The sequence below is a fragment of the Coregonus clupeaformis genome, chromosome 2, assembly GCF_020615455.1.
Source record: "Coregonus clupeaformis isolate EN_2021a chromosome 2, ASM2061545v1, whole genome shotgun sequence".
In the NCBI taxonomy this organism is placed as follows: domain Eukaryota; kingdom Metazoa; phylum Chordata; class Actinopteri; order Salmoniformes; family Salmonidae; genus Coregonus; species Coregonus clupeaformis.
Window position 1 is genome coordinate 9,265,249 of NC_059193.1, and position 144,179 is coordinate 9,409,427.

At 46.0% G+C, this 144,179-nt stretch overlaps 2 protein-coding genes across 9 annotated transcripts in view; one reads left to right on the forward strand and one right to left on the reverse strand.

The window, feature by feature from the left end:
• Window positions 1-3,859: 3,859 nt before the first annotated feature.
• On the reverse strand, window positions 3,860-81,961 carry sorbs2b (sorbin and SH3 domain containing 2b). Of its 7 annotated transcripts, none has more exons than XM_041904010.2 (28): window positions 81,569-81,961; window positions 78,073-78,231; window positions 49,347-49,405; window positions 44,415-44,441; window positions 44,086-44,210; window positions 41,120-41,521; window positions 40,099-40,234; window positions 39,042-39,214; window positions 34,382-34,448; window positions 33,667-33,717; window positions 33,242-33,500; window positions 32,538-32,652; window positions 28,481-28,567; window positions 27,364-27,396; window positions 22,162-22,211; window positions 21,230-21,522; window positions 19,124-20,797; window positions 16,703-16,788; window positions 16,570-16,610; window positions 16,357-16,471; window positions 16,011-16,139; window positions 15,675-15,890; window positions 12,619-13,698; window positions 12,050-12,262; window positions 8,954-9,064; window positions 6,139-6,182; window positions 5,648-5,754; window positions 3,860-5,270 (listed from the first exon to the last, which is right to left on the reverse strand). In XM_041904010.2, exons 3-28 carry the CDS (start codon window positions 49,354-49,356, stop codon window positions 5,209-5,211), a joined length of 5,706 nt encoding a protein of 1,901 aa, XP_041759944.2. In that variant the 5' UTR covers window positions 49,357-49,405; window positions 78,073-78,231; window positions 81,569-81,961; the 3' UTR covers window positions 3,860-5,208. The 7 variants fall into 7 exon arrangements, with proteins under 7 accessions (XP_041759944.2, XP_041759955.2, XP_041759963.2 ...); XM_041904021.2 differs by lacking the exon at window positions 81,569-81,961 and adding an exon at window positions 81,485-81,563; XM_041904029.2 differs by lacking the exon at window positions 41,120-41,521 and having other exon boundaries at window positions 81,569-81,960.
• Window positions 81,962-116,261: 34,300 nt separating this feature from the next.
• fam149a (family with sequence similarity 149 member A) overlaps window positions 116,262-144,179 on the forward strand; it is a 34,727-nt gene continuing 6,809 nt past the window's right edge. For both annotated transcript variants that reach the window (XM_041904046.1, XM_041904055.1), the window contains exons 1-9: window positions 116,262-116,608; window positions 119,344-119,466; window positions 121,207-121,339; window positions 121,446-121,591; window positions 121,813-121,944; window positions 142,226-142,387; window positions 142,699-142,898; window positions 143,134-143,288; window positions 143,494-143,600. In XM_041904046.1, coding sequence (XP_041759980.1) covers window positions 116,463-116,608; window positions 119,344-119,466; window positions 121,207-121,339; window positions 121,446-121,591; window positions 121,813-121,944; window positions 142,226-142,387; window positions 142,699-142,898; window positions 143,134-143,288; window positions 143,494-143,600 — 1,304 coding nt within the window. In that variant the 5' untranslated portion in view covers window positions 116,262-116,462. The remainder of the gene's footprint in view (window positions 116,609-119,343; window positions 119,467-121,206; window positions 121,340-121,445; window positions 121,592-121,812; window positions 121,945-142,225; window positions 142,388-142,698; window positions 142,899-143,133; window positions 143,289-143,493; window positions 143,601-144,179) is intronic.

Genomic DNA, 144,179 nt, shown 5'->3' on the forward strand with positions numbered 1-144,179 from the left:
GGCTGAGGATCGGGCCAGCAGCTACTGGCTGTTTATATAGTAGGCAGGCTGTGAGGATCGGGCTAGCAGCTACTGGCTGTTTATATAGTAGGCAGGCTGTGAGGATCGGGCCAGCAGCTACTGGCTGTTTATATAGTAGGCAGGCTGTGAGGATCGGGCTAGCAGCTACTGGCTGTTTATATAGTAGGCAGGCTGTGAGGATCGGGCTAGCAGCTACTGGCTGTTTATATAGTAGGCAGGCTGTGAGGATCGGGCTAGCAGCTACTGGCTGTTTATATAGTAGGCAGGCTGTGAGGATTGGGCTAGCAGCTACTGCAGTAGGTTACAGGATGGAGCCTGGTTTCACATTTATTTAAACAGCCAATAGTTTGAGAGCTGAAATAACCAGGGTATTTTCACAATACCAGAAGAAATGTAATGGAGAATTGTGGTGGACCTTTTTCACATTACACACTGTAACTGTGTCAGTGGTAATGTTATTACCATGGTAATATTAGGCTGATTGCAGGACTAAAATGATTAAAGAATACATTCCAGAGAAATAAAATCCTCAGACAATGAGCACATAGGGAAACATTCAATTAGAAAAACTGCAGAATTGATTGGATAAACAATATTACAGAAAGAAAAACAGACATGTTGTCCTTGAGGGTGACTGTGCCTCCACACCTCATCCTGTGTCCCTTGGGCAGAACGTGGTCTCCAGGTATTGTAAGGGTGGTGACTGTGTATTGCAAACAGGGTGTTAGAGTGGTTTGCTAATGCTGAGCATTCAAGGCCCAGTGTCACGACCGTCTTCAAAAGGAGCAGACCAAAGCGCAGCGCGTTGAGTGAACATGACTTTATTAATTCAAAGTCTGGAACAAAACAACAAAACAAGAACGATTCGTGAAGTCCTCTGCAATACTGACAGAACATGGAACAAAAACCCACAACCCACATGAGAACACAAACAGTTTAAATATGGCTCCCAATCAGAGATAACGAGCCGTCAGCTGACACTCGTTACCTCCGATTGGGAGTCACACGACACTACAATTACTCACCCAAAACACAACCAAACGAATACACCCTATACACCAAAAGGGCGGCAGGTAGTCTAGTGGGTAAGAGCGTTGTGCCAGTAACCGAAAGGTCGCTGGTTCTAATCCCTGAGCCGACTAGGTGAAAAATCTGTCGATGTGCCCTTGAGCAAGGCACTTAACCCTAATTGCTCCTGTAAGTCGCTCTGGATAAGAGCGTCTGCTAAATGACTAAAATGTAAAATGTAAAACCCCACAACAAAACCCAACAAAACAAATACACCCTGGCTCAAATACAAAAGTCCCGGAGCCAGAGTGTCACAGTACCCCCCCCTAAAGGTGCGACCTCCGGGCGCACCAGCATACAGTCTAGGGGAGGGTCTGGGTGGGCGTCTGTCCACGGTGGCGGTTCTGGCCCTGGTCGTGGTCCCCACCCCACCTTAGTCACCACCCGCTTACGTAGCCTCCTCCACATGACCACCCCCCAACTAAACCCCACTGGATTAAGGGGCGGCACCGGACTAAAGGGCAGCACCGGACTAAGGGGCAGCACCGGACTAAGGGGCAGCACCGGACTAAGGGGCAGTACCGGACTAAGGGGCAGCACCAGGATAAGGGGCAGCACCGGACTCAATGGCGGATCCTGGCTGGCTGGCTCTGGCGGATCCTGGCTGGACGGCTCATGGCTGGCTGAAGGATCTGGCTGCTCATGGCTGGCTGACGGATCTGGCTGCTCGGCTGGCCGACGGATCTGGCTGCTCGTGGCTGGCCGACGGATCTGGCTGCTCATGGCTGGCTGACGGATCTGGCTGCTCATGGCCGGCTGACGGATCTGGCTGCTCATGGCTGGCGGAAGGCTCTGGCTGATCCTGTCTGGCGGAAGGCTCTGGCTGATCCTGTCTGGTGGAAGGCTCTGGCTGATCCTGTCTGGCGGAAGGCTCTAGCGGCTCCGGTCTGGCGGACGGCTCTGAAGGCTCATGGCAGACGGGGCGGCTTTGCAGGCTCCGTACAGACGGGCAGTTCATGCAGCGCTTGGCAGACGGACAGTTCAGACGGCGTTGGGCAGACAGGCAGTTCAGGCGCCGTTGGGCAGACGGGCAGTTCAAGCGCCCGTTGGGCAGACGGGCAGTTCAGGCGCCCGTTGGGCAGACGGCAGACTCCGGCCGTCTGAGGCGCACCGTAGGCCTGGTGCGTGGTGCCGGAACTGGAGGTACCGGGCTGAGGACACGCATCTCAGGGCTAGTGCGGGGAGAAGGAACAGGCCGGACCGGGCTGGCGACGCGCACCGTAGGTTTGGTGCGAGTGGCAGGAACAGGCCGGGTCGGGCTGGCGACGCGCACCGTAGACTTGGTGCGGGTGGCAGGAACAGGCCGGGTCGGGCTGGCGACGCGCACCGTAGGTTTGGTGCGAGTGGCAGGAACAGGCCGGGCTGGGCTGGCGACGCACACCGTAGGTTCTGTGCGTGGAGCAGGAACAGGCCGGGCTGGGCTGGCGACGCACACCGTAGGTTCTGTGCGTGGAGCAGGAACAGGCCGGGCTGGGCTGGCGACGCACACCGTAGGTTCTGTGCGTGGAGCAGGAACAGGCCGGGCTGGGCTGGCGACGCACACCTTAGGTTCTGTGCGTGGAGCAGGAACAGGCCGGGCTGGGCTGGCGACGCACACCGTAGGTTCTGTGCGTGGAGCAGGAACAGGCCGGGCTGGGCTGGCGACGCACACCGTAGGTTCTGTGCGTGGAGCAGGAACAGGCCGGGCTGGGCTGGCGACGCACACCGTAGGTTCTGTGCGTGTGGCCGGAACAGGCCGGGCTGGCGAAGCGCACCGTATCCCTGGTGCGAGTGGCCGGAACAGGCCGGGCCGGGCTGGCGCAGCGCACCGTATCCTTGGTGCGAGGGGTCGTAACAGGCCGGACCGTACTGGAGGCACACACCACTGGCTCTACCCCGGGAACTGGAACGGGCCGGACCGGACTGGTAATACACCCCAGTACCACTCGCCGTGCCCCTACATCTCCTTTCCCTACTTTGACCAGTGACCCCCGTAACCTGGTTGCCTCTTGAATTCGCCCCTTCTCTGCCTCCCTCAGCCCTGTGGCAGCCTCCTGCTGCCCAGCCGCCCAAGCCATGTGCCCCCCCCCAAAAACTTTTTGGGGTTGCCTCTCGTCCTTCCGACGATGGCCCTGCTGACGCCGTTGCTCCTCTCGCCATCGCCTCTCCACCGTTTCGCTCCATGGACGGCGATCCATCCCATCCAGGATCTCCTCCCAAGTCCAGGACCCCTTTCCGTCCAAAATCTCCTCCCATGTCCAGGAAGCCTTTGGAGCTGGGTCCTGTTGCCGCTTGACACGCTGCTTGGTCCTTTTAAGGTGGGTTTTTCTGTCCATGTTCTGTCAGTATTGCAGAGGACTTCACGAATCGTTCTTGTTTTGTTGTTTTGTTCCAGACTTTGAATTAATAAAGTCATGTTCACTCAACGCGCTGCGCTTTGGTCTGCTCCTTTTGAAGACGGTCGTGACACCCAGAGTTAGCAAGTCGCACTAATGCTCTGGACCAGAGCTAGTTGACGCCATGTCCAAATTCCTCACACCTCCTTGATGTAGATCCTTGATCACCATATCAATAGTTCACTGTTTTTGTGTATACTTACAATATATACTTCCTACTGACTTTTTGATGTACTGATTTATATACAATTACATTTCATATTTCTCTCCTTTTTGCTGGTATTGGTTTTCTTTAGACAATGACTTCATATGTTGACCAAATGCTAGTTTGCAAAGTTTTGCTCCGGCATACCTGCTATTGCTGAAATTATGCAATAAATGAAAATACATGGTAATGACTGATCGAGGCAGTGGATGTTTTTTAATCACAGGGACATACACTGTACAGGACAGACTATACGGTATGGTGCGTTTAGGCAGTAATGAACACAAAGTTACATGATGACATTATTACATGTCTCATCATCATCATCATCATCATCATCATCATCACTTCCAATTATTCTGTCATTTTGTTGCCCTGTGTTCTAGAACAGAAAGGCAGGTATTTGGGAGAATGGTTATTGCATAAATCAAAAGCTGATTTGGAGTCAGCTGAATGTATCCAGACAGTAAAGTAAATGACATCAAATATGTTTAACACTTTTATACAGGATTTGTGGCAGGTGAGTTGTCCCTAAGATATTTAAATAATTTCAAATAATTCTAATTTGACAGTTCGCAATAAGAAGAATATTGTAAAATGACCATATATTAAAGAACAATCTTAAATAACAGATCACGCTACCCTACTTGTAAAAAGAAGACATCGCATCTTTTAAAATATCTTGTCCAATTACATAAAAGTCTTCTCTTTCCTTTTATTAATACTTATAGGAATGTCAGGAGAGAAAAACAAAACCGGACAAGTCAATAGACATTAGCTCCAGTCAGAGGTAACTGCCTGAATACATTAACAATGTGCACATTACCAGAGCAGCAACAGTCTGTCCAAAGCCATGTATTAACGGATGCGTTTAGGAGGAACCCTAATAGCCTGTATATAACTAACACAGCAACACTCTCATCTCTTTCTGCCTGCGCAGATCTGTGCACTTTAACTGTATGAAGCAAGAGGACAACCCCTCTCCAAAAAGGTTAACAACACTCTCTCCTAATGTAAATTAGCATAATCAATTATAGAGTACTTCCAGAACAAGAAAAATATATATTTATGCATAAATAAATACATGGTAAATAGGGTACTTGGTTACTTCATTATTGTGAAACCCATTAGTCTATAAGGCAGCCCATCACTGTAAATAACTCTCATTACGCACTAATAACTCACATTTGTTTATGACCAAATCTGCTTTCAACCTCATTTGTTGCATCCACTGTATACATTGAGACATCATCAACACAGTTAGTAGAGTAAAATACCCTTAAATCAAACATGAAACATATTCCTTCAAGGCCACGGTCCATAACTTCTCCCATTCATCATATCAGTAAATGTATTGTCACTTCTCTTCTCATGACTGGAACACTAGGTGCTTCAGGGGTACTCCCTGGAAACATTTTTTTATGAAAATAACTAGTCATAGCTGAAGGTAACGTTTTTGTGCAGTCTGAATATATTGGTTATTCACCCACTGAGTTATACAACCATTGCGGGACATCATGAGAATTCTGTATGAAAAGGTTATAGCCGCTTCACGTAGTTTCCAGGAAAGGTTCCAAAAAACGTGCTTCTTCTGGATGTACCTTGAAAAATAACAAACATATAGCGGCATTAAAGGAAATATCTCAACGATATAGTTTGTTGCAAGCATTTTCAGTGGGGTAAAGCATTATGTTTTTGTTTGGGTTTATGGAACAGTGGCTGAGGATATGTGACTATTGACACATCTAAATAAAGGACAACTTCAACAGAGCACAGATAGGTTTACTGACTCAATTCAAGGTGAGGGATGCCATCTGTTGGCAGCAGCTAAGTAGTACAACTTTTAAATGCTCTGAATGATTGGCGGAACAGCGGTGGGCAACGGCCATGCAGAGCCCCTACAAAGGAATTATTGTATAATGAATGTCTATATCTTTTTGGATATTAATAGAGTGAATAAATACAATGTCGGACCTACCTACAAACCAGCCATCGTCACACCTCTCCATCACATCAACAACGTCTCCTTCCTTGAGCTCCAACTCATCCTCATTACGTGGAGCATAGTTATACAGGACCTGGAACCTACAGACCATAATAACTGTCATCAGTGAGGATTATACAGTCACATCATCAGGGCTGTTCTTATTCACGACGCAACGTGGAGTGCCTGGACACAGCCCTTAGCCGTGGTATATTGGCCATATACCACAAACCCCTGAGGTGCCTTATTGCTATTATAAACTGGTTACCAACGTAATTAGAGCAGTAACAATAAATGTTTTGTCATACCTGTGGTATACCACGGCTGTCAGCCAATCAATTTTCAGGGCTTGAACCACCCAGTTTATAATACAAATTAGACACATTCAATCAGAGACTTCACTTCAAATAAGCTTTCAAGCTCTATGTAGCTTTAACAGTCAAGTTGGGGAAACAAATCGTCATGGAAATAGAGGACAGACTTACGGCTCTCCACCACAATTCAGTGCATCTTGGGTAAACGCTGGCCGCTGAGAAGAGAGGAGAGAGATGCAGTGTTATACAGTAGGCATGTCATGTTTCTATCTGTCTTCCTCTGCCTTATGTTTTCCCACCATCAGCGTCCATCACCGTAGCAACAACGTGCCTGAGCCAACACAACACCATCTTTGCTTTAATTAATGTGCTACAACCACAATTTTGACAAAGAGGTGACTGTATTCTGCTTGGTTGAAGGGGATTTGGGGACTAAGGCCTTCCTGGGAGGTACATCCCTCAGAGACAGAATAGAAGACGGAGACCAACGAAGTATTTCAGATCCTAACATTAATTCCTAACGTCCACCTATTCCACAGCACACAAGCCTAGACTGGTCTCATTTCAGTTTGTACTCTTGCCAACTACATTGGCAAGACAATGAGTGACAATGAGTTGACATGATAGCACAAAGAGACTGGCACTCAAGCTAACACAAGCCATCCTAGCAAGCAGCAAGTCCACAAGCATTGCCTGTTTTCATTCCACACTAACAGGTTGGGCAGACAATTATGGGTCAAAGGGGGGAGTCCATTCCATTCTCCTGAATTAAACTGTCAGTCGTCAGGGTCAGAACCATCAGGGTCAGAGGGGCATGCAGTTAAACCACAGACGATGCTGTCAAGGCAGCACACTGCAAAAACTAGACACTATGCCAGCATCACAAATGGCACCCTATTCCCTATAAGTAGTGCACTCTATAGGGAATAGGGTGCTATTTGGGACACATCCTTTGCCACAGGGAAACAGGGACACATTGTCGGATCATCAGACACAACTGGGGATTCCTGTTCCCACACAATGCCAAGCTGCAGTGCACACTGGACAGACGGTCAGGCATAAAAGTTGAAGGTATCCCTCTGGTGTTTGTTGCCATGGTTGGCATCCGTCTGCTTACAGCGGGCCATTCTTAACATATCTGTTGTCTCCTATATACAGTGGCTTGTGAAAGTATTCACCCCCCTTGGCATTTTTCCTATTTTGTTGCCTTACAACCTGGAATTAAAATGGATTTTTTTGGGGTTTGTATAATTTGATTTACACAACATGCCTACCACTTTGAAGATGCAAAACCTTTTTTCTTGTAAGACAAAAAAACAGAAAACTTGAGTGTGCATAATTATTCACCCCCCCCAAAGTCAATACTTTGTAGAGACACCTTTTGCAGCAATTACAGCTGCAAGTCTCTTGGGGTATGTCTCTATAAGCTTGGCACATCTAGCTACTGGGATCTTTGCCCATTCTTCAAGGCAAAACTGCTCCAGCTCCTTCAAGTTGGATGGGTTCCGCTGGTGTACAGCAATCTTTAAGTCATACCACAGATTCTCAAATGGATTGAGGTCTGGGCTTTGACTAGGCCATTCCAATACACTTAAATGTTTCCCCTTAAACCACTCAAGTGTTGCTTTAGCAGTATGCTTAGGGTCATTGTCCTGCCGGAAGGTGAACCTCCGTCCCAGTCTCAAATCTCTGGAAGACTGAAACAGGTTTCCCTCAAGAATTTCCCTGTATTTAGCGCCATCCATCATTCGTTAAATTCTGACCAGTTTCCCAGTCCCTGCCGATGAAAAACATCCCCACAGCATGATGCTGCCACCACCATGCTTCACTGTGGAAATGGTGTTCTCAGGGTGATGAGAGGTGTTGGGTTTGAGCCAGACATAGCGTTTTCCTTGATGGCCAAAAAGCTCAATTTTTGTCTCATCTGACCAGAGTACCTTATTCCATATGTTTGGGGAGTCTCCCACATGCCTTTTGGCGAACACCAAACGTGTTTGCTTATTTTTTCTTTAAGCAATGGCTTTTTTCTGGCCACTCTTTCGTAAAGCCCAGCTCTGTGGAGTGTACGGCTTAAAGTGGTCCTATGGACAGATACTACAATCTCCGCTGTGGAGCTTTGCAGCTCCTTCAGGGTTATCTTTGGTCTCTCTGTTGCCTCTCTGATTAGTGCCCTCCTTGCCTGGTCCGTGAGTTTTGGTGGGCGGCCCTCTCTTGGCAGGTTTGTTGTGGTGCCATATTCTTTCCATTTTTTAATAATGGATTTAATGGTGCTCCGTGGGATGTTCAAAGTTTCTGATATTTTTTTTATAACCCAACCCTGATCTGTACTTCTCCACAACTTTGTCCTTGACCTGTTTGGAGAGCTCCTTGGTCTTCATGGTGCCGCTTGCTTGGTGGTGCCCCTTGCTTAGTGGTGTTGCAGACTATGGGGCCTTTCAGAACAGGTGTATATATACTGAGATCATATGACAGATCATGTGACACTTAGATTGCACACAGGGGGACTTTATTTAACTAATTATGTGACTTCTGAAGGTAATTGGTTGCACCAGATCTTATTTAGGGGCTTCATAGCAAAGGGGGTGAATACATATGCACGCACCACTTTTCCATTATTAATTTTTTTGAATGTTTTGAAACAAGTAATTTTTTTCATTTCACATCACCAATTTGGACTATTTTGTGTATGTCCATTACATGAAATACAAATAAAGATCCATTTAAATTACAGGTTGTAATGCAACAAAATAGGAAAAACGCCAAGGGGGATGAATAATTTTGCAAGGCACTGTATTAATCTCTTCATATCTAGGAGGTTGTATTTGTACAGACCATATGTGTGAGAGTGTTGTATATATGTGGTAGATATGTTGATGAAATATGAACAGTAACGACGGGATAAATGAACTTTAAAGAGGACTCTGTTTCCTAGTAACTCAAACGTACGATGATGTCACACAAGGTGCATAGTGGGTAGCAGCCCTACCCTATGAGACGGGGAATAGCTCTGGGCTCTACTGGGCGAGCCGCAGGACCTCCGAGACATCACAGGGCTACGAGGGGGCTTACCCACAACAACAACCTCACGCTTTACAGGCTGAAAGGACCACAACCAGGAGTTACAATCAGAGAAGACTACTCAAACATACACTCTTACCACTCTGATCACACACACACACACACACACACACACACACACACACACACACACACACACACACACACACACACACACACACACTCACACACTCACACAAAAGGACATACCAGGGGATTAACAGGCAACAACTGGGGAACCAAACTTGTCATCAAAGTTAAACACTATTTCTATAAAATTATATTGTGCATTAAACCAGATCATATCTATCTTACTGTGTAACTGATAAGTTTGAAATGTAACCATCTTTGGTGTTCTCTGTCTCCCAGCTCTGTATGAAGCAGCAGTATACAGTTGAAGTCGGAAGTTTACATACACCTTAGCCAAATACATTTAAACTCAGTTTTTCACAATTCCTGACATTTAATCCTAGTAAAAATTCCCTGTTTTAGGTAAGTTAGGATCACCACTTTATTTTAAGAATGTGAAATGTCAGAATAATAGTAAAGAGAATGATTTATTTCAGCTTTTATTTCTTTCATCACATTCCCAGTGGGTCAGAAGTTTACATACACTCAATTGGTATTTGGTAGCATTGCCTTTACATTTTTTAACTTGGGTCAAACGTTTCGGGTAGCCTTCCACAAGCTTCCCACAATAAGTTGGGTAAATTTTGGCCCATTCCTCCTGACAGAGCTGGTGTAACTGAGTCAGGTTTGTAGGCCTCCTTGCACGCACACGCTTTTTCAGTTCTGCCCACAAATTTTCTATAGGAATGAGGTCAGGGCTTTGTGATGGCCACTCCAATACCTTGACTTTGTTGTCCTTAAGCCATTTTGCCACAACTTTGGAAGTATGCTTGGGGTCATTGTCCATTTGGAAGACCCATTTGCGACCAAGCTTTAACTTCCTGACTGATGTCTTGAGACGTTGCTTCAATATATCCACATAATTTTCCTTCCTCATGATGCCATCTATTTTGTGAAGTGCACCAGTCCCTCCTGCAGCAAAGCACCCCCACAGCATGATGCTGCCACCCCCGTGCTTCACGGTTGGGATGGTTATCTTCGGCTTGCAAGCTCCCCCTTTTTCCTCCAAACATAACAATGGTCATTATGGCCAAACAATTCTATGTTTGTTTAATCAGACCAGAGGACATTTCTCCAAAAAGTATGATCTTTGTCCCCATGTGCAGTTGCAAACCGTAGTCTGGCTTTTTTATGGCGGTTTTAGAGCAGTGGCTTCTTCCTTGCTGAGCGGCCTTTCAGGTTATGTCGATATAGGACTCGTTTTACTGTGGATATAGATAATTTTGTACCTGTTTCCTCCAGCATCTTCACAAGGTCCTTTGCTGTTGTTCTGGGATTGATTTGCACTTTTCGCAGCAAAGTACGTTCATCTCTAGGAGACAGAACGCGTCTCCTTCCTGAGCGGTATGACGGCTGCGTGGTCCCATGGTGTTTATACTTGCGTACTATTGTTAATACAGATGAACGTGGTACCTTCAGGCGTTTGGAAATTGCTCCCAAGGATGAACCAGACTTGTGGAGGTGTACACATTTTTTTCTGAGGTCTTGGCTGATTTCTTTTGATTTTCCCATGATGTCAAGCAAAGAGGCACTGAGTTTGAAGGTAGGCCTTGAAATACATCCACAGGTATGTGGTCCTCTGTAGCTCAATTGGTAGAGCATGGCGCTTGTAATGCCAGGGTAGTGGGATTGATCCCCGGGACCACCCATACGTAAAAATGTATGCACATATGACTGTAAGTCGCTTTGGATAAAAGCGTCTGCTAAATGGCATATTATTATTATTATTATTATTATAATAATAATAATAGGTACACCTCCAATTGACTCAAATGATGTCAATTAGCCTATCAGAAGCTTCTAAAGCCATTACATCATTTTCTGGAATTTTCCAAGCTGTTTAAAGGCACAGTCAACTTAGTGTCTGTACACTTCTGACCCACTGGAATTGTGATACAGTGAATTATAAGTGAAATAATCTGTCTGTAAACAATTGTTGGAAAAATAACTTGTGTCATGCACAAAGTAGATGTCCTAACCGACTTGCCAAAACTATAGTTTGTTAACAAGACATTTGTGGCGTGGTTGGAAAACGAATTTCTAATGACTCCAACCTAAGTGTATGTAAACTTCCGACTTCAACTGTATTTAGTCCGTCTGCAAGGGGTGAGAAAGGAAAGCTTCTAAAGCTAATTTAAAGGTAGACTCACGAGCAGCACTGCAGATATTGAAATGAGCGAGATGCAAGACTTCGCTCTCACAAGTCAAACACAGTATCTGCGCATGTGCACGTGTTCGCTTCACGCTGTTAGAGTTGACCCACTATGCCGTTTACATTACGGATCTACTTCATATCGCTGAGTCTACCTTTAATGACAGTAAGAGTAATATCTATGCTAGGAGGAGACTGGTATGAGTCCTGGGCCCGTATCCACAAAGGGTCTCAGAGTAGGAGTGCTGATCTAGGATCAGTTTTGCCTTTAAGTTAATAATAAATCAGATTATCTGGACAAATCCTAGATCAGCACTTCTACTCTGAGATGCTTTGTGGATACGGCCTTGGAGTGAAAACAAAAATTAGTATACAAGGACTCTCTGGCAGCCATGTTACTTACTTTTCAACCATTTTATAGAACTGCAACTGTTTAAAGATCTGTTACCTAACATACAGTGATTCATTTATCTAGACTAAGCATGTGACAGTAGTATTGTAACATAGTCCTGTATTTATGAACCAACCAATAGCAGTACTGACCAAAGATGACAGTGTAAAGTAAAGAGAACTAAAAACTAAAGACAGTATCAGTACCACAGAGAATAGAGTGAAGTAAGGGTTATAGGCGTAGTCAGTAACTTAGCGAGGATGTTACAGTATGTTATTGTTAGAGAGGAGAATTTGGGGAAGGGGAGGAGTTAGTTGTCATGACATGATGTCAAACAGGCACCTTGTCTTTACCTTGACCTTGGGGGACCTAGGCTCCAGGCGGGGGTACTGTTTGTTATAGGGAGAGGGAGAGTGTAGCACCCCCGGAAGTGGAGGGGTGGTGCAGGGGGAGTCGAGGGGAGACAAGGTTTTGGGTGAGGTGGTCGAGGTGGGGAGGGTGGAGATGGTGAACTGCTGGGAGGGAGGGGAGGTGAGGCGTACAGAGGCACCCTGAGAAACATCGGCCTGGTGACAGAGAGACCAAAAGGAAAAGTGTGTTACGGGCTACACACACACACCCATCTAAGTTCTCTTTTGAGAGTGGCAAACAAACCAGACATAACAATCTGGCTAACCAGACATAACAATCTGGCTAACCAGACATAACAATCTGGCTAACCAGACATAACAATCTGGCTAACCAGACATAACAATCTGGCTAACCAGACATAACAAGAATCCATTCTTTCTTTCAGAAAAAAATCAGTTGGAAAAAAGTTGCCTCAAATTTAAAATAAGTTAATGTTGGGTTAGTGGAAGCAAAAACGTTTGCACAGCATTGTCAGGTTAGGACACACAGGTCACACCAGGGAGGGCTCTACCTTGTCCTGTTCTGCCCCTTCTCTACACACAGGGGTAAAGGTATTATAAGGTGGGGCCATCTGCCTGCTCTCAGCAGGCTCCTCCTCTATGAAGAGCTTGGGAAGCTCCTCCGTCACGTCTGATGCTTGTCTGTAAAACCCCTCCCCCTGGGAAGAAAAGTCCCCTTTGGATTGGTCACCCCCCTGAATGATGGACACCAGCTCCTCACAAAGGTCATCTTCCTGTTCCTGGTCCACTACCTGGTCTTTAATGGAGTCCTCCATGAACTGATTAATCTCTTTAGTGGAGAGGTTGTTATCCATGAACTGATTAATCTCATTAGTGGAGAGATTGTGCTCCGTAGAGATAAACTGATTTAGCTCTACTATGTTCTCGCGTTGAGATGGGGGGTCGGTGTGAGAGGGGCAGTCGCTGGGCTCGTACACCACCAGATTGATGGGACTGCAGGCCTTTGGGGAGGTGGGCGACAGGGCTGCTGGGTCTGAGAGGGGGTCGAACGGTTTCTCCTGTTGTGAGTCTATTATGGGCTTGATGCTGGTGTTGTTCTGAATCTGAGACAAGTCGACCACACTGCCATACTTGGGGCTCCAAAACATGGGAGAGGTGGGTGATGAGGTGAAAGAGGTGCCGCCAGAGGTGGTGGGGAGGGAGGGTAGCGGGGAGGGGCTGGGTTCTGGGGAGCAGGGGTAGATGGGAGCCTTGGGGGAGGTGATGGGGATAAAGTGGCCCTCTCTGAGGGAAGGGGTGAGGTTGCGTGGTGTCGAGGGGACGGATCCAAAGGTGGGGGCTGGGGAGGGGGATACCAGGCGATGGCCGGGGGCTGGATAGGGGGAGGGGGACACCAGGGTGCTGAGGGCCTCCAGGTCGGCCAGCAGGCTGCTGTTAGGGTACGGGGGAGGAGTGGGGGCCGGGGTGCAGGAAGGGGATAGGCCCAGGGTCAGGTTTATCCAATCATTGGTGATAGCCTGCAGGTGGGCCCTCTGGGTACTGGGGGAGGGGGATGAGGACAGGGAGGAGCGGGGTGTCCTGAAGGAGAGGGAAGGCGAGGAGGGACTGAAGCGAGGGCGCATGGATGAAGGCTTGGGAGAAAAAGAGAGAGAGTACAGAAACATATGGCAGAACAGAAAGTGAGGGGAATGGCCAGGTCAGAATGTATAGGACAGAGACTGTTGTTGTTTCTGAAATCTATTTACCAATGTTGACTCTACTCCAGTCAGGTTATTTGAGGTCACTGACACATAAAGAGACAGGTGCTAAAGATACAGAGGCTTACCTGGGGGTTAGTGCTATCTGATGCCCAAATTTGACCAAAAATAAATAACTAAGATAAATCCCAGAAAACACTGTACGCCACTCCGTTTTCACCACTGTAGCATTGCGATTCTCTCTTTCAGAGCTCCCACACACACACACTTTTATACATGTGGAATTTTGGATTGGAGAAAGATGCTCCCAAATGCTCTGTGACCATTCGCCAATGTGGCTGGTAAACATAGACATTCTACCAGCCAATGCCAAAATCTACCAGCATTTGGCTGGTGGCTGGTGGTTGGTGTTAATTTCCCACCCTGGTCCTTACCCTAAACCCTAACCTTAAACCCTACCCTTATCCTAATCCTTACCTTAACCATAACCCTTACGTAACCCTAAACTTAACCCTTACCGTAACCATTTTAAATGTCAACTTCAATGGGGTTGGGACATCCCAAGGATTCCAGATAGCAATGACAGTGTGACTAAACTAGTGCAGCCTGCCCTGTTGCTGCCAAGTCTGTGGATGAAGTGTGAAATGTGAACTGGGCCTGTCACGTCTTATTGGAGAAGCAGCAGCTGGTAGCTCTCCCACCCACAGAGGTCTCTATTAAGCAGGTTAATGGAAACCAAGGCTTCCACAATGATTGTCATGGTGTCGCCATCACAAATCTCCCCTCTCAACCTATGGCCCTTTTAAACATAGAGAAACTCAGTGTGTGTACAGTGTGGGTTTGTCGAGGATTGAGTTAGACTAAACCATAACGATTGGTGGCAGGTGTAAGAAACCTGATGGATTGGTGGCAGGTGTAAGAAACCTGATGGATTGGTGGCTGGTGTAAGAAACCTGATGGATTGGTGGCTGGTGTAAGAAACCTGATGGATTGGTAGCTGGTGTAAGAAACCTGATGGATTGGTGGCTGGTGTAAGAAACCTGATGGATTGGTGGCTGGTGTAAGAAACCTGATGGATTGGTGGCTGGTGTAAGAAACCTGATGGATTGGTGGCTGGTGTAAGAAACCTGATGGATTGGTGGCTGGTGTAAGAAACCTGATGGATTGGTGGCTGGTGTAAGAAACCTGATGGATTGGTGGCTGGTGTAAGAAACCTGATGGATTGGTGGCAGGTGTAAGAAACCTGATGGATTGGTGGCTGGTGTAAGAAACCTGATGGATTGGTGGCTGGTGTAAGAAACCTGATGGATTGGTGGCTGGTGTAAGAAACCTGATGGATTGGTGGCAGGTGTAAGAAACCTGATGGATTGGTGGCTGGTGTAAGAAACCTGATGGATTGGTGGCTGGTGTAAGAAACCTGATGGATTGGTGGCAGGTGTGAGAAACCTGATGGATTGGTGGCAGGTGTAAGAAACCTGATGGATTGGTGGCTGGTGTAAGAAACCTGATGGATTGGTGGCTGGTGTAAGAAACCTGATGGATTGGTGGCAGGTGTAAGAAGCGTATCCTATTGTCACGCTAGGACAACAGCTCCCCAATGCTAATATATGCATAACAAGACAGCTGAGAAGACCACCCTTAGTTCTAGAATGTTCTAACTGAGACAAAGTACTCTACTATGCCTCTCTTCAAAACCGATCACTTACTAAAAGTCACATGCAGTACATTCACGAGCTATATAAGACCGGTAGTCTGACGGTAGATTGTAAATGCCAAGTGGATATATTGTATGCCTTCTAAATGGCACCTCATTCCCTTTACGGTGCACTACTATGGACCAAGGCCTATAGGGCTCTGGTCAAAAGTAGTGCACTATATACAGAATAGGGTGCCATTTGGGATCATTGTACCTTGGCCGAGCCCACAGGGTGAATCCTGTCAGCGGATAGGCTCTGGGGTAAAGAGGAGGGTTCTAGGTAGTGGTGGGCGGGGTTGTTGGCGGCGGGGGACTTCTTGACCACTACGTCTACGTAGGACACGGGGAAGATGCCCTGCTTGTTGCTCTCTGGGATTTTCCCCTCATACCAGTTCTGGTCCACCTGGCTCAGCAGAATCACCCTCTCACCCTATCAGACACACACACACAGATAGAAGTCTGTTTAATTGTAGACACTGAGGGGATGAGAATTATATACAGTCAGACTATTTGAGAGTCAAAGTTATGCAGTGACAGCGGAGAGACTTGCCTTTCTCAGTGAGAGCTCCACGTTGGTGTCAGCGTTGAAGTTGTAGCGAGCCACTGCTTCACCAATCTCTCTGACCTGGGCTGGCGGGGGAGGTCTGGCTGGCTGCTGCTTCTTACAGACAGGGATTTTCTAAAGAATAAAGAGAGAGAGAGAGAGAGAGAGATAGGCTGTGGGTTCAGGATATGGGACAAATATGAACTCAAAGTTATTCAATAGTGTGCATTGAAAACCCACATTGAGACAGCCAGAAGAAGAGAGAGAACAGGAGGAGAGGAGAGAGGAAGAGAGGAAGAGAGGAGAGATGAGCGAGGACAAGAGGAGAGGAGAGTAGAGAGCAGACACTAACCTCCACATAGGAGATGGGGAAGATCCCCACCAGTCCACGGTGCTCTCCTTCATACCAGTTGTTGTCGATCTGCCTGACGATGTACACCGTCTCCCCCTTCCTGAACGACAGCTCCCTGCACAACACATGGACCATTAGTGTCATGGCTGAGGGATATGCCATTGTTGTATTCATCTGAAATACTAGCAAATGTTGTGTTTGATCTGTACTTACTTCACTGTCTGTGCCTTGAAGTCATATATGGCTCTGGCTGGCTGTTTCCATTGAGGGCATGGAAAGAAACAATAAATCATTGCATCCCTCTATCAGTGTTGAATATAATCAGAGGCCAAATATAATTGTTTACCTCTCTGACTTCAGGGGTTGGCATCCTGCTCTGGGGGGGGTGGCGGCCCCCATCAGCGTAGGAGTGGCCCCTGGAGGGTTCCTGGTCTGTGAGAGAGGGAGAGAAGGCCACAGTGAGGAACAGAGAGGAACAGACGCTACAGACACTTAACATGCAAGGGAGGAGTCGATGGCAAGGGTATGAGAGTATCAAAAAGAGGTCTCTTAGCTAAATAATGAGATGAATCAAAATAAAACTACAGAAAAAATATAAACACTTATCTAACCTACTGTATGGTATGGGTAACAGACTGTCAACTCGACCACCCTCCACTTCAGAAAGGTATAGAGCCCTGTCCTCTACTGTATTCCCTCCAGCTCTCTTTAAGGCCAGTAGACCATGAGTAGGGTATAGGGTGCCATACAAATGTATCCAGTTATGTTGACGTACATTATTTTCCGTAGCGAGCCTGTCTCTCTCAATGACTCCAAAGCTCCATCTAAACAATAACATTTATATCCAGCAGAAACAAACACCCTGGATGGACATTTACATTTTAGTCATTTAGCATACGCTCTTATCCAGAGCGACTTACACGGAGTGTACAAAACATTAGGAACACATGCTCTTTCCATGACATAGACTGACCAGGTGAATCCAGGTGAAAGCTATGGTTGTGTATGTGTGCCATTCAGAGGGTGAATGGGCAAGACAAAATATTGAAGTGCCTTTGAACGGGGTATGGTAGTAGGTGCCAGGCGCACCGGTTTGTGTCAAGAACTGCAACGCTGCTGGGTTTTTCACGCTCAACAGTCCCGTGTGTATCAAGAATGGTCCACCACCCAAAGGACATCCAGCTAACTTGACACAACTGTGGGAAGCATTGGAGTCAACATGGGTCAGCATCCCTGTGGAACGCTTTCGACCCCGTGTAGAGTCCATGCCCCGACGATTTGATGCTGTTCTAAGGGCAAAAGGGGGGAGGTGCAAGTCAACATTAGGAAGGTGTTCCTAATGTTTTGTACACTCCGTGTAAAGGACCAATTAGGGTTAAGTGCCTTGCTCAAGGGCACATCGACAGATTTCTCACCTATTCGGTTCAGGGATTCGAACCAGCAACCTTTCAGTTACTGGCCCAACTCTCTTAACCGCTAGGCCACCTGCCACCCACAAGTATTTATACTGCAGCTCAGCTCTGGGTGCTGATGTGGTCTTAGTGGGGACTGCTGCCAGAAAACCTCTCTCTGCTTGGGATCGTTTGTCAAGTAAAAGTGGGCCTGCATACTCTGCTCAATGGTCCTGCAAATGGAGTTTCAATCATCAGGCCAACAGCTATTAGATATTTCTCCCACCAGTAGGAACAGACACACTATGTGCTGTGCCAAAACCACAGACAGGATACAGACAAAAATAATCCTACTACATGCTATAAAGCAGACACACAGATTGATATACCCCATCTCTCCTCTGAGAAAAAACAGATGCACATTTATAGGAGAGGAGTCTCTGTCTCTCCCCATACCAACATCCCACAGAACCCTTTTTAGACTGCCCACCTCAGCTGCTCTCCAGTCACATGTCCCCTGCTATTTCTATTAGCAGAAGTTTTTAGACGAGACACACGGATGCATCTCTATAGAGTAGTCCTGTGGTGTGCTTCATGTTGACTGAGCTGTGGACAAAGACTCAAGCACACGAATGCCTTATAAAGGTTTATTTTCACACACTGTATCGCCCGTACCGACTGGTACGGCATTCCAGATTCTAGGTGACGGGAAATGTTTCTCAGAAATAGGTCAACCAGAGACCAGACCATGTGTAAAGCTCTCCTGGAGCGAAGAGGCTAACTTCCAATGATGACATAAAATAATGATGGCAGAATACATTTTAAAAAAGACAAATGTTGGGGAGAAAAAAGAACCAACATCATATGAGAAAATATGAATAACCTGCAAGAATGAATGCAACATAGTTAGGGGGGGATGACTTGATGAATACAACAGAGTTAGGGGGGGATGACTTGATGAATACAACAGAGTTAGGGGGGGATGACTTGATGAATACAACAGAGTTAGGGGGGATGACTTGATGAATACAACAGAGTTAGGGTGGATGACTTGATGAATACAATAGAGTTAGGGGGGATGACTTGATGAATACAACAGAGTTAGGGGGGATGACTTGATGAATACAACAGAGTTAGGGTGGGATGACTTGCTGGAGGGAATCATGCTTCTCAGACATTCCAGAAGATGGAACCACTGACAGGTCACTACTCAAGAACAATGCTCACAAGACGGGTGGAGAATGGTAGTGGTGCAGGGGACAGGAGTGGAAATGGAATGAACTCAAACTACAGCACTCTACAACGACCCGTAGGGTGAGAAAGAGGTGGGTCTGGGGAGATGGGAGGTGGGAGGTGTGTTTATGAGAACCATCCACCTTGGTAGCAGTCTTCTTCACAGACATGGCTGTTGTTGTTGGGGTCTGTGAGGTGATAGGAGGCACTGTGTGAGAGGCGGCTATACTCAGGCTGGTAGCAGGCTGGGCTGGGCATGCCATCAGGCTGAGAGGAGTAAGGCTGCTCCTGCTCCAGACTCTGGGGCCCAGGGATGGGGCTGCGTCTGCACAGGGCCCTGAGGGAGGAGCTCCTCTCTGGGATGTCTGGCAGCAGCTCGTCCAGGAGCCTGTGGAGGATACTGTTGTCAGGCAGGCTGCCCCTCCTCCTCTCGGCCCGGATGTGTTCATAGATGTCCCACAGGGCCTCGTCCAGCGCCTCGTACATGGAGCTCTTATAGCGGGGAGGGGGCCTGCTGCGGGTGGAGCCGGCCTGCCTGTGGCTGTGCGGAGGGGAGCCCCTCTTCCTCCTGAACGGTACCGGACTCACCAGGAAGGCCAGCTTGGACTGAGCTGATTCTGGGTCCTCGGCTGTTAGCTGCTTGGCCCTCTCGTGTTTGAGCATGGTGGTGAAGCGTGTGTAGGAGGCAGGGCATCGGCCCTTACAGTTGCTGACCAGGTGCTTCTGCTGGTTATGGTTAAGGTTATGATGACGGTGGTGGTGATGGTGATGGTGGCCTGAGCCGTAAGGGCTCTCAGAAGACGTCCGAGAGCAGCGGTCGTAGTCACTCTCGCTACAGAAGGAAGATCCCTCTATCTGGATGAAGTCACTGAGGTTGGACCTGATAGCGTCGTGGTCACTGTCTGAGTACACTTCCTGCTGGGAGGCTGGTCTCTGGGGGTAGACGTGGTGGTGGTCTCCAGTGATCTGGATGTGGATGGGCACACAGTTGTGGGTGTTGTGAGTAGTGTGGGCGTTGATCCTGGGGTAGTGTGGCTGGCCCTCAGGGGGGTTCCTGGCAGGGGGGTCTTTGTCGGGCAGGGACTCGATGGAGAAGCGTCGCTGGGGGCTGCTGCCCCTCCCCGACGGGCCCCCTGGGGTAGCCTCACCCTCACCCCCACCCCCTAGGTTGGGCATGGACTTGGACTTCTGGATGAGACTCTCGAACGCAGAGATCCTGTCGTGCACCATGTCCTGGGGCACTTCTTCGCTGTAGCCCCTCCAGCCGGTCAGCCGGTCCTTGTGCAGCTCGCTCTCGTACTCCAGGATCCGGGCTTTCACAGAGCAGATGACCTGGGAGCTCTGGGAGCCTATCAGATCCTGCCTGTTGATGTGGTGCATCTTCTTGTACAGCTTGAGGAAGCCTGGTGCATCATGGGCCGAGTGGTGCTGGGTCCGCTCTTTCTGGGGGCTGTCACAGACGCTGTGATCCTTGCCCTCCTTCTGCTCACGTGACAGGAAGTCTACACTCTCTGAGCGAACCTGTGGACCTACAGAACCTCCTGGACATCCTCTATCTTCCGTCAGGAGGTTGTCACAGCTCCAGGACTTGAGTTTGGGAGAGGCTGGCTTTTCCTCGGCAGAGCTCCAGGCCTCAACGTTCTGGATTTGGTCATGAGCCTGCCAGCCGTTCTTCAGACACACATCAGAGCCCTCAGGAGGCTCAACACAGTCAACAGCCTCATCATTAAGACAAGGAAACACTGAGTCATGTGAGGTATTGTGGTTGGAACCTGGACAACTGAAATGGGCTGAGTATGTGTTGCTAATATCCCCACCTTAAGGTATATCCACCAAGAGCAGCATGGTAAGAGAGAGACATGAGAAGACATTAACAGGTTCATGTGGAAACCAGCCAGTAAGAGCTGAGGACAGAGGGGTGTTAGAGAGACACTCAGAGAAACACAATAAAAAAAGGCTGATAAGAATCTAATGTCGATACATAGCAGGGTGACAGACAGTTGTTAGCCACAGAGAGGAAATAGTACACAGAGGAAATAAAGTACTTTGTTCTATAGCACTCATAGATTAACGCACAAAGCATGCACTACACTTTAAACTTCTCATTCAAGCCGAACATTACACTGCTTTTTGAATTGAAAGAAATAAAACAGTCTAAGTGACTGTTGATACTGTCTGTGTCAGTATCTGTCTTCTCCCAGTTCTACCAAACCAGTGTGGTTCAGAAGTGGTGTGTTGCTGGGACCTACCTTTGGCTCTGGAGGGGGAGGCAGGGGAGGAGCTTGCCACAGGCTTGCGGAGACCGCTGCTGTAACTGCTGCTACGTGGGGGTTCAGAGGGCCGTCCTGAGGAGTTGAGGCCGCTGCTGTAACTGCTGCTACGGGGGGGTTCTACAGGCCAGGAGACTGGGTTCTGGCTGGTGGTACTATTGGGCCCTGGCAGGCTGCTGGATGTACTGTGGCTGGTGGTCAGGATGCTGGCTGGTCTTGGCTGCTGGGCCGCTAGCTCGGACTTCCTCCTCTTCCTGTAGTCACTGGTTGAGCTGTGGACACAGATAGATAGGTTAGGTCCTGAGTCTGTCACACATTCATTCAAGCTAACTGGTATTGGAATCAAAATAGACCAACAGTAAAGTGCTTACATTATTTTTTTCATACATCATCAACTTCGGTTTACTGTTATTTTGCCCAACAACAACATGCCCCCTAATGGGTCTTTAAAATGACCAGTAGTCCACACACAAACCAATCCTCCCCATGGGATGAAACATAATTCTCCACTATGAGGCTGTGAATGTGAGCCTCATCAACAACTCTTCTTCAGATAACAGTTGTCTGCTGACTGTATGCATACAGTTAGAGTTAATATGTATTACAGTACACCCACAGAGAGCTGTGGAGTCATGACAAGTATAGATTGGCCTTGGCTGGTCACAGTGGAAGAGGTGGCGGGGGGCTGAGATTCATGTCTGAGTTGACAGCACTCAAGGGCATGGCTATTCCAGCTGTCCCACTCAGAGCACACCGCTCCATATATACAGTACACTGAGTACGGTGCTGCCTGACAAACTCCACGTAAAGCAAAGAATCTGGGTCATTTGGTTTCAAATGTGTCATCGTAATTTGCTATAGACTCTCGAGAATCAATGGTTGTTTAATAGAGAGGGAGGGATCTGACTTACCTTGACGGCCTGTCCGTGTTTCTGTCTGCAGAGGCGTGTTGGTGGGAACTCTGAAAGTGAGCAGAGAGCAGCTCGAGTGAACAGACAGACTGAAAACAAACAGAGCTCCTTCAGAAACCTACTATACCCAGCAGCCTCTGTCTGAGAACACAAGGCTTGCAGGGGAGAAGTGACCAGCCACCCTCTGTCTGAGAACACAAGGCTTGCAGGGGAGAAGTGACCAGCCACCCTCTGTCTGAGGCTTGCAGGGGAGAAGTGACCAGCCACCCTCTGTCTGAGAACACAAGGCTTGCAGGGGAGAAGTGACCAGCCACCCTCTGTCTGAGAACACAAGGCTTGCAGGGGAGAAGTGACCAGCTACGCTGGATGACAACAATCCACCTCTCAAATGCAACTTTGGAAACATCCATGAAATACTGAATTAAACACCCTCCAACTTCAACCTTTACAATTTTTCTTTGGTTTCTGTCACTGTGAAAATGGTATCTTTCCCTGTCAAAAACCTAGAGCGATGATTCACTTACGAGAGTTTCAATATCGAACAAGGCAGGGAACTCCTTATACGCCTGGCTGGAGAAGATCACCATTCTCCCTGCTACTGAGGCAGAAGCCTCGTAATAGTTCATTAGCCGTCTCTTTCTCTCTCTGCCCAACAGAGCCCCGCTCATTTTTTTAAGTAGACCTGATGCCGGGTGCCAGGAATGGAGCATCGCTGTGACAGATTGGTGACCGGTAAACATAAATACTGTTCTAAGTGACAGCAACCTCACAGGCAAACACGTCACTGGACGGGCCAGGAATCCCCATGATGATCTGTCTCAGGTCCAGGAAGCGCTATGGTTGATTATACAGCCTCCTAGCTACCTACCTCCTGACATAACTTCTGTGCCTTCCTCCAATATATTCAACATATAATTCATTTAATGACCATGTAAATTGGTATTATTTGAGATGAGTGTGTAACTTATATATTCGTATAATACAATAGCTACTTTGTAAGGTATGAGATACATAGAAATCTTGGTCTATATACAGAAAACAGACAACGCTGTATACTCAGGAGTGATATTCACCACACTGCCTGTGTAGTACGATATTGCATATGGCAAATCAACAATGTACCTATGTAGTACTTTCCCCCTAACTGACATTTCAAAGAAACAAATCCTACCTTACAGTCTTTAAATCCTTATTTGTGATGTTATCTCAAAGAAGTTACCGTAACATTCACTGGCAGACAAAAGAGTAAAATAAGCTATTTTACCTCGTCAGAAAAAATGTGGGTGAAACTGGAAATATGTTGATCAAAAATATAAACACAACATGCAACAATTTCAATTATACTGAGTTACAGTTCATATAAGGTTATCAGTCAATTAAAATAAATTCATTAGGCCTTATTCTATGGATTTCACATCACTGGACAGGGGCGCAGCCATAGGCACACCCACTGGGGAGCCAGGCCCAGCCAATCAGAATTAGTTTTTCCACACAAAAGGGCTTTATTACAGACATAAATACTCCTCAGTTTCATAATCTCTCCGGCAGGCTGGTCTCAGATGAACCCGCAGCTGAAGAAGCCGGATGTGGAGGTCCTGGGCTGGCGTGGTTACACATGGTCTGCGATTGTGAGGCTGGTTGGACGTACTGCCAAGTTTTATAAAATGACGTTGGAGGCGGCTTATGGTAGAGAAATTAACGTTACATTTTCTGGCAACAGCTCTGGTGGACATCCCCGCAGTCAGCATGCCAACTGCACACTCCCTCAAAACTTGATAATCTGTGGCATTGTGCTGTGTGACAAAACTGCACATTTTAGAGTGGCCTTTTATTGTCCCCAGCACAAGGTGCACCTGTGTAATGATCATGCTGTTTAATTAGCTTCTTGATATGCCACACCTGTCAGGTGGATGGATTATCTTGGCAAAGGAGAAATGCTCACTAACAGGGATGTAAACAAATTTGTGCACATCATTTGAGAGAAATTAGCTTTTTGTGGGCATGGAAAATGTCTGTGATCTTTTATTTCAGCTCATGAAATATGGGACCAAAACTTTACATGTTGCGTTTATATTTTTGTTCAGTATGTAACATGATATTGTAGGAAACATGTCCACATAAAGGTCTCTGTCAGAGCCTTTTGAACCAAAGCAGAGGTCCTAAATGCTGAGCTATAACTAATACTGTCTCTAGCTAAGACATATAGACTATAAACATTATCAAACGATATAATGTAATATTCTCAAAAGCAAACATGGCAGTTGACATTCTGTTGACAATGGCTGTTGCCTTAACAACTGACTTGCCCGTTAAGCTACTGCTATGAATCAATGACATGACTATGAAATACTATGAAAATGAAAAACAAAACAAACAATGGGTGACTGTGTTCTTTGGAGTAAAATAGACTTTCAGCCCTTCCTGAGGGTAGTTTCAGAACTTCCTGAGAGTACTTCCAGCGCCAGTTGGGGCACTGCTGCTGCTGTACTGCTAATACTGTACCTCTACTACTGTACTTCTACTGCTGTACTTCTACTACTGTACTTCTACTACTGTACTTCTACTGCTGTACTTCTACTACTGTACTTCTACTGCTGTACTGCTACTACTGTACTTCTACTGCTGTACTTCTACTACTGTACTCCTACTGCTGTACCTCTACTACTGTACTGCTACTGCTGTACTGCTACTACTGTACTCCTACTGCTGTACTCCTACTGCTGTACTTCTACTACTGTACTTCTACTACTGTACTTCTACTACTGTACTCCTACTGCTGTACCTCTACTACTGTACTGCTGCTACTGTACTGCTGCTGCTGTACTGCTTCTACTACTGTACTGCTACTACTGTACTGCTACTACTGTACTACTACTACTGTACTGCTACTACTGTACTGCTACTACTGTACTTCTACTACTGTACTGCTACTACTGTATTGCTACTGCTGTACTACTACTGCTGTACTTCTACTGCTGTACTTCTACTACTGTACTCATTCTACTGTACTTCTTCTACTACTGTACCCCTGCTACTGTACATCTACTACTGTACCCCTGCTACTGTACATCTACTACTGTACTGCTACTACTGTACTGCTACTACTGTACTGCTACTGCTGTACTTCTACTGTACTTCTGCTACTGCTGTACTTCTACTACTGTACTGCTACTACTGTACTGCTGCTGTACCTCTACTACTGTACTTCTACTACTGTACTGATACTGCTGTACTGATACTGCTGTACCTCTAGTACTACCTCAACTACTGCTGCTGTACCACTACTACTACTGCTGTACCTCTACTACTACTGCTGTACCTCTACTACTACTGCTGTACCTCTACTACTGCTGCTGTACCTCTACTACTGCTGCTGTACCTCTACTACTACTGCTGTACCTCTAGTACTACTACTACTAATACTACTGCTGTACCTCTACTACTACTGCTGTACCTCTACTACTACTGATGTACCTCTACTACTACTGATGTACCTCTAGTACTGCTGCTGTACCTCTACTACTGCTTCTGTACCTCTACTACTACTGATGTACCTCTACTACTGCTGCTGTACCTCTACTACTGCTGCTGTACCTCTACTACTACTGCTGTACCTCTACTACTGCTGCTGTACCTCTACTACTGCTGCTGTACCTCTACTACTGCTGCTGTACCTCTACTACTGCTGCTGTACCTCTACTACTGCTGCTGTACCTCTACTACTGCTGCTGTACCTCTACTACTACTGATGTACCTCTACTACTACTGATGTACCTCTACTACTACTGATGTACCTCTAGTACTGCTTCTGTACCTCTAGTACTGCTGCTGTACCTCTACTACTGCTGCTGTACCTCTACTACTGCTTCTGTACCTCTACTACTGCTTCTGTACCTCTAGTACTGCTGCTGTACCTCTAGTACTGCTGCTGTACCTCTACTACTACTGCTGTACCTCTACTACTACTGCTGTACCTCTACTACTACTGCTGTACCTCTAGTACTACTACTACTAATACTACTGCTGTACCTCTACTACTACTGCTGTACCTCTACTACTACTGATGTACCTCTACTACTACTGATGTACCTCTAGTACTGCTGCTGTACCTCTACTACTGCTGCTGTACCTCTACTACTGCTGCTGTACCTCTACTACTACTGCTGTACCTCTACTACTACTGCTGTACCTCTAGTACTACTACTACTAATACTACTGCTGTACCTCTACTACTACTGCTGTACCTCTACTACTACTGATGTACCTCTACTACTGCTGCTGTACCTCTACTACTGCTGCTGTACCTCTACTACTGCTGCTGTACCTCTACTACTGCTGCTGTACCTCTACTACTGCTGCTGTACCTCTACTACTACTGCTGTACCTCTACTACTACTGATGTACCTCTACTACTGCTGCTGTACCTCTACTACTGCTGCTGTACCTCTACTACTGCTGCTGTACCTCTACTACTGCTGATGTACCTCTAGTACTGCTGCTGTACCTCTACTACTGCTGCTGTACCTCTACTACTGCTGCTGTACCTCTACTACTACTACTGCTGCTGTACCTCTTGTACTACTGCTGCTGTACCTCTTGTACTACTGCTGCTGTACCTCTACTACTACTGATGTACCTCTACTACTACTGCTGTACCTCTACTACTGCTGCTGTACCTCCACTACTGCTGCTGTACCTCCACTACTGCTGCTGTACCTCTAGTACTGCTGCTGTACCTCTACTACTGCTGCTGTACCTCTACTACTGCTGCTGTACCTCTTGTACTACTGCTGCTGTACCTCTACTACTGCTGCTGTACCTCTACTACTACTACTGCTGCTGTACCTCTACTACTACTACTGTACCTCTACTACTACTACTGCTGTACCTCTACTACTGCTGCTGTACCTCTACTACTACTACTGCTGTACCTCTTGTACTACTACTGCTGTACCTCTACTACTGCTGCTGTACCTCTTGTACTACTACTGCTGTACCTCTACTACTACTGCTGTACTTCTAGTACTACTACTGCTGTACCTCTACTACTACTGCTGTACTTCTAGTACTACTACTGCTGTACCTCTACTACTACTGCTGTACTTCTAGTACTACTGCTACTGCTAATGTACTGCTGCTGCTGTAACTCTCCACAGAAACAGTAGGGGCTGAATAACAGGCATGCAGTGGCATGGTGTTTACCTCAACTATATAATCCAGACGTTTTTTAGGAGGCTGAATCCAGAGGCAGAGAATGAGGAGATGAGGAGGAGGAAGAGGAGGCAGAGGCATAATGAGAAGGAACATGTGGAGAGAGTTACATGGTTATAGATCAGAGGATCTGATCACTCACACACTAAGCCCTGCACCTACACAACTCTTGTGTGTACAAAGAAATAAACACTTGTGAATGCTTGTCCAAATGTGAACAAACACACACACACACACACACACACACACCAAACACAGCAAAAGGAAGAAAAGGAAGGATGAATAAGATCTATCAAAAGCTACTGTCAAACATGCATAAGCAATCAAATGAACATCGAAAATGCAATCTCTGTGGTGAAAGCTGTCAGAGTGCTCAAGTGGTTGCTATGAGGCAGGTCCAAAGAGTATATGACAAGCAGTTTTACACACCATAGATCATGTGATTCACTCTTGTGCTAAATGACAACATCATTGCAAACATGCGTTCCACATCAGTGAACAGTGCAGCCTCTACCCTACTGCAGTGAGGTCCAGTCAAGCATGTAAAACAACGACAAGCCTAATCACACCACAGGTCGGTGGCACAACACGTTGCTAAAATGTTGGATGAACTGAGCAGAAATATAACATTTTCAATCCCCATCTGAGGACCGACATCATCATCATTGTCAATTATATATATTTTTTTGCCCATTTCAGCCAGTCATTTCAGCCAGCCATTTCAGCCAGTCATTTCAGCCAGTTATTTCTGGCCTCTCTTCAGACAGAGGTCAAGCATTTTCCTCATCAGTGGAACAAACACAACCACTGTGGTTACGTCCCAAATGACACCCTATTCCCTGTATAGTGCACTACTTTTGACCAGAGCCCTATGGACCCTGGTCAAAGGTAATGCACTATAAAGGGAATAGGGTGTCATTTGGGACGCCTGTGACATGCTATTATGCTAATAGTGCACAACACGTTCATCCCACTGGGGCACACGTCTAGCACAGGGCCACACATTCCCCACCATGAGGCTGCAGTGCTAGCAGCCGCAGCCAGGGGGCGATACACTAGCACCTAATGGCGCCGGCTAACGGAGAGAACCACAGAGGCCCTCACTTACCGGACGTCCAAACTCCAGCTCAGCAAAGAACTTATACCAAGGCTCATCCTCTAAATCTACCTCAGCAGGGTTTGAGTTACTAGTATTCTGGATTGACAGGGTGGAGAGGAGAGGAGAGGAGAGGAGAGGAGAGAGGGAGGGATGAAGGAAGGAAGGAGGAGAATCAACACAGACAGAGTAAGGGTGAGAATGATCCATGATAAACAGCAGAGTAAAATGGATGCAAATGAACAACAACATTGGGAAAACAATTGCAAAAAGGTACTAAGTAATATATAATTAGAAACAAAAAACTATGTTTTAAGTGAGAAGTAGTCATTGATCTCAAGCCGAAAAAGAAAGGAAATTCATATGAGCACCACAATGCGTACTTCACCCATGCTCTACCAACGTTTTCCAGCACACAGCATTGACCTACTACAGTAGCTATGTTGGTCTATTGTACTTCAAACAATGTGTAGGCAGGTTGCTTAAGATTCAAACCATCGTAACCAGCCTAATTCATACATTCACAAGGTAACCTCACGAACACACCAGCAGAGGACAGTAAGTCACCACAACATTACATTTACATTTACAACATGAACATTTACATTTACAACATGAACCTTGATCTATCCACAGAGCAGTAGGGTACACTGTCACTGAGAAACAGAGCCTGAATGCACTGCAGCAACACTCATTGGGAATCATCTCAGCCTTCAGAGACAAATACACTTCTTGAAAGCAATAACACAGACCCTCAGTCTGAACTGCAATGGTAGTTGTCCGCAGTCTCAAGCAAGCTTTGAGGTAATATAGCTTAGGAGAGACTGGGGTTAGTTGAGGTTAGGGTAGGTTGAGGTAAAGGGCTGGTTGAGGTCAAGGTTTAGTTGAGGTAAAGGGTTAGTTGAGGTAAAGGGTAAGTTGAGCCACCCTTGTTTCTAGGAATACAAAATTAATAATTTGACCAAATATTTAGGAAGAGATCATCATTTCATGGAGTCTGTGAAGGAAGAAACCACATGGAAAAAGTGGTAAGCAAGTTAGGTCCAAAAAACAGATTTTTATGATGCTTGTATCTAAACCAACGTAGGCAGTTTTAAGATTGTTCATTACATCAGTTGAGGTCTCTATAAGCTTCAATATGAGGTCCTAAACCTAGCATGAAAGTGCATCCTTGTAGCTTTGTGGGCTAATATAGTCAAAATGTTTGCCTTGGGGTAAGTTGAGCCAATGGTTGAGCCGATGGCAAATTTAGCAAATTGAAGCGTTTTCTTCCCAGGCGTAATGCAAGGCATTATCGCTGGGCTATATTTCATTTTTTATTTCACCTTTATTTATACAGGCAAGTCAATTAAGAACAAATTCTTATTTACAATGACGACCTGGATATGAGGTAACAACAGGGCCTAGCCTATGTTAAAAGTGTTTAGAAAAGTACAAAGTGTTTGTTCAGTGTTAAGCCTTTGTTAAAAGATGCTTAAAATGATTAAAAGACAAAAAAGCGATTGTGAATGTGTTGAGTTGTGTTTGGGAAATAAAGACAGACATGGTTTAAAACAGGTAGTGGTAATATTTCATTCAGTACAGAAATTTGTAGGCAGCTTAAGTTACCCTGTCCGCGGCTCAACTTACCCCATACCCGGGTAAGTTGTGCTAAGAGACCACTTTTTTTGGGACAAGCTATGTTTTAAAAACTGTAATGTTTACATTAATTCTGAATTATTTCCAGGGATACACAACATCCTGAAATATATGTAGATATCTTTGTTAGAAATAATACTATATTTCCCTTGACGGAGTGATGCTGAATGTAACAAATGGCCCAACTTACCCCACTGTCCCCTACTGGAAAGAGGAAAACAGTAAATACCTTTGGTAGTCTAATTGCACTGCCACTGAAATGAATTGCTGCCACAAAATAAACTATGGGCCTGTTCCACGTAAGTGCCTCAGAACAATGGTGCATTTCAAACAGCTCAGCTAATGAGATGAACCCTGCAGGGCACATGGTCTGCTGCTGAAATAGTCCACTGCTAATTACCTGCTAGGAGGAGTGATATCAACAAAGGTCATTTAGGAGAGTTCAAATGTCATCCCAGCAAAACAGGAACATTCCCTGAACATAACTAAGATTCCCATGAAGTTCTAGTTTGGGATTTATCTAACATTAGGATGACAACATCCCAAAAACATTCAAATAATGTTTTTTATAACACTTTAAAAAAAAAAGAATTATACAGTGCCTTCGGGAATTATTCAGATGCCTTGACGTTTTCCACATTTTGTTACGTTACAGCCTTATTCTAAAATGGATTAAATTGTTTTTATCCCCTCATCAATCTACACACAATACCCCATAATGACAAAGCAAAAACAGGTTTTTAGAAATGTTTGCTAATTTATTACAAATAAAAAACTGAAATTATACATTTACATAAGTATTCAGACCCTTTACTCAGTACTTTGTTGAAGCACCTTTGGCAGCGATTACAGCATCGAGTCTTCTTGGGTATGACGCTACAAGCTTGGCACACCTGTATTTGGGGAGTTTCTCCCATTCTTCTCTGCAGATCCTCTCAAGCTCTGTCAGGTTGGATGGGGAGCGTTGCTGCACAGCTATTTTCAGGTCTCTCCAGAGATGTTAGATCGGGTTCAGGTCCGGGCTCTGGCTGGGCCACTCAAGGACATTCAGAGACTTGTCCCGAAGCCACTCCTGCGTTGTCTTGGCTGTGTGCTTAGGGTCGTTGTCCTGTTGGAAGGTGAACCTTCGCCCCAGTCTGAGATCCAGAGCGCTCTAGAGCAGGTTTTCATCAAGGATCTCTCTGTACTTTGCTCCGTTCATCTTTGCCTCGATCCTGACTAGTCTCCTCGTCCCTGCCACTGAAAAACATCCCCACAGCATGATCCTGCCACCACCATGCTTCACCGTAGGGATGGTGCCAGGTTTCCTCCAGACGTGAAGCTTGGCATTCAGGCCAAAGAGTTCAATCTTGGTTTCATCAGACCAGAGAATCCTGTTTATCATGGTCTGAGAGTCTTTAGGTGCCTTTTGGCAAACTCAAAGCGGGCTGTCATGTGCCTTTTACTGAGGAGTGGCTTCCGTCTGGCCACTCTACCATAAAGGCCTGATTGGTGGAGTGCTGCAGAGAAGGTTGTCCTTCTGGAAGGTTCTCCCATATCCACAGAGGAACTCTAGAGCTCTGTCAGAGTGACCATCGGGTTCTTGGTCACCTCCCTGAACAAGGCCCTTCTCCCCCGATTTCTCAGTTTGGCATGGCGACCAGCTCTAGGAAGAGTCTTGGTGGTTCCAAACTTCTTCCATTTAAGAATGATGGAGGCCACTGTGTTCTTGGGGACCTTCCATGCTGCAGAAATGTGCAAAAAGTGCCTTTTAAAAAAATGTATGTAGTTCTGTCCTTGAACTGTTCTTGTCTATTAATGTTCTGTATTATGTCATGTTTCATGTTTTGTGTGGACCCCAGGAAGAGTAGCTGCAGCTTTTGCTACAGCTAATGGGGATCCTAATAAAATACCAAATGATCAATGGAAACAGGATGCACCTGAGCTCAATTTTGTGTCTCACAGCACAGGGTCTGAATACTTATGTAAATAAGGTATTTCTGTTCTTTATTTTTAATACATTTGCAAAAAAAATTAAAAAACCTGTTTTCGCTTTGTCATTATGAGGTATTGTGTGTAGATTGCTAAAAAATAATAATATTTAATCAATTTTAGAATAAGGCTATAATGTAACAAAATGTGGAGAAAGTCAAGGGGTCTAAATACTTTCCGAAGGCACTGTATGTTTCAAATTAAATATCCTTGGAATGTTCTCCTAGCATTCACTAAAATGTTGTACACAACATCTGTAACAACCACCACAGAACACTGCCCAAACTTTTCCAGGTAAAGAACAGACTAAATTTGTTCTGGGAACACCAGCCAAATGTTTTATACAAACATTATATATTCATCAGCACAACTAGACAGTTTTTGTGTTATGTTCTGGGAACTTTCACAGAACTAATTTTGGTTTGCTGGGATGAGTTTAGTGGCGACTGACTGGCCTTACCTGTCTCTCCTGCTCCAAAATAGAGGATTTCCCAGGTTCATAGTCGAAGATGCTCCGAGGTTCTGCACGGTATTTCCTGGTGTCCACCTTTCTGTCAGGGGGTCCATATTGGTTTCTTGTTAGAGGATACAGAGACATTTTATTAGGTACTGGCCCACTTGTTCCAAAAGTTACCATGCCAAATCATTTTAATTAGTTTTGGTGTTTTTATATATATATTTTTTATTTTACCCCCTTTTTCTCCCAATTTCAATTTCAATTACGACCTTGTCTCATCGCTGCAACTCCCCAACGGACTCGGGAGGGGCAAAGGTTGAGTCATGCGTCCGCCGAAACATGACCCGCCAAACCGCACTCCTTTACACCCGCCCGCTTAACTAGGAAGCCAGCCACACCAATGTGTCGGTCGAAACACTGCTCAACTGATGACCGAAGTTAGCCTGCAGGCGCCCGGCCCGCCACAAGGAGTCGCTAGAGCGCGATGAGCCAAGTAAAGTCCCCCCCAGCCAAACCCTCCCCTAACCCGGACGACGCTGGGCCAATTGTGCGCCGCCCTATGGGACTCCCGGTCACGGCCGGTTGTGACATAGCCTGGGATCAAACCCAGGTCTGTAGTGATGCCTCAAGCACTGCGATGCAGTGCCTTAGACCGCTGCGCCACTCAGGAGGCCCTTAAAAGGAATTTTAATTTAATTTTGTCTTACGTGTCTACCGTGCCTCTGTCTACTGTGCCTCTGTCCCTCTCGCGCTCCCTGTCTCGAACATGTGCTGATGAGGGTATGGGAGGGGGTGTGGGGGGCACGGGTGAGGGCGAGGTTAAGGAATTTGTGTTCCTGAAGACGTTGCACATGCCGTTGTCGGACACACTCTTGGTCATTGGCCGGTACGTGTGGGTCTGGGGCGGAGCATTGGTCTGCAATGACTTGGCTGGCCGATAGTCTGGGGCTGAGCGATGACGGCTATCTGTAATAACAACAGATGCATGCGACAGATGCAATCCAGAATGTAGGCATGAATTCAATGGTGAAATTTGTGACATATGTATCTCTATCATATTCCAGGCACTCAGCACACAAGACTTATGATTCATGTGTGATTCATGTGATGAAATGTTTAATACATTTCTTACCGGTATTCACTACTGTGTGGGTGGTATTATATGGGTCCGCATGTTCATTTTCTGTGATAAACACCAAAGTAAGATGATTAGCAGTGTACTCCAACTCATCGTGTAAGCAATGACTGTTTTGTTTGTTTTCATACATTGATTCATTTCTTAAGCTGTTCTCTTTGTAAGACGATTCTACCTGTAGTCAAAGATAATGGTAACACCATCTATGTGTAATGCGTTATGAATATATTACAGGAATTATCATATTTGTATAGGCTGCTATAAGGAGCCAATGACTGCTCATAACATATTTTCCAATGCAATATGGGTATTACAAAAGGCACCACCAATGCAGTGTGTGCAGGTGTTGCTGAGATAATTAAAAAATATGAAGCATATGGTTGTATGTCATTGTTGTCAATGTGTGTGACCCAGTGAACTGTGTAATCCCTGTGGGGTCAACACTAGCTGGCTCACATTATGCAGGAACTGCACTGTCAGATTCCCAGTAATGACATTTCTCTAAACTGCAGACTGCTGAGCAAAGCTGCTCTATTGTCAAATCGTCAGCTGTTGTCAGCTCTCTCTCTATGTATGTAGTTCAATGGAGGTCAATGTCACAATAGCACTATAACAATCCCATTTAGAATCCCTTCTCCTCAGGGCCTGGCCAAGTGGAGAGATAGGTAAGGTGGAAATACATCCTGTAGTTATTATGGAAATGAGCTCTTACCTGGTTTGTGTACCACGTGAATCTGCTTGAACATGGACTTATACCAGTCCTTTGGTCTGTCCACGGTCTTTAAGAAAAACATACAACAAAATCATAAACCCCCACTGCACCATTTTACCAAAAATAACACCCACAAAACACAGTAGTGAGATGTGGACACAAAGAGACATCCACATTATTAGTGTACATATCAATGTATTAGATCAGGTTACCATTACACAATGAGATATAGGATGTGTTCGAAATGTCACCCTATTCCCTACATAGTACATTACTACTACAGGGTCCTGGTCAAAAGTATTGCACTATGAAGGGAATAGGATACCATTTGGGACGCAGCCATAGTAATTGTCTGCAGGCTTGCCAATGAAGCTGACCTCAGTTGGCATGCTTTTTCCCAGGGCTACATAAAACACACCAGGGACAGAAAATCAATTTCTCCTCCCACAATACAGTCCTGGGACGGCCTGGCACAGATGACCTGCATTGACTGGAGATTAGAAACACAGTCATGGTGTATAGGGCCCAGGCATTTACCTGCACTGTGCGTCCAAGGGAGCCTGGATTTAAACAAAACACTATAACATTTGACCTTTTGTGTTTTACACCAACATAAGCCTCTATTCATCTACGCAAAAATCTCTCTGGTGGTGGGAGAGAACCAAAGCTACACTGTTGCTCAGAAGATAGCTTTTTTCCTGAAATATCCTTAACCACAAGCTGGCAGAGAAGCCCTTATGGATTATCAATACAAAACAAGATATAGGCCTAATGCACTAAGCTCCATCTCTAGTCTAGTTTAACTGCATAATACACCCCACATCATGACAATACATACAAATACAGTGTACAGGGTTCGTACAGACAGCGGCAAGTCAAGGACTTTCAAGTACTTTTTCAAGCACTAATATTTATTTTCAAGGGCCATCAATTTGTAATAGCTCCTATTATGCAATTGTTTTTAGTCGCCACCAGGTGGCAGTATATCGGCACAACCTCATGAGAAAAAAATAACTCACTTACTATTCATCACTACCTCACAAGCTCTCCTCAATAATACGTGTTTCACTACTTATTTACTACGGGGGGGCAGTATAAAAAAATATGTATTCACTAACTGTAAGTCGCTCTGGATAAGAGCGTCTGCTAAATGACTAAAATGTAAATGTAAATGTACATACATGAGTGGTAAGTCAGGACTGATGATGTTGACTGATTTCCTTATATGAACTGTAACTCAGTTAAATCTTTGAAATTGTTGCACGTTGCGTTCATATTTTTGTTCAGTATGAATAATATTAAATTGTCTTTATATTTAAATTAACTTTATATTTCACAAAATGTTAAGTCCCAAAGGCTGTCCCAACACATAACGACATGACAGTGAATTCTGACAGAGTAAAAGGCCCTTAGTTGACTCTAAAATGTTCTATACCCATTTAAAGAGAAACAAGTTATTGTGTTTGATAAGATTAAAGACTCTCTCAGGGGACCCTATTTACATTTTAGGGGACCCCACATGGGTCCCGGACCCCAAGTTTGGGAACCACTGTGCTACTAATCTCTCTCCCTGCTTGCTTCAATGGTTCCTCTCTCTGTGTATCTCTTTTGCCTCCTTCATTGCAGACTGTCTCACCAGTGTCTGTCTCACTGTAAAGAAAATGTATTTTGTTATGAGAACTTATAGTAGCCCATCATTTGATTATAGCTAGCTTAATTTCAGTCAACTGCTCCTGCTGAGGTCAGGCTCCGTTCAACATTAGCTTCTAACTTCATCCTTCTAGCCATTTAGTTATAGCTAGCTATCTGGCTAATAGCCAGAGCCCTTGAGCTACCTAGCTAGCTAGACATCTGACTGAAATATCAGCGACTATTTACCAGTTGTACACTCATTCCCCGAGAGGGGGGGGGGGTTTGTTTGGAGGATGTCTGTTGACACAGCAGGAGTCAAGGGATGTTAAAAGGATTCCCACTGTCGCGGCGTCTCTTTGCTACTTGCCACTGTAGGTCTGGGCTGAGGTAGTTAGTTTCACCTGTCGGCCTATGTTGTGGGCAGAGTTTCCCGTTGGACAGAGTGGTGAATGAATGCGCTGCTAACAAGGCAAATCCGGGGGAGCACGCAAACATAACGAGCATACATGAATCATTCATGATTCCACTCGTTCGCAGAGGTAGTCGCGATTAGACCTCAGATCAAGAAGCCTTCGGAGCGTTGATCAACAAATACATTTTACATTTTAGTCATTTAGCAGACGCTCTTATCCAGAGCGACTTACAGTTAGTGAGTGCATACATTTTCATACTGGCCCCCATGCCCCCCCGTGGGAATCGAACCCACAACCCTGGTGTTACAAGCGCCATGCTCTACCAACTTAGAACTCAGATCAAGAAGCCTTCTGAGCGTTGATCAACGATTAGAACTCAGATCAAGAAGCCTTCTGAGCGTTGATCAACACTGGGAACGCAATAATAAGTGGGTAAACGATAATTAACAAAATAAAAAGGTGCGTAAACGGCAAAACCTGGTTGGGTCTGGCAAAACCCATTCATAAACATCAATATCCTGCCAGGCAGGCTTGAATCAGTCAGTTCTGTACCTGCCTGGCTGAGTGGCAGTGTGAGTGGAATGAGCGAGCTCGCCTCACAACCAGAGCGCAAAACATGTGAGGAAATAAAACTCGGTAGTCTGCCTGGAAATTAATTTGCAAGCCCAATACATTTTTCTAATATTTTTCATATTAACATATTTTATCATTTTCTGTTCTCTTCTCATTTTAATTCAAGCACTTTTCAAGTACCGACTTGAGAAAATGTCTGAATTTGAATTTCAGGGTGCCAAATTCAAGTACTATAAGCACCTCAAGTGCCTTGTGAATCCTGAGTATAGTAAAATCCAGGTTGAATGGTCAAACCTAGCAGTAGGGGTATGAAATAGAGACAAGCCCCATGCTCTAGTCTAGTAGCAGTATACTCTGTGTGTCCCAAATGGCACCCTATTTCCTATACAGTGGGGAAAAAAAGTATTTAGTCAGCCACCAATTGTGCAAGTTCTCCCACTTAAAAAGATGAGAGAGGCCTGTAATTTTCATCATAGGTACACGTCAACTATGACAGACAAATTGAGGAAAAAAAATCCAGAAAATCACATTGTAGGATTTTTAATGAATTTATTTGCAAATTATGGTGGAAAATAAGTATTTGGTCACCTACAAACAAGCAAGATTTCTGGCTCTCACAGACCTGTAACTTCTTCTTTAAGAGGCTCCTCTGTCCTCCACTCGTTACCTGTATTAATGGCACCTGTTTGTACTTGTTATCAGTATAAAAGACACCTGTCCACAACCTCAAACAGTCACACTCCAAACTCCACTATGGCCAAGACCAAAGAGCTGTCAAAGGACACCAGAAACAAAATTGTAGACCTGCACCAGGCTGGGAAGACTGAATCTGCAATAGGTAAGCAGCTTGGTTTGAAGAAATCAACTGTGGGAGCAATTATTAGGTAATGGAAGACATACAAGACCACTGATAATATCCCTCGATCTGGGGCTCCATGCAAGATCTCACCCCTTGGGGTCAAAATGATCACAAGAACGGTGAGCAAAAATCCCAGAACCACACGGGGGACCTAGTGAATGACCTGCAGAGAGCTGGGACCAAAGTAACAAAGCCTACCATCAGTAACACACTACGCCGCTAGGGACTCAAATCCTGCAGTACCAGACGTGTCCCCCTGCTTAAGCCAGTACATGTCCAGGCCCGTCTGAAGTTTGCTAGAGTGCATTTGGATGATCCAGAAGAGGATTGGGAGAATGTCATATGGTCAAATGAAACCAAAATATAACTTTTTGGTAAAAACTCAACTCGTCGTGTTTGGAGGACAAAGAATGCTGAGTTGCATCCAAAGAACACCATACCTACTGTGAAGCATGGGGGTGGAAACATCATGCTTTGGGGCTGTTTTTCTGCAAAGGGACCAGGACGACTGATCCGTGTAAAGGAAAGAATGAATGGGGCCATGTATCGTGAGATTTTTAGTGAAAACCTCCTTCCATCAGCAAGGGCATTGAAGATGAAACGTGGCTGGGTCTTTCAGCATGACAATGATCCCAAACACACCGCCCGGCAACGAAGGAGTGGCTTCGTAGAAGCATTTCAAGGTCCTGGAGTGGCCTAGCCAGTCTCCAGATCTCAACCCCATAGAAAATCTTTGGAGGGAGTTGAAAGTCCGTGTTGCCCAGCGACAGCCCCAAAACATCACTGCTCTAGAGGAGATCTGCATGGAGGAATGGGCCAAAATACCAGCAACAGTGTGTGAAAACCTTGTGAAGACTTACAGAAAACGTTTGACCTGTGTCATTGCCAACAAAGGGTATATAACAAAGTATTGAGAAACTTTTGTTATTGACCAAATACTTATTTTCCACCATAATTTGCAAATAAATTCATTAAAAATCCTACAATGTGATTTTCTGGATTTTTTTTTCTCATTTTGTCTGTCATAGTTGACGTGTACCTATGATGAAAATTACAGGCCTCTCTCATCTTTTTAAGTGGGAGAACTTGCACAATTGGTGGCTGACTAAATACTTTTTTCCCCCACTGTATATCCTATTCTCTATATAGGGTGCCATTTGGGACACAGGCTTTGTCAACTCACTGTTCTGATGGCGATAGGGATTCCAGACTCATCCACGGGGCCGATGCCTGCGTAGTGAGGGCCTTTCCCCCCCTCGCCACCCCCTGGGGCTCCTGGTACCTCCTGGTACCCCTCCTCTGCTGGGGTGGTGGGGGGCGGGCGGCTCATACGGGGGTAGACTGGGGAGCGGACCTCTGCCAGACAGGAGAGCCATGGGGAAGGAGAGAAACGATGAGGAGGAGGGAGGAGTGGGAAAGAAGAGACAAACCATGCCTACTCTACACTACTGCAGACCAGGTCATCTCACAGACAGACAGACAGACAGACAGGGAGTGAGGTTGGTAAACAGTAAACACTGGTGGGTAAAGACTGGGTAAACCAACCACTCTCTGGTAAAGAAAACCTCCTCCCCACACACACAGAGCAAAACACATCTCTTATCTCTTCTAGGACCTATAGTATATAGGAGTGATTAGAAACATGTTGAACTAGATCCTTCCCAGGAGACGATAATAGTGAAGAGAGAAAGAAAGATAGGAAAAAAACAGAGAGAGAGCCTGGTCTCAGCCACTCTAATCCCCTCCCTCAGATTAAGGCTTTAATCCGCGTCACTTGGCCACCGGGATTACAGAGATCACTGGATGCAGACGAACCAGGAGCACACACCCCCACCAGCGCCTCAATGAGCCGTGAGCTCCACCTCTCTTCTCTCTCCTCTTCCCCCTCTCTCTTTCCCTCTTCCCCCTCGCTCTCTACCTCACTCTCTCACACACACGCCAAAGCACCTAGATGCTCCAGCTAGCGTCGGGCTGTGATTCTTCTCTAGTTAGAGGTGTATTAGTGCATGAGAGCGCCAGCAGGACTGACACACTCAGTTAGCCATGGGAGTGAGTGAGAGGCTGTAGGCTTACTAGTGCCTGCACAGGCTACACTCTTCTGCACTGTAGACTGAAGCTATTTTGCCAAGGGGCAAATGACCTTAGAGAGGTGTGTGTGTGTGTGTGTCTAAGTCAATCACTGATTTACAGCAGGTTTCAAGACGGGAAGTAAACTGATAGAGCTATCAAGCAGTACTCACCTGCACTCCTGGCCTGTGTTAAGAGGCCGAGGCTGAGTGAGGGAGGAGGGGGGTAGGACATGGGGGAGAAGGGCCTCTGGAGGTGACTGTAGGAGCTACCCGTGATCCCTCTGTTCCCATTCACTGTCATGTAGTTCTGAGAGACACATCAGAGACAACGAGAGAGAGAAAGGGAGCGAGAGAGAGAGAGCGAGAGAGAGAATTAATGAATATACAATAGTATCATCATCAGTAGCTCAGCAAACAGACAGAAAGAAAAGAAAGAAAGAAAGAAAGAAAGAAAGAAAGAAAGAAAGAAAGAAAGAAAGAAAGAAAGAAAGAAAGAAAGAAAGAAAGAAAGAAAGAAAGAAAGAAAGAAAGAAATGAAGAGACTGAAATCCAATCCATCGCCGTTAAAGAAGTCAGGGACAGAGAATTTGGCATAGACAAACAGTGTGTGGTTATTTGTCATGTTGATTATAAAAAGGACAGCATTAAAAATGGTACCAACACAGTAAAGGGAAAATAGAATAACCATCCACAAACATGGAATTAAGAAGGTTGGTGTAAGTATGGTTTAGTTACACTGTAGTTGACTTGCTTTCCACCTACTGTAACTGTTAGTTGGGTAAGGTAAAACAAGGGAAGACGTAACATAATGGGTCATAATAAAACCATGATATGAACCCATAGTGTCTGGCACATTCAGATATTGTGTTATAACATTGATCGATTATAGTAAGTAGGGAGAAGCTGTGGAACTAATGTCATTAGTCCTTAACCTGAGAGAAAGCATTAAATACAGTAAGACAAAGCAGAGGAGCTGTTTAGCTGCTGTTTAGGATGGAGAGGCACAACAGCTCACATCAGGTGAAGAGAGGGGAGAGAATATCAACCAATCAACCCAAGAGGATGGAGTCTGGTTAGTGTCTCAGGACTGAACTCAGGCCCGTTTCAGAAGAGAGATTTGAAACAGTCAGGGAGGAGAGGTTACAGGGAGAGGGGTGAGCTCAGGTCAGGTAGACAGCAGGTGAATAGTTACATTAGCGGCGGTGGTGGTAGAGGTAGTGGCAGTGAGTGCAGTGTTGTCGGTGATGGCCGACGTCTGGCTGAGGGTGGGCGAGGGCGTTTGGGAGCTCCTGTCGGTGGCACACAGCAGGGCACAGTGTTGCAGCTCTTCCTCCAGAAAGGCAGTGGACAAATCACTGTAGGAGCAGCTGAGGACTGAGGTGGCCCCGCTCTGGCTGGGCTCAGGGGTGGAGGGGCCCTGGGGGGGCAGGGAGGGGGTCCGGGGGCCCACCGGGACTGGTGGGGGGAGGCTGGGGGACTTTGAGGGGTCAGATGAGAGATGGATATGAAAGGGCCTGTTTAGGGGGGGCTGGTAGGCTGGCAGTGTCAATTCAGGAGATGTCTGCCTGTGTGGCGGTCTCGGAGGGACCTGAAGCTAGAGTTGAATGTGGAGAGAAGAGTTAAGAGTGAAACACAGCACATACACTGCAGTGGCGGCTCGTAGAGTGAGATGGGCGGTGGAGAGAGAGAGAAGAGGTGATGTTTGAGTAAAGCCAGGTGGAACTCTGGTTCCTGAGAGAGATGGCAGGTGGAGAGAGAGAAGAGGTGATGTTTGAGTAAAGCCAGGTGGAACTCTGGTTCCTGAGAGAGATGGCAGGTGGAGAGAGAGAAGAGGTGATGTTTGAGTAAAGCCAGGTGGAACTCTGGTTCCTGAGAGAGATGGCAGGTGGAGAGAGAGAAGAGGTGATGTTTGAGTAAAGCCAGGTGGAGCTCTGGTTCCTGAGAGAGATGGCAGGTGGAGAGAGAGAAGAGGTGATGTTTGAGTAAAGCCAGGTGGAGCTCTGGTTCCTGAGAGAGATGGCAGGTGGAGAGAGAGAAGAGGTGATGTTTGAGTAAAGCCAGGTGGAGCTCTGGTTCCTGAGAGAGATGGCAGGTGGAGAGAGAGAAGAGGTGATGTTTGAGTAAAGCCAGGTGGAACTCTGGTTCCTGAGAGAGATGGCAGGTGGAGAGAGAGAAGAGGTGATGTTTGAGTAAAGCCAGGTGGAGCTCTGGTTCCTGAGAGAGATGGCAGGTGGAGAGAGAGAAGAGGTGATGTTTGAGTAAAGCCAGGTGGAGCTCTGGTTCCTGAGAGAGATGGCAGGTGGAGAGAGAGAAGAGGTGATGTTTGAGTAAAGCCAGGTGGAGCTCTGGTTCCTGAGAGTAGAAATAAAGGTACTGTCTCCTAGTTAATGTTGGGGAACTGATCCAGTTGTAATAATAACACATTTGGTTTCCTACAAAATCCTTTGCTGCAGAAATATAGTAATGGTGCATTAATGCAAGGACGAGATCTCAGACACAGACATGCAAATCATTTATTTGCAATTTCCTAAGGGTTATCATAAATAAATCCATAGTTTTCAAAGGCGAATTACCATAATCACTTGCTAATGAGCTATTCAAACCTCAGAGTCCTCCAGGGCAGAAATGATAAACTACTTGTCAGACACAAAAATAACTCCAGTGCTGGAGAACCTAGCTACTATGAACTACTCTAATGATTAGTGAAGAGTGTCTGGTACTGATATGTTACAGAGGAAAATGGGATGGTTTAGTCAGTAAAAACTAGAAAAGGTTTATACCACTTGTCGGCCTGCAGGGGGCGAGAGCAGGAGAGCCGTCCCTGTGTCCTGGGGTCCTGTCCACAGGGGCCCTGCTGAGGGGAGGGGGTACTGGCAGAGCAGGGGCACTGTGACCACCAGGGGGGTGGGTGGGGTGATGCGGATGGACAGGGAGGAGGTGTGTCTCTCTCTCTGGGGGAGGGGTGGCTTGTCTTTAATGACAGGCTCATGGTGGGGGTGTGACTGTGCACCAGGGGGGTAAGCGCTCTCAGTAGCCTGCAACGGGGTTAGTCTTGGGGAGACCATGTCGGATCCCTGTGGTTGACTGTGGACAGTTTGGGAGGAGCTACTGGTGCTTGGTATAGTTAACCTGGTGTTGGGATTGAGAGAGGTGTTCTCTGGGTAGTGTGAATAGGAGGACATGGATTCTGAGGAGTGGGACCGGTGCCTAAGGACCAGTGAGGAACATTCACCAGGTCCAGGCAGAGGAGGGCTGTAGGGTGGGGGGGAACTGGCAACAGGGCTCAGGTGAGAGCTATGACTGGGAGGAGGTGGGGCCTTACTCAGCCAAGGCATTCCAAAACATTCACAGAAGAGAGACAGACGACAACATACAAATCCATTATTAAAGGCATTGTAATATATTCTGTTGAGACAAATAATCCCTGTACTGTGACTATTAAAATATACTCTATAAAGAGAAAGCTTTTTCTCAGCGATCTGAGTCTGAGTCAGAATGTTTTTTATGGCAGCAAACCTTCTCTCTAACCTTAACAGGTTGGGTGGTTATACAGTGCATTTGCCCTTATATGTCAACAAGTAGTCCATTTGAGAGAGTGGTTTTGTAAACAAAAACTAGCTCAGTTTAGCAGCGATGCCTGGCCTTGACCAGCTAAAAGCAATAGGCAGTACAGAATGCACAACAGCTTCCAGATAAAACATAACCTTTTCTCAAGGGCTCCCCAGAGCCTTTCTGATGCCTCAATAGATCATTCAAGCTCGGCAATGGAAAAATTATATCAGTACCGACAAAAAACAATACAACACATCAGAAAAAGACTATCAGTGTTCTTCATGGAGATCAATGAATGACGTCAGCTTTTGAATTAAACCATTAATTAACCTGGGATACGTCCCAAATGGCACCCTATTCCCTATACAGTGCACTACTATTCCCTATACAGTGCACTACTAGAGCTCTCGTCAAAAGTAGTGCACTATAGGCAGGGTACTATTTCAGACGCAGTCCGGAGACCAGGGGCGTTTCCATTTCCATTTCCTGTTGAAGGAAAAGGCCAGGCAGGGACAAGAGACATGAGACAGGAGACAGGAGACAGCAGTGCTGGGAGGAAAACAACTGTGGGGTAAACAAACACTGAACGCCAGCCACGAGACTCACTGGTGTGGGAGACCTCTTGTCCTGCAGATTGGGTCTGACGCTCCTGAAGCCTTTGGCGGCCAGGGAGGAAGTGGTGACGTCGCCGTTCCTCAGGCTCTCTGTGGCGCTGTACGACTGCCACACATCTAACAGCCAATCACAGCACAAATAGCATCTGAGTGTCCGCTTCCCCAACGCCCTGTGCCTTTTCCTGCTTATTGTAGCCATGGTAACTGGACCAATATTAGTTATTTGATCCAGCCTCAGCTCTATACTGAGGATTTCACTGATTGAGTATCAACAACTTAAGTCATGAAAAATCATTAAATAATGAATGATGGAGTTCTTACCTGAATCTGACAGGTGAGACTCATTACCTAGATGGAAGAAACTAAAAAAGTTGGTATTTCATGTGTGTGATGGAACTGATGAAATCATTTTAGTAATCTTCCTCAAGGCAGGAACGAATTAAAACGTGTCAAGAAAAACATCAAATATGATGACTGATCTAACTTCATGTATTACAAGCAAGAGAATAAACAAATCAACTTAAAGCCCCATGGATCAGAGAGTAGAGGGTGATGAAGAAGGGACACAGAAAACGACAGATCAAAGCAGCAGCACACATAACAGAAAGCAAGTCCTAACAGCACCATGAATAGAAACTGTTTGTTTAGCCAGATCATAAACTCTTAACCCAACACTGTGGTACCTTGCAGTCCATGGAATGATCAAACAATGGCTCTATGTTTGGGTGAAGTCACAGGTCAAAAAGGAGGTCATGCTCAAGAGGAAACAAGGCTGAGAATGAGGTGGGAAAAAGTACCATGGTTCTGGCACAACTATGGCAACAATCCAGCTACTGTTCAGAAGTCGAAGAGACAGTATCTGTAATCAACATGACTCTATGCTGCTTGAGCCAGTAAGAAAGAAAGAGAGAGAGAGAGAGAGAGTAAGAAAGAAAGAGAGAGAGAGAGAGAGAGAGAGAGAGAGAGAGAGTAAGAACAGATGGGAGAAATATTGAATTTGGAAAGCGGGCATTTTCAAATGGTATTATTATTTTTGAAGAAACTAGAGGTGTATATTTGAGTTGAGTGAATAGAGTACCTGCTGCCCCATATAGGTTTGGTGAGCTCTGGACTCTCTTCATGGTAGTTAAGAGTGAGAGACAGGGAAGTGCTATGGGGAGTTAGAGTGAGAGACAGGGAAGTGCCCTGGGGAGTTAAGAGTGAGAGACAGGGAAGTGCTATGGGGAGTTAGAGTGAGAGACAGGGAAGTGCTATGGGGAGTTAGAGTGAGAGACAGGGAAGTGCTATGGGGAGTTAGAGTGAGAGACAGGGAAGTGCTATGGGGAGTTAGAGTGAGAGACAGGGAAGTGCTATGGGGAGTTAGAGTGAGAGACAGGGAAGTGCTATGGGGAGTTAGAGTGAGAGACAGGGAAGTGCTATGGGGAGTTAGAGTGAGAGACAGGGAAGTGCTATGGGGAGTTAGAGTGAGAGACAGGGAAGTGCTATGGGGAGTTAAGAGTGAGAGACAGGGAAGTGCTATGGGAAGTTAAGAGTGAGAGACAGGGAAGTGCTATGGGGAGTTAAGAGTGAGAGACAGGGAAGTGCCCTGGGGAGTTAAGAGAGAGAGACAGGGAAGTGCTATGGAGAGTTAAGAGTGAGAGACAGGGAAGTGCTATGGGAAGTTAAGAGTGAGAGACAGGGAAGTGCTATGGGAAGTTAAGAGTGAGAGACAGGGAAGTGCTATGGGAAGTTAAGAGTGAGAGACAGGGAAGTGCTATGGGGAGTTAAGAGTGAGAGACAGGGAAGTGCTATGGGGAGTTAGAGTGAGAGACAGGGAAGTGCTATGGGGAGTTAAGAGTGAGAGACAGGGAAGTGCTATGGGGAGTTAAGAGTGAGAGACAGGGAAGTGCCCTGGGGAGTTAAGAGTGAGAGACAGGGAAGTGCTATGGGGAGTTAGAGTGAGAGACAGGGAAGTGCTATGGGGAGTTAAGAGTGAGAGACAGGGAAGTGCTATGGGGAGTTAAGAGTGAGAGACAGGGAAGTGCTATGGGGAGTTAGAGTGAGAGACAGGGGAGTGCTATGGGGAGTTAAGAGTGAGAGACAGGGAAGTGCTATGGGGAGTTAGAGTGAGAGACAGGGAAGTGCTATGGGGAGTTAGAGTGAGAGACAGGGAAGTGCTATGGGGAGTTAAGAGTGAGAGACAGGGAAGTGCTATGGGGAGTTAGAGTGAGAGACAGGGAAGTGCTATGGGGAGTTAAGAGTGAGAGACAGGGAAGTGCTATGGGGAGTTAAGAGTGAGAGACAGGGAAGTGCCCTGGGGAGTTAAGAGTGAGAGACAGGGAAGTGCTATGGGGAGTTAAGAGTGAGAGACAGGGAAGTGCTATGGGGAGTTAGAGTGAGACAGGGAAGTGCTATGGGGAGTTAAGAGTGAGAGACAGGGAAGTGCTATGGGGAGTTAGAGTGAGAGACAGGGAAGTGCTATGGGGAGTTAGAGTAAGAGACAGGGAAGTACTATGGGGAGTTAAGAGTGAGAGACAGGGAAGCCCCCCCCCCAACAAAGACACAGACACAAGCCTCCCCAACAAAGACAGACTCCCAACAAAGACACAGACACAAGCCCCCCCAACAGACAGACAAGCCCCCCAAAGCAAATGCATAAAAATAAGGCATCATGGCAAAAAAGATTAAGCATATGAAGAAGATTAACCCAAATCATGCCTGATCCCAATGAAATTAAATAAAGCATTCTGTCACATAATGCAAGTCATTGTGCATGCAAGGCAGGATTATCTGATGAAAACTGTCATTAGAATTTTGGTACTGAATATATGGACATGAAATACAGTTGAAGTCGGAGGTTTACATACACTTAGGTTGAAGTCATTAAAACTCGTTTTTCAACCACTCTACAAATTTCTTGTTAACAAACTATAGTTTTGGCAAGTCGGTTAGGACATCTACTTTGTGCATGACACAAGTAATTTTTCCAACAATTGTTTACAGACAGATTATTTCACTTATAATTCACTGTATCACAATTCCAGTGGGTCAGAAGTTTACATACACTAAATTGACTGTGCCTTTAAACAGCTTGGAAAATTCCAGAAAATGATGTTATGGCTTTAGAAGCTTCTGATAGGCTAATTGACATCATTTGAGTCAATTGGAGGTGTACCTGTGGATGTATTTCAAGGCCTACCTTCAAACTCAGTGCCTCTTTGCTTGACATCATGGGAAAATCAAAAGAAATCAGCCAAGACCTCAGAAAAAAAATTGTAGACCTCCACCAGTCTGGTTCATCCTTGGGAGCAATTTCCAAATGCCTGAAGGTACCACGTTCATCTGTACAAACAATAGTACGCAAGTATAAACACCATGGGACCACGCAGCAGTCATACCGCTCAGGAAGGAGACGCGTTCTGTCTCCTAGAGATGAACGTACTTTGGTGCGAAAAGTGCAAATCAATCCCAGAACAACAGCAAAGGACATTGTGAAGATGCTGGAGGAAACAGGTACAAAAGTATCTATATTCACAGTAAAACGAGTCCTATATCGACATAACCTGAAAGGCCGCTCAGCAAGGAAGAAGCCACTGCTCCAAAACCACCATAAAAATGCCAGACTACGGTTTGCAACTGCACATGGGGACAAAGATAGTACTTTTTGGAGAAATGTCCTCTGGTCTGATGAAACAAAAATAGAACAGTTTGGCCATAATGACCATCGTTATGTTTGGAGGAAAAAGGGGGACGCTTGCAAGCCGAAGATAACCATCCCAACCGTGAAGCACGGGGGTGGCAGCATCATGCTGTGGGGATGCTTTGCTGCAAGAGGGACTGGTGCATTTCACAAAATAGATGGCATCATGAGGAAGGAAAATTATGTGGATATATTGAAGCAACATCTCAAGACATCAGTCAGGAAGTTAAAGCTTGGTCGCAAATGGGTCTTCCAAATGGACAATGACCCCAAGCATACTTCCAAAGTTGTGGCAAAATGGCCTAAGGACAACAAAGTCAAGGTATTGGAGTGGTCATCACAAAGCCCTGACCTCAATCCTATAGAAAATGTGTGGGCAGAACTGAAAAAGCGTGTGCGAGCAAGGAGGCCTACAAATCTGACTCAGTTACACCAGCTCTGTCAGGAGGAATGGGACAAAATTCACCCAACCTATTGTGGGAAGCTTGTGGAAGGATACCTGAAACGTTTGACCCAAGTTAAACAATTTAAAGACAATGCTACTAATTGAGTATACGTAAACTTCTGACCCACTGGGCATGTGATGAAATAAATAAAAGCTTAAATAAATCCTTCTCTCTACTATTATTCTGACATTTCACATTCATCAAATAAAGTGGTGATCCTAACTGACCTAAGACAGGGAATTTTTACTAGGATTAAATGTCAGGAATTGTGAAAAACTGAGTTTAAATGTATTTGGCTAAGGTGTATGTAAACTTCCGACTTCAACTGTATGTATAGTACATTGAAATAGGTTCAATTTCTATTGTAGATTTGATGGGCTGATAATAGGAAACGTATCCTGGATCATTTCGAGCAGCTCTCACAGAAAACTCATCAGAAAGCGTAGCATGGCGGTGCATAATGCAGGCCTATCTCACACAGCGGGAGTGACTGCATGCACAATGCAAATATCTGAGGATTGTTCCATAAGAAACTATGTAGGCCTAATACAGCATTATTTCAATGGGCAAACTTTGAAAAGTGATCTGCCCGCTTTTATTCCAGTGCTTTAATATGAGGAATGCGAGGAAATCACATGCAACTGAGAAAATAGATTTTATCCCAAATGCCAACACGGACAATGCCTTGCAATAAGAAGAGAGGCAGAATTATAATTTCCTCATGACTCATACAAAAAGCATCCTGGCTAGGGCCTGCCGCTTACAGGAAGAGCTGTCTGGCTGGGACGTAGACATGGGTAAACAATCAGAGTTACTTTACTTTTTTTTTTTTTTGTTCTATTCATTGCATCTCTGGGGTGTGGAATGGCCAGTTATTTTGTAAGCCGCGGAGCTTCCTTTAATATCTTGGAGAAAAGTCAAGCCCACAAAATGAGACTCACAAACAGGCCCGGTTTACCAGAGCCATGAGATGAATGCCCAGTCACTTCCAGCTCTGTTGGACAAAGGCCTAGAGAGAGGACTGCTTTGTGTGGCTGTTTTGAATAAAGAAAAGGCTGAACGATTGAATGATATTCAAAGAGACCCTTTGAAGAAGAGCAATACAACTGTCCACCGGCAGATACACACCTGTATTCATGTTGAAGATCTCTCCTTGTCGCAGCAGCGTTTCAAACAATCACACTAACCTATAAAACAGAAAGACAACTCTTTAGTTTCACCCTAAACAGATTAAAGGCACACTGTGGTATCTGAGGCTGACTGTTCAAAAGATCCTATATCCTATTCTATACAGTACAGTATGAAATTGTGTTGTTCTGGTATATACAAAACAAATAGTCTTGATATACACTATACAGTAGACATTGCCTGTGTCAGCACTGCCGTAGTATTAGAAACACGGTGCAATGTAGGCTGTCCCCAATGTAGTGAATTTGTCACTGGAGCAGCCAGCTTGGCAGGAAGACCTACAGTGGCTTGCGAAAGTATTCACCCCCCCCCAAGTCAATACTTTGTAGAGCCACCTTTTGCAGCAATTACAGCTGCAAGTTTCTTGGGGTATGTCTCTATAAGCTTGGCACATCTAGCCACTGGGTTTTTTGCCCATTCTTCAAGGTAAAACTGCTCCAGCTCCTTCAAGTTGGATGGGTTCCGCTGGTGTACAGCAATCTTTAAGTCATACCACAGATTCTCAATTGGATTGAGGTCTGGGCTTTGACTAGGCCATTCCAGGACATTTAAATGTTTCCCCTTAAACCACTCGAGTGTTGCTTCAGCAGTATGCTTAGGGTCATTGTCCTGCTGGAAGGTGAACCTCCATTCCAGTCTCAAATCTCTGTAAGACTGAAACAGGTTTCCCTCAAGAATTTCCCTGTATTTAGCGCCATCCATCATTCCTCCAATTCTGACCAGTTTCCCAGTCCCTGCCGATGAAAAACATCCCCACAGCATGATGCTGCCACCACCATGCTTCACTGTGGGGATGGTGTTCTCAGGGTGATGAGAGGTGTTGGGTTTGCGCCAGACATAGTGTTTTCCTTGATGGCCAAAAAGCTCAATTTTAGTCTCATCTGACCAGAGTACCTTCTTCCATATGTTTGGGGAGTCTCCCACATGCCTTTTGGCGAACACCAAACATGTTTGCTTATTTTTTTCTTTAAGCAAAGGCTTTTTTCTGGCCACTCTTCCGTAAAGTCCAGCTCTGTGGAGTGTATGGCTTAAAGTGGTCCTATGGACAGATACTCCAATCTCCACTGTAGAGCTTTGCAGCTCCTTCAGGGTTATCTTTGGTCTCTTTGTTGCCTCTCTGATTAATGCCCTCCTTGCCTGGTCCATGAGTTTTGGTGGGCGGCCCTCTCTTGGCAGGTTTGTTGTGGTACCATATTCTTTCCATTTTTTAATAATGGATTTAATGGTGCTCCATGGGATGTTCAAAGTTTCGGATATTTTTTTATAACCCAACCCTGATCTGTACTTCTCCATTACTTTGTCCCTGACCTGTTTGGAGAGCTCCTTGGTCTTCATGGTGCCGCTTGCTTGGTGGTGTCCCTTGCTTAGTGGTGTTGCAGACTCTGGGGCCTTTCAGAACAGGTGTATATATACTGAGATCATGTGACAGATCATGTGACACTTAAATTGCACACAGGTGGACTTTATTTAACTAATTATGTGACTTCTGAAGGTAGGTTGCACCAGATCTTATTTAGGGGCTTCATAGCAAAGGGGTGAATACATATGCACGCAAAACTTTTCCGTTATTTATTTTGTATAATTTGTTGAAAGAAGTAATTTTTTTCATTTCACTTCACCAATTTGGACTATTTTGTGTTTGTCCATTACATGAAATCCAAATAAAAATCAATTTAAATTACAGGTTGTAATGCAACAAAATAGGAAAAACGCCAAGGGGTATGAATACTTTTGCAAGGCACTGTACCTGAACATCAGCATGAATCCCAAATGGCACCCTATTCCCTATTTAGTGCATTCCTTTTGACCAGGATGCCATTTAGGATACACCCTCAGCCTCACCCTTGCCTATCCGGATGGATCTGAGGCAGGCAGGCTGTGAAAGGCGATACCTGCACCGAGTTCTGCCACAGAAACACGCAGTCAGGCAGCGCTGTATTCAAATCCACCTCCAGCCAGGCCTCAGAAACCACACCTATTGGTCTGCCTGCTCTTATCCATCACTCTCCGTGCGTCAATGCTTAGCAAGGCATGTAATAAGGCAAGGCCGTAATGTACCGCTGCACAAGGATTTATGTGAAGGAAGAGAGCTCTGCTGCTCTACAGCCTTGTGGAATGATAGATGCAGTATATTTACCAAATACTTGACGGTATAAACGCTGCTGCCTGCTTCCTCCTATGGCGTACACCCTTCTATTCTCCTGGTGACAATGCTTATCTAGGTCGTTTAAATGGTGTATTAGTTCCTTTGTACAACAACATGATCTCATGACTCACACTATTTGACTGTCCTACAAAATGTTGGCACAGACCTCATGCAGACCAGTACATGTATCATGGTAGACAGTCTGCCTTCTGTTGGCCACATGCCTGACATACACGTGTCGATGCTGGCACACACTGGAGGGGACAGCTGTGGACAAAACAGAAGCACCTGCTCCATCTTTGCGCATTGTTTAAAAAATTGGAATTATGTATCCCACTGATTAACTGTGTAAACTGTTGATTGATTATTCCTCATGATTAGTGCAAAGCGATTTTTGTGATTGTGATCATTTTATTTGTAAATGCAGACAGCTATAGACGATGCATAATGGAATGATGAGGAATGATGCATCACATGTAGTTCTCCTATCAGGTTTCATGGGGATGCAGCAGCAGAAGCAGGACCAATGTACGCTGATTGATCAATTCAGAAGTGGGTTCGATCCCCGGGACCACCCATACACAAAAATGTATGCACGCACGACTGTAAGTTGCTTTGGATAAAAGCGTCTGCTAAATGGCATATTATATTATTATTATTATAGAACACTCCTATTTACAGGCAGCTAAATATACCAACCGTACCAATCCATGCTAGAAATGCCTTACAACAACACAAACATGCAACGTGATCAGCTGAACATCTAAAGTCATGTACAGTTCCCAGTCATATATCTAAACCAGAGAGGGGGGGGGCGGGTGTTACTTAATATGGCGCCCTAATAAAAAAGGGGGCTCCTAAAGTCACACCCCAAATAAATCTACACACATCTCCCCTCTCATAAAGCCAGTCATCAGAGGGTTCCGTTTCTCAAAGACACAAATGTAGCAGGGATTAAACAGGGGTTGTAATGGCCTGCCAGCGATAAATGAGGCACAGATGAGGATATTATATTTCAAGGGAGCAGACTCATGGCGACACAGCAGCTGGAGGGAGAGGTAAAAAGGGGAGGGAGGGTCCCAGGGCTGGACCCACACACCAACCAGCCAGCCTGATCAGGGCTGGACCCACACACCAACACCAACTAGCCAGCCTGAGAAACCCTGGAGGCTGGAGCAGCCAGCTAACCAGCCAGCCAGAAAGTCAGACAGCCAGCCAGCACCCTATGAGCACGGAATATCACAGGACACCCTGAGGATGGTATAGCCTGGAGGTGTGGCAGTAGGAGGTGTGGCAGTGGGAGTATCTCCGATCTTGTCTGCAAGAGTTATAGCAAGTTTCCTCATACTATCCATTTAATGATCCTACTCCAGGAGGCAACCTTAGGAGGCAGAGCCAGGACCCAGATGGCTAGGCAGAGGCAAATGTCATTACTTACGTTAATGGGGACTGACTGGGGACACAGCTCGTAAACACACAGGGACATCCTGACCTGGCTGACTCAGTGCAGAGTACCACGGGTGAGACACACTGTACTGTAGATTAGATTAATCAGATACTTTTGTGCAGACAGAGTGTTCCCTTTGATATTCAATTTGTACAGCTCCTCTAAGAATCTAATCACGAGATCTTACATTTCCCAGACAGTAGTAGAGAAGCATTGTACTGTATCACAATACAGCATAATGAGATATTTAAATGCAAGCCCTTCCACCTCTTACTTCTCAACTAGTACAACTTGCATAGAAAATATCTGTAAGGTTCATCCTTTAAATGTGGACTGGATTCCCCAAAAAATTAAATAAAAAAGAGTTAAGTCTAAGAAGGTGATGAATGATGATAATTTTAGCCCCTAGCCTATAACATAATGTGTGTTTTACATAATCAATATAAAATGGGAGAGCCCCGATTGTTTTGTTTGTTAGCGGCGGTGGCGGCGGCCATCTTGGTGACTCGACTGTTCCTTGTTTGATGCCTGTTTGATGTCCTCTTTTGGGCAACTCATGATGGGCTTGGCCAGACACAGAGACAGGAATCATCTCACACTCTTGATGTTAAGTCACACTCTTGCGTGGCAAACCCATGAAACCTATGCCTGGCACCTCAATGACAAGGAGCCATGGAGACAAGACAGGGACTCAATGTTCCAACCACAGAACTAGTACAGTGGCTTGCGAAAGTATTCACCTGTCACGATCGTCGAATTGAGTAGACCAAGGCGCAGCGTGAGATTTGTACATCTTATTTAATTAAGTGTACACACAATAAACAAAACAATAAACGATACGTGAAGTCCACGGTACAAACACAAAACCAACTGGAACAAGATCCCACAACCATTGTGGGAAAACAGCCTGTATAAATATGGCTCCCAATCAGAGACAACCAGCAACAGCTGACACTCGTTGCCTCTGATTGGGAACCACTCTGGCCAACACAGAAATACAATCCTAGACTGTGAACATAGAAACACAAACACATAGAATATACACACCCTGGCTCAACATATAGAGTCCCCAGAGCCAGGGTGTGACAGTACCCCCCCCCCAAAGGCGCGGACTGCGACCGCGCCTCCACATAAACCAAACAGGGGAGGGCTGGGTGGGCATTCCTCCTCGGAGGCGGTTCCGGCTCCGGGCTTGCCCACCACCCTCCAATAATCCCCCCGTAACGGCCCTGGTCCGGTCTGGCCCCGCTGGCTGGAGCTGGACTGGACATCGAAGGAGCGGATTGCTTAAGCTCCGGTGTGGAGCAGCTGACCGGTACCTGATCAGGCACCGGTGACCCAGGCACGGGTTGTGCCGGACTGACGACGCGCACCCCTGGCTTGGTGCGTGGAGCAGGCACGGGTTGTGCCGGACTGACGACGCGCACCCCTGGCTTGGTGCGTGGAGCAGGAACGGGCCGGACCGGGCTGACGATGCGCACCCCTGGCTTGGTGCGTGGAGCAGCAACGGGCCGGACCGGGCTGACGATGTGCACCCCTGGCTTGGTGCGTGGAGCAGGAACGGGCCGGACCGGGCTGGACGATGCGCACCCCTGGTTTGGTGCGTGGAGCAGCAACGGGCCGGACCGGGCTGACGATACGCACCCCTGGCTTCGTGCGTGGAGCAGGAACGGGCCGTACCGGGCTGACGATCGCGCACCCCTGGCTTGGTGCGTGGAGCAGGAACGGGCCGTACCGGGCTGACGACTCGCACCCCTGGCTTGGTGCGTGGAGCAGGAACGGGCCTTACCAGGCTGACGACTCGCACCCCTGGCTTGGTGCGTGGAGCAGGAACAGGCCGGGCCGGGCTGGCGACTCGCACCCCTGGCTTGGTGCGGGTGGCAGGAACAGGCCGGGCCGGGCTGGCGACGCGCACCGTAGGCTTGGTGCGAGTGGCAGGAACAGGCCGGGCCGGGCTGGCGACGCGCACCGTAGGCTTGGTGCGAGTGGCAGGAACAGGCCGGGCCGGGCTGGCGACGTGCACCGTAGGCTTGGTGCGAGTGGCAGGAACAGGCCGGGCTGGCGACGGCGCACCGTAGGCTTGGTGCGAGTGGCAGGAACAGGCCGGGCCGGGCTGGCGACGCACACCGTAGGCTTGGTGCGAGTGGCAGGAACAGGCCGGGCCGGGCTGGCGACGCGCACCGTAGGCTTGGTGCAGTGGCAGGAACAGGCCAGGCCGGGCTGGCGACGCGCACCGTAGGCTTGGTGCGAGGGGCAGGAACAGGCCGGGCTGGCGACGCGCACCGTAGGCTTGGTGCGAGTGGCAGGAACAGGCCAGGCCGGGCTGGCGACGCGCACCGTAGGCTTGGTGCGAGGGGCAGGAACAGGCCGGGCTGGCAACGCGCACCGTATACTTGGTGCGAGGGACAGGAACAGACCGTACTGGGAACACACACCACTGGCCTTAAACGGGGATCAGGAACGGGCCGGACCGGACTGGCAATACACCTCAGTACCTCTCGCCGTGCCTCTACATCTTCCTTCCCTCTTCTCACCAATGGCTCCCGTAACCTGGTGGCCTTCTGAACTCGCCCCTTATCTGCCTCCAGCAGCCCCGTCGTCCATGCCATGTGCCCCCCCCTAAAATTTATTTGGGGTTGCCTCTCGCCTGTCCGACGTTGACCCGTTTGGCGCCGCTGCTCCTCTCTACGGCGCGCCTCCACCGTCTCTTCCCACGGACGCCGATCCATCCCGGCCTGTATCTCCTTCCAAGTCCAGGACCCTTTCCGTCCAATATCTCCTCCCATGTCCAGGCTGCCTGCTCCTGGACACGCTGCTTGGTCCTGGTATGGTGGGATCTTCTGCCACGATCGTCGAATTGAGTAGACCAAGGCGCAGCGTGAGATTTGTACATCTTATTTAATTAAGTGTACACACAATAAACAAAACAATAAACGATACGTGAAGTCCACGGTACAAACACAAAACCAACTGGAACAAGATCCCACAACCATTGTGGGAAAACAGCCTGTATAAATATGGCTCCCAATCAGAGACAACCAGCAACAGCTGACACTCGTTGCCTCTGATTGGGAACCACTCTGGCCAACACAGAAATACAATCCTAGACTGTGAACATAGAAACAAAAAACACATAGAATATACACACCCTGGCTCAACATATAGAGTCCCCAGAGCCAGGGTGTGACATCACCCCCCTTGGCATTCTTCCTATTTTGTTGCTTACAACCTGGAATTAGAATTGATTTTTTTGGGGTTTGTATAATTTGATTTACACAACATGCCTACCACTTTGAAGATGCAAAATATGTTTTATTGTGAAACAAATAAGACAAAAAAACAGAAAACTTGAGCGTGCATAACTATTCACCCCCCCAAAGTCAATACTTTTGTCACGACTTCCGCCGAGGCTGCCTCCCCTCCTTGTTCGAGCAGGTTTCGGCGTTTGTCGTCACCGGCTTACTAGCTACTGCCGATCCCATTCTCATCACTCCACTTGTCATGTCTTGTCTTGTCAATCACACACACCTGGTGCTCATTCCCCTAATTAGTATGTGTATATGTGTTCCCTCTGTTCCTCTTGTCTTTGTGAGTGATTGTTTCATTGTGAGAGCGAGTAGCTCGGTTGAGCTACTCTTCCATTTGTTATTGCCAAGGTGGAATATTTCCCTTGTGATAATTTCGTTTTGACGCTTGGTGCGTTTTATTTATGTAAATGGAATAAACTCTGGACTTTGGTGTTTTACCTCCTGCGCTTGACTCCTTCATTCACACCGCGTCACAGAATCACTCACCCACTGAATGGAGTCCGCAGGAGAAGACCGCATGCCTGGAGTTGTGGCAAGGGTCCAGGAGCATTCCTCGATGCTGGCCAGCTTGGGGGGAGCGATGGATCGGGTTCTTCAGGTAGTACAACGCCTGGAGAAGAGAGGACCTGATCTATCGAGACCAGCTGGTCAACCGGATCCAGCCACCTACACCCCAGCCCCTGGAGGGATCCAGATATCCCGGCCACTGGGACGGCAGTGCGATGTAAGGGATTTCTGCTCCAACTAGAGTTGTATTTCTCCAGCATCAGGCCGGCGCCACTGGAGCGGGAGAAGGTATCTGTCCTCGTTTCCTGCCTTTGTGGGAGAGCCCTGGAGTGGGCCAACGCGGTGTGGAACGAGGGAGGTGACGCGTTGGAGGACTACAGGGAGTTTGCTCGCCTCTTTCGGGCCGTTTTCGATCACCCGCCTGAGGGTCGAGAGGCGGGCGAACGACTGGTCCATCTGAGGCAGAGGACAAGGACCGCACAGGACTACGCGCTGGAGTTCCGGATGCTGGCAGCGGGGTCCGGGTGGAACGAGCGGGCCCTGATCGACCATTTCCAGTGCCACCTAAGGGAGGATGTCCGATGGGAGCTAGCCTGCCGTGATGCCATGCTATTGTTCTCCCAACTGGTGGACATGGCCATCCGGCTGGACAATCTGCTAGCAGCCAGAGGACGTCCTGGTAGGGGTCTGCCCGTTCCCACTCCGGACGACTCTGACCCCGAGCAGATGGAGCTGGGGGGAGCCGCCGGTCGAGAGAGCGCAGGAGGATTATGAATACCTCGGGGCATTATGAATACCTGGTGATGCCCTACGGTTTGATGAATGCTCCATCCGTTTTCCAGTCCTTTGTGAACGAGGTGTTTCGGGACGTGCTTGGTCGCGGTGTGGTGGTCTACATCGATGACATCCTGGTGTATTCCTCTACGCGCGCCAAGCATGTGTCCCTGGTTCGCAAGGTACTGGTCCGACTGCTGGAAAATGATCTTTATGCCAAGGCAGAGAAGTGTGAGTTTTTCCAGCAGTCAATCTCCTTCCTCGGATACCGCATTACTACCACAGGTGTGGAGATGGAGGGAGATCGCATTTCAGCCGTGCGTAATTGGCCGACTCCAACCACGGTGAAGGAGGTGTAGTGCTTCCTTGGCTTTGCCAACTACTATCGGAGGTTTATTCGGGGCTTTGGCAAGGTCGCAGCTCCCATTACCTCCTTGTTGAAGGGTGGGCCGTCCCGGCGCCGCTGGTCTGCTGAGGCTGATTTGGCCTTCAGTAGATTGCGGGGTCTGTTCACCTCCGCCCCGGTACTGGCTCACCCCGATCCATCACTACCGTTCGTAGTGGAGGTGGATGCGTCCGAGGTAGGGATAGGCGCTGTCTTGTCCCAATGCTCGGGCACGCCACCCAAGCTCTGCCCCTGTGCATTCTTTTCGAAGAAGCTCAGCTCGGCGGAGCAGAACTACGGCGTTGGTGATCGGGAGCTGCTGGCTGTTGTCCGAGCTTTGACGGTGTGGAGGCATTGGCTTGAAGGGGTGAAACACCCTTTCCTCGTCTGGACAGATCACCATAACCTGGAGTACATTCGGGCAGCGACGAGGCTGAAACCTCGCCAGGCCAGGTGGGCCCTCTTCTTCACCCGGTTTGATTTCACACTCTCATACATTCCGGGTACGAAGAATGTGAAGGCAGACGCACTGTCTCGGCTGTATGACACAGAGGAGAGGCCCAGAGACAACACCCCCATACTCCCGGCCTCATGCATTGTGGCGCCGGTAGTATGGGCGATGGACGCAGATATAGCGCAGGCATTACGCACAGATCCATCTCCACCGCAGTGTCCAGCTGGGCTGCAGTACATGCCTGCGCTTTTCTGTGATCGTCTGATCTACTGGGCACACACGTCACCCTCCTCTGGTCATCCAGGTATCGTACAATGCGCTGCCTGACCGAGAAGTACTGGTGGCCTAACTTGGCTAAGGACGTGAGGGTGTATGTTTCCTCCTGCTCAGTGTGCGCCCAGAGTAAGGCACCTAGGCACCTCCCAGCGGGTAAGCTACAACCTTTACCAGTTTCATAACGACCATGGTCTCACCTTAGTATTGATTTTCTTACTGATCTTCCCTTACTGATTTTCTTACTGATTGATTTTCTTACTGATTTTCTTACTGATCTTCTACCAGAGGATATCGTGTCCGACCGAGGTCCCCAGTTCACGTCTAGAGTCTGGAAGGCGCTCATGGAACGTCTGGGGGTCTCGGTCAGCCTGACCTCTGGATTTCACCCCAAGAGTAATGGGCAGGTGGAAACGGTGAATCAAGATGTGGGTAGGTTCCTGCGGCCCTACTGTCAGGACCGGCCGGGGGAGTGGTCGATGTTCCTGCCATGGGCATAATACGCTCAGAACTCTCTCCGCCACCCACCTTCCAATGTGTTTTGGGTTACCAACCGTTCCTGGCACCGTGGCACCAGAGCCAGCTCCTGCGGTGGATGACTGGTTTCGGCGGGCGGAGGAGACTTGGGATGCTGCCCACGTTCGCCTCCAGCGCGCCGTGCGTCGTCAGAAGGCGAACGCTGACCGCCACCGCAGGGAGGCCCCGGTTTTCATGAGGAGGATAAACGAGGTTACATACAGGTTGTTACTCCCCCCTGATTACCGTATTAACCCCTCGTTTCATGTGTCCCTCCTCAGGCCGGTGGTAGCTGGTCCGCTCCAGTAGTCTGAGGAGCGGGAGGTTCCTCCACCTCCTCTGGACATCGAGGGGGCCCCGGCATACTCGGTCGATCCCATACTGGATTCGAGGCGTCGGGCCTTCAGTATCTCGTGGAGTGGGAGGGGTACGGTCCGGAGGAACGGTGCTGGGTCCCAAGGAGGGACATCCTCGATCCCTCCCTGTTGAGGGATTTCCACTGTCGTCACCCGACTCGCCCTGCTCCGCGTCCTCCTGGCCACGCGTCAAGGGGGGGTACTGTCACGACTTCCGCCAAGGCTGCCTCCCCTCCTTGTTCGGGCAGGTTTCGGCGTTCATCGTCACCGGCTTACTAGCTACTTCCGATCCCATTCTCATCACTCCACTTGTCATGTCTTGTCTTGTCAATCACACACACCTGCTGCTCATTCCCCTAAGTAGTATGTGTATAAGTGTTCCCTCTGTTCCCCTTGTCTTTGTGAGTGATTGTTTCATTGTGAGAGCGAGTAGCTCGATTGAGCTAATCTTCCATTTGTTATTGCCAAGGTGGAATATTTCCCTTGTGATAGTTTCGTTTTGATGCTTTGTGCGTTTTATTTATGTAAATGGTATAAACTCTGGACTTCGGTGTTTAACCTCCTGCGCCTGACTCCTTCATTCACACCTCATCACAACTTTGTAGAGCAACCTTTTGCAGCAATTATAGCTGCAAGTCTCTTGGGGTATGTCTCTATAAGCTTGGCACATCTAGCCACTGGGTTTTTTGCCCTTTCTTCAAGGCAAAACTGCTCCAGCTCCTTCAAGTTGGATGGGTTCCGCTGGTGTACAGCAATGTTTAAGTCATACCACAGATTCTCAATTTGATTGAGGTCTGGGCTTTGACTAGGCCATTCCAATACATTTAAATGTTTCCCCTTAAACCACTCAAGTGTTGCTTTAGCAGTATGCTTAGGGTCAATGTCCTGCTGGAAGGTGAACCTCTGTCCCAGTCTCAAATCTCTGGAAGACTGAAACAGGTTTCCCTCAAGACTTTCCCTGTATTTAGCGCCATCCATCATTCCTTCAATTCTGACCAGTTTCCCAGTCCCTGCCGATGAAAAACATCCCCACAGCATGATGCTGCCACCACCATGCTTCACTGTGGGGATGGTGTTCTCGGGGTGATGAGAGGTGTTGGTTTTGCGCCAGACATAGCGTTTTCCTTGATGGCCAAAAAGCTCAATTTTAGTCTCATCTGACCAGAGTACCTTCTTCCATATGTTTGGGGAGTCTCCCACATGCCTTTTGCCGAAAACAAAATGTGTTCGCTTATTTTTTTCTTTAAGCAATGGCTTTTTTCTGGCCACTCTTCTGTAAAGCCCAGCTCTGTGGAGTGTATGGCTTAAAGTGGTCCTATGGACCGATACTCCAATCTCCGCTGTGGAGCTTTGCATCTCCTTCAGGGTTATCTTTGGGCTCTTTGTTGCCTCTCTGATTAATGCCCTCCTTGCCTGGTCCGTGAGTTTTGGTGGGCGGCCCTCTCTTGGCAGGTTTGTTGTGGTGGCATATTCTTTCCATTTTTTAATAACGGATTTAATGGTGCTCCGTGGGATGTTCAAAGTTTCTGATGTTTTTTTATAACCCAACCCTGATCTGTACTTCTCCACAACTTTGTCCCTGACCTGTTTGGAGAGCTCCTTGGTCTTCATGGTGCCGCTTGCTTGGTGGTGCCCCTTGCTTAGTGGTGTTGCAGACTCTGGGGCCTTTCAGAACAGGTGTATATATACTGAGATCATGTGACAGATCATGTGACACTTAGATTGCACACAGGTGGACTTTATTTAACAAATTATGTGACTTCTGAAGGTAATTGGTTGCACCAGATCTTATTTAGGGGCTTCATAGCAAAGGGGGTGAATACATATGCACGCACCACTTTTCCGTTTTTTATTTTAAATATTTTTTTTCATTTCACTTCACCAATTTGGACTATTTTGTGTATGTCCATTACAAGAAATCCAAATACAAATCCATTTAAATTACAGGTTGTAATGCAACAAAATTGGAAAAACGCCAAGGGGGATGGCAAGGGGGATGAATACTTTTGAAAGGCACTGTATGATTAGAATGACTAGAATGATTAGAATTAGAATGCCTAGATTGGTTCTATTTCTATGGTTCCAACATGGTATACAGTGAGGGAAAAAAGTATTTGATCCCCTGCTGATTTTGTACGTTTGCCCATTGACAAAGACATGATCAGTCTATAATTTTAATGGTAGGTTTATTTGAACAGTGAGAGACAGAATAACAACAACAAAATCCAGAAAAACGCATGTCAAAAATGTTATAAATTGATTTGCATTTTAATGAGGGAAATAAGTATTTCACCCCTCTGCAAAACATTACTTAGTACTTGGTGGCAAAACCCTTGTTGGCAATCACAGAGGTCAGACCTTTCTTGTAGTTGGCCACCAGGTTTGCACACATCTCAGAAGGGATTTTGTCCCACTCCTCTTTGCAGATCTTCTCCAAGTCATTAAGGTTTCGAGGCTGACGTTTGGCAACTCGAACCTTCAGCTCCCTCCACAGATTTTCTATGGGATTAAGGTCTGGAGACTGGCTAGGCCACTCCAGGACCTTAATGTGCTTCTTCTTGAGCCACTCCTTTGTTGCCTTGGCCATGTGTTTTGGGTCATTGTCATGCTGGAATACCCATCCACGACCCATTTTAAATGCCCTGGCTGAGGGAACGAGATTCTCACCCAAGATTTGACGGTACATGGCCCGTCCATCGTCCCTTTGATGCGTTGAAGGTGTCCTGTCCCCTTAGCAGAAAAACACCCCCAAAGCATAATGTTTCGACCTCCATGTTTGACAGTGGGGATGGTGTTCTTGGGGTCATAGGCAGCATTCCTCCTCCTCCAAACACGGCGAGTTGAGTTGATGCCAAAGAGCTTGATTTTGGTCTCATCTGACCACAACACTTTCACCCAGTTTTCCTCTGAATCATAGGAGCCAGAAATCTTTCTGATTGAGAGGGTGTCAAATACTTATTTCCATCATTAAAATGCAAATCAATTTATAACATTTTTTACATGCGTTTTTCTGGATTTTTTTGTTGTTATTCTGTCTCTCACTGTTCAAATAAACCTACCGTTAAAATTATAGACTGATAATTTCTTTGTCAGTGGGCAATTGTACAAAATCAGCAGGGGATCAAATATTTTTTTCCCTCACAGTACAGTCAACATACTACTATCTCTACAGGCATGACAATGAGGAGTTCCAGGAGGGGATTTCTCTGCTCTTTCCAGCAAGTTGCTTAAAATACCGTTATCATTTGTATAATATGTCTATAGGAAGTTGGTTACCAGTCACGAACAACTAACATTTGCTCAATGCAGAGTGGCCATTCAGGACAATAAACCATGTATTTACCCATTGGCCCTAACAGAGATGAGAATTTCAGACATCCATAAAATGGTACACAGATTGATAGCTACTTACTACAGTATATGGTTGTTTTAGTAATATCCCCATCCTAATCAGTGGCGGTCAGTGCCGTTTAAGATGAGGGAGGACGATACATTTTTTAAATGCGCATGGCCTTATTTCTATTACAGCATATTGGATGACTGTCATTCATATTCCATTCACCCAGTTTAACGTCGATAGGTTTAGGCTACTACATGATACTAAAATTGTACCTATACCCATCATGAGGTTGCTACAACCTATGAATTCAACGTAGGTGCACACAGGTCGAGAGAAAGATTGAAGGTGAAAGACAGTGACACATGGACAGACAGTGACACATTCAATACCGCCTTGAACACTCTTGCCTGCATCTAGCTGACCTATGTGTAATCATTAGTCGAACAGTTGCAAACGAGAGTTTCTATTGGACAAATTCAGGTATGTTTATCCCCGTTTTGTTCCTTTTGCTTCCATTTAAGAAACGTTTTTCAACAGAATCGGCGGAATGAATACAACCCTGATCACACTCAAACAGTTGACTTTCATAGCAGCCACATACAAACAAATGGTAGGCCACACAAGCTCACAGAAAGGGACCGCCGAGTGCTGAAGCGCGTAGCGCGTAAAAATTATCTGTCCTCGGTTGCAACACTCACTACCAAGTTCCAAACTGCCTCTGGAAGCAACGTCAGCACAATAACTGTTCGTCGGGAGCTTCATGAAATGGGTTTCCATGGCCGAGCAGCCGCACACAAGCATAAGATCACCATGCGCAATGCCAAGTGTCGGCTGGAGTGGTGTAAAGCTTGCCGCCATTGGACTCTGGAGCAGTGGAAACACATTCTCTGGAGTGATTAATCACTCTTCACCATCTGGCAGTCTGACGGACAAATCTGGGTTTGGCGGATGCCAGGAGAACGCTACCTGCCCCAACACATAGTGCCAACTGTAAAGTTTGGTAGAGGAGGAATAATTTGTCTGGGGCTGATTTTCATGGTTCGGGCTAGGCCCCTTAGTTTCACTGAAGGAAATCTTAACGCTACAGCATACAATTACATTCTAGACAATTCTGTGCTTCTAACTTTGTGGCAACAGTTTGGGGAAGGCCCTTTCCTGTTTCAACATGACAATGCCCCTGTGCACAAAGCGAGGTCCATACAGAAATGGTTTGTTGAGATTGGTGTGGAAGAACTTGACTGGCCTGCACAGGGCCCTGACCTCAACCCCATCAAACACCTTTGTTAACATCCCTGTTAGTGAGCATTTCTCCTTTGCCAAGATAATCCATCCACCTGAGAGGTGTGACATCTCAAGAAGCTGATTAAACAGCATGATCATTACAAAGGTGCACCTTGTGCTGGGGACAATAAAAGGCCACTCTAAAATGTGCCGTTTTGTCACACAACACAATACCACAGATGTCTCAAGTTTTGAGGGAGCGTGTAATTGGCATGCTGACTGAAGGAATGTCCACCAGAGCTGTTGCCAGGGAATTAAATGTTCATTTCTGTACCATAAACCGCTTCCAATGTCGTTTTAGAGACCATGTGTAACCACACCATCCCAGGACCTCCACATCAGGCTTCTTCACCTGTGGGATTGTCTGAGACCAACCACCCGGACAGCTGATGAAACTGTGGGTTTGCACAACCGAAGAATTTATGCACAAACTGTCAGAAACCATTTCAGGGAAGCTCATCTGCGTGCTCCTCGTCCTCACCAGGGTCTTGACCTGACTGCAGTTCGGCGTCGTATCCGACTTCAGTGGGCAAATGCTCACCTTCGATGGCCACTGGCACACTGGAGAAGTGTGCTCTTCACGGATGAATCCCAGTTTCAACTGTACTGGGCAGATGGCAGACATTGAGTATGGCGTTGTGTGGGCGCGCGGTTTGCTGATGTCAACGTTGTGAACAGAGTGCCCCATGGTTGCGGTGGGTTATGGTATGGGCAGGCATAAGCTACAGTGGGGAAAAAAAGTATTTAGTCAGCCACCAATTGTGCAAGTTCTCCCACTTAAAAAGATGAGAGAGGCCTGTAATTTTCATCATAGGTACATGTCAACTATGACAGACAAAATGAGAAATAAAATTCCAGAAAATCACATAGTAGGATTTTTAATGAATTTATTTGCAAATGATGGTGGAAAATAAGTATTTGGTCAATGACAAAAGTTTCTCAATACTTTGTTATATACCCTTTGTTGGCAATGACACAGGTCAAACGTTTTCTGTAAGTCTTCACAAGGTTTTCACACACTGTTGCTGGTATTTTGGCCCATTCCTCCATGCAGATCTCCTCTAGAGCAGTGATGTTTTGGGGCTGTCGCTGGGCAACACGGACTTTCAACTCCCCTCCAAAGATTTTCTATGGGGTTGAGATCTGGAGACTGGCTAGGCCACTCCAGGACCTTGAAATGCTTCTTACGAAGCCTCTCCTTCGTTGCCCGGGCGGTGTGTTTGGGATCATTGTCATGCTGAAAGACCCAGCCACGTTTCATCTTCAATGCCCTTGCTGATGGAAGGAGGTTTTCACTCAAAATCTCACGATACATGGCCCCATTCATTATTTCCTTTACACGGATCAGTCGTCCTGGTCCCTTTGCAGAAAAACAGCCCCAAAGCATGATGTTTCCACCCCCATGCTTCACAGTAGGTATGGTGCAACTCAGCATTCTTTGTCCTCCAAACACGACGAGTTGAGTTTTACCTAAAAGTTATATTTTGGTTTCATCTGACCATATGACATTCTCCCAATCCTCTTCTGGATCATCCAAATGCACTCTAGCAAACTTCAGACGGGCCTGGACATGTACTGGCTTAAGCAGGGGGACACGTCTGGCACTGCAGGATTTGAGTCCCTGGCGGCGTAGTGTGTTACTGATGGTAGGCTTTGTTACTTTGGTCCCAGCTCTCTGCAGGTCATTCACTAGGTCCCCCCGTGTGGTTCTGGGATTTTTGCTCACCATTCTTGTGATCATTTTGACCCCACGGGGTGAGAACTTGCGTGGAGCCCCAGATCGAGGGAGATTATCAGTGGTCTTGTATGTCTTCCATTTCCTAATAATTGCTCCCACAGTTGATTTCTTCAAACCAAGCTGCTTACCTATTGCAGGTTCAGTCTTCCCAGCCTGGTGCAGGTCTACAATTTTGTTTCTGGTGTCCTTTGACAGCTCTTTGGTCTTGGCCATAGTGGAGTTTGGAGTGTGACTGTTTGAGGTAGTGGACAGGTGTCTTTTATACTGATAACAAGTTCAAACAGGTGCCATTAATACAGGTAATGTTACGGTCCGGCACTGTTGGTCCTGTTCCTGCTGGTTTTCCTTTCCCTTTTTCCCTGTGTGTGTTGTTTGTGTCTGTCTCCCCCTGCTGTGCAGCCCAGTCAGAGGATCTAGGTCAGGGGGCGTGGCCATTCTCTCACAAGATCAGTTACATCCAGCTGCAGCTCATTGTCACCAATCAACCAGCAGTTATCTACCCGGGCTGGACACCTCTCCAGCGCCAGTTCGTTCCTACACTACCTGTGGTAACTTGGCCCCGTACAGCAATCTCAGTTTAGTTGTACTCTCTCAGTATTATAGTTGTTTCTGCCACGTTTGTAACCTGTCTCTCCTTCGATTAGATCTCGTCTGTTCCTGCTGCCTGCCTGCCTGCCATTCCCACGCCGCAACCTGCTCTGTTGTCTGATATCCTCGTCATCCAGCTCTCAGGACTACTGGCTCTCCACCCTACTCAGCTCCTACCCCGGCCTGAAGCTACTCCACCCTGAACTGCTTCTCTCTACCAAAACACGCTGAATAAACTACATCATAATTCACCCTCTTTGTCCGTGTGTCCGTCTCGGCACCTGAGTCCCCCACCCCAGCCTAATAGGTAACGAGTGGAGGACAGAGGAGCCTCTTAAAGAAGAAGTTACAGGTCTGTGAGAGCCAGAAATCTTGCTTGTTTGTAGGTGACCAAATACTTATTTTCCACCATCATTTGCAAATAAATTCATTAAAAATCCTACAATGTGATTTTCTGGAAAAAAAATTCTCAATTTGTCTGTCATAGTTGACGTGTACCTATGATGGAAATTACAGGCCTCTCTCATCTTTTTAAGTGGGAGAACTTGCACAATTGGTGGCTGACTAAATACTTTTTTTCCCTACTGTACCTACAACAAACACAATTGCATTTTATTGATGGCAATTTGAATGCACAGAAATACCGTGATGAGATCCTGAGGCCCATTGTTGTGCCATTCATCCACCACCATCACCTCGTGTTTCAGCATAATAATGCACGGCCCCATGTCGCAAGGATCTGTACACAATTCATGGAAGCTGAAAATGTCCCAGTTCTTCCATGGCCTGCATACTCACCAGACATGTCACCCATTGTGCATGTTTGGGATGCTCTGGATCGACATGTACGACAGCGTGTTCCAGTTCCCGCCAATATCTAGCAACTTCGCACAGCCATTGAAGAGGAGTAGGACAACATTCCACAGGCCACAATCAACAGCCTGATCAACTCTATGTGAAGGAGATGTGTCATGCTGCTTGAGGCAAATGGTGGTCACACAAGATACTGACTGATTTTCTGATCCACGCCCCTACTTTTTTTTAAAGGTATATGTGACCAACAGATGCATATCTGTATTCCCAGTCATGTGAATTGACTGATTTCCTTATATGAACTGTAACTCAGTAAAATCTTTGAAATTGTTGCACGTTTATATTTTAGTTCAGTGTAGATACAGTAGTATAACAACCTGCACTTCACTTGTCCTTCAGAAGTCAGAGCCAAGCTGCTCCACACTGAGGCTGTGTCCCAAATGGCACCCTATTCCCTTGATAGTGCACTACTTTTGACCAGAGCCTTATAGGGAATAGGGTGCCATTTGGGACCGAGCTAGAGGAACAGGCTCTTCTACAGATGCATCTAGATGGTTCAGAGCCTATATATAAACATGGCTATAAATCACATCATAAACTGTCACTTGGTGTGATTGGAATAGGCAGCACAGTCAGCAAGCAACATAACAAACCATAATAATATAAAGTAGCCTATTACGCAAAATACACAAAAACTGCTATCAAAGAACACACATTACGAACCTGTTGTTGTAAAAGTGTAAATGGGTTGCCTTGTTTGATGATGATGTTTGTTGTTAGATAAAATACCTGTCTAGTCTAAATCTAGTGCAGTTGGAGAGCTGGAAGAAGTGCAGATTATGATAGGCCTCTGGGGTTCTCAACCAACCAAAATCTACCTTAATCTTCAACAAGCTTCTCTCCCAGCTGAAATCACACAGCATCTGAGCTACAGCAGGACTGAGAGAAGAGACTGCTCTCTGCACAGAGAATGCAGAAAGCGTTGGAAAAAAGGCATCCAAAATCTCTGCTTCCCTACTGAATTACTGAATTAGATTCAGGCTATTTATGTAAAGTATATTTGTGAACAAAGAATGTGAACACAAACAAGTCTTATGCGACCTAAAAATTGATTTCTGGATCTGGATCCACAATCCCATTAAGTGAAGGACAGGCCAGTTTAAGTGTTGTTCAGCTACTGTTTATTAATTCTGGAGGACAGTACACAGGGCATTTCTGGGGATTATATGTTAAGAACCAGAGATAATTCACTTAACTGCTCCCATGTGTTTTGGTACTCCGTGTCACTATAAGAACATTGTTGTTGGGAAAGAGAAAAGGTTATATTGAATTGTGTCACACCCTGGCTCTGGGACTCTTTATGTTGAGCCAGGGTGTGTTCATTTCTATGTGTGTATTTCTATGTTGGTGTTCATTCTAGTTTGTTGTATTCTATGTTTGCCTGAGTGACTCCCAATCAGAGGCAACGAGTGTCAGCTGTTGGCTGGTTGTCTCTGATTGGGAGCCATATTTAAACTGTATGTTTTCCCTTTGTGGTTGTGGGTTTTTGTTCCGTGTTCGGTCATTGATACCGTGGACGTCACGAGTCGTGTTTTGTTTTGTGTTTTGACGCTTTAACTAATTAAAGTCATGTTTGTTCATCACGCTGCGCCTTGGTCTACTCCTTACCTCGACCTTGACAGAAAAACCCACCATGCAACGACCAAGCAGCGTGTCCAGGGGCAGCTCTTGGGCTGGACATGGGAGGAAGCGCCGGGAGAAAAGACGGTGGAGGCGTGCCGTAGAGAGGAGCTACGGCGTGATCAGGGTCGTCGTCGGACGGTCGTGAGGCAACCCCAGAATTTTTTTTAGGGGGGGCACACGGCATGGACGACGGGGCTGACGGAGGAGAAAAGGGGGCGGATCCAGAAGGCCACCAGGCCAGGGGTTCACCGCCCTGTACGTCCTAGTGCGGATGCCTCACACAGAGTGTGTGAGGGTAGGCATTCAGCCAGGACGGGTGGTGGCCGCTCTTCACTCCAGGCCTCCTATCCGTCTCCCACAGCCCGGTTCGGCCTGTCCCTGCTCCACGCACCAAGCCTACGGTGTGCGTCGCCAGCCCAGCCCGGCCTGTCCCTGCTCCACGCACCAAGCCTACGGTGTGCGTCGACAGCCCAGCCCGGCCTGTCCCTGCTCCACGCACTAAACCTACTGTGTGCGTCGCCAGCCCAGTCCGGCCTGTCCCTGCTCCACGCACCAAGCCTACGGTGTGCGTCGACAGCCCAGCCCGGCCTGTCCCTGCTCCACGCACCAAGCCTACGGTGTGCGTCGACAGCCCAGCCCGGCCTGTCCCTGCTCCACGCACCAAGCCTACGGTGTGCGTCGACAGCCCAGCCCGGCCTGTCCCTGCTCCACGCACCAAGCCTACGGTGTGCGTCGACAGCCCAGCCCGGCCTGTCCCTGCTCCACGCACCAAGCCTACGGTGTGCGTCGACAGCCCAGCCCGGCCTGTCCCTGCTCCACGCACTAAACCTACGGTGCACGTCGCCAGCCCGGTCCGGCCTGTTCCTGCCACCCGCACCAAGTCTACGGTGCGCGTCGCCAGCCCGGTCCGGCCTGTTCTTGCCACCCGCACCAAGTCTACGGTGCGCGTCGCCAGCCCAACCCGGCCTGTTCCTGCCACTCGCACCAAACCTACGGTGCGCGTCGCCAGCCCGGTCCGGCCTGTTCCTGCCACTCGCACTAAGCCAGGGGTGCGAGAAGTCAGCCTGGTAAGGCCCGTCCCTCTTCCACGCACCAAGCCAGGGGTGCGAGTAGTCAGCCTGGTAAGGCCCGTTCCTTCTCCACGCACCAAGCCAGGGGTGCGAGTCGTCAGCCTGGTAAGGCCCGTTCCTCCTCCACGCATCAAGCCAGGGGTGCGCGTCGTCAGCCTGGTAAGGCCCGTTCCTCCTCCACGCACCAAGCCAGGGGTGCGAGTCGACAGCCTGGTAAGGATCGCTCCTGTTAAGTCCAGTCCTGCTCCAGCCGGCGGGGCCAGACTGGACCAGGGGTACTATGGGGGGTGTATTGGAGGGTGGTGGTCAAGGCCGGAGCCAGAACCGCCGCCGAGGAGGTATGCCCGCCCAGCCCTCCTTGGTTTGTTTAGTTGAGGCGCGGTCGCAGTCTTCGCCTTTAGGGGGGGGTACTGTCACACCCTGGCTCTGGGACTCTTTATGTTGAGCCAGGGTGTGTTCATTTCTATGTGTGTATTTCTATGTTGGTGTTCATTCTAGTTTGTTGTATTCTATGTTTGCCTGAGTGACTCCCAATCAGAGGCAACGAGTGTCAGCTGTTGGCTGGTTGTCTCTGATTGGGAGCCATATTTAAACTGTATGTTTTCCCTTTGTGGTTGTGGGTTTTTGTTCCGTGTTCGGTCATTGATACCATGGACGTCACGAGTCGTGTTTTGTTTTGTGTTTTGACGCTTTAACTAATTAAAGTCATGTTTGTTCATCACGCTGCGCCTTGGTCTACTCCTTACCTCGACCTTGACAAATTGTGAGCTGGCAAGATGACAGTTTGACAGCACCGCTCCAAGTGTGTACCTGTGAGAGTGAGAGGACGATGGAGCATACGCCTATTTTACACCAACCTCTGCTACTACTATTTAACCTGGTTTCATTCTTTGCCACAGCACCTACCTACAGTAGGTAGAGGTACAACAAGGATAATGCAGAACTCAGCACAGGAGAAAACCTTGCATTTTCAGAACCCTGTCATTCCAAGCAATGGGGGGTAAATGTTAAAGTCCTGCACTGCTCTTGCTGTGCAGGCACTGGCAGAATGCATTCCTTAAAAAGTCAAAGACTCGTTCAGTATGGATCCTCAAGGGGAATGCACTGGCTCCAATTGGCTGTTTCCCAGCTTGGCAGATTTTCCACATACACTCTCACTCACAGCCATGTCAATAGCTCTACATTCTACACATCCATGTCAATAGCTCTACATTCTACACATCCATGTCAATAGCTCAACATTCTGCACATCCATGTCAATAGCTCTACATTCTACACATCCATGTCAATAGCTCTACATTCTACACAGCCATGTCAATAGCTCTACATTCTACACATCCATGTCAATAGCTCTACATTCTACACATCCATGTCAATAGCTCTACATTCTACACATCCATGTCAATAGCTCTATATTCTACACATCCATGTCAATAGCTCTACATTCTACACATCCATGTCAATAGCTCTACATTCTACACATCCATGTCAATAGCTCTACATTCTACACATCCATGTCAATAGCTCTACATTCTACACATCCATGTCAATAGCTCTATATTCTACACATTCTAACACATACTGTATGAAGAGGAGTCAGATGAAGACAGGCAGCAGGCAGTAATAAAATGCTACAGTGTCTCTCAGACTGTCTCAATGAGGGTAGTGGGTTGGGTTCCTACCCCCTCGCACACAGTGCCAACCAGGGTTAAGTGGGAGCCAGGCAATGCATACACAAGCATCCCATAGCAGGCATGGTGCCGGAATTCTCTCCTTAATGTTACCAAACAAATATCTCCCTGGGAAGGAGATTCACAGCCGCCTCCGCTCTGCAGCAGGGCAGCACGGCTAAGGACGTGTCCCAGATGGCACCCTATTCCCTATATAGTGCACTACTTTGGACCAGAGCCCTATGGGCCCTAGTCCAAAGTAGTGCACTATAAAGGGAATAGGGGGCCATTTGGTACGCACCCTAAATTCCTTCCAGTAGTGGCCAGTCCCTGGGGTCTGAGAAGCATCTGTTAATTGGGTGTTTAACCTTTGGCGAAATCCCCTGCTGATCATCAACTAATAAGCTAAGAAAGACGAGTATTCTAAGAAGGCTTCTAACACAAGATCATCTCTCAGATAACAGTTTCAAATTGGGAGCTTCAAACAGCTTGCTCATGAGATCTCTGACAGATATAATGATTAGAGCCTAGATGTGTTCAAATTTAGTAGTAAACATGAAACACATTATAATGCACTAAGACCCATTTAATAGTCAATTCAAAAACACTAATCCTCAAAAAACAACCACAGAAGATACCAAACACTTCCTCACAATACAACCAAAAACACATGAGACATGAGCTATGTTTCAGGAAACAGCGGTACAGTCACAGAAAAGTCACTCCTTCACGGTGGTACAAAGTTAAGACAAAGTTAAAAATACCCCGGTCATTCAAGCCCTCCAGCACAGCCTGGAGAGAGAGAGGCTAGCTGCCAGAGAGTCTGGAGAGAGAGATGCTAGCTGCCAGAGAGTCTGGGGAGAGAGAGGCTAGCTGCCAGAGAGTCTGGGGAGAGAGAGGCTAGCTGCCAGAGAGTCTGGAGAGAGAGAGGCTAGCTGGCAGAGAGTCTGGAGAGAGAGAGGCTAGCTGCCAGAGAGTCTGGGGAGAGAGAGGCTAGCTGCCAGAGAGTCTGGAGAGAGAGAGAGAGGCTAGCTGCCAGAGAGTCTAGGGAGAGAGATGCTAGCTGCCAGAGAGTCTGGAGAGAGAGAGAGAGGCTAGCTGCCAGAGAGTCTGGGGAGAGAGAGGCTAGCTGCCAGAGAGTCTGGAGAGAGAGAGAGGCTAGCTGCCAGAGAGTCTGGAGAGAGAGAGAGGCTAGCTGCCAGAGAGTCTGGAGAGAGAGGCTAGCTGGCAGAGAGTCTGGAGAGAGAGAGAGGCTAGCTGCCAGAGAGTCTGGGGAGAGAGAGGCTAGCTGCCAGAGAGTCTGGGGAGAGAGAGGCTAGCTGCCAGAGAGTCTGGAGAGAGAGAGAGAGGTTAGCTGGCAGAGAGTCTAGGGAGAGAGAGGCTAGCTGCCAGAGAGTCTGGGGAGAGAGAGGCTAGCTGGCAGAGAGTCTGGAGAGAGAGAGAGGCTAGCTGCCAGAGAGTCTGGGGAGAGAGAGAGGCTAGCTGCCAGAGAGTCTGGAGAGAGAGAGAGGCTAGCTGCCAGAGAGTCTGGGGAGAGAGAGGCTAGCTGGCAGAGAGTCTAGGGAGAGAGATGCTAGCTGGCAGAGAGTCTAGGGAGAGAGAGGCTAGCTGCCAGAGAGTCTGGAGAGAGAGAGAGGCTAGCTGCCAGAGAGTCTGGGGAGAGAGAGAGGCTAGCTGCCAGAGAGTCTGGAGAGAGAGAGAGGCTAGCTGCCAGAGAGTCTGGGGAGAGAGAGGCTAGCTGGCAGAGAGTCTGGGGAGAGAGAGGCTAGCTGGCAGAGAGTCTGGAGAGAGAGAGGCTAGCTGCCAGAGAGTCTGGGGAGAGAGAGAGGCTAGCTGCCAGAGAGTCTGGAGAGAGAGATGCTAGCTGCCAGAGAGTCTGGGGAGAGAGATACTAGCTGCCAGAGAGTCTAGGGAGAGAGAGGTTAGCTAGCAGAGAGTCTGGAGAGAGAGATGCTAGCTGCCAGAGAGTCTGGGGAGAGAGAGACTAGCTGCCAGAGAGTCTGGAGAGAGAGATGCTAGCTGCCAGAGAGTCTAGGGAGAGAGAGAGGCTAGCTGCCAGATAGTCTGGGGAGAGAGAGAGGCTAGCTGCCAGAGAGTCTGGGGAGAGAGAGGCTAGCTGCCAGAGAGTCTGGGGAGAGAGAGGCTAGCTGCCAGAGAGTCTGGAGAGAGAGATGCTAGCTGCCAGAGAGTCTGGAGAGAGAGAGGCTAGCTGGCAGAGAGTCTGGGGAGAGAGAGAGGCTAGCTGGCAGAGAGTCTGGAGAGAGAGAGGCTAGCTGCCAGAGAGTCTGGGGAGAGAGAGGCTAGCTGCCAGAGAGTCTGGAGAGAGAGAGGTTAGCTGGCAGAGAGTCTGGAGAGAGAGAGACTAGCTGCCAAAGAGTCTGGAGAGAGAGATGCTAGCTGCCAGAGAGTCTGGAGAGAGAGAGGCTAGCTGCCAGAGAGTCTGGAGAGAGAGATGCTAGCTGCCAGAGAGTCTGGAGAGAGAGAGGCTAGCTGCCAGAGAGTCTGGGGATAGAGAGAGGCTAGCTGCCAGAGAGTCTGGGGAGAGAGATGCTAGCTGCCAGATAGTCTGGAGAGAGAGATGCTAGCTGCCAGAGAGTCTGGAGAGAGAGAGGCTAGCTGGCAGAGAGTCTGGAGAGAGAGATGCTAGCTGCCATAGAGTCTGGGGAGAGAGATGCTAGCTGCCAGAGAGTCTGGAGAGAGAGAGAGGCTAGCTGCCAGAGAGTCTGGGGAGAGAGATGCTAGCTGCCAAAGAGTCTGGAGAGAGAGATGCTAGCTGCCAGAGAGTCTGGAGAGAGAGAGAGGCTAGCTGCCAGAGAGTCTGGGGAGAGAGATGCTAGCTGCCAGAGAGTCTGGAGAGAGAGAGGCTAGCTGCCAGAGAGTCTGGAGAGAGAGATGCTAGCTGCCATAGAGTCTGGAGAGAGAGATGCTAGCTGCCATAGAGTCTGGAGAGAGAGATGCTAGCTGCCATAGAGTCTGGGGAGAGAGAGAGACTAGCTGCCAGAGAGTCTGGGGAGAGAGAGAGACTAGCTGCCAGAGAGTCTGGGGAGAGAGAAAGACTAGCTGCCAGAGAGTCTGGGGAGAGAGAGGTTAGCTGCCAGAGAGTCTGGTAATAGAGAGAGGCTAGCTGCCAGAGAGTCTGGGGAGAGAGAGACTAGCTGCCATAGAGTCTGGAGAGAGAGAGGTTAGCTGCCAAAGAGTCTGGAGATAGAGATGCTAGCTGCCAGAGAGTCTGGAGAGAGAGAGAGGCTAGCTGCCAGATAGTCTGGAGAGAGAGATGCTAGCTGCCAGAGAGTCTGGGGAGAGAGAGGCTAGCTGCCATAGAGTCTGGAGAGAGAGAGGTTAGCTGCCAGAGATTCTGGAGAGAGAGAGGTTAGCTGCCAGAGAGTCTGGAAAGAGAGAGGTTAGCTGCCAGAGAGTCTGGGGAGAGAGAGGTTAGCTGCCAGTCTCTGCCTCCTTCTCCTGGGAGGGAGGGTTCTGATCTTTAAGGCCACTGACTACATCGGTCCACCACCTTATGAATTACTGTAGGACTGCCTTCCTGACTTTTTTAATGGTGCAGGAATTAATGGAACTCGTCCCTGTTCCTGGATAGCACTCATTGTTATGCAAAAGTGCATTCAAGGGCTATGAACTACAGGATAATATTCACTGAAGGGTGGAAGCTAAATGCTATTATATGTATTTTTACCATATTATTTCTATACTCTATTTACTTTAATAAAACTATCTGCTGATGGATTATGGATTTCCAGCTTTTATGCAGTTATAAATACATACATTAAGCATAAGTGTCAGATATTGCCCTGATATACAGGACTTGAGTCTTGTTTAACTTTTAGTATAATTATGCCTACAATGTGAAACACCAGCTCTTTATAATCGGTACCAGAATTCTGCATTAAAATAGGTATTGAAAGGCTTTGCCATGCTCATATAAGGAACTCTTTCCTGCCCGCTGTTGATTGACAATCTTATACATATTGCGCAATCACCTTTTTCACACAGCCTTGCGCTCCTTCTTGTGGTTTCACGGACTTGAGTTATAAGTCCGCCATTCCACCTGACGCAAGCCTGCATCTGTCGGCAGCTCCATTTAATGTTTTGCACCTTTTAATTATTGTGTCGTGTACACCGTGTGCTAAAGGACCAAAATCAAACAGTGGAGCGAGCAGAGTTTCCACAGATGGAAAACTTAATGGAAAAATGATTACTGTGAAAGTCAATAGTGATTATCTTTTACAGACTTGTGCAGCACTCCATACTGTAAACTAAGCACTGACTAATCCACTATACCTTACTGAACATCGAAGAGAAAAATGTTATGCAAACCCTATATAAACCTGGCAAAGTACACTGCTATAACCCAAAACTATACCATCAGAGGGCTAAAGCCCAGACCACACTATATCATACTATACTGAACAAAAATATAAACGCAATGTAAAGTGTTGGTCCCAAGTTTCTTGTGCTGAAATTAAAGATCCCAGAACTTTTCCAAACGCACAAAAAGCTTATTTCACTCAAATTTTGTGCACAAATTTGTTTACATCCCTGTTAGTGAACATTTCTCCTTTGCCAAGATAATTCATCCATCTGACAGGTGTGACATATCATGAAGCTGATTAAACAGCATGATCATTACACAGGTGCACCTTGTGCTGGGGACAATAAAAGGCCACTCTAAAATGTGCTGTTTTGTCACACAACACAATGCAACAGATGTCTCAAGTTTTGAGGGAGCATGCAGTTGGCATACTGACTGCAGGAATGTCCACCAGAGCTGTTGCCAGATAATTAAATGTTCATTTCTCTACCATAACCCGCCTCTAATGTCATTTTAGAGAATTTGGCAGTATATCCAACCGGCCTCACAACCGCAGACCACGTGTAACTACGCCAGCCCAGGACCTCCTCATCCGGCTTCTTCAGCTGTGGGTTCGTCTGAGATCAGCCACCCGGACAGCTGATGAAACTGAGGAGTATTTATGTCTGTAATAAAGCCCTTTCGTGGAGAAAACCTCATTCTGATTGGCTGGGCCAGCTCCCCAGGGAGTGTGCCTATGCCCTCCCAGGCCCACCCATGGCTGCGCCCCTACCCAGTCATGTGAAATCCATAGACTAGGGCCTAATTAATTTATTTCAATTGACTGATTTCCTTATATGAACTGTAACTCAGTAAAATCGTTGAAATTGCATGTTGCGTTTATATTTTTGTTCAGTATATATCACACTATATCAGTGGATGAACTCTACTCACCCTGCACTTATCTGGTCTCCTTCCCATTAGAAGACACCCAGCCTGCCCTATGGAATGATGTCCCCTCTCCTGCCTGTATCATCACTGCTCAGCCCTCATCACTTTCTACGGTAGTTCTCCGAAGGTCTCTCAACCACAACCCTGTCAGTCAAACCATCCCAGACCTCGCGACTCTTTTGCTTTCCAGGTGAAGAGTCACATTATCCATAACCGAGGTGGCATCCCTAATGGAACTCTATTTCCTATATAGTCCACTGCTTTTGATTCCATTTGGGACGTAACCATGTTTTGTCAGCCACTGCTTCAGCAGTCACACAAAGTTGATTTACGGAAGCGTGGCATATCTGTAATGACATATTTTGAGGTCAAAGGAAACCTTGAACATGACTACTCATACTTATATCATATAAGACCATACAAGGCCATGTACCATGTAGCATAATGAAGCGTGCCATGTACAGTGAGTAGCCTACATTACGTATTCCATAACACCACACCAATCTTCTCACAGTCTCGAGTATAATTACTAGTAGCTTATTCTAATTCATACATTTAAAAAAACTATTAATAACTCTAATTGGTCAAAGAAAGAGAGTTGAAGACTCCATACTATTTTTTTTCCCTGTGTTGACTTAATGGTACAATATACAATTTATCACCTCCTCATTCAGCTGAGATCAAAATGTATATTTAGGTGGGCGCTTATAGCTGTCCTATATCTCACATGTATATTAATACGCATGAGTGAATTGGAAATGTGTTTTTTGCATTTCCCAACTCCCCCTGAGACACCCTTGGCGAGTAATGTCACAGCCAGGGTCTGCCATTATCAACGGTGACCCTGGAGCGATTAGGTTGAAGTGCCTTGCTCAAGAGCACGTAGGCAGATGTTTCATCTTGTCTGCTTGGGGATTCAAACTAGCGACCTTTCGGTTACTGGCCCACTGCTCTAACCGCTAGGCTACCTGCCGCCAACAACCAGCCAGGCAAGCTAACCTGCCATGAGGCAGCAGCATGTATCTAATACATAACTCAAAGAGAAGGAAGAAACATATCTCACCAGACATGAAGAGCGAGACACGCCAGGTGTTAGAATGAAAACACATCCGTGATGTTTTATGAAGCTCCTCTCCCTATATCTGTTTTCTGGACGGGCGGCACAGCAGATCTCACCGCATCGACTTGCAGGGTTAAGGTCCGACAAGTGTGATCCTGGTTTCTGGAGGCAAAAGACATGACAGAGTCAACCCCTGCCTGTCCAAGCAGCGCTGCTGCGGTTTGAGCTATTTTCAGATGCAGACATGTACGTCTAGGGGCTGGAAAGTTACTCTTGGGGCTCTCTATGGGGAAAAGTGACACACAGCATACCACAGAATATACACAGGAACAGATTTGTGTGGGTATACAAACATTTGAGCTATGCAGGTTATGGGGCATTTTTGGTAAATGAACACCATTGGAACCTGTGAAAGATAGTAGCCCAGGTACAAACAGAGAGGGATTTCAAGGTCTTGAGATTCAGGTGCTGAACCTCCGGAGGCAACACAGTCACACACAACAGTTCATGTACACACACACACACACACACACACATACACACACACGTACACACACACACAAACACACGCACGCACACACACACACACACACACAAAGTGAGGAAATGAAGCAATTAAACGGAATGCCGGAATGCAATTTCTTGTCAAGCCAAAAGGAAACTTATATGTGGGTGATATGCAGTATTTCTTCAAGGCTGACCGTATTACATCAGACCTATTTTTACAAGTGACGTTCATGACTGATGACAGTGGCGATCCGTCAGGGAGACTACCACAGTTCAGGCTAAAGGGAGACAGGTTAGACCCCTAAAAAGGTGACACAAATGTCAGGAGGCTGACAGCTTTTCAAGCGACTGTTGGCCAGCACTGTATCAAATCATCAAATAAAATACAATTTTATTGGTCGCGTACACATATTGTGCAGATGCTATTGCAGGTGCAGCGAAATGGTGACTATTTAACAGTCTGATGGCCTGGAGATAGAAGCTGTTTATCAGTGTCTTGGTGCCAGCTTTGATGCACCTGTACTGTCTATGCCTTCTAGACGGTAGCGGGGTGAACAGGCCGTGGCTCGGATGGCATTTATTTGCTGTTTGAAGTGAAACACCGATCATGATTAAAATTCAAAATAGGGCAATGACGTTTCACAATGAGGATGTTATTCATTCATACTGAATTCCCAAAGGTATAAACTGATGGCTTTAAACCAAATAGTCTCCATGGCAGTGAGGACACTAACCTACAGTTATCTATAAGTCACATCTAAATGTATTGCAACTTGAAATATGATTGCAAGGATACTGTATCACTCACAGTCCACAAAGTAAGTGTGCTCCCCAATAACTCAATGCTGGATAGAAATATGCCTGGATAGATCTCGTGTGTGTCCCAAACAGCACCCTATTCCCTATGTAGTGCACTACTTTTGAACGGGGCCCATAGGGAATAGGGTACATAGCCATAGGGCTCTGGTGAAAAGGCTTGCACTGTGTAGGGAATAGGGTGCCATTTGGGACACAATCCTTCAGGCAGTGGCACCGACAAGCCTGGACATGGCGGGGCAATGACAGACGTCTCCTGGAAGAGGAACTCCCCCTTCATCCCAAGAGGTCACAGAATGTGTCATTACTGAAGGTGTCAGCACAAACATGTTCCAAAGAAACCTGTGCAATAAAACCAACATCACTCATATTCTCCTGACGAGGATAGCTACACCATTACGACACAGGACACACTGATATTTTAGGCATAAGCAGGTACAGAGCCAAGAAGTAGGCTAGCCTACCAGCGACTCCATACAAGTGGATGGCTCTTTGTAGCAGTATAGGCATTTGTCAGTTTATACCTTTGGGAATTCAGCATGAATGAATAACATTCTCAATGTGAAACGTCATTGCCCTTTTAAAAAATTGAATTATTATCTGTGTTTGGACTTCAAACAGCAAAGAAATGTAGGTTAACTTTCTCTACTCGACTACTCGAGCCAAGGTAAATTAACCTACTGGCATTCAAAATGGCGGAGGAAAAAAATACATAAATAAGCACACAGGCGTATGACATTGCTCTTTCCCCTAATGCCCTGTCCATCTACACCCCTGATCTATACACACACACTATTCAAAGTAACTGGCTGACAGCAAGTACCAGGGGAGAGCTACAGTACTGTATATATTATCAAGTGGCAGCTGTTTCATTCCACACAGCCCCTAAGGGAGAAATCATTTATATGACTTATTTATCATTAACAATGACGATCACTTCCTGATGATAATAAAAAAAAGCTACAAATTGTTTTCATTTCATGTGTAGGAATATGACAACACTATGAGGAGTTGGATATCTGGTAGTCAAAGGCTGATGTGTATCCAGTTCTGAGTGTGCCTGTGTTATAGGACACTGTATGGCCAAACCTACGAATGGAAGGTATGACTCTGTGGTAATCAATAATGCTTCACATATTCCCTATATAGTGCACTACTTTCGACAAGAGCTCTATGGGCCCTGGTCGAAAGATGTGCACTACAAAGGGAAGAGTGTACCATTTGGGATGTAACTTGGGAGTTGAAGTAGCTTCACACATTGTGAGTGCTATAATTCAAGTTTGGTCTAATTTGATCCTATACATCTGTATACAGTATAATAGTAGTTTAATTCAATGACCTTGGTATTCTATTCTCATAGGGCTTAACATAGAAAATATGTTGGTTATTCTAGTGTGCTGTATGATACCATATACCATAATATATGTATGATATGAATCTTACCTGGAATCAACTCATTCTTGATCGTTGAAGATTAGAAATAGAACGCAACAATGTTTGACATCTCTGGCATGTTCTAGTCATAGTTTACATTTTAAACATTTTAATTGGATTCACTGTTATAGCATAGGCCTAGCTGTCACTTCACTTTATCACCTAGGTCTAATGTAATGCATGACCCAGTCTTTAGGCAGTTCCATTATTTTGATGCAGAAGAACACTGGGCGAACATAACAAATGAACACGTTTTAAAATGAACATTTGATAGGGTATAATAACAATCCCTTTGTTTACAACTTAACAGTACTACCAGTGTTATTATTTGATAATTCAAAATGCATTATTTGAAGTCACATCGCTTCAACTGTTCTGAACATAATGAACCCCTTTAATCCCATGTATAATGGGACAATGCGTCACGTGAATGACCGTATGCTACAGTTATAACAACGCTTCCCTTAATGTTACAACATTTTAACTCGTTACAACTGTGTCAGCTTTGAGCACAGTGATACAAAATAACAGTGCAAAAAGAATGTATCATTAGATAACTTTCCAGCGAGTGATTAGTCAGTAGCCTAGTTAAGTACGTGTGATACAGAACGTTTAGCCTACCTCCTTCGTGCCCTTTTGCCACAATAAATATACTTACCAATAATTGCCACTGCGTGTTCTTTTGACCCTGAAAGAAAAGGCGCAAATATTTCCCCACAAATGATTCATAGACTATATGCACCTGTTTTTGAAGAGTCAGTCCATAGAGCGCAAACACTGCTGTTGGATCAGTTGCCTAGTATGGGATGAGTTCGATATCTATTCCGACAGCATCCCAAGCCAGCTCTCGCAATACAATACGCAGCTCCACAAACGCTTCACAGAAGATAATCAGTTTTCCCCAACCGTAAATGCAGTGCACGGTCGGGAAACTGTGCAACACACCATATACATTATTGCTATCCAACCTGTATGCCCGTGTGTCTTTCTAGAATAGAATCCTTGTTTTAATACCGCAGTACAATATTATATTCCCCCGAGAGCGAAAATGGCTGTCGCCCAACACAAGATCAGTCATTGGTGCAGCGCGGGTTTTCGTAGTCATGGAAACAACCAACAGTTCAATTTGTAAGGAAGGCATGCATGGCCTATCATGAACACGAGGTCCTCCTGAATGGAGCAAATCCACTTCCTTTCAGGGCATTTAAAGGGGCATGTTTTCTCAACATTTCACCCCCTCAAGAAACCAACGTGTTTGTGTTACTAATTAATGCATGCATCACTGTCACTGACTATGAATTCGGCCTAATTAATCCAATTTCTCTCATGCACAGGCACAGTAGCCTATCAGGCAATCAGTTTTACTTTGTGTGCACCATATACCCATACCTTTTCATTCTTTACTCATGGAGCTTTAGAACAAGGTCATATTTTGGGACAAGGTCAATCATTTCAATGTGATTGAAATAGACTAGGGGTAGGCAACTATTCAGCTGCGGGACAATTTTTGTCTGAGCAAATGGTAGGGAGGCCAGAACAAAATTATAATAATTATAATAATAGACCAGACAACATGAAGCATCACTTACACTTACTAAATTTGCAGTTTCACATGTTCAAAATGTCCACATGTGAAAATCGGATATGCAGTTTCACATGTGAAAAATGTTCACCTGAAAATCTCACTTTCACAAGTTGAATTGCATTTTCACATGTGAAAATAACATTTGCCGTTTCACATTTAAAACAACCCCACATGTAATGAGATTCAATAATGTAAAAAAATTGAATTTGCAGGTTCACATGGAATAAAACTCCACATGTGACATTTTTTTGTCAGAGTGAATGAATTTGTATACTATAAATTGACCACAACTAAGCCCAAAGAGAGATTGAATTTGAAAATAACAATCATTTCACACCTTGATTACATTGAGACACGATCACATATGTCAATTTTTTGATTTGTGGGAATACTTGGAAACTGTACGTCGTACTGTACGTTGTTATGGTTTACGACAGTGTGCTGCGTTACGGATGAATGGGTTGTCAGAATGCGTGGCACATGTGATTAAACGACAGAGTGATGTTCAATGTGAAACTGTGCAGATGTCCGTTCTTTTACAACTAGGCTAGATATAACATTTCCCCCCCCTTTCCAAAACCAGGGACTCGTACCATACATAACAAGTAGGGCTGGGCTTCACAATACTTACAATAACCGATATAACAATAACCGATATAACAATAACCGATATAACAATAACCGATATAACAATGACCAATATAACAATAACCGATATAACAATAACCGATATAACAGTAACCGATATAACAATAACCACTAACAATAACCACAATAATGAATAACAACCATTCAACTGCTGATTACGTGAACAAAATAAGATATTTGCAAAGCACATCACAAGATGATGTATCATATGAACGAGTGCCCAGAACCCAATGTTATTTTTGTAACTCTGTGGATTGTCTATTCTCCACTCTCCCACAGAGTTGGTGAGCCCTCCCAGCCCTACCCCACCACAGAGTTGGTGAGCCCTCCCAGCCCTACCCCACCACAGTGTTGGTGAGCCCTCCCAGCCCTACCCCACCACAGTGTTGGTGAGCCCTCCCAGCCCTACCCCACCACAGTGTTGGTGAGCCCTCCCAGCCCTACCCCCACCACAGTGTTGGTGAGCCCTCCCAGCCCTACCCCACCACAGTGTTGGTGAGCCCTCCCAGCCCTACCCCACCACAGTGTTGGTGAGCCCTCCCAGCCCTACCCCACCACAGTGTTGGTGAGCCTGTCCTACTGAAGACATAGTGTGACTGTGATGACAGGTGACTGATCTGCCATATCATTTAGTGGTTCAGTATCTGGTCCTGTTTCAAAATACAGCCTATAATAATGCCTCTCCCCTGGTCCACTTCAGAGCTATTCAACCTGCACGTGTGACAAGTAACTAGCTGATAAAATGCTATTGGAAAAAATCTATGTTGTTATCTGCGCCTTTCTCAGACTCCTAACTGCCACGTTCATTTGATAACAGCCCTTATCACAATTCTAAATAGACTTGTTTTGGAGTGGGAGTAATCATGCTGAAATACTAAAGTCAATCACACATTTTCCTCTTTATTCTATTGAACTGCCAACCTTATTGTTCAATTGAAAAAGTAGGTAGTCCTACGGTACTACCTACAGTAAGTTAAGTGGAGGGAGGGTGATGTTGGGACAGCCATGTATCAAAGTGCACCGGACAGTTGTGATACACTTGAGACAGGAGATAATGTCCAGTTAAAGAGCAGCTTACTGATCAAAACATGGCGGCTGTGTTAGAATCGGTCTTGCTATGCTCAACTCTTTGAGCTCTTCTCCTTAATGTCAGTATGAGGTTCGAGTTTAAGTTACTCAATATGCATATCTGCTGAATCGCACGTGAGTGGCTATGACCTGAAGTGAACAATGGAGTCAATATTGCCAGAGATTGTCCTTGACTCCAGGTTATTGAATTTATACAGAGGTCAACAACCATAGCTACTGAACCTAAGAGGACAAAATTGGACTATTCGGAACTTCAGATTGCATCAGGTGGATAATTCTGCAATATTTGCTTGTTTTATTACTCTGGGCAAATAATTTGCCCATTTATTGCTAATTTGCATTTTGGGTATACTGTATCCTGGTATCTGCTGTTGCAGCGCCTATCAGATTAGATTCAACCACACATCTAAATTTATCCTTCACGCTGTCAACTGTGTCTCCTGCAACACCATGTCTACAGAGAGGGGATACTATGTCCTGCCAAGAGATCGTCTCTGTAAGATCAGAAAATGAAACTAGAACAGGAATACTCTGGGGTGAATGTTTACTGACTTATTGCAATTTTTCACTTACACTTCAAAGGCTTGTGGCGCGAAGAGTCAATTTAGAGAAATAAATGACTACATCTTTATTTACTGCAACAAACAGAATGGAGGAGCATCTCTGAAAAATACCCCCTTTTCTCAGTTTCAAAAGCAAGCTCTCCAACTCTTTGGCTGGCACAGACACAAAAGTGAATTCTTCAGGCTGAGAGAGACGTGGCTGGTGCCAGTTAGCGCCGGGGCCCTGGGCGGGCGGCCTTGCCTTGGCCAGCTGACAGGTTCAGTGCCGCCCCATGGTTATCTCCTCTCCACTTCACACCGCCCCTGAAGTGCTAAGCCAGGGATGCGTCCCGAATGGCACGCTATTCCCTACATAGTGCATTACTTATGACCAGAGCTCTATAGGCCCTGGGCATAAGTAGTGCACTATATAGAGAATAGGGTGCCATTTGGGACGCAGACTCGGCCTCTCATTAATCACAGACTGCCACAGACCCCTGGCCAAACAACATCCTATCCATCCACCCTGGATTTACAGCACTCTGTCCCGCAGCCCGCTCACTGTCCCAGCAGATTTAAGGCTGTTTTGTGCTTTCGCCTGTGATTATATCAGATTAGATCTGATGAAAGCAGACCACGGCAGATATATGTACATGCACTTATTTTGTTTGTCCTGTTTAGTGTGAGCTGTGAGCTGTGGAAATAAAGCATAAAAGCATAGGAAGGACAGTGTAAATTATACAGACACATTAAAAGTGGAGATTAGCAGCCAAATCTTTCTGGGGCGTTTTGGGGATCCTTTCTGTGTTAATCTCTCTCACATGGATATGAAACATTTATTTTCTGCCTTTTCTGATGCTGGACATCTAGGTTGGTCCGTCTGCCTGTTTGCCAGAGAAGACATTTACTGTACAGTTTTACACACACACTTATGTGTATGTAACTGAGTGTCATTGACTAGGCTATATCACACAAATGTATATACAGTGGGGAGAACAAGTATTTGATACACTGCCGATTTTGCAGGTTTTCCTACTTACAAAGCATGTAGAGGTCTGTAATTTTTATCATAGGTACACTTCAACTGTGAGAGACGGAATCTAAAACAAAAATCCAGAAAATCACATTGTATGATTTTTAAGTAATTAATTTGCATTTTATTGCATGACATAAGTATTTGATACATCAGAAAAGCAGAACTTAATATTTGGTACAGAAACCTTTGTTTGCAATTACAGAGATCATACGTTTCCTGTAGGTCTTGACCAAGTTTGCACACACTGCAGCAGGGATTTTGGCCCACTCCTCCATACAGACCTTCTCCAGATCCTTCAGGTTTCGGGGCTGTTGCTGGGCAATACGGACTTTCAGCTCCCTCCAAAGATTTTCTATTGGGTTTAGGTCTGGAGACTGGCTAGGCCACTCCAGGACCTTGAGATGCTTCTTACGGAGCCACTCCTTAGTTGCCCTGGCTGTGTGTTTTGGGTCGTTGTCATGCTGGAAGACCCAGCCACGACCCATCTTCAATGCTCTTACTGAGGGAAGGAGGTTGTTGGCCAAGATCTCGCGATACATGGCCCCATCCATCCTCCCCTCAATACGGTGCAGTCGTCCTGTCCCCTTTGCAGAAAAGCATCCCCAAAGAATGATGTTTCCACCTCCATGCTTCACGGTTGGGATGGTGTTCTTGGGGTTGTACTCATCCTTCTTCTTCCTCCAAACACGGCGAGTGGAGTTTAGACCAAAAAGCTATATTTTTGTCTCATCAGACCACATGACCTTCTCCCATTCCTCCTCTGGATCATCCAGATGGTCATTGGCAAACTTCAGACGGGCCTGCACATGCGCTGGCTTGAGCAGGGGGACCTTGCGTGCGCTGCAGGATTTTAATCCATGACGGCGTAGTGTGTTTCTAATGGTTTTCTTTGAGACTGTGGTCCCAGCTCTCTTCAGGTCATTGACCAGGTCCTGCCGTGTAGTTCTGGGCTGATCCCTCACCTTCCTCATGATCATTGATGCCCCACGAGGTGAGATCTTGCATGGAGCCCCAGACCGAGTCGATTGACCGTCATCTTGAACTTCTTCCATTTTCTAATAATTGCGCCAACAGTTGTTGCATTCTCACCAAGCTGCTTGCCTATTGTCCTGTAGCCCATCCCAGCCTTGTGCAGGTCTACAATTTTATCCCTGATGTCCTTACACAGCTCTCTGGTCTTGGCCATTGTGGAGAGGTTGGAGTCTGTTTGATTGAGTGTGTGGACAGGTGTCTTTTATACAGGTAACGAGTTCAAACAGGTGCAGTTAATACAGGTAATGAGTGGAGAACAGGAGGGCTTCTTAAAGAAAAACTAACAGGTCTGTGAGAGCTGGAATTCTTACTGGTTGGTAGGTGATCAAATACTTATGTCATGCAATAAAATGCAAATTAATTACTTAAAAATCATACAATGTGATTTTCTGGATTTTTGTTTTAGATTCCGTCTCTCACAGTTGAAGTGTACCTATGATAAAAATGACAGACCTCTACATGCTTTGTAAGTAGGAAAACCTGCAAAATCGGCAGTGTATCAAATACTTGTTCTCTCCACTGTATGTATGTGAATGTACACTTTTTAAAATATAATTAGACTTAAACAGTGCAAGAGGGAAAAAAACTATGGAAGAAGAATGAATAAACATCCATCAGTGAAATCAATATTGGCAGTTGAACCAGTGGCACCCTGTGGAGCTCTGTGGAGCCCTGTGGAGCCCTGTGGAGCTCGGTGAAGCCCTGTGGAGCCCTGTGGAGCTCTGTGAAGCCCTGTGAAGCCCTTGGAGCCCTGTGGAGCTCTGTGAAGCCCTGTGAAGCCCTGTGGAGCCCTGTGGAGCCCTGTGGAGCCCTGTGGAGCTCTGTGAAGACCTGTCCGTGAGAGAGCCTCATCTATCTATTGCTATTGATCTATGGCAAAGGGGGAAACTAAATAGAGAATAACAGCTTTTTCCATAGCACAATGCATTCTTTTCAGCATAGGAGTAGACATTTAAAAAAAGTGTATTTGCTGGCCATCCACACTGAGATGTCTAATATCTAACAGTCATCAGCGTTGTATCTATCAAAGAGCAGATTATAGTTTCATCCATCTTCTGAAGTCAGCAGCGTAAGAAGTGTAATCTATAACAGTCATTAGAGTTTGTATATGCATCTATCTTCTGAAGTCAGCATTCCAAAAAGTGTATCTACTTCATTAACTCACTGCTTTATAGCTGAAGACAATCTCTTTTGAGAATTCTCTTTTTTTCTCTGGTCTATTATCAAATAATGAGCCGACTGATTGTAAATCTGTCCGGGGGGCAAACTGTGCATTTAATAAAACATAATTTGTGGAGAGATAGAATGCAAATGTCTATGTAATAACTGTCTGCTGCTCTGCTGTACTTTGGTGGGAGTCTTTATGTGTGTCTGTATGGCCAGCAGAGCAAATGTTGTGGGAGGCAGGTTCCCACCCTCGTGCAGTCCTGAAAGAGCAATGGGGGCTCAGTAATCTCAAGGGACCCCCAAAAGAGGATCAATTTACCTCAGGACAGAGAATCCTCTGTCCACCTCACAGCGTCATGGCTGTCTCCCATTTGTCCACCCCACCACTCACACACACAGTCTCTTCAAATGTAATTGGAATCTGGCTACACAGAACACAATGACAATGGGAAAGCAGCACTACTTTTGGAGCCACTGGCTGTGAAAATAGGTCATACCTGGATGTGAATCAACACACACAATGCCCACCCCTGCCCCATACAGAGCCACAGGAGGGATGCACAGGAAACCAAAGTCAGTCAAAGCTCCTGAAACCTTTCACTGGTAGGATAGGGTTTCAGAAATTATTGCGACACACGCTCTCTCATGTTTCTAGGGAGGCCCACTTGTGAATATATACTTGCACTGTTATCTGAAAATGTTCGCCAGGTTTTTAGATAAACAGGATGGTAAAAAACGATGTATCAGCCTTTAAATGTTTTGTTCAAGTCGAGATACACAGCGCAAAGAAAAAATACATGTCTACTCTACAGATGTAGGATCTTAATTTGAGCCAGTTTGCTACAGCAGGAAAATAATCCTGCAGCAACAGGAAATGTGAATTAATATGTGGATTATAATCCATGCACATTTTTAGTAGGGCAAACTTTTAAAACTGGAAATTACAAACTTTAGAAGCCTTTTTCAACCTTGAATACACTACAAGTTTGCATTTCCTGCTGTACAGGAAAATCCTCAACAACCAAAGAGTGATAAAATTAAGATCCTACATCTGTATGTCTACACATGACTAATGTTGGATACTGTACAATATCACTGTACTTTGACATCACTTAACCATTAACCTCTACGGGATCAGTGTCACGTAAACGGGATGGTTGAGCTAATGTGTGCTAATGTGATTAGCATGACTGTTCTACAGTTTGAACACCTGCTGTCTCTGGCTCCACAGTTAGTGTATAAGCTAATGATCCATCATGTATGACATTCCTGGGAGTGTGTAAACTTACATTTTGTATTACCATATAATTTTAGTATGCTCTCTATAGTTATGTACTTGAAAATATATCAATTGACCAATTCGGCACATTTGGGCAGACTTGATACAAAAAGGGCGGCAGGTAGCTTAGTGGTTAAGAGCGTTGTGCCAGTAACCGAAAGGTCGCTGGTTCTAATCCCCGAGCCGACTAGGTGAAAAATCTGTCGATGTGCCCTTGAGCAAGGCACTTAACCCTAATTGCTCTTGTAAGTCGCTCTGGATAAGAGCGTCTGCTAAATGACCATTTATTTATTTATAGTCCAGTATTGCAATACTTCACTGGATCAATTGGAAACTTTGCACACACTGCTGCCATCTAGTGGCCAAAATCTAAACTGCAATATTATATTGTGGCTTTTCTCTTTCATTTCAAAGATGATGGAGCCAAAAAATAAATAGAAAACACGTTTTTTTATTTGTATTATCTTTTACATGTATATTCTCCTACATTACTTTCACATTTCCACAAACTTCAAAGTGTTTCCTTTCAAATGGCATCAAGAATATGCATATCCTTTCTTCAGGTCCTGAGCTACAGGCAGTTAGATTTGGGTATGTCATTTTAGGCGAAAATTGAAAAAAATTGTCAGATTCTTAAGAGGTTAACTGTGCTCACTGCAGTGATTGAAAAGGGTCACTGAGTGGTCTCTCAGATGGGATTACTGTATATGATTATATGAAAAACACCAAATGAATTGCAATGACGTAAAACATACACGTCTTATCGATCTGTGAGTTGTTAATTAGGTTTAAACAGGTAGACATGTCTGTTTGTCATAACGCCTTGACGTTTTAAATGTGTCCTGTGTCCAGGTCACCCTTTCTGACCTCAATGGGACTTCCTGGTTAAATAAAGGTTAAATAAATACATCAAATAGAAGAAAAAACAACAACTAAGCCTGCATCTCAGCAGGGGCAAATAATCTGGTTATTGATTTCTCCTTGCTGCATCTGACCTGCTATTTGTCAAACAAGTAATACCTTTGTTCCACAGCCCTCTCCGCACAATGGCTATGTTTATACAGGGTAATCTGAAGTGTCTGTGTTTGGAGTATTTCTCGATTCTCTATGACCCACTGAACAGGTACCTGCCTACAGTGACTCATACCATCAAGGCTACATTAGTCCCAGTGTTAATCTGCCAAATCTGAAAAGATTTTGCATGGCCCTCAGATCCTCAAAAAGTTATACAGCTGCACAATCAAGAGCATCTTGACTGGCTGCATCACAGCTTGGTATGGCAACTGCTTGGCATCCAACTGCAAGGCACTACAGAGGGTAGTGCGTATGGCCCAGTACATCACTGGGGCCGAGCTCCCTGCCATCCAGGATCTCTATACCAGGCGGTGTCAGAGGAAGGCCCCAAAAATGGTCAAGGACTCTAGCCACCAAAGCCACAGACTGTTCTCTCTGCTACCGCACGGCAAGCCATACCAGTGCACCAAGTCTGGAACCAACAGGACCCTGAACAGCTTCTACACCCAAGCCATAAGACTTCTAAACAAGTGTGCTAAATAGCTAATCAAATGGCAACCTGGACTACATGGTGGACATGGTGGCTGGTTCATTCCTGCAGCCCAGCAGGGAGGTCATGTTCTGTGATAGGGACATGGTGGCTGGTTAATTCCTGCAGCCCAGCAGGAAGGTCATGTTCTGTGATAGAGACATGGTGTCTGATTCATTCATGTAGCCCTGCAGCCCAGCAGGGAGGTCATGTTCTGTGATAGGGACACGGTGTCTGATTCATTCCTGTAGCCCAGCAGGGAGGTCATGTTCTGTGATAGGGACATGGTGGCTGGTTCATTCCTGCAGCCCAACAGGGAGGTCATGTTCTGTGATAGGGACATGGTGGCTGGTTAATTCCTGCAGCCCAGCAGGAAGGTCATGTTCTGTGATAGAGACATGGTGTCTGATTCATTCATGTAGCCCTGCAGCCCAGCAGGGAGGTCATGTTCTGTGATAGGGACATGGTGTCTGATTCATTCCTGTAGCCCAGCAGGGAGGTCATGTTCTGTGATAGGGACATGGTGGCTGGTTCATTCCTGTAGCCCTGCAGCCCAACAGGAAGGTCATGTTCTGTGATAGGGACATGGTGGCTGGTTAATTCCTGCAGCCCAACAGGAAGGTCATGTTCTGTGATAGGGACATGGTGGCTGGTTCATTCCTGCAGCCCAGCAGGGAGGTCATGTTATGTGATAGGGACATGGTGGCTGGTTCATTCCTGCAGCCCAACAGGAAGGTCATGTTCTGTGATAGGGACATGGTGGCTGGTTCATTCCTGCAGCCCAGCAGGGAGGTCATGTTATGTGATAGGGACATGGTGGCTGGTTCATTCCTGCAGCCCTGCAGCCCAGCAGGGAGGTCATGTTCTGTGATAGGGACATGGTGGCTGGTTCATTCCTGCAGCCCAACAGGAAGGTCATGTTCTGTGATAGGGACATGGTGGCTGGTTCATTCCTGCAGCCCAGCAGGGAGGTCATGTTATGTGATAGGGACATGGTGGCTGGTTCATTCCTGTAGCCCAGCAGGGAGGTCATGTTATGTGATAGGGACATGGTGGCTGGTTCATTCCTGCAGCCCAACAGGGAGGTCATGTTCTGTGATAGGGACATGGTGGCTGGTTCATTCCTGTAGCCCAGCAGGGAGGTCATGTTATGTGATAGGGACATGGTGGCTGGTTCATTCCTGCAGCCCTGCAGCCCAGCAGGGAGGTCATGTTCTGTGATAGGGACATGGTGGCTGGTTCATTCCTGCAGCCCAACAGGAAGGTCATGTTCTGTGATAGGGACATGGTGGCTGGTTCATTCCTGCAGCCCAGCAGCGAGGTCATGTTATGTGATAGGGACATGGTGGCTGGTTCATTCCTGTAGCCCAGCAGGGGAGGTCATGTTATGTGATAGGGACATGGTGGCTGGTTCATTCCTGCAGCCCAACAGGGAGGTCATGTTCTGTGATAGGGACATGGTGGCTGGTTCATTCCTGTAGCCCAGCAGGGAGGTCATGTTATGTGATAGGGACATGGTGGCTGGTTCATTCCTGTAGCCCAGCAGGGAGGTCATGTTATGTGATAGGGACATGGTGGCTGGTTCATTCCTGCAGCCCAACAGGGAGGTCATGTTCTGTGATAGGGACATGGTGGCTGGTTCATTCCTGCAGCCCAACAGGGAGGTCATGTTCTGTGATAGGGACATGGTGGCTGGTTCATTCCTGTAGCCCTGCAGCCCAGCAGGGAGGTCATGTTCTGTGATAGGGACATGGTGGCTGGTTCATTCCTGCAGCCCAACAGGAAGGTCATGTTCTGTGATAGGGACATGGTGGCTGGTTCATTCCTGTAGCCCTGCAGCCCAGCAGGGAGGTCATGTTCTGTGATATGGACACCATGTACTGTACTCTGGGAAGAGGAACAGAGAGGGCGCTGAGAGTCTGTTTGAGGGCTGACACATTTATACCTAGCAGGTAGTCTTCCTATCTTGACTGTGAGCATTTTGGAAGCTATATCACAGATCCAACTAGAAAAGTTAACAATGCATCACCGATTGTTAGTAGGATACTAAATCATGCTAATATGAACAATACCTCAATCAAAACAGTGAACGACCTTCATGACTTTTGTTTTGCAAACTGCAATTCGCAACAATTCTATGTGAGAAAAGCACAATACATAAAAAATTGAATGAAATTTGTTTAAAAGAAGTGGTACTTTAACACTGTGTGTTAAGAAGATGTAACTATTGCATGACGGGGTGACGTTGTCAGCTTCACCCTCCTTGGCACCAGAAGACTGGCCAGGTCTTAGACCAGGGGTGTCAAACTCATTCCATGGAGGGCCGCAGGTTTTTGTTTTTTTCCTTTCAATCAAGATCTAGACAACCAGGTGAGGGGAGTTCTTTACTAATTAGTGACCTTAATTCATCAATCAAGTACATGGGAGGAGCGAAAATCCGCAGACACTCAGCCCTCCGTGGAATGAGTTTGACACGTGTCTTAGGGAGCGAAAGCCGGCTCAGCTTGTTGTAAGAATGCGTCTCAAATGGCACCCTCTTCCCTATATAGTGCACCCCTTTTGACCAGAACCGTATGGGCCCTGGTCAAAAGTAGAGCACTACAAAGGAAATAGGGTGCCATTTGGGAAATAGGGTGCCAACCCTACCTCTTTAAGGAATACCTGAAATAGTATAAAGTAATCCTTCTATCCACCCCCCCCCCCCCCATACAAAAAATAAAAGTGGTTGTCCCACTGGCTATCATAAGTTGAATTCACCAATTTGTAAGTGGCTCTGGATAAGAGCGTCTGCTAAATGATGTAAATGTAAATGTAAATGTAAATTTGGGATGTAGCCTAAGAGTCCCAGTAATACCCCCTATACGTCCAACACTCTCACTCACTCATCCTATAGACTTCAGTTCACTGCCCATCTAGACAGTAATAATGTTAGACAGCTCAGTAATCTGAAGGGTAAACAAGTTAGGAACGTAAAGAGGCTGGATGATCACTCTCCCTGGATACATGTCCACTCAATTAGCCACACTCTGTCTCTTCCTTGTTTTGAAGACAGATATTAAAGTCAGTTATACACCGAGTGTAAAAACATTATGAACTCTTTCCATGATATAGACTGACCAGGTGAATGCTATGATCACTTATTGATGTCACTTCTTAAATCCACTTCAATCAGTATAGATGAAGGGGGGGAGACAGGTTAAATAATAATTTTTAAGCCTTGAGACAATTGAGACATGGATTGTGTATGTGTGCCATTCAGAGGGTGAATGGGTTAGACAAAAGATGTAAGTGCCTTTGAATGGGGTATGGTAGTAGGTGCCAGGCGCACCGGTTTGTGTCAAGAACTGCAACGCTGCTGGGTTTTCCACGTTCAACAGTTTCCTGTGTGTATCAAAAATGGTCCACCACCCAAAGCACATCCGGCCAACTTGACACAACTGTGGGAAGCATTGGAGTCAACATGGGCCAACATCCCTGTGGAATGCTTCCGACACCTTGTAAATGTCCATGCCCCGTCGAATTGAGGAGAAGGTGTTCTTAATGTTTTGTCAACTCAGTGTATATGTCCTTCATGCCAGTTATCCTCCCCTCAAATAACTAGCACCATTTTAAACCAAGGATGCACCAGCCGGGCAGCACATTCTAACCCAGTACTACTGCACACCAATGTGTCCACCTGCTGATTGTTATCATTCATCATGACAGGTGCATTTTCTGATGGGTTACACAACAAGTTCCCAAGTTTGGATCTTGAATTGAGTTTTGATTCAATTGTACAATCACTTCCCAAAGCAGGACCTCTATATAGCCCACACACCATCTTCAAATCATAACCACTGTGTATAGGCCTATATACAGTGCCTTCGGAAAGTACAGTGCCTTGCAAAAGTATTCATCCCCCTTGGCATTTTTCCTATTTTGTTGCATTACAACCTGTAATTTAAATGGATTTTTATTTGGATTTCTTGTAATGGACATACACAAAATAATCCAAATTGGTGAAGTGAAATGAAAAAAATAACTTGTTTAAAAGAATTCTAAAAAATGAATAACGGAAAAGTGGTGCATGCTTATGTATTCACCCCCTTTGCTATGAAGTCCCTAAATAAGATCTGGTGCAACCAATTACCTTCAGAAGTCACATAATTAGTTAAATAAAGTCCACCTGTGAGCAATCTAAGTGTCACATGATCTCAGTATATCTACACCTGTTCTGAAAGGCCCCAGAGTCTGCAACACCACTAAGCAAGGGACACCACCAAGCAAGCGGCACCATGAAGACCAAGGAGCTCTCCAAACAGGTCAGGGACAAAGTTGTGGAGAAGTACAGATCAAGGTTGGGTTATAAAAAAATATCAGAAACTTTGAACATCCCACGGAGCACCATTAAATCCATTATTAAAAAATGGAAAGAATATGGCACCACAACAAACCTGCCAAGAGAGGGCCGCCCACCAAAACTCACGGACCAGGCAAGGAGGGCATTAATCAGAGAGGTAACAAAGAGACCAAAGATAACCCTGAAGGAGCTGCAAAGCTCCACTGTGGAGATTGGAGTATCTGTCCATAGGACCACTTTAAGCCGTACACTCCACAGAGCTGGGCTTTACGGAAGAGTGGCCAGAAGAAAGCCATTGCTTAAAGAAAAAAATAAGCAAACACGTTTGGTGTTCGCCAAAAGGCATGTGGCAGACTCCCCAAACATATGGAAGAAGGTACACTGGTCAAATGAGACTAAAATTGAGCTTTTTGGTCATCAAGGAAAACGCTGTGTCTGGCGCAAACCCAACACCTCTCATCACCCCAAGAACACCATCCCCACAGTGAAGCATGGTGGTGGCAGTAAAAAAATATATATATATATTGGTTTTTTCCTGATCTTCCTTATATCTCTCAGATATAGGACAGACACTTCCGAACAAACTTCTTTTAGGTTTTTTGGGGGCACTATCTATTGTTCCATGTAGTGAATCTGTTATTCAATCCATTTGTATGGGCTAATATTTTTCATCAAATACTTTTTTTATATATATATATTTTTTATACTTCAAGCGGTCTTAAAATTCAACATCAAATAGCTAAATGATCCTTAGTATGACCTACTTAAAACAATTCTGTATAGCTTAGTAGAACCCCCCCTTTCCCCCGGCTTAGACAGGGCTTAGACTCTTATGGGTTAACACCTTTAGTTGGCTCTCCCTATTTGATTTCTATACAAACAATCCTTTATCTGATCTTCCTTGTTTTTGTTTTGCTCCACTTTTTGGTTTGCTTCCTGTCTTTAAGTTTGAAATGGGTTTTTCTTTTGTTCGCCTCTTCTTGGGCAAATTTAGTGGGTGCTCATGGTGGGTGTCTTTTAGCTCCCAGTTGTTATTGCTAGTCAACTTTCAGTGGACACCCCCATGAGTGTCTTTCCGAAACCCTCCTAAAACCCCACTTGTTTAGTTTTGGTTGTTGTCATTGACTCTTTGTTAGTTCCCCTTTCTGTTTGAGCAACAATTTTTGGTTTTCTTGCTGGAGAACGCAACACCAGATGGTGTCGCAAAGTATTGGCAAAGTAGCATGGGTTGCACCTCCGTTACTCAGTCACGTCATTGCCATTGTTATCAACGTTCCACAGACGCCGCAGCCACATTGATGTCCAGAAGTAGCACAGAGGATAATGACTTTGAACGGGAGATAATGACTGTTTCGCCCAGTTATGTAGTCGAGTCACTAAACCTAGAGTCCGAATGGAATCCCAAGTCCCCTGTGCTTGAGTCAGAGTCCAAGTTGGAGTCACCAATGGTCAAGTCACTAGTTGAGTTACGAGTCCCTATGGCTGAAGTCCCCGTGCTCGAGTCCTGGTCCAAGTGCTCCAGTCTGAGTCACTGGGTCCACCTTAACTCAAAATAAAGATATAGTGTAGTGGCAAGAGGGATTTAGTCAATAAATTGTTTGCTATCCATTTTCCTTTCTTTCTGTGCCACAAAATGTTTGCATACAGGCTACTGGTAATATTATCGCCATGTGTATAATCGGAGGCGGAGGCGGAGCCTGTCTGCTGACTCTCATCGCTTGCTCCCCCACAGCTCACCAGCTGATGTAGGCTAGGCTGTCAGTGCCGGTTGTGGTGCGTCCTTCCCACTGCTGAACAGAACTGCGTTGCGCATCTGTGCTGCTAATATTAATTGTGCTTATCGCTAAAAAGCGCTCAATCTCTCCAAAAACTCTTGTCCAGTCCACTTAGTAGTCAGATTTTAGTCACAGAGATAGTTTAGCCTCCTCCAGTTTTAGTCAACTGAACGGAAAAATAATTTTTGTTTAGTTATAGGTTTTTCTGGGTCTATTTACTCAGTTATAGTCTTGTCAATTGCCACTGAAAATTAGGCGTATGACTAAAAGCCATACGACATGCAATCATTCTGGGCATGGGGCTGCCATTTAACAGTGTGAGAAAGAAGGGAAAAAAGCATTGGTACATCCACAGAACACATTTATGGATAAACATTGGACATTTTACACACTAGCAAAGCTGGAAAACTGCAGCTCACAGTTACCGCTTAATTTGCGCTGGGATAGAGAGAAGAGCAGGGGAGAGGAAGAGGGTAGGGTGGGAGAAAGGAGATAGAGAGAGGTCGAAGGTGGAGTGGGGGAGTGGGGGAGTGGGAGCGAGATAGAGAGTAGGGTGGGGGAGAGGAGAAAGTTAGGGGATGAACGTGGAGTAAGGGATCGGTAGAGGGTAGGATGGAGGAGAGAGAGGGGTTTAGACGGTAGAGTGGTGGAGAGGAGGGTCGATGATGGGATGGGGATACCTACTAAATGTATCAAATCATACTACATAGCTGAAATGCATTAGAAGTGTTGCCGCAGTTTCTGTTAAGTTAGAGTGTCATGGCATTCTTGCCTGTAAGTGGTGGCACATTCCCTTAATGCATCTGACCAAAGCCTGCACAGTGTAAACAGTATAAACTGAGTTAATTTTATCCAGTGTCCCCTGCAACCTTGAGACTGAAGCTCAACTGGTTCTCAACAGGCTGCTTACCAGGTCACTAAGCTCTCTGTATCCCCTGAGCTCTGAGAGAGGAAGAGAGAGAGAGAGACAGACCAACAGACAGACAGACAGAGAGACAGACAGAGAGACAGAGAGACTGAGAGAGAGAAAGAGAGAAGAGGAAATAGAAGGTTTTGAGTGAAACACATGGACCGTAACTAAAGAATAACAGTAGTTGTCTTGCAAATAAGTTAGGATATTAACAGTGTCCTTTGGGACACTCTTTTTGGAAAATTGACATGAAACAACATTAACACTGGATGGCGCTGGAGGGGATAGCCGCCGTTTTACTGGACATCAGAACAGTGAATCATCTCGATCTGGACGAGGATTTTTCTTCAATGAGTCGGATGCGAAGGACATACTGCTGTTCCCGGACCAGGCCCAAATCACGTATTTCGTAAGAACAGGCCGGTAAGCGGGATACCTGACGAGTGGACAATCAGCCTTTACCCTCTGTTCTACTGGCAAACGTGCAATCACTGGAGAGTAAACTGGATGAGCTCCATTCGAGACTATCCTATAAACGGGACATTAAAAACTGTAACATCCTATGTTTCACCGAGTCGTGGCTGAAGAAGAACATGGATAATATATAGTTAGCTGGGTTTTCAGTGCATCGGCAAGACAGAACAGCAGCCTCCGGTAAGATCGGGGGTTGGGGTGTGTCTCTTTGTCAACAGCAGCTGTTGTGCGATCTGTATTTTTTATACTTTTACCCCATTTCGTGATATCCAATTGGTAGTTACAGTCTTGTCCCATCGCTGCAACTCCCCTACGGACTCGGGAGAGGCGAAGGTCATGCGTCCTCCGGAACATGACCCTGCCTAGCCGCACTGCTTCTTGACACACTGCTCGCTTAACCCGGAAGCCAGCCGCACCAATGTGTCGGAGGAAACACCATCCAGCTGGCGACCGAAGTCAGCTTGCAGGCGCCCGGCCTGCCACAAGGAGTTGCTAGAGCGCAATGGGACAAGGAAATCCCGGCCGGCTAAATCCTCCCCTAACCCGGACGATTCTGGGCCAATTGTGCGCCGCCTCATGGGTCTCCCGGTCACAGCCGGCTGTGACACAGCCTGGGATCGAACTCAGGTCTGTAGTGACGCCTCAAGCACTGCAATGCAGTGCCTTAGAGCGCTGCGCCACTCGAGAGGCCAGCAATCTCTAATATTAAGGAAGTCTCTAGCTTTTGCTCGCCTGAGATAGAGTACCTCATGATAAGCTGTAGACCACACTATTTCCCAAGAGAGTTTTCATCTATATTTTTCATAGCTGTCTATTTAACACCACAAACCGATGCTGGCACTAAGACTGCACTCAACGAGCTGTATAGGGCCATAAACAAACAAGAAAATACTCCTAGTGGCTGGGGATTTTAATGCAGGAAGATTGAAATCCGTTTTACCTCATTTCTACCAGTGTGCAACTAGAGAGAAAAAAAACTCTAGATCACCTTTACACAGACTCATACAAAGCTCCATTTGGCAAATCTTACCAAACACTCTATCCTCCTGATTCCTGTGTACAAGCAAAAACTCAAACAGGAAGTACCAGTGACATCTCAATACGGAAGTGGTCAGATGAAGCGGATGCTAAGATACAGGACTGTTTTGCTAGCACATATTGGTTACACACACACACACACATGCATATGTTCCGGGATTCATCCGATGGCATTGACAAGTTTACCACATCAGTCACCGGCTTCATTAATAAGCGCATCAACGACGTCGTCCCCATAGTGACCATACGTATATATCCCAATCAGAAGTCCAGCCGCACAGGCAACATCTGCACTGAGCTAAAGGCTAGAGCTGCCGCTTTCAGTGAGCAGGACACTAATCCAGACTACACCCTCCAATGAACCATCAAACAGAAAAAATGTCAACACAGGACTAAGATCGAATCCTACAGGGCTTGCAAACTATCACGGATAACAAAGGGAAACCCAGTCGCGAGTTGCCCAGTAAGGCGAGCCAACATAACAAGCTAAATGCCTTCTATGCTCGCTTTGAGGCAAGTAACACAGCACCAGCTGTTCCGGACGACTGTGTGATCACGCTCTCCGTAGCCGATGTGAGTAAGACAGGTTAACATTCACAAGACTGCAGGGCCAGACGGATTACCAGGACGTGTACTCAGAGCATGCGCTGACCAGCTGGCAAGTGTCTTCACTGACATTTTCAACCACTCCCTGTCCCAGTCTGTTATTCATACATGTTTCAAGCAGACCACCATAGTCCCTGTGCTCAAGAATGCCAAGGTAACCTGCCTAAATGCCTACCATCCCATAGCACTCACATGTGTAGCCATGAAATGCTTTGAAAGGCTGGTCATGGTTCACATCAACACCATCATCCCAGAAACCCTGGACCACTCCTATTCACATACCGCCCCAACAGATCTTCAGACGATCCCACATACACAAATCTACAACAGAGTACACCCACCACCCCCTCACCTCGCTTGGCAGAAGCCTGTGCTGCCTTTACTATAGCAGTAGGCTGATGGGCGTAATACAACAACAGCTCAACATCCCGGTCAAACCGATGACCTGCAGCCAGGCTGACCTGCAGACAGAACAACATTAAGATGAAGACAGAGCAGTCGGAGAGGGAATTGAACAACTATGGAGGATTCTGATAGTTCATGGTGCCAGTGAGAATGCATACACACAGACATACTGTACACACTCAGACATTGATACATACATATATATGTAAAGAAACACACTTACACAGTAGACAGCACAGAAAGATGGTAACCGGGGCAGCAAGGGTTGGCAGCCCGATCTGCATTTTCCGAGAGGAAGAAACCCACTCCAAGCTACAGATCGACTTACGAAGATATACCCCCAGGGGTGCCCGAGAGGGGGTAGGATGAGCACCCCAGACGGACGAACCAAAGGACACCGACACTTGGCAAAAGAATAATGACTATGAGTACAGAATGTGTTTGCAGCAAGGTCTGCAAGAACCCGCGTGGCCTCAAGATCCACCAGGCCAGGATGAAATGCGTGTAGGTGGTGCATGCAACAGAGTGCACAGGAACCACTCCTGTTGAGACGCAGGAGGAGTCATGGCCCGAACTCACCCCACAGTGCCCAGAACCTCCAAATGCTGAAAGCTTCAACTCCATGCAGAGCACCAGAACAGCGGCAGGTTAAGTAGTCTCTAGCCAAAAGGGAGAAAGAGTGGCTCCAGTTTGATAAAAATGCTAACAAATTAATTGAAGCAACAGCCAAAAGGTGAAGCAGATAGACGTCTCCAGACAATGACAACAATCATTGTTACCTTGGCTGCAGAGAGGTTTGGCACGGAGGAGAAGATATACGCGAAGGCCCCATACACCATAAACAACAGAGTGTCAAAGATCCACCAGATAAGGCAGATAAGAAATCCTGACGAACCATCAAACAGGCAAAGCGTCAATACAGGACTAAGATCGAACCCTACTACACCAGCTCTGACTTGTCCCATCGGGCCAGCCGACCGACCCTATCTGGACCTACCTATTCTGCCGACTGGCTGGACCTACCTATCTGGCCGGCCAGCCGAACCTATTTGACTTACCTGGCCACCCGAACCGGACCTATCTGGCCAGCCGGCCCGACCCGACCTATCTGGCTGGACAGACCTATCTATCTGGCTGGCCGGAACTACCTATCTGGCTGGCCGGACCTACCTATCGGGCCGGCAGGCCAGCCGGCAGGTCAGCCGGACCTACCTGGCCGGCTGGACCTACCTATTTTGCCAGCCTGCCGGACCTACCTATTTGTCGGCCGGCTGGACCTACCTATCTGGCTGGCCAGCCGGATCTATTTGACCTACCTGGCCGCCCGACCAGACCTATTTGGCCACCCGGCTGGCTGACCGGACCTATCTGGCCTGCCTTCTGGACCGGACCTAGCTATGTGGCCGGCCGGACCTAGCTTTCTGGCCGGCCAGCAGAACCTAGATATCTGGCCAGCAGGCCTGACTTAGTTATCTGGTCGGCTGGACCTAGCTATCTGGCCGGCCGGCTGGCCGGACCCACCTATCTGGCCGTCCGGTCGGCTGGACCTAGCTATCTGGCCAGCCGGCAGGCCAGACCTAGCTATCTGGCTGGCTGGCATAACCTAGCTTTCTGGCTGACCGGCAGAACCTATATATCTGGCCAGCAGGCCTGACCTTGCAATCTGGCTGGCCGGACTTAGCTTTCAGGCCGGACGGACCTAGCTATCTGGCTATCTGGCTGGCTGGCAGTTCAGACCTAGCTATCTGGCTGGCCGGACCTAGCTATCTGGCCGGCCAGACCAAGCTACCTGGTAGGCCTGCAGGCCGGACCTAGCTATCTGGCTGGCCGGCCGGCCGAACCTAGCAATCTGTCCGGCTATCTGTTCGGCCAGCCGGCCGTGTCTAGCTATCTGGTAGCCGGCAGGCCGGACCTAGCTATCTGGCTGACCGGCCGGAAATAGCTTCCTTAGCTATCTGGCCGGCCGTCCAGATCTAGCTTTCTGGCCGGCTGGCCGGACCTAGCTATCTGACTGGCTTGTCGGTTCTGTCTTTCTGGCCGGCCGGACCTAGCTATCTGGCCATCCGGCAGGTTGGACCTAGCTATCTGGCTGGTTTGCCGGACCTACCTATTTGGCCGGCCGTCCAGACCTAGATATCTGGCCGTCCGGCTGGCCTGACCAAGCTATCTGTTAGGCAGGCAGGCCGGACCTAGCTATCTGGCCAGTCGGCCAGTCGGAGCTAAGTAATTGGCTGGCCCAACTGGTCCAATCTGGACCAATTTGGCCGGCCGGACCTACCTATCTGGCTGTCCGGCCTGCTGGATCTATTTATATGGCTGGCCGGTCGGGCAAATCTACCTGTATGGCCGGCCCGCCGATGACTAGCTTTCTGGCTGGCCGACCAGACTTTTCTATCTGGTTGGCCGGCCGGCCGGCCGAACCTAGCTATCTGGCCAGCAGGCCAGACCTAGCTTTCTGGCCGGTCGGCCAGACCTAGCTATCTGGCCGGATCAAACTATCTGGCCAGCTGGACCTACTTTCCTGGATGGCCGGCCAGACTTAGCTCTCTGGTAAAAGTATAGATACCTTAATAGAAAGTTACTCAAGTAAAAGTGAAAGTCAGCCAGTAAAATACTACTTCAGTAAAAGGCTAAAAGTATTTGATTTTAAATATACTTAAGTATCAAAAGTAAATGTAAATGCTAAAATAAACTTAAGTATCTGGCCAGCCAGCAGGCCGGACCTAGCTTTCTGGCCGACCGGCAGAACCTAGATATCTGGCCAGCAGGCCTGACCTAGCAATCTGGCCGGCCGGACTTATCTGGCCGGTCAGCCAGCAGGATCTAGCTATCTGGTCTGCCGGACCTAGCTTTCTGGCCGGACGGACCTAGCTATCTGGGTATCTGGCTGGCAGTTCAGACCTAGCTATCTGGTCAGCTGGACCTAGCTATCTGGCCGTCCGGCCGGACCAAGCTATCTGGTAGGCCAGCAGGCCGGACCCAGCTATCTGGCTGGCCGGCTGAACCTAGCTATCTGGCAGGCTGGCTGGACCTAGCTGTCTGGCCGGCCGTCCGTATCTAGCTATCTGGCCGGCTGGACCTAACTATCTGGTAGGCCGGCAGGTCGGACCTAGCTATCTGGCTGGCCGGCCGGAAATAGCTTTCCTGGCTATCTGGCCGGCCGTCTGGACCTTGCTTTCTGGCCGGCTGGCCGGAACTAGCTATCTGACATGCTGACCGGTTCTCTCTTTCTGGCCGGCAGGACCTAGCTATCTGGCCGTCCGGCTGGACCTAGCTATCTGGCCGTCTGGCAGGCCGGACCTAGCTATCTGGCCGGCTTGCCGGATCTATGTATCTGGCCAGCCGGCCGGAACTTTCTTTCTGGCCGGCCAGCCGGATCTACCTATATGGCCGCCCGGCTGGCTGGACTTAACTTCACTTCACAGGAGCAGCGCATTCTCTTACCTTAACACTGTGGCTTCACTGATTCATTTCAGCACCTCTGGCCATTGCTAATAACAATACCACACAGCCAGTCATATGGATAAAAAACGATTGTGCATTGGTCATCTAATATGAACGGGAGCGCATGGTATCCCAAACACTTACGACGGTCAACGAGGGGGCTCCGCTCACTGTCCCATAGCAATCCAATCTGCTGCTTCTGATTGGTTTCTACTTTACGCCCAGCCGCTGGAATGCGTTTCCTTTCTAGGTCTATAACCTTCAGTGGTTTATCTCCAAAAGGGTGCACAATGTCCAGTTTGTTTGCCCTATGTTAGGCGTGTGCACTAGAATTAAAATGAAAACGCATCACACATTTAGTTAACGTTTGTTTTAGTTTATGAAGTGCTGTGGCACGGAGCGGTGCGGCTGTGTGGGGTTGCTGAGCCTAAACTCTGGAGGCTCCAGGTAGCCTACACGCGGTGACACGTGACACAGCACCAAAACAAAAGTGCTTTTTACGTCTCACGTTTGACAAATACTATAAGCTGCAGTCAGCGGCTTAGCCCAGCACTAAACCAATCAGAGTTCTTGCCTTGGCTGCCCCGGAATTAAATCGAAGCAGGTGGGGATGGCAGTAGAATATCAAATCAAACCAAATCAAATTGTATTTGCCACATGCGCCGAATAGAACAGGTGTAGACATTACAGTGAAATGCTTACTTACAAGCCCTTAACCAACAATGCAGTTTAAAAAATAAAAAAAGTGTTAAGTAAAAAATACATAAGTAAAAAATAAAAGCAAATAAGTAAAAAGCAGCAGTAAAATAAAATAACAATAGGGAGGCTATATACAGGGGGGTACCGGTACAGAGTCAATGTGCGGGGGCACCGGCTAGTCGAGATAATTGAGGTATAGCCTACATTAGGAGGGGTTAGTTATTAGGCCTAATGGCAGTGCTCAGCTCAGTGAAACGCATGGCGACTGGTGATGGTGAAATAATAGGCTCTATCTATTACAATGCACTAGCAGTATACTGGACATGACACATTCATCCACTCAAAGTCAATCCCCTGATCTTGTCATTCCACCAAGAAAGTGTCTGAATGTGAAACAGGAATCTGATATGATGACACCTCATTGTTTCACAGCCTGAACAGTGGCGTTCCAGGCGGACTACATTGCAGATGCATTCCAGATCTCTCAACGCTTTGATAGACATGTGTTTAACATATCAGCTAATCACATCATAATTTATAGCAATCTGGTGCCCGACTGTGCAGTCGAGGACATGGAACGCAAGCAATAGTTGATGCAATACAAAGTCTGCAATGTAATCGGCCTGGAATGTGACCAGTAATGAATAATGTCCTGGGTTTCTCAGTTGGTAGAGCATAGTACCTGCAACATCAGGGTTGTGGGTTTGATTCCCATGGGGGACCAGTATGGAAATGTATGAAAATGTATGCACTCACTACTATAAGTTGCTCTGAATAAGAAGTCAAATGTAAAAATGTAATACACACCTATTATAGAGCCTGCAGGAGTCAAAGTGTCAATCAGCCCAGTGAAGGGTGGAGTCAGTCTAGCAGTCTCTCCCATGCTAATTCCTGAATAGGCTTAACAAAGATGTAAAATGGGGCCACTCAGGCCAGGCAACAGCACCTGAAAGGGAGGGAGCAGGACGGATACTCACCCGGGGCTGAGTTATGGCTGTATTGATTTCACCATGACCTTTCTATACCTCTCATCTCCCCCCTCCATGGTGACACCATCCATCTCACATCTCCACCTCCCCGGCAGGATTCACAGCTAGCTTCAGCCTGGCTCGGCTGGCTGGGACGGCTCCTCTGTCGCTATTTATACCTGCCCACATAAATAAGCCTGTCACTTGGGCACTCTGAAGGACCATGGAGGGGGAGGGGGTCTGCCAATCTTGATGGTTGTACAGTCATCTAAAAAAAAACTGTGAAGGACCTCTGCGATACTCTGGACCCTGATCTCTCTTTTGACGAACATATCAAGAATATTTCAAGGACAGCTTTCTTCCATCTTCGTAACATTGCAAAAATCAGAAACGTTTTGTCCAAAAATGATGCAGAAAAACTAATCCATGCTTTTGTCACTTCTAGATTAGACTACTGCAATGCTCTACTCTGCGGCTACCCGGATAAAGCACTAAATAAACTCCAGTTAGTGCTAAACACGGCTGCTAGAATCTGGACTAGAACTAAAAAATTTAGCGCTAGCCTCTCTACACTGGCTTCCTGTTAAGGCTAGGGCTGATTTCAAGGTTTTACTGCTAACCTACAAAGCATTACATGGGCTTGCTCCTACCTATCTCTCCGATTTGGACCTGCCGTTCATACCTACAGTGAGGGAAAAAAGTATTTGATCCCCTGCTGATTTTGTACGTTTGCCCACTGACAAAGAAATGATCAGTCTATAATTTTAATGGTAGGTTTATTTGAACAGTGAGAGACAGAATAACAAAAAAGAAATCCAGAAAAACGCATGTCAAAAATGTTATATAAATTGATTTGTAGCTCAGCTGGTAGAGCACGGCGCTTGTAACGCCAGGGTAGTGGGTTCGATCCCCGGGACCACCCATACACAAAAATGTATGCACGCATGACTGTAAGTCGCTTTGGATAAAAGCGTCTGCTAAATGGCATATTATATTATAAGTATTTGACCCCCTCTCAATCAGAAAGATTTCTGGCTACCAGGTGTCTTTTATACAGGTAACGAGCTGAGATTAGGAGCACACTCTTAAAGGGAGTGCTCCTAATCTCAGTTTGTTACCTGTATAAAAGACACCTGTCCACAGAAGCAATCAATCAGATTCCAAACTCTCCACCATGGCCAAGACCAAAGAGCTCTCCAAGGATGTCAGGGACAAGATTGTAGACCTACACAAGGCTGGAATGGGCTACAAGACCATCGCCAAGCAGCTTGGTGAGAAGGTGACAACAGTTGGTGCGATTATTCGCAAATGGAAGAAACACAAAAGACTGTCAATCTCCCTCGGCCTGGGGCTCCATGCAAGATCTCACCTCGTGGAGTTGCAATGATCATGAGAACGGTGAGGAATCAGCCCAGAACTACACGGGAGGATCTTGTCAATGATCTCAAGGCAGCTGGGACCATAGTCACCAAGAAAACAAATGGTAATACACTATGCCGTGAAGGACTGAAATCCTGCAGCGCCCGCAAGGTCCCCCTGCTCAAGAAAGCACATATACATGCCCGTCTGAAGTTTGGCAATGAACGATTCAGAGGAGAACTGGGTGAAAGTGTTGTGGTCAGATGAGACCAAAATGGAGCTCTTTGGCATCAACTCAACTCGTCGTGTTTGGAGGAAGAGGAATGCTGCCTATGACCCCAAGAACACCATCCCCACCGTCAAACATGGAGGTGGAAACATTATGCTTTGGGGGTGTTTTTCTGCTAAGGGGACAGGAAAACTTCACTGCATCAAAGGGACGATGGACGGGGCCATGTACCGTCAAATCTTGGGTGAGAATGACAATGACCCAAAACACACGGCCAAGGCAACAAAGGAGTGGCTCAAGAAGAATCACATTAAGGTCCTGGTGTGGCCTAGCCAGTCTCCAGACCTTAATCCCGTAGAAAATCTGTGGAGGGAGCTGAAGGTTCGAGTTGCCAAACGTCAGCCTCGAAACCTTAATGACTTGGAGAAGATCTGCAAAGAGGAGTGGGACAAAATCCCTCCTGAGATGTGTGCAAACCTGGTGGCCAACTACAAGAAAGGTCTGACCTCTGTGATTGCCAACAAGGGTTTTGCCACCAAGTACTAAGTAATGTTTTGCAGAGGGGTCAAAAACGTATTTCCCTCATTAAAATGCAAATCAATTTATAACATTTTTGACATGCGTTTTTCTGGATTTTTTTGTTGTTATTCTGTCTCTCACTGTTCAAATAAACCTACCATTAAAATGATAGACTGATCATGTCTTTGTCAGTGGGCAAACGTACAAAATCAGCAGGGGATCAAATACTTTTTTCCCTCACTGTACATGTACGCTACGGTCACAAGACACAAGCCTCCTTATTGTCCCTAGAATTTCTAAGCAAACAGCTGGAGGCAGGGCTTTCTCCTATAGAGCTCAATTTTTATGGAATAGTCTGCCTATCCATGTGAGAGACGCAGACTCTGTCTCGACCTTTAAATCTTTACTGAAGACTCATCTCCTCAGTAGGTCCTATGATTGAGTGTTGTCTGGCCCAGGGGTGCGAAGGTGAACGGAAAGGCACTGGAGCGACAAATCCCCCTTGCTGTCTCTGCTTGGTCGGTTCCTGTCTCTCCATTGGGATTCTCTGCCTCTGACCCTATTACGGGGGCTGAGTCACTGGCTTACTGGTGCTTTCCATGCCATCCCTATGAGGGGTGCATCACTTGAGTGGGTTGAGTCACTGATGTGATCTTCCTGTCCTGTTTGTATCTCCCTCGGGCTCGTGCAGTGGAGGAGATCTTCGTGGGCTATACTCAGCCTTGTCTCAGGGTAGTAGGTCTGTTGATATCCCTCTAGTGGTGTGGGGGCTGTGCTTTGGCAAAGTGGGTGGGTTTATATCCTGCCTGGTTGGCCCTGTCTGGGGGTATTGTCGAACGGGGCCACAGTCTCCCGACCACCCCCTGTCTCAGCCTCCGGTATCTATGCTGCAATATGTGCCGGGGGGTTAGGGTCAGTCTGTTATATCTGGTGTTATTCTCCTGTCTTATCCAGTGTCCTGTGTGAATTTAAGTATGCTCCCTCTAATTCTCTCTGTCTCTCCCTCCCATCCCAGAGGACCTGAGCCTTAGGACCATGCCTCAGGACTACCTGGCCTGATGACTCCTTGCTGTCCCCAGTCCATCTGGTCGTGCTGCTACTCCAGTTTCCACTCTTCTGCCTGCGGCTATGGAACCCTGACTTGTTCACCGGACGTGCTACCTTGTCCCAGACCTGCTGTTTTCAACTCTCTCTCTCTGCCGCACCTGCTATTTCAACCTCTAAATGCCCGGCTATGAAAAGCCAAGTGACATTTACTCCTGATGTACTGACCTGTTGCAACCTCTACAACCACTGTGATTATTATTTGACCCTGCTGGTCATCTATGAACGTTTGAACATCTTGGAGAAAAATCTGGCCTTAATGGCCATGTATTGTTATAATCTCCACCCGGCACAGCCAGAAGGAGACTGGCCACCCCTCAGAGCCTGGTTCCTCTCTAGGTTTCCTCCTAGGTCTCTGCCTTTCTAGAGAGTTTTTCCTTGCCACCGTGCTTCTACATCTGTATTGCTTGCTGTTTGCGGTTTTAGGCTGGGTTTCTGTATAGCACTTTGTGACATCTGCTGATGTAAAAAGGGCTTTATAAAATAAAATTGATTGATTGATTGATTTGCTGACATGGGACCCATGTCGTCCAAAAAGTTATACTTTTGACTCATCTGTCCATAGAACATTCGTCCAAGAGTCTTGATGATCATCTAGGTGCTTCCAGGTGCTTTTTGGCAAACTTGTGTTACCTTTTTGGACTAGATGGGTCCCATTATGTCTGGCGAAAACCAAACACTGCATTCCACAGTAAGAACCTCATAGTGTGATGGTTTGGCCATCTGCACCCATTCAACATAGCCTAGATGTAAGTTTTTATTACTTCTAAACAAAATAACTTTTTTGGGGGTTCTCATACGCTTACAATTATGTTTTGATTCTTGGGTGAACAGTCGCTAAGGTTATATTTGTTTGTGATCTTTGCAAAATAACTATTTTGGATGCAACATTTGTTAGCTAGAATGCTAACGCTCATTGATATAGGCTGTAGAAAAAGCTAGCCAAATAGTCATTTTACTGGTTGAAGTTGAAGTGTTTTTTAAGTATAATGCAGTTGATTTGCAATGATGACACAAACATTATATTATGCAGGACATTCATACGAGCCTTAAAATCCAATTATAATACAAAAGTAGTGTGAAATGCACTCATAAGCAACATGTAAATAGAGGCTTTTTTTGCTGGGATTCTATAAGAACTCCCCGTTGTACTGCCACCAACTTGTGCGCATCGCCCTCGTGCAGCAATGTTTGCAAACACAGAAAGGTCTATAGCTCAACCTGGTGGTCAGAGGGCTGCATATCATTTTAGGTAGGCTACTGTTTGAACCATTAATAGTAAAAGCAGAGGTTGTTTGGTTTTGGGTCTGCCTTATATTCTCCCACATTGGAAGTGTAAAATATAAACGAAAATGATATAATTCTTCCTATAAATAGACCTACCCTAAACATGTTTACATTTTAGTTATTTAGCAGACGCTCTTTTCCAGAGCGACTTACAATAGTGAGTGCATATATTTCCGTACTGGTCCCCCGTGGGAATCAAACCCACTACCATGGCGTTGCAAGCACCATGCTCTACCAACTGAGCTACACGGGAATAATACATAACTAGTCTGCTTTATAGCCTACCAACATGGTCCTATATAACCTTGGTTACAACTAACATATTGAATGCAATGTATGCAATACATTCAGTGAAAGTCTTTGATGTAGTAGGCTAGATAAGGAAAATCAAGCACTGATACAGTAGCCAAGTTCCTTGGTCCAATCAGATTCCCCATAATTGTTTGGCATAGCAACCACCTGCTGGCAGCTGGCAGGCACACGCGCTGCCAGGCTCGGTTCATTTAGGATGCGAGGCTGCTGTCGCATTCCCATTCACAGAGTTTACGTCTCCGACTCCAAGCCGACCTGGGATCAGTTGAAAGTAGGCACCAGCACGAACTTAGGCTTTTTCATGACGGTCCAGGCACAGACAATGCAGATAAAAGGATCTGCAGGCTCCATAGCCCATGGAGTGTTTGTTAGAAATAATGTCTTTAACTCCGAGAAATGGTTGCTGCTTGACAGAGATCAATATCAATGGAAGAGGCCGAGCACAAGCGGACTGCAACCGATGCAACAGAAGGATGACAGTTCAAAGTAAGATTCCCTAAACAGGGGCGCAACTTTCACTGGGGACGGGGGACATTCTGAAATTGCATTTTTGGCCCCCTCAGTTTTATCATTGGAATGTGATACAAAAAAGGGAAACTGTGTGCTTTAGGACCATGCAAACGCCTCAGAGCGGTCAGGTAGGCTGTTTGGTGTTTATCCGACTGGATAAAATAATAATATTTAAAAAAAATGTCCCCCCCAGTTCTAAACCAAAGTTGCGCCCCTGTCCCTAAATGCATAATTCTAAGCATTTTTTTCCAGATTTATCACAACCAAAAGTTGGACATTTTAAAAATATATTTGCTTTGTGGAATTATTTACCATTTTCTGATGCGTACCTTCCACTGTGTAAGTATTTGATGGAACTTGATGGAACTTCTTATCTCGTTCGCCAGACACTTCCCTGTCTAAGTCAAGTTAATGAAAAAAAGGAATACTGTGCAGATCTTCTGATCCCTTTACTAATTTCCTCATCAACTGATCTGCTCCATCTATTCAGTGTTGAGTTGTCTTACACACATTGGAATAGAGGCAGGATACTCATTCTTTAATTTTCTACAGATTTGTTTTATTCCTTTGGACAAATAAATAATAAATAAGGGAGAGATGACCTACAGCTCTCAATATTTAATTTATTTTCTCCCTCAATGGCATCTTGATATGACTAATTAATACAGGGCCAATGTCAGAGAATCAAGGTGTAGTCTTTCCTTTGCCACAACTATATCTAATTGCGCCATCTACCCTGATAGCATGATTACGGCATAGTTACAGCTTAAATACCCCCTGAGTAGCTCTCTGTCTCAGATAATGAGATGAGGGACCGCTATTGTATTCACTTAATTTGATTTGAAAGGAACGTTAATGTGGGGCTATATTTAAGCAATAAGGCCCGAGGGGGTGTGTATACCACGCTAAGGTCTGTTCTTATGCACAACGCAATGCGGAGTGTCTGGATACAGCCCTTAGCCGTGGTATATTGGCCATGTACCACAAAATGACAGAGGTGCCTTATTGCTATTATAAACTGGTTACCAATGTAATTAGCAGTAAAAATAAATGTTTTGTCATACCCGTGGTACACGGTCTGATATACCATGGCTGTCAGCCAATCAGCATTCAGGGCTCGAACCACCCAGTTTATAATTGTTATTAAATAATCTCTCAGTTGTGGCCATTGCATGACTATGGATTTAAAGGAAATCACGGCAGTAGTACACTACCGGTCAAAAGTTTTAGAACACCTATCCATTCAAGGGTTTTACTTTATTTTGACTATTTTCTACATTGTAGAATAAAGTGAATACGTCAAAACTATGAAATAACACACATGGAATCATGTAGTAACCAAAAAAGTGTTAAACAAATCAAAATATATTTTATATTTGAGATTCTTCAAATAGCCACCCTTTGCCTTGATGACAGCTTTGAACACTCTTGGCATTCTCATGCTTTTCCAACAGTCTTGAAGGAGTTCCCATATATGCTGAGCACTTCTTGGCTGCTTTTCCTTCACTCTGCGGTTCGACTCATCCCAAACCATCTCAATTAGGTTGAGGTTGGGGGATTGTGGAGGCCAGGTCATCTGATGCAGCACTCCATCACTCTCCTTTTTGGTAAAATAGCCCTTACACAGCCTGGAGGTGTGTTGGGTCATTGTCCTGTTGAAAAACAAAGGATAGTCCCACTAAGCCCAAACCAGATGGGATGGCGTATTGCTGCAGAATGCCGTGGTAGCCATGCTGGTTAAGTGTGCCTTGAAATGTAAATAAATCACAGACAGTGTCACCAGCAAAGCACCCCCACACCATAACACCTACTCATCCATGCTTTACGGTGGGAAATACACATGTGGAGATCATCCGTTCACCCACACCGCGTCTCACAAAGACATGGCGGTTGGAATCAAAAATCTCTAATTTGGACTCCAGACCAAAGGACAAATTTCCACTGGTCTAAGGTCCATTGCTCGTGTTTCTTGGCCCAAGCAAGTCTCTTCTTCTTATTGGTGTCCTTTAGTCGTGGTTTCTTTGCAGCAATTCAACCATGAAGGCCTGATTCACACAGTCTCCTCTGAACAGTTGATGTTGAGATGTGTCTGTTACTTGAACTCTTGATGGTTTTTGCGACTGCACTTAAAGAAACTTTCAAAGTTCTTGAAATGTTCTGGATTGACTGACCTTCATGTCTTAAAGTAATGATGGACTGTCGTTTCTCTTTGCTTATTTGAGCTGTTCTTGCCATAATATGGACTTGGTCTTTTACCAAATAGGGCTATCTTCTGTATACCCCCCCCCTACCTTGTCACAACACAACTGATTGGCTCAAATGCGTTAAGAAGGAAAGAAATTCCACAAATGAACTTTTAAGAAGGCACACCTGTTAATTGAAATTCATTCCAGGTGACTACCTCATGAAGCTGGTTGAGAGAATGCCAAGAGTGTGCAAAGTTGTTATCAAAGCAAAGGGTGGCTATTTGAAAAATCTCAAATATAAAATATATTTAACACTTTCTTGGTTACTACTATATGATTCCATATGTGTTATTTCATATGTGTTATTTCATAGTTTTGATGTCTTCACTATTATTCTACAATGTAGAAAATAGTAAAAATAAAGAAAAACCCTTGAATGAGTAGGTGTTCTAAAACCTTTGACTGGTAGTGTATGTCTGCTATATTTTGTGTGGTAACATAATGCAGAGGGATTTGGCAAAGTGATGCTCCAGCAGTTTGATAAATGGTGTTTTAGTGACCTCTGGTGGAAAGAACAGAGAATGAGGGTTCTGAACTTCAAAGGGACATTTAAAAAACTTCATTTTCATGATCTCCAGCAACACCCCAATCAAAAAGAGAGGAAGATAAGTGTTTCCAATGACATCATCAACCAATTAGTAGACAATTAGAAGGCAATTAGTAGGCAATGCCTACTCATCATTGGTTAAAATCATGATGCACATTAACAGAAAGTAGCCTATGGGTGAGAGGCGAGGAGCCATTTATGTGTTGTATAGTTTTTGTGATGTCACGTTTTGCCACTGTGAAGGGAAGGATACCTAGTCAGTTGCACAACTGAATGCCTTCAACCGAAACGTGTCTTCCGCTGCCTTAATCGACGTCGTCCGGGGAGCAGTTGTTGTTGCGACGGGTTAACTGCCTTGCTCAATGGCAGAACGGCAGATTTTTCCACCTTGCCAGCTCAGGGATTCAAATCAGCAACCTTTCAGTTACTGGCCCAATGCTCTTAACCGCCAGGCTACCTGGAAAGTAATGCATAAGGTGATTTTTTTTTGTCATTTTAGCAGATGCGTTTATCCAGAGCAACTTACAGTTAGTGAGTGCATACATTATTTTTTATATTTTTCATACTGGCCCCCTGTGGGAATCGAAGCCACAACCCTGGCGTTGCAAAAGCCATGCTCTACCAACTGAGCTACATCCCTGCCGGCAATTCCCTCCCCTACCCTGGACGACGCTGGGCCAATTGTGCGCCGCCCCATGGATCTCCCGGTCGCGGCCGGCTACGACAGAGCCTGGATTCAAACCAGGATCTCTAGTGGCACAGCTAGCACTGCGATGCAGTGCCTTAGACCACTGCGCCACTCGGGAGTGGTCAAGCTTTCAAGCTGATCACTTTTGTCAGGTCGTTGACCATCGTCGATCAACGCTTTTCAAGGTGTGTTGCATTCTGGGGATAAGAATTGTCAGACTGACGCCTATGTAGCTCATGGGGATGAAAAACTTACTCCTCAGCCTGAAGAGCGTTTAGCCTGGCGCAGACCGGTAAGACACTCCAGAAGGGCGTTCACGTGTGCGAGCAAGGCAGAGGTCCTGGGGTCGAGCAAGGCAGAGGTCCTGGGGTCGAGCCTCGGTGTGAGCTGAATCAGGGGGTAGTGGTACTCACTAAGAAAGCAGCGTGACATCCTTTACACCTACATGTCGACTGCATGAACTTGACAAAAATCATGTGATCAAAGGTCATGACGTTTTGACTGCAAGTGTCTGCAGTTGCTTCTCACCAGCTGCACCATGCAGCCATCACCTGCATTGTGGAAGGCTCTATTGTCAAGCATTAGGGTGTTTTCGTTTTAACCATGCAAACGTGACCAAAACATGACTGAAACAAGAACACATTTGCAGGGATTTATGTGTACAGTGGATATATACAAATACATGTAATATTTGAGGCGCTCTCTCACTAATTGATTGTACAATGTACACACATAATATTATGATTTCAGTTTGAGTGTGTGATATGGGGGTTAGATACATGTTTATTTTGACGTCATCACGCTGAGTCTACCTTTAAATTATAAAGTCAGTCTCAATGTAACCCGCCAGATTAAGAAGCTTGAAAACCCCATCAGAAAAGAAAGCTTGAAAACCCCATTCGATTTTTGCCCCCCCAAAACAAAACTGAACATACTTCATGTTGGTTTTTATTTTATTTTAGTTGTTTTGGAGTCGAAGATAATAGTTTCAGTATAGTTGTAGTTTTTCAAACAGGTTTGTTCATTTTATTTCAGTTTACTAAGTTGTTTTTTCATGATTCGTTTTTGTTTTTTGATTTTGTTTACTATAATAACCTTGGTGGTCACTCAATTGACAGAAAACCAGATATGGAGCAGCAGAATTCTCACAGGGAGGGTTGCTCAAGCCCTATGAAATCACTGTCCTATTGTTGCCTCACACAAAGGCCTGGGAGAAAACGACTCCATTTCAATTAGCTGGGCCTTTCTGCACCCATTCTGCTGCTGAAAGTTTGATGAGCCTGTGTCGGCTAGGTTGGCTGGGTGGTGCTCGGCTGGTTTGGCATTTGCTCTGTGAGGGAAATGTGAGCTGCCTGGATGGGCCGTTCGCCCTACTCTTTGACCTCCACCAACCGTTAATGCCGCCTGCATCACTCTCTCGCTAATTAGTTTTCCTTTCCCATCCATACCACACGGGAGGGATTTTGTTCACGTTTACTAGGGGGTGGTAGTGTATGGTGCTTACAGGAAGTATACAGGATGCCCCCCCCTCACATTCAAGTTCAGTTTGAAGCATTTCCCCCCACATGCATCTTTTACTCTGTGCATTTATTATTTTAATGAAAATGATGAGGACAGCAGTCTCATTGTGCTGCTAGTCGCTCTGCCCAAGGGGAGAGAATGACAAAGCTAGCAAGGTGTGGTTTTTCCACATGACCGCTCTACTGAACCACAGGTGGGACCGCTCTACTGAACCACAGTGGGACCGACCGACCTTCCACTCACTGGGGCTCAAATGTTGCTGTGGGAGCCAAGGAGAAAGAGAGAGAAGAAAGGAGAAGAGGGGGTGGAGAAAGAAAGAAATAAGGAAATGGAGAGAGAGACGTTGCTATGGGATGGAGAGGGGAGGGATAGACAGGAGGGGAGGGATAGAGAAAGAGAGGAGTGACGTCAGAGGGGAGTTTCAACCATGGTCAGACCGTAAGAAGGTATCAGAGCCATCCAGTGATCTGAAGAGGGGGTGTCGGAGGGAGGGAGGGAAATATGAGAAGAGCGTCACCCTGTGAGTGGCCAGCACCCTGGGGTTTGCCCTGACCTTTACTGTACCAGCCAGAGAGGAGGCAGGAGAGGAGGAACCCTGGGCTGGAAATGCGTGAGTGTGGGCTGAGGTGTGAGGGGCTCAGTGCTAAGGTGGCCAGCCAGGTCAGACAGCTGAGGAGGAGGCAGTGGACAACCCCTGGCTCTTTGGCTCCAGGCACCTCTAGGGAGGGAGAGTAGATGCCTGCTGCTGCCGTTACCCAGGGTGTACCCCTCAGCCTGGGGGCCCTGCCTGGCTCCAGCCTCCCCCTGCTGCTCCACCCGCTCCACATGGACTACTGTAGGCTAGGGGACCACAGCAGGGGCAGGGGACTCATTGTCATAGGGTAAGTCAAGTCCTGTTTTTCTGTGTGGAAGCTATAGTTAATTGATTATAAAAAAAGACATATTTGAGACATTTATCTCCACACCATTCATCTCTATTGCCTGATGACATCTAGTTTCAATTACATTTGGTTCTGTGTTTGACTTGGGCAGGAGCTCACCGGAGTTGAGAACCGGCACCTCACATTTTCCACAGCTTGAGCTCCTGTTCCTCTCATAGAATATTAGCTCAAAGTATTGTGTAGCTCCTGCCCCTAAATATAAACATTACCAGCACCCAAAACGAGTACCGGCACCTATTTCAGTCCAAGTCGAGCACTGATTTGGTTTCAGTTTCCATCTTGTAATGACTTTTCAGCGGTTTAACAGTTCCATTGCTCTATGACATAGTTAAATGTCATATTTGTAGCAGGCTGTGTATGTTGCCATAGTGTCAGGACACGTTGTTCATTATCCCAGCCAACACTCAGCATGGACTAGAAACGGCATTATCAGACAGTGTACATTTACCCCATACGCCCGTTTGTGCTACTTAGATTACATTGTGTACAAGAGACATTTAAATGGAAACCCAGGGACGTATTATTGAAGAAATTGAAACAATTTGACATTTGAAGTAAGTGGATATGAATAAAAAAATCTATATTAAAATGTTTTTAATTCTAATTCTGTCTATCCATTTTTATTTCACACTAACAACAACAAAATATGAAGTAATGGACTAACTCATTCAGGCATGTAATTGTCGGCATATTTATTCCCCTGCCTTGTTCAGGTTGAATTATTAATGTCATAACTAGCAGGAGGATTAGGGGGGCAGTCAGTCAGTGGAAGAAAGCTGGCTTGGGTGCAGCTGTACGGGCTGGCTGAGGGTTTGTTACCGTCAGCGTGCTAATGTTGCTGGTGTCCTTTTGAACGGGACATCTGTTTGGCACTGTCACTCATCAGGTAAGCATGGAGGTGACATATCAGGTGTGACTCGACTGTTTTGTAGTCTATGTGGTATGTATAATGTATTCAAGATAATCACATAGGTATGGGACTTCCTCATCTGCCCTCCATCCACCTACCTACAGTGGGGGAAAAAAGTATTTAGTCAGCCACCAATTGTGCAAGTTCTCCCACTTAAAAAGATGAGAGAGGCCTGTAATTTTCATCATAGGTACACGTCAACTATGACAGACAAAATGAGAAAAAAAATTCCAGAAAATCACATTGTAGGACTTTTAATTTATTTATTTGCAAATTATGGTGGAAAATAAGTATTTGGTCAATAACAAAAGTTTCTCAATACTTTGTTATATACCCTTTGTTGGCAATGACACAGGTCAAACGTTTTCTGTAAGTCTTCACAAGGTTTTCACACACTGTTGCTGGTATTTTGGCCCATTCCTCCATGCAGATCTCCTCTAGAGCAGTGATGTTTTGGGGCTGTCGCTGGGCAACACGGACTTTCAACTCCCTCCAAAGATTTTCTATGGGGTTGAGATCTGGAGACTGGCTAGGGCACTCCAGGACCTTGAAATGCTTCTTACGAAGCCACTCCTTCGTTGCCCGGGCGGTGTGTTTGGGATCATTGTCATGCTGAAAGACCCAGCCATGTTTCATCTTCAATGCCCTTGCTGATGGAAGGAGATTTTCACTCAAAATCTCACGATACATGGCCCCATTCATTCTTTCCTTTACACGGATCAGTCGTCCTGGTCCCTTTGCAGAAAAACAGCCCCAAAGCATGATGTTTCCACCCCCATGCTTCACAGTAGGTATGGTGTTCTTTGGATGCAACTCAGCATTCTTTGTCCTCCAAATATGACGAGTTGAGTTTTTACCAAAAAGTTCTTTTTTGGTTTCATCTGACCATATGACATTCTCCCAATCCTCTTCTGGATCATCCAAATGCACTCTAGCAAACTTCAGACGGGCCTGGACATGTACTGGCTTAAGCAGGGGGGACACGTCTGGCACTGCAGGATTTGAGTCCCTGGCGGCGTAGTGTGTTACTGATGGTAGGCTTTGTTACTTTGGTCCCAGCTCTCTGCAGGTCATTCACTAGGTCCCCCGTGTGGTTCTGGGATTTTTGCTCACCGTTCTTGTGATCATTTTGACCCCACGGGGTGAGATCTTGCGTGGAGCCCCAGATCGAGGGAGATTATCAGTGGTCTTGTATGTCTTCCATTTCCTAATAATTGCTCCCACAGTTGATTTGTTCAAACCAAGCTGCTTACCTATTGCAGATTCAGTCTTCCCAGCCTGGTGCAGGTCTACAATTTTGTTTCTGGTGTCCTTTGACAGCTCTTTGGTCTTGGCCATAGTGGAGTTTGGAGTGTGACTGTTTGAGGTTGTGGACAGGTGTCTTTTATACTGATAACAAGTTCAAACAGGTGCCATTAATACAGGTAACGAGTGGAGGACAGAGGAGCCTCTTAAAGAAGAAGTTACAGGTCTGTGAGAGCCAGAAATCTTGCTTGTTTGTAGGTGACCAAATACTTGTTTTCCACCATAATTTGCAAATAAATTCATTAAAAATCCTACAATGTGATTTTCTAGAGAAAAAAAATCTCAATTTGTCTGTCATAGTTGACGTGTACCTATGATGAAAATTACAGGCCTCTCTCATCTTTTTAAGTGGGAGAACTTGCACAATTGGTGGCTGACTAAATACTTTTTCCCCCCACTGTACGTCCACACGAAGCAAAAACGTTTAAACATTGCCATCTTTTCTTTGCATTTGTTCCAGGATAAAGCTGGTCAGAGAGAGGAGCGTTTTCTCAATCCCTTCCCTCTTCACCCGAGGCAGTCAAGGAGGAGCCATTGCAAGTCAGCTGAGGCACTGTGCTTCAAATCAATCATGTGAACCATTGTAATTTTCCAATGGTAGAAATGGATAGTAAATGTTTTAACAGTAGTTTTAACAGATAGCTAGCAGTAACATTTTATATAAATCATATCAAATTATATTTGTCACATGCGCCGAATACAACAGGTGTAGACCTTACAGTGAAATAAAAGTAACAAATATTTAAAGAGCAGCAGTAAAAATAATAATAGCGAGGCTATATACAGGGGGTACCGGTACCAAGTCAATGTGCAGGGGCACCGGTTAGTCGAGGTAATTGGGGTAATATGTAGATGTAGGTAGAGTTATTAAAGTGACTATGCATAGATAATAAACAGAGAGTAGCAGCAGCGTAAAAGAGGGGTGGGGGGCAATGCAAATAGTCTGGGTAGCCATTTGATTAGATGTTCAGGAGTCTTATGGCTCGGGGGTAGAAGCTGTTTAGAAGCCTCTTGGACCTAGACTTGGCGCTCCGGTACCGCTTGCCGTGCGGTATGGCTGGAGTCTTTGACTATTTTTAGGGCCTTCCTCTGACACCGCCTGGTATAGAGGTCCTGGATGGCAGGAAGCTTGGCCCCAGTGATGTACTAGGCCGTACGCACTACCCTCGGAGGCCTTGCGGTCGGAGGCCGAGCAGTTACCATACCAGGCAGTGATGCAACCAGTCAGGATGCTCTCGATGGTGCAGCTGTAGAACCTTTTGAGCATCTGAGGACTCATGCCAAATCTTTTCAGTCTCCTTAGGGGGAATAGGTTTTGTCGTGCCCTCTTCACGACTGTCTTGGTGTGCTTGGACCATGTTAGTTTGTTGGTGATGTGGACACCAAGGAACTTGAAGCTCTCAACCTGTTCCACTACAGCCCCGTCGATGAGAATGGGGGCGTGCTCGGTCCTCTTCTTTTTCCTGTAGTCCACAATCATCTCCTTTGTCTTGATCACGTTGAGGGAGAGGTTGTTGTCCTGGCACCACACTGCCAGGTCTCTGACCTCCTCCCTATAGGCTGTCTCATCGTTGTCGGTGATCAGGCCTACCACTGTTGTGTCATCGGCAAACTTAATGATGGTGTTGGAGTCGTGCATGGCCACGCAGTCATGAGTGAACAGAGAGTATAGGAGGGGACTGAGCACGCACCCCTGAGGGGCCCCCGTGTTGAGGATCAGTGTGGCAGATGTGTTGTTACCTACCCTTACCACCTGGGGGCGGCCCGTCAGGAAGTCCAGGAACCAGTTGCAGAGGGAGGTGTTTAGTCCCAGGGTCCTTAGCTGAGCTGTAGTCAATTAATAGCATTCTCACATAGGTGTTCCTTTTGACCAGGTGTGAAAGGGGAGTGTGGAGCGCAATAGAGATGGCATCATCTGTGGATCTGTTGGGGCGATATGCAAATTGGAGTGGGTCTAGGGTTTCTGGGATAATGGTGTTGATGTGAGCCATGACCAGCCTTTCAAAGCACTTTATGGCTACAGACGTGAGTGCTACGGGTCAGTAGTCATTTAGGCAGGTTACCTTAGTGTTCTTGGGCACAGGGACTATGGTGGTCTGCTTGAAACATGCTGGTATTACAGACTATATACTTGTTTCATAATGGAAAACCAGTCTGTGTCTCAAATGGCACCCTATTCCCTCTATAGTGCACTACTTTTGACCACTACTTTTGACCAGAACCCTATGGGCCCTGGTCAAAAGTAGTGCACTATATAGGGAATAGGGTGCCATTTGAGATACAGTCAGTGTGAGTGAGGTCTTCTCTGATGCTATTCCTCCAGTGAGTTGTCTTCGTACCAGTCTTCCTGTGGAGGAGTGACCCCTGAGAGACGCCTCACCTGCTGGTCTGACACTCAGAGCTGTGCTACAGGCCTCTCTACTGAACAGAGCTCCCTCTACTCATGGAGATACGATGTATGAGAGCACACACACACACACAACACACACACACACACACACACACACTGCCCTTTCCAGTAAAGAAGGTTTCGTGAGTGTGTGCCTCCTGTGGTGTGTTCAGGAGTTTGACAGAGTGAACACCCAGCGTGTGCATCAGCTGTTCAGTGATGTGGACGAGCTGCTCTATGAAGGGAGGGTGAACAGCAGCAGCTCCCTGCTACTACAGGAGGAGTGTCAGGAGTGGAACGGACATTCCCCACACCTCAGGTACACCAACAGTATGGCTGTGTCCCAAATGCCACCCTATCCCTATACTGCACTAATTTACCCTATGGGCCCTTGTCAAGTGCAGTGCACTACATAGGGAATAGGGTACCATTTGGGGTGCAGACAAAGTCCTTAATGTAAAAGTGTTTAACTGAATTGGCTCTCCCTCTGTGTGTCTTTTTCCAATACTTTCTTATATTGTTTCTGTCTTTCCTTCACAGGATTCTGGGTTATCAGCTGGAGTCGCCCAATCAGGAGGGGTTTCAGTACATCCACAGGAGAGTGGTGGCCAGCGGAGGGAGAGGGAGTGCAGTGCTGCACCCGTGTGTGGACAAGAGGGAGGACTCTGGAGAGTAAGGCCTGGCTCCTCGTGTATACTACACCACAACAACAACAACAACAACATGACACTAACATCTCACAGTACTTCAGTTGGTCTCCCATGGCAACAGAGCAGACATGATGAGAATTTTGGAGGAGAGGTATTATGGTTGTGTGTTCAGGTTTGTGTTCAGGTGTGTATTTAGGTGTGTTGTGGAGGTGAGCTCTGTGGCAGGGGGCCAGCTAAGGGACAGATGGCATAATGAGGAATCTGCCGTGGTTCTGGGAATAACATTCAGGCAGTCTGTCTCCAGGCAACACAGTTATTTGTTTACTAATCAGTTCCCAAAGAGGATTTACCTTAAACACACCTACTTAAACACACCTACTTAAACACACCTACTAAAACACACCTACTAAAACACACCTACTAAAACACATGTATTACAACCTTGTTTGTTTAGAATTCAGTGAGGGAGCCAGACTCATGGGAGAATGACTGTTTGGCTGCATAAATACACATAGTACGGTATGAATACAATGCAAGTTGTAGCACAGTATGCTTTCAAAGGTGACCCAAAACAATGATCTATAAATGATCTAGTAAGGAGAAATGCCAAAATACCTAATCCAGGTACACGTCAAGATGAACTCTGAAAGATTTAAACAACATTGATGTTTTCTCAGACCATAGCTAACTACAATCCCTTTTATATCAAAACCCGTCCGTCTTTACCATACCGTCTGCCTTATACCTTCTGTGCTTTATATCTGAAAGGGGTAGGGGGGTAAAAAATGTGGGACATTAAAACCCGCATCGAGACCTTGTCATGGTTGTGGTATTTTCTTAAAAAATCCCTCCTACACCTCTGAAAACTTGTCCCGGCTTTTGGCTTTTACGAGCTGTGACTCTGATGTTCTGACGCATGACACTCACTTGGGTGAACCAATCACAAAGCTTCAGACATAGACGCATACTCTGATAGAAAGTCAGAAAGTTGTAAAAACAAAACGACATCTCTCTACTCCTGTACAAAACGACATCTCTCTACTCCTGTACAAAACGACATCTCTCTACTCCTGTACAAAACGACATCTCTCTACTCCTGTACAAAACGACATCTCTCTACTCCTGTACAAAACGACATCTCTCTCCTCCTGTACAAAACGACATCTCTCTACTCCTGTACAAAACGACATCTCTCTACTCCTGTACAGAATACAGTGGCAAGAAAAAGTATGTGAACCCTTTGGAATTACCTGAATATCTGCATAAATTGGTAATAAAATTTGATCTGATCTTTGTCTAAGTAACAACAATAGACAAACACAGTGTGCTTAAACTAATAACACACAAATAATTATAAGTTTTCATGTCTTTATTGAACACACTGTGTAAACATTTACAGTGCAGGGTGGGAAAAGTATGTGAACCCTTCGATTTAATAACTGGTTGACCCTCCTTTGGCAGCAATAACCTCAACCAAACGTTTTCTGTAGTTGCGGATCAGACCTGCACAACAGTCAGGAGGAATTTTGAACCATTCCTATTTACAAAACTGTTTCAGTTCAGCAATATTCTGATGTCTGGTGTGAGCTCATGCCACAGCATCTCAATCGGGTTGAGGTCAGGACTCTGACTGGGCCACTGTAGTGTATTAAGATTATGACTTTGCTAATGTTTTCAAGTGGAACCTGAGGGGATGTTTATTTAGTGTCAGAGGGAATTGTTTTAGTGTGACGCCCCATAGAACAGAGGGAGTGTGTGTTGTAGACAGGGGATTGGACAGTAGAGGGAGCCACCCATATCTTGGGAAAATTATAAGTACTGGGTTTAAACAAAGAAGAGCAGAGCAGACATTGTAATTTGGAGGACACTGCTCTCCGGGTGATCATGACATCCGTAAACTTATGCTGAAATCTTGTGATATGAATAAAACTTATGATCAAAGTTCAGTATAAGCGGACTCCTTTGTTTAACAGCAATAATTAGCAACATTGACTCGACACTACACCACTCCAGAAGGCGTATTTTCTTCTGTTGAAGCTATTCTGTTGTTGATTTACTTCTGTGTTTTGGGTCGTTGTCCTGTTGCATCACCCAACTTCTGTTGAGCTTCAATTGGTGGACAGATAGCTTTACATTCTCCTGCAAAATGTCTTGATAAACTTGAATTCATTTTTCCGTTGATGATAGCAAGCTGTCCAGGCCCTGAGGCAGCAAAGCAGCCCCAAACCATGATGCTCCCTCCACCATACTTTACAGTTGGGATGAGGTTTTATGTTGGTGTGCTGTGCCTTTTTTTCTCCACACATAGTGTTGTGTTCCTTCCAAACAACTCAACTTTAGTTTCTTCTGTCCACAGAATATTTTGGCAGTAGCGATGTGGAACATCCAGGTGCTTTCTTGCGAACTTTAGACGTGCAGCAATGTTTTTTTTGGACATCTGTGGCTTCTTCCGTGGTGTCCTTCCATGAACACCATTCTTGTTTAGTGTTTTACGTATCGTAGACTCGTCAACAGAAATTGTAGCATGTTCCAGAGATTTCTGTAAGTCTTTAGCTGACACTCTAGGATTCTTCTTAACCTCATTGAGCATTCTGTGCTGTGCTCTTGCAGTCATCTTTGCAGGACGGCCACTCCTAGGGAGAGTAGCAACAGTGCTGAACTTTCTCAATTTCAGACTATTTGTCTTACCGTGGACTGATGAACATCAAGGCTTTTAGAAATACTTTTGTAACCCTTTCCAGCTTTATGCAAGTCAGAAATTCTTAATCTTAGGTCTTCTGAGATCTCTTTTGTTCGAGGCATGGTTCACATCAGGCAATGCTTCTTGTGAACAGCAAACTAAAATTTTGTGAGCATTTTTTATAGGGCAGGGCAGCTCTAACCAAGATCTCCAATCTCGTCTCATTGATTAGACTCCAGGTTAGCTGACTCCTGACTCCAATTAGCTTTTGGAGAAGTCATTAGCCTAGGGGTTCACATACTTTTTCCAACCTACACTGTGAATGTTTAAATTATGTATTCAATATAAACAAGAGAAATACAATAATTAGTGTGTTATTAGTTTAAGCAGACTGTGTTTGTCTATTGTTGTGAAGTAGATGAAGATCAGATGACATTTTATTACCAATTTATGCAGAATTCCAGGTAATTCCAAAGGGTTCACATACTTTTTCTTGCCACTGTATGTGCAAGCCAGAGATCGTCAAAAATAAGCATGTCCATCACCAATGACTATATCAGCTGTTTTAGCTTGTTGTAGCATGCCTGCTGCTAGCTATCTTCACTGACAAACACAAGAGTGGATTAGCTAGCTCAGTAAGGATGATGGCCACTGCACTGATAAACAGCATGTAGCTTGTCAGTTTGCGATAGTTTGACAGCTTGCTGATGAAGTAAGTTGTAGACATGTTCTCAGCAGTCAGTCCGTAGTTCAGTATGTTTTTTTTGTTTTTTATTTATTTATTAAATGTTTTATTTATTGCAGAAACACCAGTATACATACCAGAATATACAAATAGACAATGATAACAAACAGTGCATTTGGAAAGTATTCAGACCCCTTGACTTTTTCCCCAAAAAAATTACGTTACAGCCTTATTCTAAAATTTATTAAATGTTGTTTTTTGTATCAATCTACACACAATACCCCATAATGAAAAAGCAATAATAGGTGTCGTATCGCGTCGAATGCTGGTGCTCATTGCTGTCAAACAAAGGAGTCCGCTCATACTGAACCTTTGATCATAAGTTTATTCATATCACAAGCTTTCAGCATGAGTTACAGGTGTCATGAGACCCGGAGAGCAGTGTCCTCGAATTGTAATGGCTGCTCTGACCTCTTCTTCGTCCAGCATATACTTATAAACAATGCAAAAAGATGGGTTGCTCCCTCTGCTGTCCAATCACCTGTCTCCCCTGGGGCGTCACCCCACAAATGGCTACTTTTGAACTAAGATAAACATTCTCTCTTTGTTCCTCTAGAATCGTCATAATCTTCATACACGACATATCCCCCCTTCGAGACTAACTAAAAGTTTCGAAAACAAACAGAATAGTATTATGACCAGTAACAATTTATCTTATTGAGTATCTTTAACATTAAACCAAAAAACATTCTCCTCTAAAGTGTAAATACCTTTCTATGAAATATGAATAAATGTTTATGAAGTGTGAGAGCGAAAAACTGTCTGGCAGCCATTGTTCCAGATATCCATCCATCAATCAAGACAGTAAAATTCTCTCACGGTCCCTCTGCCCCAGGCAACCACCTAGGTACTCCCAATGAATTCATAACTCTTTATAAATGCATTTGAAACTATGATGCAATTAAATACACATGTAAGCCCCTGCAAACAAAATACTATCCAAAAAAATGTCCACACCAAGGCTGGTCAACCCATCGGACCCTATAGTGGACCTCTCCCTGCCTAGACTCCCTGTCCCTAAGCATTCACGAAATAAACAAAAACATCTAAGATCCCCACATGTATCCAATAACATCAAACATCATTCTACAAAAATTAATACCTAAGACTATGACACAAATTATGTATTACACATGCAAATATGTCTATATTTCATTGCAGACACTGGAATGTAGTCCACTACACTTCATCTCCTCCGTATTCTCCTCTTCTAATGCATTGTTGATGATGGAATGGGAACCTTTCCACACCTTTCTGGTTCCATCTCCTCCAATTCTTCTCCTTTCATATTGTCCCTTCATATTGTCCTTGTTTGAGTATTTCAATCTCTACATGTTCCCCCAAATGCTTCTGGAAGAAAATAAAAGACCAAACAGTATCTTTTGCAAAACAACACTTTCAAATTAAACATCAATATCAACTAAGAATATAAAAATTATATATAAATGATGTATGAATCAATATAAATGATAGAATAATGAAATAGGATAATGTGATTCATTCATACACTTCCCCCCTTTGATTCATAAAATCATACTAAAACCACACTAATATTGAAAAAAAAAAAAAATAATTTGAAAAATGATCAAATCATCAAAAAGGATATTTATCCATCCAGTTCCACTTGTCCCTCTTCATCCAGATCAGGAACAGTCAACAACGGCATCTGAGTGTTGTCTCCAGGCATCACAACTCCAACCTATCTCAATATCATAGCTTTCTCAAAGGTCAGTAACATATTACAAACATCACACACAGTGTTATCAAAGCTGCTATTAAAATGTAATCCATCACTGCTCCTACTGGCCTAACTGATCTTGCAACCAAGTCTTCGCTGACCATCCAGCTCCTTCAGATCTACCAAACGCATCCCTTATATTCTTCAATGCATCTATAACACTCGTGATATTATCGGAACTATCTGGGATCAAAGTATAACAATCATCCCCCGTCAGATTCATAGCCAAACATAAGCCACCTTGTTTTGCTAAAATATAGTCATGTCATGTTTCAACAGCGTCAGTCTGTGACTTCTTTGAGTATTTGACAGAAGGTTAAACCCTCTTATTGTTTCATTCGCAAACCCCTGCAAAGTATATGTAATATTATCAATATGATCTGCCAAAAATGTTACACCATACCATGGAAAAAGTCCCCCCTTCTCTCTTAGACTTATCCTCCAATGATAGGCCTCAAGACTATGAAATGTCGCCATGTCTCTTTTCACCCTATTTTCAACCCTAGCTTCAGATTTATCTGTGTCCGGTGCTACCCCTCTTTTAATGGTAAAAGCCTCATATGGAAGCTTCAACGTTGACATGTAACAACATCCTGTCCATCCATAGGGTAAGAATATATATGCTTCATCACCACAAACCCTCCAAATATCTCTAAAATTCCCAATAGTCACATTGTCAGGCAAAAGCTAATCTTTTAACCATCAAAGTCCTGCTCTTCTTACTAACTGGAACATAAAAAGTTACATTATATTTGTCATCTCTAACCTTATGTTCATGCTTATCCAAAGTCATCATATAATCATCACAATCTGATATTCCCATAAACATACCCCTTACATCATATGTTTTATTAGAACAAAAACAACTTTTAGCCCTCACTGGTTTCACCTCCAATGCTTCAGGGTTCGCTGTTACCTGATTTTCCTTCCCATCTAACAAATTCCCATAGGGTAATTAATTTAACCCAATAACACTTAAACCTAGGCTTAAACAAATGTTTTGACAATGACATTATTTTATCTGTTACTGATTGTTGCTGATACAACAGTTATGACAAAGCATAAGATTGACACATACTCGATAGAGGTCGAGCGACCGTCTCTAAAATGTTTGGTGCTGGAATTCTCAACAGACATCGACCCTCAAGATTCCTCACTGATCTTACAGAATGAGCTAGCTGCTGGAACCAAAGATTCCTACCTGCCCATCTATCTTTAATTTTCACAACAGAAGAATCAAACCCATCCATTTAGTTTCTCTCTTCCCTAACGAGCGGTACTGATCAGATACCTCTCCTTGTCTGTCATTAAAATCAAAGACCTCATCCTGTACCTCCATGATAGTATCCTTCACTATTTCAGATGAATCTATATTGTTCTCTACCACTATCTGCTCTCCTATTTTAACCCTATCCTTACTACCATTGACAGCACTCTCCATCCGTACCATAAAAACAGCGTTCCCCTAAAATTGGTGCTGGAGCTATTGGTTCCCTTATAATCAAATGCGATATATTTATGGCTTTAATAACTATCAATGTTGAAAGAGTTAAATTGCTTCTCACTGTTGTTTTAATATACTGAAGTGTTAATGTCATTATTGTTACTTCATCTAGTTTCCCCAAAGCTTTGAACTCTTTGCTTGTACTTCCATCTATCACCACTAGTGTCACTTTTTCAACTCTCAGTCCTACCTCTAATCCCTGACTTTCAAACTTTTGATTATAAAAAATACACCCACAATTACCTTGATCTTCCTGCTGGGAATTGTAAATATAGATACTCAATCACCCTCAATCTTCTCTTATCATTCAGCAACGCATCTGCTCCTAACAGATCTAAACTCCTACCATATCTATCTTCCCACTAAACTCTAAAAATTTCCTTCACCACTGTTCTCTCTCTCTTACTACTAACTAACATTGAAACTTAGCTTACTGTCTTAGAGTTCCTTCAACCCTAGTTCTCCTAACTTTTTTAATCTAATCTTTTCTCCTAACCTTTAAAAACCTTTTCCACTGATTTATTCACAAAATCCTTTACCACCAAATTTTTTGAATATGTGATTGGGAAGTCCCCACCTGCTTCTGACTTCTTTACACACAGACTTGGTGTCACGATCGTCTACCAAAGAGGAGGACCAAGGCGCAGCGTTGAATGTGAACATATTATTTATTAGAATGATCACACGATCAAAACAACAAAACAACGACGTGACAGTCAATGGTCAATACACAACCAAACACGAACAAGATCCCACAAAGAATAGCTGAAAACAGCCTACCTAAGTATGGCTCCCAATCAGAGACAACGAGCAACAGCTGCCTCTGATTGGGAACCACCCTGACCAACATAGATCTATATGATCTAGAACAAAACCCAAAACATAGAAAACACAACATAGAAGCTACCCCGTGAAACTAAACATAGAAAATCCACACCCTGGCTCAACATTTCAGAGTCCCCAGAGCCAGGGCGTGACACTTGGCAAACGACTAAACACCTTTTAGCCTAGTTTGAAATCTCTTGGTGTAGGAATGTAACCCAGAATAACAGTCACCCCTTTTAACTTTATTTTCCAGACAGATTGTCTAATAGGCAGTCTAATAGATTATCATCCTTCCTATGATATTATCTTTTTAAGCAAATATGATTCCCAAAAACCCTACTTTTTAAAATCTTCTACCAGACAGCCGTCTAGTGGGCATCTTGTTGTACAGTTCAATTTACACAATGCATCTCTTCCCAACAATGCAATAGGTATATGTTCTAATATTAGTATGTCTATTTTAATTTCTCTTTGATTTTTATAGCAGAGCTCAAGTGGTTCCTTAAGAGTAATTAGCTGTTTTACTACCTCAAATCCCTATCCTAATTAGTTATTTTTTACATAGTGAGATGTTTAACCTCTTTAGGCTGAACACAGATAAAAGCTTTTCCACTATTCACCTCTCCTAGTCCTTTGTTTTTACCTCAATTGTTAGATATTTTCTCTTCTTCTCTAATCGATGCTATCAGCTGACACCCCCCTTCGGATCTTCTAGGCACTCTAGAATCCTCGCTCCGGCCCCCTGTAGGGGTTCACCTGGAGAACAGGTGATCTTCACTTGCTCCTTTATCTTCCTTAGAAATGTCCTCTGTTGTTTCCTCCTGGCCCATTGCACTCACAGGTAAAGTAACCAACCTGTCCATAATTATAACAGTCTTCTGAAAGTTGCTGGAAGTGTAGCTGAAATCTTCCTCCTCCTTCTAAGCCTTCTCGTCCTCTTCCTCTCCAATTCTGTGTCTGTCCAGAAACTGGCTGTGGATATGAAACACCTGGTACCACCCTTGGTGGCTGGTACAATTGCGGTTGGCCTTGTTCAGTTGAAGCTTTAGCAGTGATTGTTGATTTGGTTCACTCTGATTCTTCATAACCAAAGCTTCTCTTCTCCTTCTCCACCAGTTGTATGATTGAGTTTTCTGAGAGTTTCTTTATCCTGTTCTTCCTGTTGTTGACATATCAGTATTCTTCAAAAGCTTATATTCTAAGTTCTGTCCTCGAAATATCATCTTCCATCATCTTCTTACTATTGGCCTTTCCTTGACCTCAATGTATTCTTCTCCTCCAATTCTTGGGATTATTTTCTCAGCAGTTTTTCTTCTCTTCTGTATCTTCATCCTCATCTTTCCGAACCTCATTCTTCTCTTAGTTTCCAGACATCTCGGTTTTTTCTTACTTCTGGAGTTTTGGATTCATCTTCATTGTCGTTTCTGCTTGTCCTCTATCTATTATTCGTTCATCTTCATCTCTGATGCAATAATCACCCTCCTGGATGATCACTGGAAGCTGAGGATAAACATCCCTAAGCTCTACTTCCTTCTCATACGGTGGGTGTCTTTTTGCTGAATCCGTATGTGAGAAAGGTGTACTAACTTCTGCCATTAGTTTTTCTGTCGCCTTCTCTTCCTTTAGCCTTTTCTCTATCCCTTTGTTTATCTTATCGCTGGAATCTTTTATCAGTTTTTGTTTGAGAATGAAGGGCAACTTTTGTTTCATTTGCCGGATAACCTCGCAATACCCTTAACTAAAGGATTACTATTCTCAACTATATCAACCGGTGTAATGACTTTCATAGCCTTGCTGTCCTTTCCCATTGTACCAACCCTTTTATATTCCTTTATTGTGAATTATTTTATTTTAGACTATATAGCCTATGGCTTCCCCCCTTTAATTATTAATATAAACTAAACAACCAAAAAAAAATCAATCAACAAAAATAGGAATATCAAAAAATTCTATTTAAAATTTTATTCAAAAATTATGTTTAATTAAAACCAATTTTTTATTTCTATATCCTATCTTACCAATTTATCAATTAGTGGCTATCTTACCACAACCCATCAGGAAATAAAATGCAAGTAGTCAACTTCAGACTACAATCCTAAAAACAAAGCCTCTAACCCTACCATTACTACACTACCCATAAACCCCCTTGCTCTATAAGCACCTAATTATTTAAATTTTACAGAATCAAGCCAAGTGATGCACAGAGCCTCCAAAATGCAATTTTTATTCAAATGATCAGTCTGTTGCCAAGCCTATGTGAAATTGTCATAACATCAAACATCCTGTAGGGGAAGATTTTGCAAACAGAACCAGCCTCAAAACCTTTTGACTCGATCCTCCCCTTGTCACGTGATGTCACGTCAGCACCTCTCTTTCTTTCTCTCTCTCTCGCCTGTCGTCTCGTCCTATCGTTCCTCTCATATGACAAAAGAACAGAGACACAGAAAAAGATTTTAGTAGTTAATGCAATCACTGAGTTACTTTCAGCATTCAACATTCCTTCGTTCACATTCGCTCTAAGAATCAACTCAGGAATAATTATGGATCGCTCAAAAACATTTTTATTTTATTTATTTATTTAATTATTTTTATTTTTAATCCGTCAACATATCTCTCTCATTTATCAATTCAATAGGTCACAAAAACAGTTATCTTTAACCAACAGCCGATGTAACAACCAAAATACACCATTAGACTCTAAATGTCTAATTCTCTGTTCCTCCATCTGAGCTGTGTCTGTTTCTCCCTGCCGCACAGTCTAACAGAGGAATGACCAATTCACCCAAAATCCCCTTTGTTGTAGTTTTAGTAACCAACGTGTTGTAGTTTAGTACCGTAAACCAACCGTGTCCTAATCTCGTGCCATAAACTCCCACGTTTTGTAGTGTAGTGTCGCAAAATTAAACGCATGCGCAAATACATTTAACGATACGATTCCCAAACAACAGAACGCTAGCATTCCGCTACCGCTTCACTATTTTACCCCTTATAATTAAACAATAACACTTAACAGAGCTCACACTTGCGTAGAACTCTGAATTCCACACACACAAACAAATTTAAGAGGCTTTATTCCATCGCAATGGCCCCCCTAAGGACACCCGTTAGCATGTAGCACGCAACACAATTAGCATTTAGCATTAGCATTTAGCATTAGCCTTTATGTACAATGTGGCATGAAACACGCAACAGGTACCCTGCACTGCCCTTTCTTTTGACTTATTTTCTACCGTTTGTGATACCGTGAGTTTAATGACCATCTACTGAGAGATTACCCCAAGCGGACACCCCGTCGGATGAAAGTCGAGCAATAATCACAATCAGATAAATTCCATCAACCCGAGTTTTTCTTTAAAACACACCTAATACACATCTAATCGCGCAAGAGGATTTTCGGCCCATTCTGAATGGCCCACTCCGGGGTCTTACACGGTACAGTGCCCTAATGTATACGTATATCTGCCTTTTATTATATCTGCCAATATCTGCCAATATCTGCCGTTAATATCTGCCTTCAATTGCTGTACAATTTTAGAATAATTATGACAGACCCCTAGTCGACCGCAATAGCACCACGTCAGCACAAACCCAAGTAATTTAAACGGTACACCTTTCAGTGCCCTTTCATAAACCAGCCAAACAACTAACGCCCAATAATTTGTGAGGAATCTCACCTTAGCCGGGTTGAGCGGTAGTCATCTCGCGATTCAGGAATGGGACAAAGAACGATGCATACGGATCCCGGACGAGCCCCCATTTTGTCGTATCGCGTCGAATGCTGGTGCTCATTGCTGTCAAACAAAGGAGTCCGCTCATACTGAACCTTTGATCATAAGTTTATTCATATCACAAACTTTCAGCATGAGTTACAGGTGTCATGAGACCCGGAGAGCAGTGTCCTCGAATTGTAATGGCTGCTCTGCCCTCTTCTTCGTCCAGCATATACTTATAAACAATGCAAAAAGATGGGTTGCTCCCTCTGCTGTCCAATCACCTGTCTCCCCTGGGGCGTCACCCCACAAATGGCTACTTTTGAACTAAGATAAACATTCTCTCTTTGTTCCTCTAGAATCGTCATAATCTTCATACACGACATAGGTTTCTAGAAATGTTTGCAAATGTATTACAAATAAACAACTTAAAAATAACATTTACATATGTCACGTATTCTGCCGAGGCTGCCCCTCCTCCTTGCTCGGGCAGGCTTCGGCGTTCGTCGTCACCGGAGTACTAGCTGCTGCCGATCTACAGTATGTTCTATGTTTCTATGTTCTACCTGTTGTTGTCTGATTGTCTCACACCTGTTTCCCATCGTGTAATTACTCCTTCCCTATTTAACCCGGTGGCTCCCATTGTGTTTTGTGCGTGTTTGTTATTTCGTTTCGTGTGTCTTTTGGTGAGCGGGTTTGCTCCTCCCTGTGTGGAGGTATTTGTATTTGTTTCTTTACTTGTCAGTAAAGTACGTTTTCATTGAGTTCTGTGTCCTGCGCCTGACTTCAACCCACCGCATTACACTGACACTCGTGACAGAAACACGCACCAGTATGGAGTCAGCAGGTACAGCCAGTCAGTCCGGATCGATGGAGGAACGCGTCCAACGACAGGAGAGCATGATCCAGGCTCTCGGCACCGCTATGGAGAGAGTGGTAAATACTATGGAACGATGGGAGAGAGGTGGCTTTCCTACACCTCCTCCAACCACTCAACCACCCACACCACTGTCCACCCCTTCGCCACCTGGGTCCAGTGGGATTCGGCTCTCGCTCCCGAGGGCATATGATGGTACACCAGCCGGGTGTCAGGGTTTTCTTCTCCAGGTAGAGCTCTACCTCGCAACCATTCACCTGGCGCCCTCGGGATACGAGAGTGTGTCCACCCTAATCTCCTGTCTGTCAGGGAAGGCGCTCGAGTGGGCCAACGCCGAGTGGGGAGGTATAGACGCTACATCAGTCCGCTACGAGGATTTCACCCGCCGCTTCCGGCGGTATTCGATCATCCACCGGAGGGGAGAGCGGCGGGCGAACGTCTGTTCCACCTAAGACAGGAGAGGAGGAGCGCGCAGGATTTTGCGCTGGAGTTCAGGACTCTGGCAGCCAGCGCAGGATGGAATGAGAGGGCCCTGATCGACCACTATCGATGCAGCCTAAGGGAGGACGTTCGTCGGGAACTGGCCTGCAGGGATACCAACTTCAACCTGGACCAACTGGTGGATATGTCCATCAGGCTGGATAACCTGTTGGAAACCCGTGGACGTTCTGATCGGGGCCCGTCCATTCCATCCGCCAGCACCTCCGACCCTACCGCCATGGAGCTCCAAGGTGCTGCGCTTAGTGAGACCAGGAGAGGGGCCGTCCCCTGTACCAACTGTGGCCGCAGAGGACACACTGCTGGTCGGTGCTGGGGAGGGTCCCCAGGGAGTCGAGGCAGTAGGCAGAGCACTGGTCGACCGTCTCAGGTGAGTAAGCACCCGACTCACCCAGAGCTCCCTGTTGCTCATATGTGTATTGAGGTTGTTTTCCCAGAGTTTTCTCCTCATTCCCAGCATAACCAGCCAAGGCTTTCGACTCTGTCAACCACAGCATTCTTATTGGCAGACTAAATAGCCTTGGTTTCTCAAATGACTGCCTCGCCTGGTTCACCAACTACTTCTCAGATAGAGTTCAATGTGTCAAATCGGAGGGCCTGTTGTCTGGACCTATGGCAGTCTCTATGGGGGTGCCACAGGGTTCAATTCTTGGGCCGACTCTTTTCTCTGTGTATATCAATGACGTCGCTCTTGCTGCTGGTGACTCTCAGATCCACCTCTACGCAGACGACACCATTTTGTATACATCTGGCCCTTCATTGGACACTGTGTTAACAAACCTCCAAACGAGCTTCAATTCCATACAACACTCCTTCAGTAGCCTCCAACTGCTCTTAAACACTAGTAAAACTAAATGCATGCTCTTCAACCGAACGCTGCTTGCACCCGCCCACCCGACTAGAATCACTACACTCGACGGGTCTGACCTAGAGTATGTGGACAACTACAAATATCTAGGTGTCTGGTTAGACTGTAAACTCTCCTTCCAGACTCACATTAAGAATCTCCAATCCAAAGTTAAATCTAGAATCGGTTTCCTATTTCGCAACAAAGCCTCCTTCACTCATGCTGCCAAACATGCCCTCGTAAAACTGACTATCCTACCGATCCTTGACTTCGGCGATGTCATTTACAAAATAGCCTCCAACACTCTACTCAGCAAATTGGATGTAGTCTATCACAGTGCCATCCGTTTTGTCTCCAAAGCCCCATATGCTACCCACCACTGTGACCTGTACGCTCTTGTTGGCTGGTCCTCACTACATATTCATCGCCAAACCCACTGGCTCCAGGCCATCTATAAATCACTGCTAGGCAAATCCCCGCCTTATCTTAGCTCATTGGTCACCATAGCAACACCCACCCGTAGTCTGCGCTCCAGCGGGTATATCTCACTGGTCATCCCCAAAGCCAACACCTCCTTTGGCCGCAATTCCTTCCAGTTCTCTGCTGCCAATGACTGGAACAAATTGCAAAAATCTCTGAAGCTGGAGACACTTATCTCCCTCACTAACTTTAAGCATCAGTTGTCAGAGCACCTTACCGATCACTGCACCTGTACACAGCCCATCTGAAATTAGCCCGCCCAACTACCTCATCCCTATATTGTTATTTATTTTGCTCATTTGTACCCCAGTATCTCTATTTGCACATCATCTCTTGCACATCTATCATTCCAGTGTTAATACTAATTGTAATTATTTTGCACTATAGCCTATTTTATTGCCTTACCTCCATAACTTGCTAAATTTGCACACACTGTATATATATGTATTTCTGTTGTATTTTTTGACTTTGTTTTGTTTTACCCCATATGTAACTCTGTGTTGTTGTTTTTATCGCACTGCTTTGCTTTATCTTGGCCAGGTCGCAGTTGTAAATGAGAACTTGTTCTCAACTGGTTTACCTGGTTAAATAAAGGTGAAATAAAAAAAAAAATAAAAAAAAAAATAAGGCGCTAGTAGATTCAGGCGCAGCTGGGAATTTTATTGATCGTCAGTATTCACTTAGTTTAGGGATTCTCACTGTACGTGTTGATGTGCCCTTCCCTGTACATGTATTAGATAGTCGCCCGTTAGGGTCAGGTCTAATCAGGGAGGACACCGCTCCACTCTTAATGAGGACGCAGGGGGGTCATGAGGAGAGGATTAGTCTCTATCTGATTGATTCTCCTGTGTATCCTGTGGTGTTGGGACTTCCCTGGTTAACCACTCATGACCCCACTATTTCATGGCAACAGAGGGCTCTCAAGGGATGGTCCAGTCAGTGCTCAGGGAGGTGTGTAGGGGTTTCCTTAGGGGCTACTACGGTGGAGAGTCCAAACCAGGTCTCCACCATGCACATTCCCTCCGAGTATGCCGATTTGGCTCTCGCCTTCAGTAAAAAGAGGGCGACTAAATTACCACCCCATCGTCCGGGGGATTGTGCGATAAATCTCCAGGTGGGCGCTGCACTTCCCCGGAGTCACGTGTATCCTCTGTCACAGGAGGAGAAGGCGGCTATGGAAACATACGTCTCCGAATCTCTGAGACAGGGATGCATTCGGCCTTCCACTTCACCTGTTTCCTCAAGTTTCTTTTTTGTGAAGAAGAAGGATGGTGGGTTACGCCTGTGCATTGATTACCATGGTCTTAATCAGATCACCGTCAAGTACAGCTATCCATTACCTCTGATAGCTTGTATGACGGAGTCATTGCACGGGTTGCGCTTCTTCACGAAATTGGATCTCAGGAGCGCGTACAACCTGGTGCGTATCCGGGAGGGAGATGAGTGGAAGACGGCATTCAGTACCACCTCAGGACACTATGAGTACCTCGTCATGCCATACGGGTTGATGAATGCTCCATCAGTCTTCCAATCCTTTGTCGATGAGATTTTCAGGGATCTGCACGGACAAGGTGTAGTGGTGTATATTGATGACATTCTCATATACTCCGCTACACGGGCCGAGCATGTGTCCCTGGTGCGTAAAGTGCTTGGACGACTGTCGAAGCATGACCTGTATGCCAAGGGGGAGAAATGCCTGTTCTTTCAGGAGTCCATCTCCTTCCTAGGGTACCACATGTCCGCGTCTGGGGTGAGGATGGAGAGTGACCGCATTTCGGCCGTGCGTAATTGGTCGACTCCAACCACGGTGAAGGAGGTGCAGCGATTTTTGGGGTTTGCCAACTACTACCAGAGGTTTATCCGGGGCTTTGGTCAGGTAGTGGCTCCCATTATCTCATTTCTAAAGGGGGGACCGGTGCGTCTGCGGTGGTCAGCTGAGGTGGACAGGGCGTTCAGTCACCTGAAGGACCTGTTTACTTCGGCTCCAGTGCTGGCTCATCCGGATCCCTCCTTGGCTTTCACGGTTGAGGTGGACGCGTCGGAGGCTGGGATAGGTGCTGTACTCGGGCACACCACCTAAACTCCGCCCCTGTGCGTTCTTTTCGAAGAAGCTCAGCCCGGCGGAGCGCAACTATGTTGTGGGGGACCGGGAGCTGTTGGCTGTGGTCCAAGCCCTGAAAGCGTGGAGACATTGGCTTGAGGGGGCTTAACACCCTTTTCTCATTTTGACTGACCACCGCAATCTGGAGTACATCCGGGTGGCGAGGAGATTAAACCCTCGCCAAGGTGGTCCATGTTTCTCACCCGTTTTGTTTTCACCCTTTCTTACAGGCCAGGTTCCCAGAACGCTAAGGCATCGCTCTGTCCCGACTGTATGACATGGAGAAGAGTTCCGTGGAGCCCACTCCCATTGTCTTAGTGGGAAGAACTGGTGGCCCACCTTAGCTAAGGACGTGAGGGTTTATGTTTCCTCCTGCTCGGTGTGCGCCCAGTGTAAGGCTCCTAGACACCTGCCCAGAGGGAAATTGCAACCCCTACCCGTTCCACAACAACCGTGGTTCCACCTATCGGTGGATTTTGTGACGGATCTTCCCCCCTCACAAGGGAACACCACGATCCTGGTCGTTGTGGATCGGTTTTCTAAGTCCTGCCTCATTCCTCTGCCCGGTCTCCCTACGGCCCTACAGACTGCTGAGGCCCTATTTACACACGTCTTCCGGCACTATGGGGTACCTGAGGATATAGTGTCTGATCGGGGTTCCCAGTTCACCTCAAGGGTCTGGAGGGCGTTCATGGAACGTCTGGGTGTCTCGGTCAGCCTGACCTCAGTGTTTCACCCCGAGAGTAACGGGCAGGTGGAGAGAGTCAACCAGGAGGTGGGTAGGTTTCTGAGGTCGTATTGCCAGGACCGGCGGGGGGAGTGGTCGGTTTTCCTCCCCTGGGCAGAGATGGCCCAAAACTCACTCCGCCACTCCTCCACCAACCTTACTCCATTCCAGTGTGTATTAGGTTATCAGCCGGTCCTGGCACCATGGCATCAGAGCCAGATCGAGGCACCTGCGGTGGATGAATGGTTTTGGCGCTCGCAGGAGACCTGGAACGCTGCCCATGTGCGCCTGCAGCAGGCCATCGGGCGGCAAAAGGCGAGCGCCGACCGCCACCGCAGTGAGGCTCCGGTGTATGCACCGGGGGACCGGGTCTGGCTCTCAACCCGAAACCTGCCCCTTCGCCTGCCCTGCCGGAAGCTGGGTCGGCGGTTTGTGGGGCCATTCAATGTCCTGAGGAGATTGAACAAGGTATGTTATAGGTTACAGCTTCCTCCTGAGTATCGTATTAACCCCTCGTTCCATGTGTCTCTCCTCAGGCCGGTGGTGGCTGGTCCACTCCAGGAGTCTGAGATACAGGAGGTTCCTCCGCCCCCACTGGACATCGAGGGGGCACCGGCGTACTCGGTCCGTTCCATCCTGGATTCGAGGCGTCGGGTGGGGGGCCTGCAGTATCTCGTGGAGTGGGAGGGGTATGGTCCGGAGGAACGGTGCTGGGTCCCTAGGAGGGACATCCTCGATCCCTCCATGTTGAGGGATTTCCACCGCAGTCATCCGACTCGCCCCGCGCCGCGTCCTCCTGGCCGTCCCCAAGGCCGTCCCCGTCGTCACCGGAATACTAGCTGTTGCCGATCTATGTTCTATGTTTCTATGTTCTACCTGTTGTTGTCTGATTGTCTCACACCTGTTTCCCATCGTGTAATTACTCCTTCCCTATTTAACCCGGTGGCTCCCATTGTGTTTTGTGCGTGTTGGTTATTTCGTTTCGTGTGTCGTTTGGTGAGCGGGTTTGCTCCTCCCTGTGTGGAGGTATTTTGTATTTGTTTCTTTACTTGTCAATAAAGTACGTTTTCATTGAGTTCTGTGTCCTGCGCCTGACTTCGACCCACCACATTACACTGACACTCGTGACAACATAAGTCTTCAGACCCTTTACTCAGTAATTTGTTGAAGCACCTTTGGCAGCGATTACAGCCTTGAGTCTTCTTGAGTATGACACAATCTTGGCACACCTGTATTTGGGGAGTTTCTCCCATTCTTCTGTACAGATCCTTTCAAGCTGTGTCAGGTTGGATTGGGAACGTCGCTGACAGCTATTTTCAGGTCTCTGCAGAGATGTTTGATCGGGTTCAAGTTCAGGCTCTGGCTGGGCCACTCATGGACATTCAGAGTCTTGTCCCAAAGCCACTCCTGCGTTGTCTTGGCTGTGTGCTTATGGTCGTTGTCCTGTTGGAAGGTGAACCTTCACCCCCAGTCTGAGGTCCTCAGCGCTCTGGAGCAGGTTTTCATCAAGGATCTCTCTGTACTTTGCTCCATTCATCTTTCTCTCGATCCTGACTAGTCTCCCAGTCTCTGCAGCTGAAAAACATCCCCACAGCATGATGCTGCCACCACCATGCTTCACCGTAGGGATGGAGCCAGGTTTCCTCCAGACCAAAAAGTTTAATCTTGGTTTAATAATAATAATAATAATAATAATATGCCATTTAGCAGACGCTTTTATCCAAAGCGACTTACAGTCATGCGTGTATACATTTTTACGTATGGGTGGTCCCGGGGATCGAACCCACTACCTTGGCGTTACAAGCGCCATGCGCCAGAGAATCTTGTTTCTCATGGTCAGAGTCCTTTAGGTGCCTTTTGGCAAAATCCAAGTGGGCTGTCATGTGCCTTTTACTGAGGAGTGGCTTCCGTCTGGCCACTCTACCACAAAGGCCTAATTGGTGGAGTGCTGCAGAGATGATTGTCCTTCTGGAAGGTTCTCCCATCTCCACAGAGGAACTTTAGAGCTCTGTCAGTGACCATCACCTCCCTGACCAAGGCCCTTATCCCCCGATTGCTCAGTTTGGCCGGGCGGCCAGCTCTGGGAAGAATCTTGGTGGTTCCAAACGTCTTCCATTTAAGAATGATGGAGGCCACTGTGTTCTTGGGGACCTTCAATGCTGCAGAAACGTTTTGTTAACCTTCCCCAGATCTGTGCCTCGACACAATCCTGTCTCGGAGCTCTACGGACAATTTCTTCGACCTCATGGCTTGGTTTTTGCTCTGACATGTACTGTCAACAGTGGGACCTTAAATAGACAGGTGTGTGCCTTTCCAAATCATGTCCAATCAATTGAATTTACCACAGGTGGACTCCAATCAAGTTGTAGGAACATCTTAAGGATGATCAATGGAAACAGGATGCACCGGAGCTCAATTTCTTAAAGTATTGATGGACTGTCATTTTTCTTTGCTTATTTGAGCTGTTCTTGCCATAATATGGACTAGGTCTTTTACCAAATAGAGATATCTTCTGTATACCACCCCTACCTTGTCACAACACAACTGATTGGCTCAAACGCATTAAGAAGGAAATAAATTCCACAAATTAACTTTTAACAAGGCACACCTGTTAATTGAAATACATTCCAGGTGACTACCTCATGAAGCTGGTTGAGAGAATGCCAAGAGTGTGCAAAGCTGTCATCAATGCAAAGGGTGGCTACTATTTTGATTTGTTTAACACTTTTTTGGTTACTACTTGATTCCGTATGTGTTATTTCATAGTTTTGATATACCATCAGTCCCTGGAGACGTATTATTTTTAAGGTGTTCAATAGAATAAATGATCTCTTCAACTATAATAGGGTCATCACACTGTTCCCTTTCAGCCTCCCCAATTTCACATCCCCCAGAGAATTAAAAAAAGAGTTGAGGACATCTCACAATACTTAGAACTATATAAATTCCTGTAGAAGTTGCAACTAAAGATGGAGATTAATTTGGGATCATCTGTGATGAGACCATTAATATTTAATTGTTGAATGGTATTATTTTTAGAGTGGTATTTTTCTAACCTGAAAAAATAAGATTAATTTTGTTCCCCCTCCTCTAGCCATTTCTTCCTAGATCAGAGTTCAGCATGTTTCCAAAGCACCGATCGCTACAATGTAGCGTTGGGTCAGCTGAGCTCAGAGTAGTGTTGACTCCACTGACTAGCTGCAGAATAGGCAGCTGCTGCTTCATTTGATTAAATAATGTTACTACAGGAGCTAGCTAGCTTATGGAAGGAGCATTTAATTTAGTAACATAGTGGAACTAAGACCTCCTCTGCACAACAACTTCAAAATCAATTACAGATTTATTGATTTAGCTTAGATTAATTCTGGTGTTTTGGGGCAGAAATTCAATGCTCCCACCACTCACTGGCTACACACTGGGATATATAAAGGGGTATACCTGCAATAAAGTGACTGATTGAAAGGGGGTCATATAAACAGTGAAATGTTTTTTTTTTTTTTTTTACAGGCAACATACCATGAATTCTGTCTAAAATAGGTATAATCATAATAATCTGCCTCCCTGACTACAGGTTATATGTTGAAGGTCATGGTCTTTCCCCAACTCCCTGCACATTGCAGGGGGCAACCCCTCCCTCCCACTCTCTCTGTGATCACTCCTCCCTTCTACAAGAAGAGGTCTACGAGGCAGAGGGAAGGATGGAGGAATTTCTTGCCTATGATGCCAAAGACACGTAAGGCATTTTAACTTTACTTTCTCAGTAAGCATGGCATTTCATATTTCAAGAGTATTTGGAAGTAAGTAATAGCCTGTGGGAGTTGTGGGACAGAGAGAGTGAGAGTGTGTGTGTGTGCGCGTGCGCATCCGTAGGCGTGTGTGTGTTGTGTGCGTGCCTGTGTGCATGTGTGTGTGTGTGTGTGCGGTTGTGTGTGTGAGTGTGTGTCTGTATGCGGTTGTGTGTGTGCAAGTCTGTGCATGTGTAGATGTGGGTGGAATGGGGGCCGTATTGCTCCAGTGTGTCTGACGTCAGTGTTCTCCCCCCAGGGAGGATGAGTGGGTGGGTCAGAGAGGAGCCTGGGGGTCTGCTGGGGCGGGGGCGGCAGGGAGGTCCGGGGTTCCCCCTGTGTCTCCCCACGCCTGTATCAGGGATGCCGTGGCTGACGAGGCCTTTGATGACGTGTGGAGGGAGGTGGTGAACTCTCTGGGGGAGCTCCTCCACAAACACTGGCAGAGACAAATCACTGGTCTGTCTATCTACAAACCACTGTATTACAGAGATACCATAGAACTACATGAATATCAATGATGATAGGCCTATTATACACAGCAACCATGGTAGAGCACACCAACTCTGTTGTAGCTGATGCTTTTTGTTATGCTGTGTTATGAATTGGGCAAGGAGTTTGACCTGATCACATGGCCTGGCCAGGATAAACTCTGGGTCCTAGTTATGAATCAAGTGTTTTGTTTGTACCGGAGGTGGAGCAGGTCACAGAGGAGCGTTGGAGGCTCTTGGTGGAGTCCTGGGTGATCCCTCTCCTCACATCAACAGTACATGTCAGCGTGTCCCTCTCTCCAGGGGCTCCAACACACATAGCATGCTGCTGTGGTCCAACTGTTGCCCCAGCACACAGGTGAGAAGTCTGCCTGCCACCAAAACACACAGTGTCAGCTGCTGCCATTGGCTCTCTAGAGGAGCTCTTGCGCTTCTGGCAACAACAGCATTCACATGAATTAACATTTATCTCAAACACACTTATTACAATGGCCTCAACAGAGGAGCCAAGGCCTCCTTAAAACAAGCCTTGAGCAACATTTATTTACTTTATTTTTTTCTAGGCCTCTCAGGTATTATCAAGCGCCTTCAAGATTAATTTAAACGGTGTTATGACAATCCAAGCTAAGCCTCTTCAACAAAGACAACACGGATTTGCAGAGAAGTCTCAGTAAGTCTGTCTGAATCCCCAGCTATAAGTGTGATCCTGAACAAACAAACCATTCCTGTTTCTCTTTGGTGTGCATCCCAAATGGCACTCAATTCTCTATACACTGAATATACAAAACATTAAGAACTCCTTCCATGACATAGACTGACCAGGTGAATCCAGGTTGAAGCTACTGTATGATCCCTTATTGATGTCACTTGTTAAATCCACTTCAATCAGTGTAGATGAAGGGGAGGAGACAGGTTAAAGAAGGATTTTTAATCCTTGACAAAATTGAGACATGGATTGTGTATGGATGCCATTCAGAGGGTGAATGGGAAAGACAAACGATTTAATTTCCTTTGAACGAGTTATGGTAGTAGGTGCCAGGCAACGCTGCTGGGTTTTTCACACTCAACAGTTTCCCGTGTGTATCAAGAATGGTCCACCACCCAAAGGACAACCAGCCAACTTGGCACAACGGTGGGAAGCATTGGAGTCAACATGAGCTAGAGGGGGACAGGGAACAGGGTGCTATTTGGGATGCACCCTTTCTGTTAGGCTTTGATACAAATAAGAACTCCAACACCTAAAATAGAT

Excerpts from the sequence above, each read along its gene's own strand:
- sorbs2b (XM_041903985.2), bottom strand. The coding sequence starts at position 43,262 with ATGCCTTGGCTGAGTAAGGCCCCACCTCCTCCCAGTCATAGCTCTCAC. Across the intron at positions 16,789-19,123 it reads TGAAGAAGACTGCTACCAAG|ACCAGGAACCCTCCAGGGGC; the intron begins GTGGATGGTTCT and ends CCTCTCTCACAG. Across the intron at positions 12,263-12,618 it reads AAGGGGCAGAACAGGACAAG|GCCGATGTTTCTCAGGGTGC; the intron begins GTAGAGCCCTCC and ends CTCTGTCACCAG.